The sequence below is a fragment of the Telopea speciosissima genome, chromosome 5, assembly GCF_018873765.1.
Source record: "Telopea speciosissima isolate NSW1024214 ecotype Mountain lineage chromosome 5, Tspe_v1, whole genome shotgun sequence".
Classification (NCBI taxonomy): Eukaryota; Viridiplantae; Streptophyta; class Magnoliopsida; order Proteales; family Proteaceae; genus Telopea; species Telopea speciosissima.
Window position 1 is genome coordinate 65,954,377 of NC_057920.1, and position 144,179 is coordinate 66,098,555.

General features: G+C 38.5%; 11 protein-coding genes and 1 non-coding gene across 13 annotated transcripts; 2 read left to right on the forward strand and 10 right to left on the reverse strand.

The window, feature by feature from the left end:
• Positions 1-2,497: 2,497 nt before the first annotated feature.
• LOC122661196 (ABC transporter B family member 21-like) lies at positions 2,498-3,101 on the reverse strand. Its single transcript, XM_043856537.1, has 2 exons — positions 2,736-3,101; positions 2,498-2,682 (listed from the first exon to the last, which is right to left on the reverse strand). The coding sequence occupies exons 1-2, from the start codon at positions 3,068-3,070 to the stop codon at positions 2,634-2,636; spliced, it is 384 nt and encodes a 127-aa protein (XP_043712472.1). The 5' UTR covers positions 3,071-3,101; the 3' UTR covers positions 2,498-2,633.
• Positions 3,102-9,429: 6,328 nt separating this feature from the next.
• LOC122661195 (disease resistance protein TAO1-like) lies at positions 9,430-10,357 on the reverse strand. Its single transcript, XM_043856535.1, has 2 exons — positions 10,265-10,357; positions 9,430-10,123 (listed from the first exon to the last, which is right to left on the reverse strand). Exons 1-2 carry the CDS (start codon positions 10,351-10,353, stop codon positions 9,448-9,450), a joined length of 765 nt encoding a protein of 254 aa, XP_043712470.1. The 5' UTR covers positions 10,354-10,357; the 3' UTR covers positions 9,430-9,447.
• A 44-nt stretch (positions 10,358-10,401) lies between these two features.
• Positions 10,402-11,493, reverse strand: LOC122663303 (putative disease resistance RPP13-like protein 1; the record flags this gene model as incomplete). The annotated part of the gene is made up of 1 exon (XM_043858987.1): positions 10,402-11,493. A coding segment is annotated over exon 1 (1,092 nt), but the record flags the coding sequence as incomplete, so codon positions are not given.
• Positions 11,494-11,506: 13 nt separating this feature from the next.
• Positions 11,507-21,946, reverse strand: LOC122663304 (putative disease resistance RPP13-like protein 1). Its single transcript, XM_043858988.1, has 2 exons — positions 21,474-21,946; positions 11,507-12,273 (listed from the first exon to the last, which is right to left on the reverse strand). The coding sequence occupies exons 1-2, from the start codon at positions 21,868-21,870 to the stop codon at positions 11,507-11,509; spliced, it is 1,164 nt and encodes a 387-aa protein (XP_043714923.1). The 5' UTR covers positions 21,871-21,946.
• Positions 21,947-31,643: 9,697 nt separating this feature from the next.
• On the reverse strand, positions 31,644-34,923 carry LOC122663305 (putative disease resistance protein RGA1). Its single transcript, XM_043858989.1, has one exon. It carries the CDS (start codon positions 34,881-34,883, stop codon positions 31,644-31,646), a length of 3,240 nt encoding a protein of 1,079 aa, XP_043714924.1. The 5' UTR covers positions 34,884-34,923.
• A 4,774-nt stretch (positions 34,924-39,697) lies between these two features.
• LOC122663306 (putative disease resistance protein At3g14460) lies at positions 39,698-43,075 on the reverse strand. The gene has a single exon (XM_043858990.1). It carries the CDS (start codon positions 43,073-43,075, stop codon positions 39,698-39,700), a length of 3,378 nt encoding a protein of 1,125 aa, XP_043714925.1.
• A 6,289-nt stretch (positions 43,076-49,364) lies between these two features.
• On the reverse strand, positions 49,365-77,401 carry LOC122663307 (putative disease resistance protein RGA3). The gene is made up of 3 exons (XM_043858991.1): positions 75,759-77,401; positions 62,582-64,272; positions 49,365-49,945 (listed from the first exon to the last, which is right to left on the reverse strand). Exons 1-2 carry the CDS (start codon positions 77,399-77,401, stop codon positions 62,709-62,711), a joined length of 3,207 nt encoding a protein of 1,068 aa, XP_043714926.1. The 3' UTR covers positions 49,365-49,945; positions 62,582-62,708.
• A 9,474-nt stretch (positions 77,402-86,875) lies between these two features.
• LOC122663309 (putative disease resistance protein RGA3) lies at positions 86,876-91,843 on the reverse strand. Its single transcript, XM_043858992.1, has 3 exons — positions 91,477-91,843; positions 88,579-91,344; positions 86,876-87,121 (listed from the first exon to the last, which is right to left on the reverse strand). The coding sequence occupies exons 1-3, from the start codon at positions 91,798-91,800 to the stop codon at positions 86,876-86,878; spliced, it is 3,336 nt and encodes a 1,111-aa protein (XP_043714927.1). The 5' UTR covers positions 91,801-91,843.
• Positions 91,844-92,941: 1,098 nt separating this feature from the next.
• Positions 92,942-94,620, forward strand: LOC122663401 (pentatricopeptide repeat-containing protein At2g36730). Its single transcript, XM_043859078.1, has one exon. It carries the CDS (start codon positions 93,019-93,021, stop codon positions 94,591-94,593), a length of 1,575 nt encoding a protein of 524 aa, XP_043715013.1. The 5' UTR covers positions 92,942-93,018; the 3' UTR covers positions 94,594-94,620.
• A 1,995-nt stretch (positions 94,621-96,615) lies between these two features.
• LOC122661909 (receptor homology region, transmembrane domain- and RING domain-containing protein 2-like) lies at positions 96,616-101,043 on the reverse strand. 2 transcript variants are annotated; one of them, XM_043857421.1, is made up of 5 exons: positions 100,758-101,043; positions 100,239-100,431; positions 99,841-100,071; positions 98,591-98,995; positions 96,616-97,663 (listed from the first exon to the last, which is right to left on the reverse strand). In XM_043857421.1, the coding sequence occupies exons 2-5, from the start codon at positions 100,402-100,404 to the stop codon at positions 97,101-97,103; spliced, it is 1,365 nt and encodes a 454-aa protein (XP_043713356.1). In that variant the 5' UTR covers positions 100,405-100,431; positions 100,758-101,043; the 3' UTR covers positions 96,616-97,100. The 2 variants fall into 2 exon arrangements, with proteins under 2 accessions (XP_043713356.1, XP_043713355.1); XM_043857420.1 differs by having other exon boundaries at positions 100,239-100,566.
• A 27,347-nt stretch (positions 101,044-128,390) lies between these two features.
• Positions 128,391-129,321, forward strand: LOC122663310. The gene is made up of 2 exons (XM_043858993.1): positions 128,391-128,552; positions 128,785-129,321. Exons 1-2 carry the CDS (start codon positions 128,391-128,393, stop codon positions 129,319-129,321), a joined length of 699 nt encoding a protein of 232 aa, XP_043714928.1.
• Positions 129,322-140,559: 11,238 nt separating this feature from the next.
• TRNAI-AAU lies at positions 140,560-140,633 on the reverse strand. Its single transcript has one exon. It is a non-coding gene; the product is annotated as a tRNA-Ile (tRNA).
• Positions 140,634-144,179: the final 3,546 nt, after the last annotated feature.

Here is a 144,179-nt window from a genome sequence, read left to right on the forward strand (position 1 = left end):
TTGAATCATTGTGTTCAATAGGAGGCTCATGCAACTTTGAGAGGGTCTCCATTGGTAAATCTATCTTAATTCTCTAAGACATGTCTGTTCAAAACCATAATGCTGATTATAGGTAACAAAGTTATAACAAATTATATTAAAAAACAAATAAAAGAATAGAAAGGGCTTGGATTCAAAACCAAGCAATGGATCTAAATCATAATTGAATAGACCTTTAGAGAGCATGTACAGAATTCCCAAAAATAATCAAGATATCATTGAAAAACAATTGCAGTCTTCCTTTCACCAGACAATTCAAAGCACCAAATGTAGCAGATCAGATTTGATCAATGACCTAAAACCCTATGGTGGAATCTAATGTACTCATTTCCGAATATAAAAGTTAATATAAAGAGAGAGAGTGATGTGGAGACGTATGCACTCGGATCCACATTTGATAAGAGGAGAATGAAGAAAAATATATATCCAGACCTATTTGCATATATTTTTCCATTTGAAACAATTGGTTGTATTTACAGAGCTCTAGCCTGAATCCAAAGCACTCAAAACATTTTCAAATTGAAAAACAGAGATTGATCAATAGAAAGGGGTACTTGATGACATCTGATTGCATCATTCATGAAACTTTATACTGAACGCTGTAAAGGGACATATATTAAGGTAAAGATACATCTGTCTTGGTATTGCATACAATGAGTTTAAGAGATCCTTTGTTGGGCAAAGGAGTGGTGCATATTGCTATAGTGAAAACTAAAGATTCAAGTTGTTAGTTTGTTTAGAGTAGAGAAACAATAATAATGAAGATAACTCTTTCTAGCTTTTTGACATGAACGAACCTAGTCAAATCTTGGAACACCTTCAACACATCATTGAAAGTCACCTTCCCATTGCCATCTATATCATATACCCTGAAGATGACTAAGGCACATAGATAGCAAGTATGTTAACATAAATCAATGGTCTAAAGTTGGGGAAGAAAATAATCTTCTGCATATAAGCTGAAACTCAAAGAATAGAAGAAGTAAATACAGAATTTCATGGAAATTACATTTGCTTAAAATCACAAATCATACTGTAAAATTGTAGAATTTTTTACATCATGGAGAAGCTACCTATGTTCAATTTTTTATCTAATGCTTCCCTTAGAACTGAAAGCCGATAGGAAGGCAACAAATCCTTGAAATTCAAACCGTCCACCATCTTAAGCAATCTGCAATTATTTTCAACAAACTTTAGTATTGAAAAAGCAAAAAAAAAGGCTGAAAAAACATCCAATCAAGCTCATTAAATGCAACACTAAATCACTACAAAGTTCATTCGAACACAAATCTGATCATAAAAAATTTGAACTGCTCATCAACGAGGAAAATGTCAAAAAAAAAAGGAAAAATAAATAAATTTTATATCATACCTTAGATATGGAGAATCGCATATAAGGTGGAATAGAAAGAGAACTCGGGTATGAGTTACTGATAAGGAAACTGAGATTAGGAAAATAATTGTGGGAGAGAGAATTTGGAAAGATATAGATTCAGGTGGGACGGCCATATTCGTAGGGGTGGAATATTTTAGAAAGAGAGAGAGGGCAACGGGAGACAGAGAAAGGGGGGGGGGGGGGAGAGTTTTGGAAGTAAAAAGTAAAGTGGGAAAGAGTGTAGAAAAAAAAAAGGGAGGAGAGAGAGAGAGAGAGAGAGAGATGAGAAAGGGAACGTGAGAGCTGAGAGGAATAAGGATACTAATAGTGAGAGAATTTAAAAAAGGACAATGTATTATTTATATATTTATATATATAATAATATTTGATATAAAAATGAAAATAAAGAAAAGGGTACTAATAAATTATGAAAATGTCTAATAAAGGACAAATATATTATAAAAAAAAATATGGTATTTAAATCAAGAATGAAGGATAAAATAGTCAAATGAAAAAGTAGCCAAGAAGTATGAGTTCATGCACTTATATAATAGTATGATAGTATGATATGATATATATAAAGGAAAACAGTTTTCTGTCCGAGAGTGTGGCCTACGCCAGTACTCCCATGTGTCTATCTCTCTCCTCCTTAAAACAATGGGGCAGATGTGTCTTTTCACATGGGGATGAGAGAGATAGACTCATGGGAGTGCTGGTGTAGGCCACTCTCCCAGACAGAGATCTTTTTCCCATATATATATATGGGAAAAATTCCCATATGTGAATGCTTTCATGATGCTTACCACCAGATAGAGTATGCGTTTGGTGCAATCTGAAAACAGCCTCTACAAAAGCAGGTGTAAGGCTGCATACATTATGACCGTCTCCCAACCCCGTAGTGGCGTGAGCCTCATGCATTGGATATGCCCTTTCTAGGGTTTAATGTGGAGTTTGGACCTTAGATAGAGCAATGTTTCAGAAATTCAATCGGAATCAGCAGAATCTATTGACCTTGATTCCGATTACGGCTGATTCCTGTAACAGCTTTTTGAATCGGCCTTGAATGAAGAGTTGCACTTCAAATAAATTGCACATTCCATACCAAAATAAGATGAAATACACAGAAAATAAGTTCTCTCTCTCTCTCTCTTTTTCCACAAAAGAACAAGGGCATGTAAACTGATCACCAAAAATTGGGGAAGGTGGGTACCAAGAACTTTCACTTAGATGAAGCACTTGTATGAAGTGCTACCAAGGACGCATAAGCACTACCAAGAACTTTCACTTAGATGAAGCACTTGTATGAAGTGCTACCAAGGACGCATAAGCACCGTCCTTCACATTGATTAATGTTTCATGCTTCCCTTTCTCCACAACAACACCATTTTTTACCACTGCAATTAAATCCGCACCCTTAATAGTTGATAACCTGTGGGCTACAACAATTGTAGTGCGGTTCACCATGGCCCTGTCCAGTGCATCTTGTACCACTCGTTCGGATTCAGCATCAAGTGCACTCGTTGCCTCATCTAGTAGTAATATCTTTGGCGCCTTCACCATTGCACGCGCAATCACCACCCGTTGCTTTTGACCACCCGACAATTGGACTCCTCGTTCTCCTACAATGGTATCATAACCCAGCAAATACAATCCCATTAGAAACAAACTACAACATAATAGATAATCGTTTGATGTTCCACTCTATGTTTGCAGGGATACTAGTGAGGCATCCAGCTATTGGGCCACTGTGCAAGATTTGGGCAGTTGGGCTGTAGGGGTGTGAGGTTGTAACTGTACTGCATGAAACAAACTAAACATTCTGTACCGAGGAAAAATGACAAGATGTCTGTAGGATTCTCCGGTATCATATGAACTTCTGGGCTGAAGCGTTGTTCTCTTAATGATGCATTCACATCTTTGCATATCAGCTGCTCCTTTTTTCCAGTTCTAGATTTGGTTGGAAAACTTGATGTCAGATATACAGAGCCAGTAATCATGCGGTATCTAAGAAATGTTAACTTATGTGGATCGAGTTTGGAAAAATTTATTTTCTGAATCTTTTTGTCCACATAGATGATCTGACAGTCTTGAGTATATTGCAACTCTACAAGTGGGAAGTATTATCCTAAAGTTTACTGTAGTTCAGACTTTAATGCGACAATAGATGGTTAACAGCCTGATTGCAATCTTCATTTTGAAAGTTAGTACGCTCTGTTTGATTATATGAATGATATATTGCTTTCTTCAATTCTTGGATAACTTATTGTTTTCTGTGCCTCAATAAAAAAAAAAAGGGCATACCCAATGCCTCAATCCTAACATTTTATTTATTATCCATGCCACTGCATCTTGTTGTATCCTTAATGGTTCTTTACATCTACATTGTTTAAAAGCTCAAATAGAGCTAAGTTCCTGGATCTGCTGCATGCTTACCAGAACTTCTCAATGTAGAAAGTAGAAATTAGATACAAGTGATGAAGAAATAAAGAATGCCTTCTTGTCTTACATGGCAGCCTATGGATGATTGATGCTAGTTTTGTATAGAGAAGGGCAGCTTAAGAATTGTTAGGTCTGGGGCATTTCACTTTTTAATCATGGGCGTTGAAAGAGGGAAATGGAAGCGATTTGAACACTATATCCAACTTAAATCCTTTCTATGTTCATTGATGTCATATGAAAGAAAAGGGGTCTTCTTGAGGATTTATTTGCTTACTAAACATCTTGTTTGCTTTGAAATTTTCATTATCCAATGGTTTGATCTGTTTACTTTTTGAAAAGAGGACCTTATATGTGAAGTTAGATTCAGATGTTTTAGTACGTGTCTATGAACATGCTGTTAGACTAAATGATGTCTTGAATCTTCATTACATTGCATGCAATAGTTGTCACAAGAGGCTTCATAAGTGTTGACATCAACTCCCTCGCTAGTCGCCATTGTTGATGTAGTTGAAGAATGCAGCTGAGACGGATGAGAAGAGGAGGAAAAGGAGGAGTTAATTGACCCAAGTTTAACTTGTTTTGGAGACATAAAAAGTGACTATAGCTCTCTAATTGCTTGAATAGTAGGACATTAGGACATGGTTCTTGATATCATATACAAGTTTCTGTGTAGAGACACTTACTATCGTGGACCAAAATTACTAATTTGTTGTCATTTAAAAAAAAAGGTTTTTTAATAACAATTTTCTAATTACTTTTGACGGGAAAAAAAAAAATCTTCCCAAGTACTTACCACCAACCTCTCCCTCTTAAATAAAAGTCCAATCTAAGTATGTAGTGGTTCACTTTCACGGAAGGAAAACAAAACTTACAATTGAGTCATGACTCATGACCAGTACTTACATTTAATAGAATTTGAGCAGCAACATATTATAGATGGGGTTCATGAGTAACAAATGAACAAGACATGATATGTTGATTACAATGAACTCTTCAGGGCTCAATGATGTGTCTTTCCTTTCTCAAATCTCAACTAGTTTCTTTCTGTAACAAATAAAATGAGTCAAAACTATTGGAATGTTTCAGGAACTTAAGTAAAAAGACTAGAGGGGAGATTGTCTCTGCATGTATATGAGAGAGAGAGAGAGAAAGAGGGAGGTACTCACAATTTAAGAGTAGGACATTGGCCCAATCGCTATTCTTGTTCACATCTGCCAATGAAAACAAATACATTTTACTCCTGCTGTATGATAGAAAATCTTAGTCAAAGTTGATTGTTCTTGTCCAGAGAGAATTTTGTAAGGCATATTGAAGGCTCCAAAGATAATTATTTTAGGCAATTAGGTGTCTATCTTGAAGCTAGTCTTTTTTTCCCGTAAGATCTTGAAACTAATTCGTATTATGTTATAGTATTCATCAATTCAAAAGTTAAAAGGGCTCAAGCATGTAGATAAGATTTTATATATGTTTGATGTTTATCAAGTTGATAATTATTGTTCCATTGTTTTATGAAGAGCAATGGAATTACATTTTGAAAATTTGCAAGGTAATTTAGGATGACCATAGTGTTGACAAGAGGCAGTGCAAGGTCCACTTAGGAGATGAGGAAAAGACTCTCTAAAGCGTACTTATAATGTTAGGGAATCTATAGCAGCCATGCACCATCTCTGTCATTGCTACATTACAACACAAACAATGAGGTTGGTTCCTCCCCGTTGACGAAATTGAAAGTCCAATTTTTAAGCGGCAAAGAACGAAAACGATAAAACAGTGTGATCGTGGACATGCCTATCCAGGTAGCCTTCTTCATCACCTTGTTTTCCCCTGGAGATCTTATAGTTTCCTGAGGGGGAAAGATTAAAAAAAAAAAGTGAATTTTGGGCTTTTGTCCCTGATTTGGTATTTTGAGGAATTCGGCGGTGACCATTGTTAGGTAGTCTCTCACCTGGATTTCAATCAAATGCAAGAAAATGAATAAGCAAATGCAATGTCTCCTGAGTGCATTAAATACTCTCCACACTTTCTGTGCTTCAGAGAGATTCAATCTCATCTCCCACTCACTTAGAGCTCTTCCCTGTTTTTCCTGTTCAAATCCCAAACTAAATGTCATTCAAATCTTTATGGTATCAAGGTCACAACATTTTGGGCTTGATTGATGGACTCGATCAGCCATGTATACATCCCATTGAGGTTCATTATTCATTCGTGCAGAGTGAAAACCCCAATTATTTATCTTTGTATTCATTTATACATGTATCTCACTTGACACATTCAAAAGACCTGAACTCAACTGTCTCCACAAACATAATGAAGAAATACGATCCAGGATTCCTAGATCCAATCATATCTGACCCATTGACACCCCTTGGTTAAGGTGGAGAGAGGTTTAACAGTGAAAAGGGAAAACATTTCAATCAATAATGATAATTTGGTAACTGGCTTCTGCAACCCAAAAGTATGCAGTCACTCTCAGGTCTTCCTGATCAGATGCACTCGCTTGGAGAGGGTGAAGCAGAGGAGGGTGGAGTGTTGTGACCTGTGATGTAAAATTGTAAATGTTCAGAGTTGAATACTCAGGGTTATGTCTGAGATGATCTGAAAGGCTACAAGTCTTTATTGAAATGTATTAAGTATCTTGAAAAAATTCCATTGGTTTAACTACCTTTCTCATATTTTTTTTATTTCCCTTTGATGCAGAATTTCAGCAGATGAAAGAAAGATGAAACAGGTTAGAATAGCATGCGGGTTGGTCTGGTTCAATTCTGAACCTGTTCTCTGATTTCAAATTTAGCATGAGTTAATGTTCACGTTTACTATTCATGCCTAGTTTTTATTTCAATTGTTATTAAGTGTTAATAGTTGGTTGGATATGGAACTTTATGAGTCCAGCCTTGTTTTAAATTGCTTAACTTCATTTTATGTAGAGTTCTAATTAGTTTATACTACCTCCATAGCAAGCTATTGGCTGGAAGAGGTTTAAGGTCAGTTTGAGTCTGTTTTTGTGTCTTTTATACAAGGTTGTAAGGGGATTCAGCACTGTATCTGAATTTGATGAATAAATTGGCTTTTGCCTTTGGTTCTGTGATATTCAAAGCTCTATTTGCAGTGAGATGTAATAAAGTTTGGTGGGATTCTTGAATCTTAATTCATATCTTCTCTTCCTCTTATCTTCTTCTTCTATTGATTTAACAGGTCAGATTTCTTCTTTCTTTCCTATGCATGTCTTTTCTCTCCTTCTTTTCTTTAGTTTCTGTTTGCTGAAGATAATATAGCCTGTTTATTGTATCCTATTTTGAGGTAGTTTAAAGTTCTAACCTGAATATTAGTTTAAAAATCCGGTTTTTCCAATCGAACTAGAAGTACTATTATTATTATACTTCTTCTTGATCTCAATTTTCAGATCTAAATATTTCAACTCTGATTTCAGCATGGTTCGAGGTCTCGTGAGATCTCGGTGATTTTCTCGGTTTCGATAAGACTCGAGTCGAAACCACATGCAATACCAAAACATTACATGGTTTTGATCTTGCCGAAATCTTGGTCCGATAGCTCATTTTGGCAAAAAAGATACCAACTCGTTTGATATAAATACAGTCTCTACGAGATCTGGTTGAAATTTCAACTAGTCTCAGTGGCTCTCGGTGGTTTCGGTAAGTTTTGAAGGAAAACACCTCAAAACCTCACTTTTTTGCCCAAATCTCACCAAATCTTGTCTGGAACAAATAAACTTGTCACTCAACAACATTTGAAGAGATTTGCTGCACATCAACATCATTTGGAGGAGATTTCAACTTGACGAGACTTGGTCGAAATTTTGACCAGTCCCAGTGGGTTTTGACTGTGAATGCACCAACACCCCCCCCCCCCCCCAACAAATGCTGATTTTTTTTACCAAATCTTACACATCCAAGCTTGGAACAAGTGGATTTTTTAAAAAGTCAAGGTTTTACTTGCAGTATAGAAATTTCATTTCTATTGCTTATTTAAGCTGTTTAACTTGAATTATATGTGTTCTAATACTAAAGATTTTGTGGGATTGGTCATATCAGTATATATATACAACATACGCTACCAACCTAGGGTCCTAAGTCAAACTACCATTTTTGGGGTATTTTAAAAAAACGAAGGGTTCCACAATGTTTATAGGGCCTAAAATAGGCTATTCTGCAAGTTTCATGACCGAATTAGGTCATATGGCCACCAAAACTAAGGGCCAAAATTTGACATTGAAAACGCTCCAACTTGGCCAAGATCTCGCAGATTTACTAAGACAACTCGGTTCTTTGGCTGACCAAAACCAGCCGAGATATCAAGACCTCGAACCTTGGATTTCAGAACACTTTTCTAATGCTATTACTGAATAAACTCTGTTCATCGTGACTTGAATTATTCAGTTTCTACCATCAGTTTCCTAGAGTTCTAATTCAAGTCTGACTTCTTAAAATATCTCTGTTTTGACTACATTTCTGAGATATGGTTTTAAATTATTATTCTCTTTTCTGTTGAGTCTTTGTTGTTGTTTATCTATTATTTTGTTCATCATTGATTGCTGTTCTGAATCCTCTAAATTTAGCCATTGAATTCCAGTTTTTGATCTGTCCTATTTCAAGTAGGATTCTTCAATAGCTTGGAATTTGATAGTTGGTGTTCTTTCAAACTTAAGTATTTTATTCTCCTAACTGAACTGATCAATCAACCTGAGTTCTGTCCATATCAGACTTATTTTGACTTCCCTAATTGAGTTTCTCCAATCAGATCTGTTGTTCCCAATCCTTCAATCCTAGAAAATTCGTGGTTTTCTAAACCTTGCTTTAGGTGGTTAGAATCCCATTACCCTTCTTGCTAAAATGGTTGCCAAAGCATAATAATGCAAAATAGATGCTTCAAACTTCAAAGACAGCCATCCATTATGAGTTTCTATGCCATACAAAGGTTCAACAACTGATGTTTCTACCACAATAAACAAACTCAATGTCAATGCTGGTTGACAATATAATGGAGAAGCAAAAAACTTGACATAGAAGTGACAATAATTTTTGAGAGGAAGGAGTATTTACAAGGTTTACTTTGTCCCTGCGAGTTCTAGCTTTAGATTCATTAGATACAATCCATGGCTTATCTGAAGCTTTTGCCCAACTTGATTAACTTCTAGCTTATACCAACTTATAATAATTAAAACTCAAGTATACCACAAAGTGTTAATATCTAGAAGAACTGGGGTGGGGGCCGGAATAAGATTAGGTTGGGATCTCAAATTCCATCTGAGAGAATCCATGAAATTGCCATGCCCCGCTTTTTGTTGGTTCTTGATCATTTTCACATAAACGTATTCCATTTTGTGATCCTCCTATGAAGAAGAAATTAAATTAAAATCACATATGGCATACATGAAGTATAGATAGAAATATTTACCAAAAAAAAAAAAAAAGTATAGATAGAAATCATAAATATCTGAATATAGAATAAATACCTCAATATTAGCTGCAATACAGCTCTGCTTTTTATTGTGGTTTTGCATAGTAGACACTCTGTCAGTAGTCCTCCATCCAAACAATTTATTACAAGAAGTCAGACCCACTTGTGGTTTATAGGCTTTATTGCCATACGTCATCTATTATTACCATGGGGATTTGGGCAATCATGGACCACTCTTCTCCTTCCTTCTTTTGGTACCGTTGTGTCAGCATTGGACAATTCTGGATCTCCAAACGTTTAAGAGAGGTCAGGTCAGAGAGTCCATCATATAGGGATTCAAGAATTGGGCAGTCCTTGATGCAAAAATCCCTAAGGTTGGTGGGAAGCAGGCCCTTTGGAATGGATACGAGAACATGGCATCCACCAATGGTGAGATGTGAAAGAGATACAAGCTTATGAAGGCCTGATGTATGTAGGGGTTCAAGATTTCTGCACTCCATAAGAAAAGAGCACTCCACAATTTCCAGTTGTTTAAGATTTGTGAGTTTGTGTAGCCCCTTGGGCAAGGAATTAAGCTGCCCACAATTTAGAATTGATACTTCTCGAAGCATTGAGGGTAAATCTATGTCTGGAATGGATTCAAGAGCAGGGCACTCTTTGATTTCTAATCTTTGGAAGGACGTGAGGCTGTGCAGTAGTCTCATGGGCAGGTACTCCAAATTTTCACAATCTATGATCTCCAATTCTTCAAGCGCAGGAGGTAACCCTGTTTCCTGGAAGGACACAAGAGCAGGGCAACTATCGATTACAAATTCTTTGAGAGACGTTAGAGTGTGTAGCTCCTTGGGTAGTGACCTCAGATTCTCACAATCAAAGATCTTCAATTCTTGAAGCGCAGTGGGTAACCTTGTTTCTTGGAAGGACACAAGAGCAGGACAACTTCCGATTACTAATCTTTGAAGAGACGATAGAGCGTATAGTTCCTTGGATAGTGACTCCAGATTCTCACAGTTTGATATTCGAAGAATTCGGAGTGCCGTGAGGTTGTGCAGCTGTAGTCCAAGAATGTGCGGCTTGGCCACCATGGCTTCTGTCTCATTATTGAAGGATTTGGAACAACAGATCTGCCTTATTTCCAAATTTGAATTGTCCAGAGTCCCACAGAGTTGGGACAACTTTTTTCTTGGCCCCGCATCGAGTGTGGCCAACAGTTGAAGATTAGTCAAGTTATCCACTCCTACTGGAATTTTATGGAAACCCCAATGTGCAGGGAGAACAAGATATCGAAGGTTTACAAGGTTACCCATATCTTTAGGCAACTGTTTAAGCCTCCCACAGCCAGTAAGGGTCAACAATTGTAGATTGTAAAGATTTCCAATTGAGTTGGGTAACTCCACAATATCAGAAAACAAGAGATCAAGAAACCGTAGATGTTTCAACTTGCCAACTGAATTAGGCAATTCACAATTGCAACAATTTCTGAAACGTAGCACACGCAGGAAGTGGAATTGGAATTGCATGGTGGGCAAAAAGTACATGGGATTACCTACAATATCATTTAGAGTTAGAAAGGTGCGTAAGCTTTTCATGGTCTCAAATTCTATCTTCTCAGCATCATAACTGTCCATAACATAGGACAAGTGACGGGCTGTAGTAAGAACTTGGGATGGCTTATCATACACTCTCCTACAATATATTCCACTTGAAACAAATTGTGCTAAATCATGGATCAGATCGTGCATCACAAATCCTGATCCCGTGATACAGGATGACTCAAAAAATGATCTTGTGCTAAGCTCTTTTGATAAGTCAATAAACAACGGGCGTCCCGCCAAAGCATGACGATGATTAGATAACTCAAAGAAGGACCTCATAAATAGTTCGTCAAAATACCCAGCCCCTACATCTTCCAGCCGTTTTCTTTCTTTTGGTTGAACAATACCTTCCGCCATCCACAAGACGACTAATTCCATCTTGTTGAATATATAGTCTTTGGGAAACAAAGCACAGTATGCAAAACATCTCTTCAGAAGTGGTGGCAGATGATGGTAGCTCAACATGGGTGATGGAAGGATCTCACTTTCGCTGAAATCCCATATTTTATTCTCCAAAATAGCTTTCCATTGACTACTCTCTCTTTTATCCCGCAAGAGGCCAGCAAGTGTCTTTACAGCCAAAGGTAAACCCTTACATATTTTCACAATTTCTTGCCCAAATAATTCCATCTTTTGATTTGCATCAAAGGTATTTTCTTCCATGAAAGCATGCCTTCGGAACAGTGCGCACAATTGATGCAACACCTTTGTTCCGTGTTGTAACCAATATCTTGATTCCTGGTGTACCGAATGCAAAAGCGGTGCTGAAGGCATCCCATCTCTCGTAGTTCTTGTTCCACACGTCATCTAGGACCAATAAGAATCTTTTCTCCCTTAAAGCTTCTTGAAGTTTCACCTGTATCAGGTCTAGTGAATTGGGAGGGGATGACCTAGTGACTGACTCTAGAATTTCTTTGGTTAACCTCACCACATCAAAATCCTCTGATACACAGAGCCAAGCTTTCAAATGAAAATGCTTCTTAACTTTCACATCGTTATAAACAAGTTGAGGAAGGGTCGTCTTCCCAACTCCACCCATGGCGACTATGGGTAGCACTGAGAAATTATTGTCATTGTCACTGGGACATTGAGCTTTGTCTGATAGCAACGATCCAACAATCTTCTCCATATCTTCCTCTTGGCCAAAAACTTTATATGTATTCACCAAAGAACTCGTTGGTGGCCTTTGACTGAATACCATGGGCCTTGAGGACCCAAATCCCATCATTCCCATGCTCGAGTTCAAACCAAGAGCAACACCTTCTTGTGCTACACTTTTTAACCTCTGGTTGATTTCCCTTACTTTAGATCCAAATCTCTTAATTTCCGGCAGCTCTTCAGCAATGTTATAAACCTTAGGCCCAATGCCTTTTATTCCTTCTAAAGTTCCATTGATGCTCTTAATTGCAGATTCTGTTGCATATGGGTTGTCATTGTTGGCAACCAAGCACAGAGCAGTGATGAGGTGGCCAGTCTTGAGGCTATGACAGTGTCCAGTGGCTCAGGAAATGTTGTTGGTTGCAGTTCAGAGCATTACAAGCATGGGTAGCAGCGATACAAAGTGTTTGGAGGCTTATGGGTTCCTATTTCATAAGTCACCGCGGCTGTGCTACCTTCAGGTATTTTTTCAGTGGGTCCCGCATCAGAATTTGGAAGAGGTTTGAACTAGAAAAAGTTAGTTCGTCGAGTCCTCTTTCCAACGGTTCAAACGGTTCGTCAATCCGACGTCAAATGAGGGAGTTATGATTTTTTCCGTTTGGATGCGCAGATTAGAAGCAAATCTGGAAAGTTGGATTTCAAATTTTGCTCTCGGGCAGCAGCTTAAGATCACTTTTTGGTCTCAGGGGTTTAAATGCAAATAAATTTAATTAATATCTATGATGACATAAATAAGTGAGGTTAGAGGGCTCTTTTTGAAATTATCAAAGTTGAAGAGATTTTCAAAAAAAAGGAAATCATTACTCTCCCATGTGACGGTTGTGAATGGATGAGTTAAAAAGCTTTTCAAAAAGTCTTTGATTCCATTTAAAAGCTTTTGATTGGTTCTTCAAAAAGCACTTTGGAAACTGTGCCAATCTCTCTCTACCTTAAGAGAAGTACTCTAATCAGTGCTTGATTGAATTCTTTTTATGTAAATTCCATTGGTCCATCTAAAAAGGGCTATTTAGTCTTTTACTTGATCTTTTGTAGAAAGAAGAGAGAAATGGTTCTTCTTCTTCTCCTAGTGAAAAAGAAGCTACAGAACTTTGGAGAGGTTAAGGAAAAAAAAAAAAAAGGAGAAAGGAGAGGGAAGAAGAAGAGAAGAAAAGAAAAGAAGAAAGAGGGGTTTTTGCTTGAAAAATAGAGCAACCAAATGGGTGAAGATGGAATCTGATTTCTCTCTCTACATTTTTTATTTTTGAAGAAATAGAAGGCTGTTGTGGGGTTCCATCAAGCTGGTTCTCAATGGTTTTTGAAGATCTATTTATGGAGAAATTGGGGTTTTTGATTGGTTCTTGAAGAAATACAAGAGGAGGAAGAGACAAGAAGAAAGGAGCTATCTGTGCTCCCCTTATGGCAGTGTGCACTTGAGAACCCAAGTTTCTCCTTGCAAGGGAAGAGTTAGTAGTTCCAGTGGGCTCCATCACATTTGAGATCGGTACAGACAAATGGTTGTAAAGCTTCCAATCTTCTATTTTTCTTTGTGATTGTTTGTGTTCTCTATTTTTACTAGTGTTAGGTGATACATGTTGATAACCTAAGCTAGTCTGAGCTTATTTGTAGGGTATTGATATAAACCCAACTCTATTGATTTTTGTCCTGTATTTAGTGGGTGCTAAATACTGGGAGTGGGTGCTCTCAGGCATTGGGTACTTTTTGTACTGGCTTAATTTCCCTCTCAGTTCTATACTGAGAAAATTTGGGTGTGGGTGCTCCCAGCTGTAGGTGCAGCGAAGTTGAGTATTTGAGCAAATACGAAGCCCATAGTGGCATTGCTTCGTGGATGTAGGCAACTTGCCGAACCACGTATACCTTGTGTTGTGCGTGTGGATTTTTGCATTATATCTTTATTGTTGCATTTGGAGTGTGCGGGCTGCAGAATGGGTGTACATACTTGGTAGAGCCTTTGAGTCTGGCTGGGGTGTGTAGACGACCTTGTGGTTTGTTTTCGGATCCGCCCAGTAATTACCAGTGCCAGTGGCGAAGAAATTGAAAAATTTACATCACTGATTCACCCCCCTCTCAGTGATAACCATCGAACAACAATTGGTATCAGAGCTTGGGACTCAGTGACAGCTTCAGAGGCAGCTGAGTGATTCAGGGTTGGTATGGCTTCAGGAGAAGGGTCTTCAGGAAAGGCACCACACTTTGATGGAACAAATTATGCTTTTTGGAAGAACAGAATGGAGACCTATCTGGGGTCTCTTGGATATGATGTTTGGGCTTCAGTGTTGAATGAATACACCATGACTGGTGTTGCACCTACAGACAACCAAGAGAAGAAGAAATATGAAAACAACAGTAAAGCCATGCATGCAATCAAAGGTGCTCTTATTGACAGTGAGTTTGTAAAAGTGATGGAATGCAAGTCTGCTAAACAACTCTGGGACAAGCTAAAAAGAATCCACGAAGGAGATGCAAAAATCAAAGAAGCTAAGCTCCAAGTTTATAGAGCTTAGTTTGAAGGATTGAAGATGTTGAATGAAGAAAATATTGAAGATTATATGCTTAGAGTCAATGGGGTTGTAAACTCCATCAGAGGACTGGGAGAGAGTCTAACTGACTCTGTTGTTGTGAAGAAAATTCTTAGATCTCTACCAGATAGACTTGACTCCAAGGTTTCAGCTGTTGAGGAAGCTAAGGATCTAGAAGTACTTATCTTAGATGAGCTACATGGGATCTTTACAGCTTATGAGATGAGAAAAGGCAAAGGAAAGTCAGTTGACAAAGAGGCAGCATTTAAGGCAATGAAGAAATTGAAAATAAAAGAGCAACCTGAAAGTGAAGAAGAAGACAGTGATGATGATGATGAGATCATAGCCCACTTCACCAGAAAGCTAAAAAAGGGGACAGGGAAGTATAAAAATAAGCTTCCATTTAAGTGTTTCAACTGTGGTAAAGTTGGACACTTTGCAGCTAAATGTCCCCACAAGGGGTAAATGGAGAGTGATGATGAAGAAGAAAAGAAAACAAGTTTCAAGGGAAAGAAGAAGAAGTTTTTCTCCTAGTCATCCAAGAAAAATCAATTCAAGAAAAGAAGCTTCATTTCTAAGAAGAGCAATGACACATCTGAGGAAGAATCTGAAGATGAATCAGATGATGATGTAGATGATCATGCCATTTTTATGGTGTTTCAAGAAAAAGAGGATGAATTGCCAAGAACATGTACAACTTCTGAAGATGAAGAAGAAGGAGAAGTGAACTTTGAAGAAGAGTTTAAAGCTGCTCTCAAAGAGCTCAAGAAAGAAAGAAAGAAGGTTAAACAAGTTTCACAAAATCTTAAGGAACAAGAACAATTAGTTCTTCAGCTGAAAAAGCAAGCAGATGAATCAAGAAAATTTTTAGAAGATCTTGAAGAAAAGTTATCATAGAAAACTACAGAATGCACAGAGCTTGAATCAGAAAATCTATCTCTGAAGGCTAAATTGGAAGAAGAGTCCAATATCTTAGCTGAATATTCTGATTTTCAGAAGGAGATTGATGCTCTCAAGGCAAAGGTAGCAGAGTTTGAGAATGACTCAAGTATGCATGACATAGATACATCTTCACAAGTGCATCCTAGTAGCAAGAAGCTTGATGAGATCCTTAGTTCTCAAAGATCAACTCACAACAAATTCGGTCTTGGATTTGTAGGAGAATCATCAAAGAGTGCCAAGGATAAAGGAAAAGGCACAGCTCAAAATCCTATTACTGTGAAGGATAAGAGAGTTGAGAAAAACAAAACTCCACCCCATAAGACTAACCATGCTAGACAACAACAAATGGCATGGCCAGGCAAGAGAGTAGAGAACTTTGGTTATTACTATCCTTCTCAACAGAAAGCTAGAAATGTTGTTGATCACAGGGCTCAGTACAAATGGCAAAGAGAGCCAATGAGACAAAGACAGTTCTTTCAAGGTCATTGTTTCAAGTGTAATACTTTTGGACACAAAATTTCAGATTGCAAATTCAATCTTGGTCCACCAAACTTTGTTGATAGGAATCCTTTTGCACCCTTAATGGATGTGATGGTTGAGTGCTATAAATGTAGCAATTATGGACATATTGCCAGGGACTGCAGAACTGTATTTCCTCCACAGAGATCATATAACAGAGATAGAAAGGGCAATGTCAGAAGTGTTAAAGCAACCAAGCCTAAGAAACAGATTTCTAGAGAGAAGCAACTACAGAAACCTCAATCAAGAAGCAGAGTTTGGGTTCAGAAGAGCAGTGCAGAAAATGGCAACAGTTCTATGGTTGTACAAACAGCTTTCAGAGCTCAAGGGGACTCAATACCATGGATTCTTGATAGTGGCTGCTCAAGTCACATGACAGGAGACAAGAAGAGGTTTGAGAAGTTAGAGACCTATGCAGGTGGGTCAGTGAAGTTTGGGAACAATGATGGTGCCAAAATAGTTGGAAAGGGTACCATTAGTCTCAACAATGGGAAGGTGCAATCCCAAGATGTCTTGTATGTGGAAGGGCTTAAACACAACTTACTCAGTATCAGTCAAATCTGTGATAGGGGACATGAAGTGGTGTTTAATAGCCAAGGCTGTGAAATTAGGAGAACAAGCACAGGGAAGTTGATGGCCACAGGAAAAAGAACTTCAGGGAATCTCTACACCTTGACAGAGACAGTTAAAGACACTTGTATGCTAAGCATAGAGGAAGAAACATGGTTATGGCACAGGAGGCTTGGACATATTGGGTTTAACAGTCTTGGAAAAATTTCTTCAAAGAAGGCTGTTAGAGATATACCTATTTTGAAAAAGCCATCAAACCATATTTGTGGTTCTTGTCAAAAAGGGAAACAGACTAGAGTATCTTTCAAGTCAAAAGAGTATCATACTAGTCAACCATTGGAGTTGGTGCACACTGATATATGTGGTCCTATGAGGACACAGAGCATCACAGGAGAGAGATATTTTATCTTATTTATTGATGACCACTCCAGAATGACATGGGCATATTTTTTGAAGCACAAATCAGAAGCATTAGAAATGTTCAAAGTCTTCAGAAAACAAGTTGAGAAACAAACAGGGAAAGTGATTAAATGTCTGAGATCTGATAGAGGAGGTGAGTACACCTGGACAAACTTCAAAGAATATTGTTATGAAAATGGCATCAGAAGACAGACCTCAGCTGCAAGAACACCTCAACAGAATGGTGTTGCAGAAAGGAAGAACATGACTATTCAAGAGATGGCAATGACCATGTTGATTGAAAATGGCATGGGTAACAAATTTTGGAGAGAAGCAGTACACACTGCAGTATATATTCACAACAGGTGTATGTTGAGAGCTCATGAGAACAAAACTCCTTATGAGATTTGGTTTGGTAAGAAAGCTACAGTAAGACATTTCAAAGTCTTTGGTAGCAAGTGCTACATAAAAAATACCAATTAAGATTTGGGGAAGTTTGATGATAGAGCTGATGAGGGCATCTTTCTAGGCTATTCCACCACAAGCAAAGCCTACAGATGCTACAACAAAAGACTTGGCAAAATTGTGGAAAGTGCAGATGTCAAGGTTGATGAGAAAAGAGATTCCTCTACTTGCTCAGGAGTTGATTCTATTGAAATTGAAGACCTCACTGAGGTGAGTGAAGCAGGTGAGGATAGGCAAGAAGGAAGAGATGAACATGGGCATGAACATGACAAGTTTGACACTGAGGCAGATGAGCAGGAAAGGCAAAGCAGGACTGTAAAGAATCATCCAGAAAATCAAATTATAGGTGATCCTAGTGCAGGGGTGAGAACCAGGAGTACAGATAAGCAAACTAGAAGAGTGTACTCCAACACCTACTCTCTTCTCTCACAAGTTGAGCCAAAAACTGTTGAGGAGGCAAGTAGAGATGAGAGCTTGACCAGATTGAAAGAAATCACACATGGGATTTGGTTCCTAGGCCAGTTGACAAAAATGTAATTGGCACAAAATGGGTCTTCAGAAACAAACTCAATGAAGATGGTCAAGTTGTAAGAAACAAGGCTAGACTTGTATGCAAGGGATATGCTCAAGTAGAAGGTATTGATTTTGAGGAGACTTTTGCTCCAGTGGCAAGACTTGAGGCAATCAGATTATTCCTAGCATTTGTTGTTCACAAAGGTTTCAAGGTTTATCAGATGGATGTTAAGTCTGCTTTCTTGAATGGCACATTGGATGAAGAAGTTTACATAGAGCAACCGGATGGATTCCAACTTAGTGAAGATTCTACACTTGTCTGCAGGTTGAGGAAGGCTTTATATGGGCTGAAACAAGCTCCCAGAGCTTGGTATGCTAGATTGGACACCTATTTATGTCATTTGGGTTTCAAAAGGGCATGGTGGACAGTAATTTGTATGTGAAATCAATGTAGATAGTCAGCTTGTGGTAGTTGTGTATGTAGATGACATCATTTTTGGTGGCCACAAGGATGAGATGTGTAGAGATTTTGTAGAGAAGATGCAGGCTGAATTTGAAATGTCTATGTTGGGTGAACTCTCATTCTTTTTGGGGTTGCAGATCAGTCAGCTAAAAGAAGGAATTTTTATCTGTCAATCCAAGTATGTGAGAGAAATGTTGAAAAGATTCACCATGGAAGCGCAAACCTGTCAAGACACCCATGATGATTGGATGCAAGTTAACTAAAGATGATGCATCCCCATCAGTTGATCACACCACATATAGGTCAATGATTGGAAGTCTCTTGTACTTGACAGCTAGTAGACCTGATATTCTGCAGGCTGTGTGTATGGTTGCTAGATTTCAGGCTGGGCCCAAAGAAACTCATGTAGCAGCTGTGAAGAGAATTTTTAGGTACTTGAAAGGTACTAGTGACTATGGCCTGTTGTATACCAAAAGTAAAAACTTCACATTGTCAGCTTTTTCAGATGCAGACTGGGCAGGTGATGTGGATGACAGGAAAAGCACCAATGGTGGTGCATTTTATTTGGGTGGCAGTTTAGTGGCTTGGCTTAGCAAGAAGCAAGATTCGGTCTCCCTTTCTACTGCAGAGGTTGAGTATATAGCAACCACATCATGTTGTACACAGGTATTGTGGATGAAACAGATGATGAAGGATTTGAGTGTTGAGGTCGATAGGCCTGTGGTGATTTATTGTGATAATACAAGTGCTATCAACATCTCAAAGAATCCAGTCATGCACTCTAGGACAAAGCACATTGCAATAAGATATCACTTTTTGAGAGAGAAGGTCACAGAAGGAGTGGTGAGATTGGAGTTTATCCCCACAGCAGAACAGTCAACAGATATCTTCACAAAACCATTACCCAAGGAGCAGTTTGAGTTCCTCAGGCAGAAGTTGGGAGTGGTTCTTATTCCCAGGCATTGAGGTGCAGAGGGGCAGGGGGAGCATGCTTATTGTAGATGATTTGCTCCCATTATGGGCTCAGGGGGAGTCCTTGTACATCCCTTTGTACTTGTTGTCAAAGGGGGAGAGAGAGTCTTCATCACTGTATGGGGAGAATTCCTGTCCTTCATAGGGGGAGAAAATGCAGGCTTTGCAAGCAGGGGGAGTTTGAGTATGTTGTGTTGGTTGTAGATGCAGGCACACAGATGATGAGAAGGTTGCCAACAACTCCAAAGGGGGAGATTGTTGCATATGGGTTGTCATTGTCGGCAACCAAGCACAGAGCAGTGATGAGGTGGCCAGTCTTGAGGCTATGACAGTGTCCAGTGGCTCAGGAAATGTTGTTGGTTGCAGTTCAGAGCATTACAAGCATGGGTAGCAGCGATACAAAGTGTTTGGAGGCTTATGGGTTCCTATTTCATAAGTCACCGTGGCTGTGCTACCTTCAGGTATTTTTTCAGTGGGTCCCGCATCAGAATTTGGAAGAGGTTTGAACTAGAAAAAGTTAGTTCGTCGAGTCCTCTTTCCAACAGTTCAAACGGTTCGTCAATCCGACGTCAAATGGGGGAGTTATGATTTTTTCCGTTTGGATGGTCAGATTAGAAGCAAATCTGGAAAGTTGGATTTCAAATTTTGCTCTCGAGCAGCAGCTTAAGATCACTTTTTGGTCTCAGGGGTTTAAATGCAAATAAATTTAATTAATGTCTATGATGACATAAATAAGTGAGGTTAGAGGGGCTCTTTTTGAAATTATCAAAGTTGAAGAGATTTTCAAAAAAAAGGAAATCATTACTCTCCCACGTGAAGGTTGTGAATGGATGAGTTAAAAAGCTTTTCAAAAAGTCTTTGATTCCATTTAAAAGCTTTTGATTGGTTCTTCAAAAAGCACTTTGGAAACTGTGCCAATCTCTCTCTACCTTAAGAGAAGTACTCTAATCAATGCTTGATTGAAGATTCTTTTTATGTAAATTCCATTGGTCCATCTTAAAAGGGCTATTTAGTCTTTTACTTGATCTTTTGCAGAAAGAAGAGAGAAATGGTTCTTCTTCTTCTCCAAGTGAAAAAGAAGCTACAGAACCGTGGAGAGGTTAAGGAAAAAAAAAAAAAAGGGAGAAAGGAGAGGGAAGAAGAAGAGAAGAAAAGAAAAGAAGAAAGAGGGGTTTTTGCTTGAAAAATAGAGCAACCAAATGGGTGAAGATGGAATCTGATTTCTCTCTCTACATTTTTGATTTTTGAAGAAATAGAAGGCTGTTGTGGGGTTCCATCAAGCTGGTTCTCAATGGTTTTTGAAGATCTATTTATGGAGAAATTGGGGTTTTTGATTGGTTCTTAAAGAAATACAAGAGGAGGAAGAGACAAGAAGAAAGGAGCTATCTGTGGTCCCCTTATGGCAGTGTGCACTTGAAAACCCAAGTCTCTCCTTGCAAGGGAAGAGTTAGTAGTTCCAGTGGACTCCATCACATCTGAGATCGGTACAGACAAATGGTTGTAAGGCTTCCAATCTTCTATTTTTCTTTGTGATTGTCTGTGTTCTCTATTTTTACTAGTGTTAGGTGATACATGTTGATAACCTAAGCTAGTCTGAGCTTATTTGTAGGGTATTGATATAAACCCAACTCTATTGATTTTTGTCCTGTATTTAGTGGGTGCTAAATACTGGGAGTGGGTGCTCTCAGGCATTGGGTACTTTTTGTACTGGCTTAATTGCCCTCTCAGTTCTATGCTGAGAAAATTTGGGTGTGGGTGCTCCTAGCTGTAGGTGCAGCGAAGTTGAGTATTTGAGCAAATACGAAGCCCATAGTGGCATTGCTCCGTGGATGTAGGCAACTTGCCGAACCACGTATACCTTGTGTTGTGCGTGTGGATTTTTGCATTATATCTTTATTGTTGCATTTGGAGTGTGTGGGCTACAGAATGGGTGTACACACTTGGTAGAGCCTTTGAGTCTGGCTGGGGTGTGTACACGACCTTGTGGTTTGTTTTCAGATCCGCCCAGTAATTACCAGTGCCAGTGGCGAAGAAATTGAAAAATTTACATCACTGATTCACCCCCCCTCTCAGTGATAGCCATCGAACAACAGATTCCATGCCTGAGTTCAACCAAGAAGAAACACTACTTTCAGTTGATGGAGTGAGAGGAACAGGATTGCTTACCTGTTGGGTTTGGTGAGCAGATTCCATTTTCAGGCTTAGAAGTTCAGTGGCATACTCATCCAGTATGTCCTCAGCATCATAGAGGAGTTGTTTGAGATGGTCGAGCCAGAGTTTCACAGCACCGTTGGTGAATTGCTTCACTTCAGCTTCATCAGCTAATGCTTGAATCATGGCTGACGTCCGCTTCAGTGACTCCACTTCATCCAAGTCGATTTTCCATCGAAGTAAGAATTCCATAATCTCAGGAGAGGCAAACCTGTCGAAGGCCACCTGAAGGAAGGCCGAGAGGAAGGACCCTCCAATGAGTTGTCCCATAGCTGACATCTTCTTCTTTCAGATGGAGAAAAAGTTGTAAAGCAAAGAGAGTTCGGTAACAGAAGCAGAAATATTCAGAGAGAGGCAGAGACAGAAAGATCAGAAAGAAAAGAAGGAAGTGAGCAAACGTTCTTCGATGTCGGTACTGTAGATAAAACTGTAAGTTGACAAACACAATTTTTTTTTTTTTGGGTAGAAAAAAACAAACACATTAGGTGGGAGTGGGACCCTTACGTTCTTTGTTCTTTTCCTGTGCCCTTTTTTTTTTTTTTTTTTTTTTTAGAACTTTTTGTCCTTTTCTTTCATATGACATCAATGAACATATGAATAATAGATAGTGGTTGCACTTGCTTTTTTGTCTCACTTACATGCATTCTACCAATAGAAATTGTTGCTTCTTCTATATTTGGGTTTTTAATTAGTTTTGTCTTTGTGCTTTCAAACCTAACCAATAATAGTTCTCTGATTGCTTTTTCTTTTATAGTAGAATCAGATTATTTACTTTACTTTGATTTTTCATTTTTATTATGTGGATTGAGTTCAGAAAAATATGTTTTCTGAATCTTTTTGTCCACAAATGATCTAACAGTCATTGGAGTAAATTGCAACTCTGCAAATGGTGAAAATCTTGATTGCAATCTTCTTTTTGGAAATTAATATGTTTTGTTCGATTATATGAATGATATATATTTTGTTCTTCAATTCTTGGATAACTTGTTTCATGTGCCTTGATCCAAACATTTTATTTGTTGTCCATGCTACTGCATCTTGCTGCATACTTGATGGTTCTTTACATTTACTAGGAACTCCTTTTGCTGGCAGAACAACCACAACATTGTAATTTTTAAAAGCTCAAGGCAAGCTTCTTCTTTTTTTTGGATCTGCTGCACACTTACCAAAACTCTCCTATGTAGAAACAAATGATGAAGAAATAAAGAGTCCTTGTCTTACATGCCAACCTATGGATGATTTGATACTAATTTTGTATAGAGAGGGACAGTTTAAGGTCTGTTAGGGTCTGAGGCATTTCATTTTTTAACCATGGGCATTAAAAGGGCAAAATGGAAGTGATTTGGACACTATATCCAACTTAACTGCTATCTATTTCATTAATGTCAAATGAAAGAAAAGGGGGGTCTTCTTAAGGATTTATTTGTTTATTGAACATCTTGTTTACTTCGACATTTACATTACCCAATGGTCTGATCTGTTTACTCTTTTGAAGAGGACTTCATGTGTGGAGCTCATGGTTCGTGATCTCGGTATTTGCTGGATTGGAACGGATCAATTGATACGGATCGGGATCGCCCAAACTCGGGCAAATATGACACTTTTGTCCCTGTTTTCTTATTAAAAAAAGAACTAATTTTTTTTTACATTTTTACCCCTGTCCGTACAGCTGGATCGGATCGGTATCGGTATCGGGATCGGTCTAGGCCGATACCGATCTGATCCGATACCTCTAACCATGGTGGAGCTGGATTCAAATGTTTTAGTGAAGTGTCTATGAACTTGTTAGATTGAATGATGTCTTGAATCTCCATTGCATTGTATGCACTAGTTGTCACAAGAGACTTCATACATGTTGATATCAACGTACTCCCTCTTGTCATTGTTGATGCAGTTGAAGAATGCGGCTGAGAAGGATGGGAAGAAAAAGAAAAAGATTTAACTGACCCAAGTTCAGCTAGTTTTAGGGACACAAGAGATGACTAAAACTTCAAGTGCTTGAATACTAGGACATTAGGACATGGTTCTTGATATAATCATATACACGTTTGTGTCTAGAAACATTTACAATTGTGAATGGAAATTCATATCTGAAATTTTCTTCCAATTTGTTATCATTTTCTCTTTTTTTTTTAACGACAATCTTCGAAGTACTCTAATGAAAAAAAGAAAAAAAGAAAAAAATTCTTCCCAAGTACTTGTTGCCGACCTCCCTCTTAAACAAGAGTCCAACCTAAGTAAAGAGTGGTTCTCTTTCACGGAAGGGAAGCAAAACGTACAGACCAGTACTCATATTTAATAGATTTGAACAGCAACAGATTACAGATGAGATTCATGAGACATGAATGAATAGGACTTGGTTCTACTTGGTAAGATCAGTGTGTGTGTGTGTAACTGGGTCATGACCAGTACTCATATTTAATAGATTTGAGCAGCAACAGATTACAGATGAGATTCATGAGACATGAATGAAATAGGACTTGGTTCTACTTGTTAAGATTTGAGAAAACAGGGTGGGAGTTCCGGAATAAAGTGGTACTTAGATGCATAAAATAAACTACTAAGGAAAAGCCTTAATAAGTGGGCTAGAGCAACTGGGGATGGGTCTAGTTGGTTACAAGTTAGTAAAGTAGGCTGTAGTACAAATTTTTTATACTATAACATCAATTTTACATCCAACCAAACGGCTCTGCTAAATAATTTCACATCACTTCATTACAACCAAAAAACCCAAAAGGGAGAAAAAAAGTCCCCTTCACTCCCCTTGCAACAAAACGGCGATCGAGATCCTCTCCAATTCCTCAAGTGTGGCAGTGCGGCAGTGCTAGGTGGAGATGTTGATACCTGGCAGCTGCCGCATCCAATGGTCCAAGCTCATTGATATGGACCGTTAGATGCGCAGCTGCCAGGTGTCGACATCTCCACCTAGCACTGCCGCACTGCCACATTTTAAGGAATTGGAGAGGATTTATTTGCACAAAACAGAGCCAGTATGTTGATTACAATGAACCGTTCAGAGCTCAATATGTGCATTTCCTTCCTCCTTTCTCAAGTAGTTTCTATCTGTAACAAAAAAAAAATGAAAGTCAAAGCTATTGGAATGCTTCAGAAACTGAGTTTAAAGACTTGAGGGGAGATTTGTCTCTACATGTCAATGGGAGGAGAGAGAGATACTCACAAATGCAGAGAGAGGACATTGGCCCAATCGCTGTTCTTGTCCACATCTGACAATGAAAAACAAATACACTTTACTCCTGCATTTATGTTGGAAAATCTTAGCCAAAGTTGATTGATCTTGTCCAGAGAGAATTTTTGAAGCATATTGAAGATTCCAAAGATGATTATTTTAGGCAATTAGGTGTCTATCTTGAAGCTAGTCTTTTTTTTTTCCGTAAGATCTTGAAGCTAGCTCATAATATGTCGTAGTACTACAACAACAACAACAACAACAACCATAACCATAAACTTATCCCAACTTAATGGGGTCAGCTACATGGATCCTAGAAGAGACAATAAAATAATAATAATAAAGAAGTAAAAGGGGGCATACAAGTAAATAGGTAAAATGGGGAGGGGGCATACAACAATGACACAAATTAAATGGGTGTCGACAGAGTAAAAAAGAGGTAAACAAAGGGGGGGGGGATACACCATCGACACAAACTCTAGGGCATTGACCCTTCTTAGCTACGTACTGCTTCTTAACCGACCAACATGCAGCTCTAGGTCTCGAAGTGTAGTGTAAAACAAAAAACAGCAACACAACATCAAGTCCAACTAAATGAGATTGAATGTATGGATCTTTGATCTCCAATCAGCTCTATTTGAGGTCATATTAGGAACAAGGTGTTAGCAAAGCATGTCTTTCTTCACCACTTCTCTTAAGGTTATCTTAGGCCTTCCCCTGGTTCTTTTGGTTCCCTCAATCAGAATCATGTCACTCCTCTGCATTGGGGCCCTTGAAGGCCTCCGTTGCACATGGCCAAACCACCTCAAATGACTCTCTCTAAGTTTATCATGTATCGGAGCTACTCCCAACCCAGCTCTAATATGATCATTCTTTACTTTATCCTTCCTAGTTTTCCCACACATCCATCTCAATATCCTTAGTCTACCACACCAAGTTTATTTATATGACACTTCTTCACAGCCCAACATTCTGCCTCGTACAACATAGCTGGTCTAATGACAGTCCTATAAAATTTTCCTTTAATCCTTAAAGGGATACGCCGATCACACAATATTCCGGTCGCGTCTCTCCACTTCATCCACCCTATTTTAATCCTTTAAGCAACATCGTAATCTATGTCGCTCTCCTTGTTTATGATTGATCCTAAATATCTAAAGTGGACACTTTGCGGAATCTCCCCCTCACCAATATTCACCACTTCATTAACTGTCCTAGTGCAGCTAAAGTTACACACCATGTACTCGGTCTTAGTTTTACTTATCTCCAGACCTTTTGATTCCAAGTTTGTCCTCCATAGTCATAATATGTCATAGTACTCTTCAATTCAAAAGTTAAAGGACTCAAGTATATCGATAAGAAGTCACATACGTTAACTGATGTTTATAAATTTGAGAATTATTATTTCATTTGTTCATAAAATAATAGCATTTTTATAGTCTTGAACTTGCATATTCCCAGAAAAACAAATAAGCAATTTTGGCCAACAGAGAACAAGTAGCCTTTTATTTCAGAAAATTTTGACTTAAAATCAATACAATCCATTACTCATAATCAACAAGTCCATTATAGAACCAAAAAATAAGGAAAGGAAGCTACAAAAAAAGCAATGGAACTACATTTTGGAAATTTGGAAGGTAATTTAAGATGACCATAGTGTTGACCATATGTAGATGCAAAGTCTACTTAGGATATGAGGGAAATACTTTCTAAAGCATACTTGTAATGTTAGTATCCGCGCACCATCTCTAGAATTGCAACATTAACAAAAACAACGAGGTTGGTTATTCCCCTCCTACGGAATTGAAAGTCCAATTTTCAAGAGGCATAAGACTTTATTGAAATGTAACAAGTATCTTGAAAATTTTCCATTGGTTTAACTTTCTTTCTGTCTTCTTCTTTATTATCCTTTTGATGTAGAATTTCAGCATAAGAAAGAAAGATAAAACAGGCTAGAATACCCTGCGGGCAGTTCTCTGGTTCAAGTTTAGCATGTGTTACTATTCACATTTACTATTCATGCCTAGTTTATTTTAATTGTTATTAAGTGTTAATAGTCGGTTGGACAAAGGACTCTATGAGCCCAACCTTGTTTTTAAGTTTTTTTTTACTTCATTCTATGTAGACTCTTAGTCAGTTTAGACTTTAGACTACCTCCATAGCAAGCTATTGGCTGGAGGAGATTTAAGCTTAGTTTGAGTCAGTTTTTGAGTCTTTTATATAAGGTTGTAAGGGGCTTCAGCCTAACACATAAATTTGGTGAATAAAAATTGGATTTGGACTTTGGTTCTTTGAGATTCAAAGTTCTATTTACAGTGAGATGTGGAAAAGCCTGGTGAAATTCCAAGAAAAGGGTTGGTGGGTGGGATTCTTGATTTATATCTTATCTTCCTCTTATACTCTTCTATTGATTTAACAAGTCAGGTTTCTGCTTTCTTTCTTGTGCATGTCTAATGTAGATCATAAAGCATGAAGAAGAAAGAAGGACTAGCAGTCATTCAGACCAGCCCATTGAGCCAGTCCAACCATTCAGCCCATTATTTGGTCCTTAGAGCAATCCTTCGGGAAGTATTTTCCGGCTGATATGGGGCTATCACATCTGCTGTGCAAGGAGAAGATTATGAAGAGATTTGATTACTATTTTAGAAGTTAATGACAATGTTAGGATTTTTTATTTAGTATCTATTTCAGTTACTAGACATTAATTAGTTTTCAGTTACTGTTTTAGAGTTTCTATTTTGTAATACAACTTTGGTAACTATCCCATAGCCATAGGGAGTTACTATTTTATTTCAATGGTTTTATTCATTATTAATAAAAGGAGAGGCCAATGTAGTGCCCACGATTTGAGTTGATAATGAACTCATGGTTTATGCCAAAGAGCTTGTGTGATGCAGCTGACTGTGAGATGCAGTAAACTTTCCCAGTGAGATGCTATAGGGTGACTGGTGAGATGCTAGTTGAGTCCTGAGTGGAAGACTCAGGTTATATCCTTTTCCTTCTTTTTTTTTTTTTGGTGAATAGCCTTTCCTTTTCCTTCTTTACTTCATTATTTACTATCTTCTTCTTTCATTTCCTGTTTCAGTTCTTCTTCTCAGTTACTGTTGTTTCCAAAACCCAATCTGAGAATCAGTTTGTATTATTAAATTCTGGTTTCAAATTTTCTATTTGTGCAAGGTTAACAACCCCTATTACTCATTTCGGTTATCAATCTGTTCATCAAATTAGTAACTTACAGTTTCTTACTTACTATGTTGCTTGTTTTTCTATTAACCATTCAAATACTCTTTGTCCAGATTGTTATTTCTCAGTTTCTATGCTGTTTTCTGTTATTTCCTAATTCTGGTTAGATAGTTACTAATTCTGTGATAGTGATATAACTCTCAATCTAACCTTCGGATTTGGATCAAATTTTGATATCATGCTGAGCATTCAAATAGGTATCATCGACTAGTATTCCAGTCTTATCTGTCCACTCTATTGTCATTTATAGAATTGACTTTATTGCGGGATTCTATTAACCCTGTGATTCTGGATTCTTTGGTTTCCTGGTTATTTCTATCATGTGACTAGGACACCATCAATGTCTTTTTTTCTCTTTCTTTTCTTTAGTTTCCTTTTGCCTGAAGTTAATATAGTTGGCTACTGTATTCTCCTTAATATTCTATTCTGAACTGGTTTAAAGTTCTTGCCTGAATACTAGTTTAAAAATCTGTTTTCCGATCGAACTAGAATTCCTACTACCATTTTCTTCTTGGTCTTAGTTCTCTGATCTAAATTTTCAACTCTGGTTTCAGAACACTTTTCTAATTTTATTAATTAATACTGAATAAACTCTGTTAATCCTGACTTGAATTATTCAGTTTCTGCCATCGGTTTCCTAGAGGTCTGATTCAAGTCTGACTTCTTAAAATCTCTCTGTTTTGATGATTTCTGAGATAAGGTTTTAGATTTTATTCTCTTGTTTCTGTTGAGTCTCCATGGTTGTTTATCCATTGTTTTGTTCATCATTGATTGTTGTTATAAATCCTCTAAATTTAGCCATTGAATTCAACTTCTTGATCTGTCCTATTTCAATTAAGATTCTTCAATAGCTTGGGATCTGATCATTGGATTTCTTTCAAACTTAACTATTTTATTCTCCTAAGTAAACTGATCACTTGACCTGAGTTCTGACAATATCAGACTTATTTTGACTTCCCTAATTGGGTTTCTCCAATTAGATCTGTTGTTCCCAATCCTGCGATTCTGGAAACTCATTACCCTTCTTGCTAAAATGGTTAGAATCGCATTACCCTTCTTGCTAAAATGGTTGCCAAAGCTTTCCCCAACTCATAATAATGCAGAATTCGATGATTCAAACTTCAAAGACAGCCGTCCATTATGAGTTTGTATGACATACAAAGGTTCTACATCTGATGTGTCTACCATAATAAACAAATAACTCAATGTCAAAGCTGGTTGACAATATAATGGAGAAGTAAAAAACTTGACATAGAATTGACAATAATTTCTGAGGAAGGAGTTATTTACATGGTTCACTTTGGCCTTGGGAGTGCAGGCTTTAGATTTCATTAGATACAATCCATGGCTTATATGAAGTTTTTTTCCACCTTGAGTAGCTTCTAGCTTATACCAATTTACAATAATTAAAACTCAAGTATACCACAAAGTGTCAATATATAGAAGTCAAACTGGGGTGGAAGAATATATTTATTCATGTTTCCTAGAGAGAGAGAGAGAGAGTATAGAAAATTTCAGGGGCTGTTTAATAACAGTTTTCCTTCCATTGCAAAACAAGGAAACAGTTTCTAGTTGATTTTGTTTTTCTGTTATTGTTGTTGCTTTCAACATGTTTGACAACCATAAATTGAATATTGATTCTTTGAAAACTCACTCTACCCCAACACAAAGATTATTCATCCTCAATTTAAGCTCACCTTGACCTAATCTTAGGTTGGGATCTCAAAGTCCAAACTTAAACGATTTGGGCGGAGCATAGGCTCAGGCTGGCCCAAAGGGGGAAGTTTGGGGAGAGGGAGAGAAATAAATTGGAGTTGTTTTATATTTAAAAGTGAAATAACATTATCCATCCATTTCCCATGTGCAAAATTGTGTAACTTAAGACTTAAGCGCAAGAACAAAGAAATTAAAAACCTTTAAGAAAAATAAGAACATTAAACAGTGCCCTTTGCTTCTCTATTATTTTTAATGACCAAAATAAAATGACGTGTCATTGTTTCACATAAAACATTTGCCTAAAATGCCACAAGCAACATTTTATTTAAAATCTAAAATGAAACAGAGGTTATTTAATTGATACAATTATGATAGAAAATCTTAATGAAGAAGAGGAATATACCCCATGAGAGTTGCCTAGCATGTGAAAGGTTTACTGAATTAGGATTACAGAAAAGGAACTTAGGCAGGAGCTCATAAGACCAAGGAGAGTTACCACTAGAATTGTTAACCTAGGGAAAAGGAAAAAAAAATATTGAGCATTAAATCTCTGCCTCACATGCATAAGACAATAAAGCAAGGAGAAAGTTGATGAAAAAAGATAAGAGTTTTGTATTCCAAATTCCAATATTTCTGCAAAAAGCTGAAAAGTAAATTAATGAGAGAAAGAGAGATTTGGGTGGTTTTTATTTCAAAGTGATTTGACATAATTTTCCTATTTCCTTATATGCAAACTTGTGTAACTTAAGGATTGTAGGATATGTGTCCATCAAACCCAATATTAATACTTTTATATGTGATGGTTTGTGCTCTAGACTTTTAAACAGTTCAAAACTAGGGACTGATTTAGGCAATCCCCAACATTTAGCACATAAACACAGAAACTGTGTAAAAAATCATTTTTTCTATTTTCAAAAACAAGCCTCCTTTTTCCAAAAAATAAAAAATAAAATTGTAATACTGTTTTACAAAACAAAAATATTATCAAACATGTTTTTTGTGACAAAAATGTTTTCTAATTAAAAAAAATTTGAAACATTATCGGATAGTGCAATTTCCCCCTCTGCGCTATTAATTTGAGTGAATAATTGCATAAACTCACAATCAACATTCGATTTAAAATATAAAATGAAATAGAGGCTATTTAACATATGCAGTTTTAATAGAAAATCTTAATCAAGAAGAGGATTGTACCCCCATGGAGAGTCGTTGCCCAGCATGTTAAATAGATTTGGTGGAAGGGATCATGAATTACGATCACTGCAGAGAAAGAATTTAGGTAGGAGTCCATAAGATCAAGTAGGGTCACCACTAGCATGGCGAACTTAGGAAGGTTAAAAGTTAAAAATAAACTCAGCATTAACTATTTGCCTAACATGCATACTAAGCAAGCAGAGAGTGGATGGAAACAAGTGACAGTTGTGTACTTACTTAAAGTGGAGGACGGAAAATAGAATTAATTAACTCATAAATTTCGACTTTCCAATAATTCGGCAAAGAGCTGACAAGTAAATTAAGGAGAGAGAGAGAGAGAACAGTTGAACCTACCCACATATTGTGAAGTGTACCCTCTGCATATAACCTGCTGACTTGTAGAACAGATTCCTCCTGTACTGAACTTCCATCATTTTTGGTGACCAACTGAAGCTTTGGGGTAGGCAGAAAACTAATGGGATGCTGTTATGTGATACCTTATACATACAATGCTAGGTTGCATTAATTAAATTAAAATCACATTTGGCATAACATGAAGTATAGATAGAAATCATAGAAATCTGATTATAGCAGAAATACCTCAATATTAGCTACAATTCATCTCTGCTTTTATTTTGGGTTAGTCTGTAGTACTCCATCCATATATTTTATTGTAAGAGGCCAGACCCACACCACACGTGGTGTTTAGGCTTTATTGCCGTTTGTCATCTATTATCACCATAGGGATTTGGGCAATTTTGGACCACTCTTCTCCTTCCTTCTTTTGGTACCGTTGTGTCAGCATTGGACAATTCTGTATCTCCAACCGTTTAAGAGAGGTAAGGTCAGAGAGTCCATCATATAGGGATTCAAGAATTGGGCAGTCCTTGATGCAAAAATACCTAAGGTTGATGGGAAGCAGGCCATTTGGGATGGACATGAGAACATGACATCCACCAATGGTGAGATATGAAAGAGAGATGAGATTATGAAGACCTGAGGTATGTAGGGGTTCAAGATTCTTGCACTCCATAAGAAAAGAGCACTCCACAATCTCTAGTTGTTTAAGATTTGTGAGTTTGTGCAGCCCCTTGGGCAAGGAATTCAGCTGCCCACAATTTACAAACGATACCTCCCGAAGCGTGGTGGTTAAGCCCATGTCTGGAATGGATTCAAGAGTAGGGCACTCTTTGATTTCTAAACTTTGGAGGGACGTAAGGCTGTGCAGTAGTCCCATGGGCAGAGCCTCTAGATTCTTGCAATCTATGATCTCCAATTCAACAAGCGCAGGGGGTAACCCTGTTTCCTGGAAAGACACAAGAGCAGGGCAACTGTCAATTTGTAAACATTTGAGAGATGTTAGAGTGTGTAGCTCCTTGGATAGTGACCTCAGATTCTCACAATCAAAGATCTTCAATTCTTGAAGCATGGTGGGTAATCTTGTTTCTTGGAAGGACACAAGATCAGGGCAACTTCCGATTACTAATCTTTGGAGAGATGTTAGAGTGTATAATTCCTTGGATAGTGATTCCATATTCTCACAGTTTGATATTCGAAGAACTCGGAGTGACGTGAGGTTGTGCAGCTGTAGCCCAAAAAGATGCAGCTTGTTCACCATGGCTTCTGTCCCATTATTGCCTACATTTTCCAAATTTGAATTGTCTAGAGTCCCATGAAGTCGGGACAATTTTTTTTTGGGCCCTGCATCGAATGTGCTCAACGATTGAAGACTAGTCAAGTTACCCACTTCTATTGGAATTTTATGGAAACCCCAATGTGCTGGGAGAACAAGATATCGAAGGTTAACAAGGTTACCCATATCTTCAGGCAACTGTTTAAGCCTCCCACAGCCAGAAAGGGCCAACGATTGTAGATTGTAAAGAGTTCCAATTGAGTTGGGTAACCTCACAATATCAGAAAATGAGAGATCAAGATACCTCAGATGTTTCAACTTGCCAACTGAATCAGGCAATTCACAATTGCCACAATTTCTGAAACGTAGCACACGCAGGAATTGGAATTGCATGGTGGGAAAAATGTGCTTGGGACTACCTACAATATCATTTAGAGTTAGAAAGGTGCGTAAGCTTTTCATGGCCTTAAATTCTGTCACCTCAGCATTATAATTGTCCATAATGTAGGCCAAGTGACGTGTGGTAGTAAGAACTTGGGATGGCTTATCATACTCGTTCCGACAATATATTCCACTTGAAACAAATTGTGCTAAATCATGGATCAGATCATGCATCACAAATCCTGATCCCGTGTTCTTCGATGACTCAACAAATGATCTTGTGCGAAATTCTTTTGATAAGTCAACACACATGAGGCGTCCCACCAAAGAATGAGGACGATTAGATAACTCAAAGAATGACCTCAAAAATAGTTCATCAAAATAATCACCCCCTACATCTTCCAGCCGTATTCTTTCTTTTGGTTGAATAATACCTTCCGCCATCCAGAAGACGATTAATTCCATCTTGTTGAATACATAGTCTTTGGGAAACAAAGCACAATATGCGAAGCATCTCTTTAGAAGCGGTGGAAGATGATGGTAACTCAACATGAGCGATGGAAGGATCTCACTTTCTCTTAAATCCCATATTTCATTCTCCAAAATAGCTTTCCATTGACTACTCTCTCTTTTATCCCGCAAGAGGCCAGCAAGTGTCTTTACTGCCAAAGGTAAACCCTTACATTTCTTTACAATTTCTTGCCCAAATAATTCCATCTTTTGATTTGCATCAGAGGTATTTTCTTCCATGAAAGCATGCCTTCTAACCAATGCAAAACATGCCTCGTCTGACAAAACTTTTAGAGAATGAACATTTGGAACAGTGCACACAATTGATGCAACACCTTTGTTCCGTGTTGTAACCAATATCTTGATTCCTGGTGTACCGAATGCAAAAGTGGTGCTGAAGGCATCCCATCTCTCGTAGTTCTCGTTCCACACGTCATCTAGGACCAATAAAAATCTTTTCTCCCTTAAAGCTTCTTGAAGTTTCACCTGTAGCAGGTCCAGTGAATTAGGAGGGGATGACCCAGTGACTGACTCTAGAATTTCTTTGGTTAACCTCACCACATCAAAATCCTCTGATACACAGACCCAAGCTTTCAAATGAAAATGCTTCTTAACTTTCACATCATTATAAACAAGTTGAGCAAGGGTCGTCTTCCCAACTCCACCCATGCCGACTATGGGTAGCACTGAGAAATTATTGTCATTCTCACTGGGACATTGAGTTTTGTCTGATAGCAACCATCCAACAATCTTCTCCATATCTTCCTCTCGGCCAAAAACTTTATATTTATTCACCAAAGAACTCGTTGGTGGCCTTTGACTGAATACCATGGGCCATGAGGACCCAAATCCCATGCTCGAGTTCAAACCAAGAGCAACACCTTCTTGTGCTACACTTTTTAATCTCTGGTTGATTACCTTGACTTTAGATCCAAATTTTTTAATTCCCCTCAGCTCTTCAGCAATGTTATAAATCTTAGGCGCAATGTCTTGTATTCCTTCTAAAGTTTCATTGATGCTCTTAACTGCAGATTCCATGCCTGAGTTCAACCAAGAAGAAACACTACTTTTACTTGATGGAGTGGGAGGAACAGGGTTGCGTACCTGTTGGATTTGGTGAGAAGATTCCAATTTCAGCCGCAGAAGTTCAGTGGCATACTCATCCAGTATGTCCTCAGCATCATAGAGGAGTTGTTTGAGGTGGTCGAGCCAGAGTTTCACAGCACCGTTGGTGAATTGCTTCACTTCAGCTTCATCAGCTAATGCCTGAATCATGGCTGACGTCCGCTTCAGTGAGTCCACTTCATCCAAGTCGATTTCCCATCGAAGTAAGAATTCCATAATCTCAGGAGAGGCAAACCTGTCGAAGGCCACCTGAAGGAAGGCCGAGAGGATGGATCCTCCGAAGAGTTGTCCCATAGCTGACATCTTCTTCTTTCAGATGGACAAAAAGACGTAAAGCAAAGCGAGTTCAGTAACAGAAGCAGATATATTCAAAGAGAGAGAGAGAGATCAGAAAGAGAAGAGGGAAGTGAGGAAACGTCTTGGATGTCTGAAAATGAATTTGTATTTTTGAAAATCAGACACATGGCCTGTTGTTAGAAAGTCGCTCCCCATATGGGATATTAGAACCTTACGTTATTGCAGCTTTTCCAGTCCTTTTTTTTTTGACTTCTCACTCATCTTTAACGTTGAACGTTGAATTCTACACTCCCTTCGTATGTGGTTTCCACATATGCCTAACTGCAATAATGGAAAAAAAAAAAATTGGGTCTGTACTTTGTTGTAGATCGATCCAAGTCTTTGGTTAAGGATTTTTTTATGCTTTTTATCTAAGACTTTTTTATAGGATGACGGTTGGAATGTTGAATTGCAGAGATCGACCACACAACTTTCAAAAGCTATATATGTTGATCAGGTATTGGTAAAGGGTAAATTTGTCTTGGTGAGGGAGCGTATCGGCACTATACGGGTTGACAGAAATTGTTGGCGGAGGAGTTGAAGAAGAAGAAGGAGGAGGTTGTAACAGCAACTGCTACAACCTCAAGGAAGGGAAAGGGCGTTGCAGCTCCTCTCTGTTTTGTTACCAGGCTTTGCCTGACCTTGCAACAACTATTGTCATTGAATTGTGAGAAGATACATGGTAATTACATCAATGTCAATTTAGTTACAAAATTATAAAGCGACTTTATTTGATAATATATCAAAACCATCATTAGTGGTCACGGGTTCGAGTTTGGAAACAGTCTATTTGCAAAAGCAGGGGGTAAGACTATCTACATTATGACCCTCCCCAGACTCCGCAGTGGCGGGAGCCTCGTGCACTAGGTACGTCCTTCCCTTCTGTGGAGTTCAATGGTCTAAAACTCAGTCTGCTCAGCCAGTGAATTTTGTTATTGGGTAATGAACCAACCATAATTAACTTGGCATCCACAACAAACTAAGAATGGATCCAGTAGATTTTGTTATTGCATCAATGCACCCATATGGGTACTATGATATTGATAGGTCAACATGTTGACTCACTGGGCCAAAACAAGTTTCTGAACATTGGTGAAGAAACAACAAAAACTCTGAGAAAGGAAGATGTAAATATCTCATTGAAAACCTTTAAAACTAAGTATTAGAGGAGTACTGCACCCTCATTTCAGACTCCATTTTTAAGTAGCAGAACTCATCCATATGTTGCCCTTGTTTATTTTTCACCCATATAAGTTACTACATTTATTTTGTGAATTGTGATCCAACACCTCTTAAGAGTATTTAGTGTTAAAAACAAAACATAGGGTAGGAAAGGTTCATAAAATTAAGACATTAGGAATGATAACTGATCTTTTGTATCCAAATATATGAGACATTAACAATCACTGAGATTCTCACAGGATAAAAGGTTTGGTAAAAGAAATATTTCAAAAAACTGTAATCAGATTTTGATGTTTTCGTTTGTACATTTGGTTCAGTTTGTGAAGGATATAACCACTGCAGAAAAAGTGTTCCAACATATGCTAGATATCTCCACCACTAATCCCTGGATTTCCACTGTTGGAGCCGTCTGTATTTCACTTTTTGTTTTCTCTCGGTGGTTTAAACCATCTCAGCAGCTACATCTGTTTACGGGGAGGGATCGAATCCACTAAGTTTGAACTTTACATCATTTACCTTCCGATGTCTTTTAGCCAATTTAGCAACTTCGTTTTTAGTTGCAATGGATTAGATGATCTTCCTTCAAAGACCAAATGGTTTCTTTCATTCCAGATCATCCATAAAGCGATGGAAGGAGCCAACGAAGCAAGAATGCTCAACTTGAGTGAGATCTGAATCTACTCCACCTGTTACAGCACCTCTGTATCAAGGATTCACTATCAATAAAGCCGAAACTAAAAACAGAGGTCAACCAACTCCAGATCATTTTAGCCAAGTCACTGTTTATGAAAAGGATCAACATCCTCAGTTCCTTTATTCCAACATCTGCAGGTCGAGGGTAATGCAATTAATGTAGGTCTGCTTTTGTTTCTGCCAATTTGAAGTTCAAAAGTGAGATGAACTCAACAAATAATATCAAGCATCTTGCAACCATCTTTATTACTTCTACCCAGTAATGACACAATGTAAGCAGTGGCAGGGCCTTGATAAATACACAATTGTCCAAACGGTCTGTTACATACAAGGAACTGTTCAAAGCTCAATGATATTTAAGTGAAAGCAATCAGAATATTTCAGAAACTAAGTCTAAAAACTTAAGGAGGGGAGATTTTCAGAGAGAGAGAGAGAACTACAAAGGTACTCCCAATTATAGAGTAGAACATTGCCACAATTTCCATTCTTGTCCTAATCTGACAATGAAAAACAGAGACATTTATCTCCTATGTTATGTTAGAAAATCTTGGGTCAAAGTTTTTGCTCTTATCCAGAGAGATTTTTATGACAGATTGAAGGCTCCACAGATAATTATTGTAGGTAATTAGGAATCTTTCCTGAAGCTAGTCTATTTTTGGGTAACATTTTGAAGCTAGTCCATATTAAGTCATAGTACTCTTCAATTCAAAACTTAAAGCGCTGAAACATGTAGTTAAGAAGTCATCTATGTTAATTGATGTTTATAAAGTTCAGAATTATTATCCCATCAGTTCATAATATAATAGCACGTATATAATCTTGAACATGCATATGCCAAAAAAAAAAAAACAAATAACCAATATTTAGCCAACAGTGATCAAGTAATAGTTTTTATTTAAGAAGGTTCGGACTGACTTGTTGGGAAGCTACAAAAGACCAATGGAACTACATTTTGAAACTTTGAAAGGAAGTTTAGGATGACCATAGTGTTGATCAGAGGTTGATGCAAGGTCTACTTGGGAGATGAGGAAAAGAATTTGTAAAGCATAAGCCATGCACCAACTCTATCATGTGCAATATATACAAAAAAAAGAGCGAGGTTGGTTCTTCCCCCTGATGAAATTGAATGTCCAATATTCAAGCGGAATATGACCTTATTGAAATGTAATAAGTATCTTGCAAAATTCCATTGGTTTAACTTCCTTTCTCTCATCTTCTTGTGTCCCTTCTTGCTAAAGTGCTCGCCAAAGCTCTCCCCAACTCATAATAATGCAAAATAGATGCTTCAAACTTCAAAGACAGTCATCCATTATAAATTTCTATGCCATACAAGTTCTGCATATGGTGTTTGTACCATAATAAACAAATAGACTAGATGCCAAAGCTGGTTGACAATATCAAAGGAGAAGCAAAAAAAATGACACAGATATATCTCATAGGATTGTCAATAATTTCTGAGAGAAAGGACGTATTTGCAAGGTTTACTTTGGTCTTGGGAGTGCTGGATCTAGATTCATCAAATACAATCCATGGCTTATATGAAGCTTCTGCCCAGCTTGAGTAGCACCTAGCTTATACCAACTTACAATCACTAAAACTCATAAAGACCCCAAACTGTCAATGTCTAGAAGTCAAACTAGGTAGAGTGAATGTGTTTAAGCATCTCTCCAAGAGAGAGAGAGGTGGGATAGTTTCATAGTTTACAGTGAAGTGACATTATTTCCTTCTATTTCCCCATGTGCAAAATTGTGTAACTTCAGGTTTTAATATGAAAACAAAGAAACTGCATAGAACCTATTTTTTCTATTTAAAAAAAAAGGTAAAAAAAAAAAATTGCAAAATAGTTTTTCAAAATAAGGTATTATTAAAAATGTTTTTCAATTTTTCAAAACAAGAAGTCACAATTTCACATAGATAGCTGACTATAATGCCACAATCAACATTCCACTTAAAATCTAAAATGAAGCAAAGGTTATTTAACTTATGCTTAATAATAGAAAATCTTAATTAAGAAGAGGATTGTAACCCACACAGAGTTGCCCAATATGCCTAATCAGATTTACTGGAAAGGGACCATGAATTAGGATTATAAAGAAGGAATTTAGGTAGTAGCCCACAAGATCAAGGAGGGTTACACTAGCAAGGTATTTTTAGGAAGGTTAAAAGGCAAAAATATATTGAGCATTAAACCTCAGCCTCACATGCATAATACAGTAAAGCAAGGCGAAAGTTGATGGATATAAGACACAGTTGTGTACTTACTTATAGTGGAGGGCGCAAGTGAGAAGAGAATTAACTAATCCTGCAATTCTGAATTTCCAATAATTCTGCAAAGAGCTGAAAAGTAAATGTGTGTGTGTGAGAGAGAGAGAGAGATGGAAAGGTTAAACTTAGAGAGAAAGAGAGAGATGGAAAGGTTAAACTTACCCACTTATGGAAGTGTATGCTCTGCATAATAAATGCTTTAGGGATGGCAACAAGTAATACGCAAGGTTAGGTGGCGCTAATTAGCTGAGAAGTTTCATGCAATTGCCATGTTACTTTGTGTCGATTCTTGAGAATTTCAAAGAGAAACATTCCATCTGAGAGAAATTCCCATTATAATAGCCTGTCTTGCATGTCTGTTGCATCAACAAGCACTCATGTTCTTCATGTTTCATCATCCTCCTACAATGATAAATTAAATTAAATTCACATGTAGCATAAAATAAAGTAGAGAAATCAAACATTTCTGATTGTAGAAGAAATACCTTAGTTAATATTGGCAACAATGCATCTCTGCTTTTATTGCTTTTTTTGTCATGATAGACACTATCCATCTGCAGTACTCCATCCATGGGTTTATTATGAGAGGGCAGGCCCAAAGGTGGGTAGGCAATCTGGGTTCCAAACATGATGGTTAGACTTCATTGCCATTCGCCATCTATTATTACCTTAGGGATTTGGGCAATCTTGGACCACTCTTCTCCTTCCTTCTTTTGGCACTGTTGTGTTAACAATGGACAATTCTGGATCTCCAAACGGTTAAGAGAGGTTAGGTCAGAGAGTCCATCATGTCGGAATTCAAGAATTGGGCAGTCCTTGATGCAAAAATCCCTAAGGTTGGGGGGAAGCAATCCATTTGGAATGGACTCAAGAGAAGGACATCCTCCAATGGTGAGATATGAGAGAGAGGTGAGATTATGAACGCCCAAGGTATGTAGGGGTTCAAGATTTTTGCAATCCATTAGAAAAAGGCATTCCACAATCTCCAACTGTTCAAGATTTGTGAGTTTGTGCAGCCCCTTGGGCAAGGAATTCAGCTTCCAACAATTTATAATCAATACCTCCCGAAGTATGGTGGATAAGCCCATGTCTGGAAAGCACCCAAGAGTAGGGCAGTCCTTTATTTTTAATCTTTGGAGGGATGTGAGGCTGTGCAGTAGTCCCATGGGTAGGGACTCAAGATTCTTGCAATTGATGATCTCCAATTCTTCAAGCACAGTGGGTAACCTTGTATCCTGGAAGGACACAAGACCAGGGCAACTTTCAATTACAAATTCTTGGAGAGATGTTAGAGTGTGTAGCTCCTTTGGTAGTGACTCCAGATTCTCGCAATCGAAGATCTTCAATTCTTGAAGTGCAGTAGGTAACCTTGTTTCCTGAAAGGACATAAGAGCAGGGCAACTATTGATTACAAATTCTTGGAGAGACGTTAGAGTGTGTAGCTCCTTGGGTAGGGACTCCAGATTCTCGCAATCGAAGATCTTCAATTCTTGAAGCATAGTGGGTAACCTTGTTTCCTGGAAGGATACAAGATCAGGGCAACTTCCAATTACTATTCTTCGGAGAGTTAGTAGCTCCTTGGGTAGTGACTCCAGATTCTTACAGTTTGATATTCGAAGAACTCGGAGAGATGTGAGGTTGTGCAGCCGTAGGCCAAGAAGGTGTGGCTTGGCCACCATGCCTTCTGTCCCATTATTGCCTACATCTTCAGAATTTGAATTGTCCAGAGTCCCATAGAGTTGGGACAACTTTGTTTTTGGATCCGCATCGATTGAGGTCAACAATTGAAGACTAGTCAAGTTACCCACACCTAACGGAATTTTATCAAAACCCCAATGTGTGGGGAGAACAAGATATCGAAGATTTACAAGGTTACCCATATCTTTAGGCAACTGTCTAACCCTCTCACAGCCAGCTAGGACCAATGTCTGTAGATTGTAAAGACTTCCAATTGAGTCGGGTAACCACACAATATCAGAAAATGAAAGGTCAAGATACCTTAAATGTATCAACTTGCCAACTGAATTAGGTAACTCACAATTGCAACAATTTCTGAAACGTAGCACACGTAGGAATTGGAACTGGAATTGGAATTTCATGGTGGGCAGAAAGTACCTAGGACTACCTGCAATATCATTTAGAGTTAGAAGGGTCCGTAAGCTTTTCATAGCCTCAGATTCTGTTGCCTCAACATTATAATTGTCCATAACATAGGACAAGTGACGGGTTGTTGTAAGAACTTGGGATGGCTTATCATACTCTCTCCTACAATATATTCCACCCGAAACAAATTTTGCTAAATCATGGATCAGATCATGCATCACAAATCTTGATCCTGTGACACCGGATGACTCAAAAAATGATCTATCGTTAAATTCTTTTGATACTTTAATAAGCATCGGGCCTGCCACCAATGGACGACAATAATTAGATAATTCAAAGAAGGACTTCATAAATAGTTCATCAAAATACCCACCCCCTCTATCTTCAAGGCGTTTTTGTCCTTTTCGTTGAATAATACCTTCTGCCATCCACAAGATGACTAATTCAATCTTGACAAATTCGTAGTCTTTGGGAAACAAAGCACAATATGCGAAGCATCTCTTCAGATGTGGTGGAAGATTATGGTAACTCAACATGAGTGATGGAAGGATCTCGCTCTCTCTTAAATCCCATATTTCATTCTCTAAAATATCTTTCCACTCACAGTTCTCCCTTTTATCTCGCAAGAGGCCAGCAAGTGTCTTTATAGCCAAAGGTAAACCCTTACATTTCTTCACAATTTCTTCTCTAAATAATTCCAACTTTTGATTTGCATCAGATGAATATTCATCTATGAAAGCATGCCTTCTAACTAGTGCAAAACAAGCTTCATTTGGCAGACCTTTTAGATATAGATCATTCGGAACAGTGCGCGTGATTGATGAAACACCTTTGTTCCGTGTCGTAACTAATATCTTGCTGCCTGGTTGACCAAATGCAAAAGGGGTCCTCAAGGCATCCCATCTGTCATAAATCTCGTTCCACATGTCATCCAGAACTAATAAGAATCTTTTCTTGCTCAATGCTTCTTTAAGTTTCAGCTGTAGCAGGTCCAGTGAATTAAAAGGAGGGGATGATCCAGTACCTGACTCAAGAATTTCTTTGGTTAACCTCACCACATCAAAATCCTCTGATACACAGACCCAAGCTTTCATACCAAAATGCTTCTCAACTCTTTCATCGTTATAAACAAGTTGAGCAAGGGTCGTCTTTCCAACTCCACCCATGCCAACAATGGGCAGGACCGAGAAATTATTAACATTGTTACTTGGACTTGGAGTATTGTCCGATAGCAACCATCCAAAAATCTCCTTCATATCTTCCTCTCTGCCAAAACAATTAGATCTATTCACCAAAGAACTCGTCGGTGGCCTTTGCCTGAATACCCGGGGCCTTATGGATCCAGATCCAATGCTCGAGTTCAAGCCTAGAGCAACACCTTCTAGTGCTACACTTTTTAACCTCTGGTCCATATCCCTTACTTTTGATCCAAACCTTTTAATTCCCCGCAGCTCTTCGGCGATGTTATAAACCTTAGGCCCAATGCCTTTTATTCCCTCTAAAGTTTCGTTGATGCCGTTAACTGCAGATTCTATGCTGGATTTCAACCAAAAGGACATACTACTTTTACTTGATGGAGTGAGAGGAACAGGGTTGCGTACCTGTTGGGTTTGGTGAGCAGATTCCAATTTCAGGCGTAAAAGTTCAGTGGCATACTCATCCAATATGTCGTCCGCATCATAGAGGAGTTGTTTGAGGTGGTCGAGCCAGAGTTTCACAGTATCGTTGGTGAATTGCTTCACTTCAGCTTCATCAGATAAGGCCTGAATCATGGCTGACGTCCGTTTCAGTGACTCCACTTCATCCAAGTCGATTTCCCATCGAAGTAAGAATTCCATAATCTCAGGAGAGGCAAACCTGTCGAAGGCCACCTGAAGGAAGGCCGAGAGTATAGACCCTCCGAAGAGTTGTCCCATAGCTGACATCTTCTTCTTTCAGATGGACAAAAAGATGTAAAGCAAAGAGAGTTCAGTAACAGAAGCAAATATATTCAGAAAGAGAAGAGGGAAGTGAGGAAAATGAAAATGAAAACCAGGAATGAAAAGCAATTTGTATTTTTGAAAACCAAACACAGGGCCTGTCATTAGAAAGTCGCTCTCCAATCTCCGTATGGGATATTGGAACCTCACGTTATTGCAGCTTTTCCAGTCCTTTTCTTTGAATTTCCACTCTTCTTTTTTTTTATAACGTTGAATTCTGCAGTCCCTTCCCACATATGCCAACTGCAATAAATTTCAGACTTTGACGTGAAAATCAATTGGATTTGCTGGTATGGATATCACAGGGACATGTGGAGCCAAGTGGCATGGAGCCTGATGAAGTTGGCACAAGGCGTGAAGGATCCTCCACGATTCAGCCCTTGCGAAGGAGCACGAGGCAACGTACAAGGCCTGTTAATTTGGAAGATTACGTATAGGAATGAGAGGATCAGAGGCTGATGAGTAAGAAGTTGTATTTAATGGGACCTTGGGTCATTAATGAAAGCAACTTTGCTTTCTCTCTTTTTCAAAGGCCATGTGGCACAACGGATCTCACATGATATACATGATCTCTGCAACTATCGCACGAAACGTTACAACACCGTACTGTAACAGGAGGAAGGGATAACGATTCCTCTTTCTCTGTCTCTCTCTGTTCTAAGGAAGTAGCTCCCTCGAAGTAACAACCCTATCATCCAGTATCCTTTCACCTGTACTCTGTTGTAGATCGATCCAAGTCTTTGGTTAAGGAATTTTTTTATGTTTTTTATCGAAGACTTTTTTGATAGGATGACGGTTGGAATGTTGAATTGCAGAATCGACCACACCACTTTCAAAATCTATATATGTTGATCAGGTATTGGTGAAAGGTAAATTTGTCTTGGTTAGGGAAGGTATCGGCACTGTAAAGATGGACAGAAAATGTTGGCGGAGGAGTTGAGGAAGAAGGGGGTGACCTAACCATGGGTCAAAATTTCACGAAATTTCACCAATAAATCGATAATTTTGGTAATTTCGAGTCTATCGAAACTAAATGGCATGACAAAATAAAAAAACTAGGGAGTGACGTATAATTTACCCTTTAATTTTATGGAGCTTAAAAACACCATCTTTCTTCTTCTTTGGTAGACTTGTTAAAAACATAATGATAGAAGACCATGAAATGTTGCTGCATTGAAGCCGCATCAAAAAGGTACATTTTTTTGGATTGGTCTATTAGGAGTCAGGACCATATTAAATTGTTCAAATCTTTCTCAATGTCCATTAGATTCGGATAAAAACAAATCAAATGAGTACAAATTCCCAATCTGATTGGATCTTCCAATATGGACGAATTTCTATAGTATGATCCATCTTGAGTATCTGGATTGGTACATCACCACTTAGATCAGCCTTCGTAGACCCTATTCTAGCTGTATAAATTGTTCAACAGGATCCATTAGATCTATTGTACAAATCATCCTGTTAAAACAAATACCATGAAACATAAACGAAAAAAACAGAGCAAACAAAGATGACATAGAGATTTAATGTGATTCACACATCAATATGATGTGCTACGTCCACAGGCGTAGCTGAAGATGATTCATTATGTAAATGGTAGAAGATTACAAATGGAGATCTCTCAACAACGCTCAAAATGGCAGCAAGAACTCTCACCCAAAACTCTAGCTCAAAATCCTCAAATCTCACTTTCTTACTTACACAACAAGACACGAAAATATAAATAATCCTCCAAGTGGGTCAATTCATCGGTCAGGTCGTAGCCCTCCGCTACCATCACAGACCTCAGAAAAAATCTCATTCAGGTCGCATGTCGAAGCAGACAGATCTTCGAAATGGATACAAGAATTTAAGACACACATAACACATCCTACAAAATCCACTGGTACCAGATCAAAATAAAAAGTCGACCAAGTAGAAATTCTCAATATGAGTGGATCTTCTAAAATAAACAAATTTATATGGTATGATAAAAAACTAGAGCTTCCAGATTGGTTGGTACATAAAAACTTTGATCGGGTTTTCTAGATCCTATTCCAACTATACGCCTCATTCTCCAAGTTCAGTGGATCCAGACCAAAATAACCAAAGCAAACAAGCAAGAATTTTCAATCGGATCCAATCTTCCAAAATGAACGGATTTATATGGAACGTACAATATGGATGTATTCAGATGAATGTCAAATGACCGAGTTTCCCTCCACCCACAGTGAATGAGATCCCATTCATTGGGAGGGTATTTTGAACGTACTAAAACCCTAGGATAGTGGGTGAGCCGTCCTCTATGGGTGGAGGGAAACTTAGTCCCTTCGTCAAATGCTAGTGCAAATTCTTTGGTTTTATTCGCTAATTTATCTATGCGCTTAGGGAGTCTTAAACCTCAACCTATTTGTTGCATCTTGTGCTTTTATTAAATGGTAGCAATTCATTAGAACTTGTATAAGAAGAGGAAATCAAGTGCAATATATATGCTTGGGCTGGGGGCTTGAAAATGATTCGAACGCTATATTGACTTAGATTTGACATTACAACAGTGCTAATACCAAGGGCTAATTAAGTCCCAAGTTCTGTTCCCATCACAAGAATTAAACTCTCTGTAGGCAAACCTCCTATTACTCACTTATCTATACACAATGTTCACCAATGATCAATCTCTTACTTTCCTCCACCTATGCTGGTTGAGGTATGTGCAGAACAGGGGACGATAGAACAGAAGCCATAAACTATATATTCAAACGTCAGCTTCTTCACAGAATCTTCTCCTTGGTGAGAGTACTGATCCTCTCTTCTGCAAATCGATCCAGGATACCTTTGCTTGATGAATCACTCCTTTACCAGGTTTCCCCTCCATCTCTGATAGTTTCCTCCAATCTTTCTCTTCTCTGAGTACAAGAATAATTACAAATACAATTAGCTCAGACTGCTCAGTTAGTGAAGTGAGAATGTTAGACATCTGTTATATAGATGAAGAGCTTGAAAGGGGATTTCAAATAGTTGAAATTTTGATCCTTCCATGGCCATGAAGGAGAAGCCTAGTCTCAGCAGATTCCCTTGTGTTGAGTCAACTACTGACACAAGCTTTAGTGTCACTTTATGATCGTTAAAATTTGGGAGCAAAGCCAAAAACAGGTGCCGTGGGCCAAAGAAAGGTTACATTTTCAGGGCATCTATTGCCCCTTGGCCACTTTGGGTCTGTTAGGCAACATTCTTTTTAAGTACTTCTGCTGTTCTTTTGGAAAAAAAGAACAAAAATGCGTTTGATAACACCGGTTCATTTTTCTGTTCTTTTAGAATGAAAAGTTGTTCTTGTGTTCTTAAACAAAAGCGAAGGAACAAGTTTAATGGAGCCTGACGCCCATACGGTCATACCTCTCTTCCCATATTCTCTTCCCCTCTCTTGACCCTCGACCCTTGACACTCAACCCTACCTTGCGAAAACCAGATCTTCCCCTGTTCGTCGTCCACACTGTCTTCTTCACTGTAAGCAGCGAATAGCGACTCTTAGATCAGGTATGAGTTCCTTCCCTTTGTCTCTCCCATTCCTCTCTCATTTGTTTATCAAAGCTGGTACTAAACTCTACCTGCAAAATTATCGTTTATCCAAAAATTGGACACAGGAGATATGGAGATCTCATTCGATCCACAGGCGGAACTTGTTCATTGTTCTGCCAATTCTCTCTATTGGATCGGCAACCGCATCTCTACAGGTTGAAAGTTCGTTTTCCTGTAGAAGTTTGTTTAATTCACAGTTTCTGAAACTGGATTATTGTTTGCAATCGATACTCTCTAAAGTCTCATAAGTTTTAGGTACTTATAACACGAAATTGTAAATTGGGGGCTCTTGTATGAAGCTTGAGAGTGTGCAAGTTTTGTTTCAGTGCATAAGGATTAAGGATTTTAGGGAGAAATTCCTTAGTCTAGGCGGTTCCCTAATATGTCATGTGTAAATTATTTGGTTTATGTTACGTAAAGTTTCAGCTTTAGTTTAAAAATCTCATCTAGTATGTTTCAATCTATTTATTCCGAGCAAGATCTCGCGAATCTGCTATATGTAGAGTGAACTTGTGTCTGTGTGTGATAGCCCCGCTCTTTATCCGTATGTGTTATGAGTTTTCAGTTGGATCCATTAAGTACTGAAACTTTGATGCATCTAGTAAGGAACACGTTTGCAAACTCAGTTTATTAGAGCTTTGTAATGTGTAGTTCTGGGTATATGCTTTATCAAATTATTCAGCATAGTTGATGACTGAGATCGTCTAGACATCATACCACCTTGGTTTTGATGATAGTTCCATCATCTAATTGCAGGGTGGCAATGGAAAAGCCTTCATGTGTTATGTGGGTTTGGATGGAGATCATCTTTGAGGAGAAACAGATGGTCCCAAGGGGAAACTCTTCTGCTAAAGCCTGAAACAGGGCTTTCCTGTGGACCATTCTACTTTCATATTTCTTCTTGGATTCCACATAACCCCAAGAACAAGTTAGATTTTGGGGAAACTGTGTTTAGAATAGAAAAACAAGCTTGAATTCAGGAATGCTATGAGTTGCAATGCAACTCAATTTCTTGGAACCTCAATGTTGGTGCAGGGGGTGAAGGAACACACACAATCAGTTACTATAACAACACTAAAGAACACTATAAAAGAAAATACGTTCCATAAGCTATTGCCTCACAGGCTAAATAGTAGGGACGATAATATTAACATTGAAGAACAATTGCCTAAGGCTCAATAGTTCTCATGGTATTTTAATATTCCTAGTTATAAATTATAATAACCTGTATATAGGACATAGTGAGGAAAATGATACTTCCTCGGCTTGTCATATAGCCATCAGTTTCTGTATGTTTTGACCATTGGTCAGGTTATGGTAATTTTATTTGTTACTTATTTTTTGATGTAGCAATCTGACCTTAAAAGTGAGTCCTGCATATGCCCTTTGTCTCCTATTTCTATTAAAGAATTGGGGGTTTTGTGTGGGGTGCGACGGGGCTCATGGAATGGTTCTATGAGTGGATTTGTAAGTGGGTTTGTCTCTTCCATTTCCTTTTAAAAACTGGGACTGGTGCCTGATTAGGGACCATTGGTGCTTACTAGAGGTCTGTGAGTTGGGTTATACCATTCAAACAACTATTGTCCCTCTGTTTTGGTTTTGGTTATGTAAGCTCTAGATTATGGTGGAAGGGGATTTGATCAATGTTTTTGGTACTCATTTGTTTTCTTGAATGTAAGTCTTTAGCTCAAACTGGTAGAGCACTTGGGGATTCCCCAAGAGATGGTGGTTCGAATCCATCACGACTCAATGATTTTTTTTTATTTTTTGAATTCTAATTGTTTTTTCCCCCACATTTTATAGTAGGCAAATATTATGTAATCTTTGGTGGTTACATTTAACATTTTTTTTTACTTTGCAAATCATACTTAGATTGTACATGGTCAGCATCATTGTTTTACTATTTATGAGGAAAAAATGAAATTTATTAGTGAATGGATGATATTTTTGTAATTATTACTGAAGGATCGCAATTATGTAATTTTGTAGAAGTTGAAGAATTACTTCTGTTATTCTGCGTTACCAAACACATTTCTCTTTCTTTTCTAATTCAGAAGTATGTTCTTCTTAGGGTTAACAAACATGTTTTTTCTGACGGTACTTTTTTAGAACAGAAACAAAAATAAATACTTGACCAAAAAGTACTTATATGGAACAAAAACATTACCTAACAGAGCCTTACTTCTATTGTTCTGTTAATATTCAAAATATCCATTTTTTTTTTAAATTAAAAACACAGAGAATGTATTCATAGCAGATATTGTGTTGACCTGAACATGTCACTTTTGATTGAGCAATTCAGTTTTTTTTGTCTTCTATAGCTTCTGTGTTTTAGCTTTGATCTTTTGAGAGATGTTCATCCTTAAGACTACAGAGTCCTATTTCAATGATCACAATTTCGTTTTGAAAAGGCCATTGACATAGTTCTTTGAAGGGCAAAGCTACTAGTGAAATGTAGAGGGGAACAAATTTATCTTTATATTTTGTAGGCTGTTAACCAATAATTTACATTGTAATGCTGGCTGGTTCTACTCGAGGGACATTTTCTGTTGATTTCCTACATTATTTAGTTTATTGGCTTGTGGATATAGAACCTAGATGTATTCTACCTATAAAAATTGTTGCTTCCTTTCTATTTTGGTTTTTAATTAGTTTGGTCTTTGGACTTTCAAATCTAACCAATAATAGTTCTGACATGAGTTCTAACTGGCTTACCTTTTCATACACAGAATATAGTGATTGTTTGTACTCTTTATGTACTTAGTTAAAGTGGAGGATACAAGTAAGAATAGAATTAATTAACCCCACAATTCTAACTTTCCAATAATTCTGCAAAGAGCTGAAAAATAAATTAGAGAGAGAGAGCGAGAGAGAGAGAGAGAGAGAGAGAGAGATGGAACAGTTAACCTACCCACATACTGTGGAAGTGTGCCCTCTGCGTAACATAACCAGCTGACTTGTAGAACAGATTACTCCTGTACTAAACCCACATGAGTTTTAGTGGCCAATTGAAGCTTTCGGGTAGGCAGAAAACTAATGGGATGCTGAAAAGTGAAACCTTATATATACAATGCTAGGTTGCACTAATTTGCTGAAAAGTTCCACGCAATTGCCATGTCGCTTTGTGTCTATTCCTGAGCATTTTCAAAGAAGCATTCCATCTGAGAGAAATTAAAGTTCCATGAAATTGCCATGTCCCTTTTTGTTGGTTCTTAACATTTTCAAATAAAAGTATTCCATCTCGTGATTCTCCTACGAAGAGAAATTAAATGAAATCAAATATGGCATAACATGAAGTATATATAGAAACCATACATATCTGATTATAGAAGAATTAACTAACTCACTGAATATTTTCGCTGCAATGCATCTCTGCTTTTATAGTGGTTTTGCATAATAGACACTCTGACTATAGTACTCCCATCCATAGATTTAATTATAAGAGGCCGGCTAGATATTTTTTGCCCTATATCATCTATTATTATTGATAATCCCAGGTGTACTGAGAGGGGGGGGTGAATCAGTGCCTTAAAAAATTCTTCCAAACTCAATCCCGTAGCAATAACAATCACACACAAAAATTGGCTGGGGCAGCTCCGTAATTACCAATCACACATGTACGTCCACCTCGCAACCACTGTGTGGCTAGGTCTACTAGACAATGCACCACCACTCTGCAGCAAACACACTCCAAGAATACAAAAACAAAATAACAAGCACACAGTACATCAAATATACGTGGTTCAGCCAAGCTGCCTACATTCACAGAGGAATACCCGTACGGGTTTCGTATTTTCTCAAATACTCAACTCGAATTTGACTACTACAATAGCCCAGGTGCTACAACTCCTGCTTCTGACTCCGCAACAACGAAATCTAGGGCTACAACCCCAATCCAATCAAGCCCCAACTTGAATGGAATTATAATATGAATATAAAAATTCAATTACAAGTCCCTCCCAATAACATGAACAAAAATTAGGATTCTTTCAACATGAATCAAACCCTAAATATCAAATAGGACTTGTGAAACAAAAGATTACCTCTCCCTGAGTAATCCCGTGACTAACCCACTGCTCGAAAGCCTGCCTGATGTCGTACACGATCTCCAATGTTCAAAGCAGCATCTTCGATTGTTCAAGCAAGGTTTTTCTTCGTTTTTGACGTTTCTGTAAATTTTCTGCTCTTTCTCACGTTTCCACTGTGTTCTCCTTGAAAAAATATGCACTTTAAAAAAAAAAACGGCGACTGATTTGGACTCCGAATGAGAGAGATATTGTCTTCCAAAGTTGAAAGATACAAAAATGGCAAGTGGAGGACGAATTTGTAATATCCAAAAATATTCGTGACGATAGGCAAGGCACGATAAGATTTGCCAAGAGATCACATTCCAAAAGAGGTGACAGCTGTACAGCACTTACTCAAATCAGAATTCAAATTTCAACAACCGTACTACTCTCTTAAGGAACAATGTTATGGTGTATCGCATAGCACCATGCACCGTCAAGGGCAAGCCAATCAAAGAGCGACGTGATGAGCAACATCCAACGGCCACCAAGATTCTGTAATTTTATAAAACAATGGGACACCTCTGTTAACAGTAGCACTTAAAAAAAAAGACCAAAAATTGGCTAAGTATAAAACTTTTTGCCTATGCCAGATTTGCTCCATTTTTGCGCATCGACACGGAAAAATCTGTAACTTTCTCATCCGACATTGAAATGATGCGAGACCAGTTGCATTGGAACCGTGACTCGACGAACTTCATTTTTCATGAAGACCACTTCACCCAGAAATGCCATTAAATCTTCCAAAAATGACCTTAACGTCATTGCCATTGCACAAACCTATGAAATCACAACTTTAACAATATGAAACCTTCACCTGCTGCTTCGCCCCTTTGCCAAACACTATATAAGGACTTAATAAGCTGTTAAATGGTGTTCTTCAAGTGCGGGTACCCCTGTAACCTTGTCAAATGACCAAAATACCCTTATAGCTGTATAGGTGACTATTTTAGCATTTCAGCTCTTCCAGCTCATCAAATACCACTGCCGCATCATCAATATGGATAATAAGGTTGCTAGCAATGACAACACCACTCCAGCAAACCTCAACTGACCCAGTTGACCAACAATCTCCCCCTTTAGAATTGTTGGCAACTCTTTACACACACACCAACTTCTCCCCCTTTGACAACAAGTACAAAGGGTCATGGAAACTCCCCCTATCTAGAAGCTCCCCCTATATACATGCCTCCTACTGAGCAACTGGAGTGACAACTCCAAGTTTATCTAGGAGCCGTTCAAAACTCTCCTTGGGAAGTGGCTTTGTGAAAATATCGACGACCTGTTCTGATGTAGAGACAAAATCCAATCTCACCTCATTAGTTGTGACTTTCTCCTTCAAGAACTGATATCGGATATCGATGTGCTTTGTCCTCGAGTGTTGTACCGGATTCTTTGAAATATTTATTGCGCTCATATTATCACACATGATAGGAATGGGTTCAGAACTGTCAATGCCATAATCTGCAACTTGCCTCTTCATCCAAATGACTTGAGTACAACAAGCTGCCGCTGCAATATACTCTACCTCTGCCGTAGACAATGAAACAGACTCTTGCTTCTTACTGTGCCATGCAACACGGCTTTTGCCAAGGTAGAATGCACCGCCACTAGTGCTCTTCCTATCATCCACACTACCTGCCCAATCCGCATCTGAAAATGTTGTGAGAGTGAATCTAGAGGTCTTGGTAATGTAGTCCTAGAATAGGAATTAATCCCACTAGGAACCAAGTAGAACCAAGCTTAGGGTAAGCCTGCTGTTTAGGGCTGATTAGGGGCTGTTTTAGGGCAAAATTAGGGTTTAGGATGGGAATTTGGGAATGGGGTTTATAGGGTTTTAATCTGCAGGTTTAGAGGGTCATTATGGTATAAAAATATCTGGATTTGAATAAGTTTTAATTTCCTGCAGAAATTAGGGTTAGGTTTCGGGTTTTGTAAATAAGGTAAACAACTAAAATTATGGTTTAAAGTAGGATTTAGGGGCAGGGGTTAAGGTCGACTGTTAGAGGGGCTAGGGGGAAGATTCGGTTGCAATATGGAAGGTTTCTGATGGCTGAATGTGTCCCAGCAGAAAATTAGGGTTTTTAGGGTCAATGGAGAAGAGGGATCTTAGGGTTTGGATGGACAGAATGGGCAGCAGCTAGGGTCGAGTGGAGATGGTTGTGAGGGGAAGTTATGGTCCAAATCTGATCAGATTCCAATGGAGGAGCAGATCTGAATCAGAGTTTAGAGTCTTCTAGGGTTTATGAAAATAGGACAGAAGAGAAAAGGAATTGATTGGGGAAGGGAAGAAAAGATAAACAGAAAATAATAAATTCAAACTCACTCTCGAATCCTCTAACATCAGTTTGAATGGTTGAAGGATGAAGCCACCTTCGAAGAAAGAAGATCCTCCCAGCCGTCACGGCGTAAGGAGTCAACCGGATTCCACCAGTCCCTTTCCACATTGATAGAACCACAAGATGCACACTCAACAGAGAAACACTCAACAGAGCAGGGCAGCAACTATGGCAGCAAACAAAAAGCTTTTCATTAATCAAATTCGTGTTCAAGGCTTTGCCCCCTTACAACCTTATATAAAAGACTCAAAAATAGACTTTTACTCTAAAAAGGAAAGCCCTAACCCAATTCCTAACCTATTAGGTAACTTAAATTGACTAGGAAACTAAAACAGACTCAAAATAGAGTCCTAATGACTTAAAAACAACTTAAACTACTTAAAATAAAGAAGATTCCCTACTAGCCAATAGGATATAAGAACCTCTTAGCCAATAGGATCACTTCACTTAAATAAGACCAATTGAACCAATTGGATGCAACCAATTTAAACCGGTTCAATTAAAAACATAAAAATAGACTAAATATTGGGCTAATCCCGTATGCAACCAATGTACCCCTCTTTTAGGCCCATAAAAGTGGCCTATTACATAGAAAACCCATGGGATCAAAGGCCCAACATACATATAACCCAACCCTAGACTTATTTCTAAAGAAATAAGCCCATTTCGGTGACGAATCTGCATCACTTGGAATACCATAAACCATACTCAACTGTACCCCGAAGATATCTGAAAATTCGTTTAATTGCCAATAGATGTGTCTCCTTTGGGCTGGCTTGAAATCTAGCTACCAGACAAACTGCTTGCATAATATCAGGCCTTGACGCTGTCAAATACAACAAACTGCCAATCATAGACCTGTACATTGTCTGATCAACTAAGGGGGAATCATCATCTGTACTCAGTTTGCATCCCACAACCATGGGCGTACCCATTGATTTACTATCCTCCATTTGGAATTTCTTCAACATCTCTTTGGTATACTTCATCTGGCATATGAAAATGCCGTTCTGCCGTTGGCTCACTTGCAATCCCAAAAAGTATGAGAGTTCTCCGAGCATGGACATCTCGAACTCTTTCTTCATGCACTCTGCAAACTGTCTACACACTTCATCATTATGCCCTCCACAAATGATATCATCTACGTATACTACCACAATCAATTGACTATTGCTTTCTGTCATCACATACAGGTTGCTATCAACCATACCCTTTCGCAGTCCCAAATGATGCAAATAAGTATAAAGTCTGGAGTACCAAGCTCTTGGAGCTTGCTTCAACCCATAAAGAGCTTTCTTTAGTCTACAAACCATATCTGGATCCTCCCCAAGCTGAAAACCATCTGGTTGCTCTATATATACTTCCTCTTCAAGATTACCATTCAAGAAAGTTGATTTCACGTCCATCTGATATACCTTGAAACCCTTGTATACAGCCAAAGCTAGGAACATCCGAATGGATTCCATCCTTGCTACCGGTGCAAAAGTCTCATCAAAATCTGTTCCTTCCACCTGAGCGTAGCCCTTGCACACAAGCCTGGCTTTGTTTCTCATCACCTGGCCATCTTCATTTAACTTGTTCCTGAAGACCCACTTGGTGCCAATAATGTTCTTATCTGTTGGTCTGGGAACTAACTCCTATGTGTTGTTCTTCTCAATCTGATCCAGCTCTTCGTTCATGGCTTTAACCCAATGTTCATCTTTGCTTGCTTCATAAATGGACTTAGGTTCCACCTGCGACAATAGAGAATATGTAATGGCCTTCATTTTTCTTGTTTGCATACCCGCTTTAAGATCTCCGATGACTTGATTTAGGGGATGCACTTTTTGCCACTTTTCAAAACTAGGTCTTCCATCTCTCTCTGTCACTGTATCAATCTCATGGGCATTTGTGTCTGAATCCTCATGCTTTTGAACTTCCACAACTTCATCATTTACAGTCGCATCATCATCAACCTCCTCAAAAGTTTGTTCTTCTAACACTACTGGTTTAGAGTGGGGTAATGTTTCATCAATCTTCACATCTGAACTCTCCACAACTTTCCCCAACCTCTTATTGAAGCATTTGTAAGCCTTGCTCTTTGAGGAATACCCTAAGAAAATCCCTTCATCTGCTCTATCGTCAAATTTTCCAAGGTTGTCTTCCTTTCTTTTGATGAAGCAACGACTACCAAACACTCTAAAGTGTTTTACTGTGGCTCTTCTATTAAACCATAATTCATATGGAGTCTTAGATTCTTGTGGTCTCAACAAGCAGCTGTTACCACTGTAGACAGCTGTAGAGATGGCTTCTCTCCAAAAATGTTTTGCAATATTATTATCTGTAAGCATCACCCTAGCCATTCCTTGAACTGTCCTATTCTTCCTTTCAACTACCCCATTTTGTTGAGGGGTTCTTGTTGCCGAATGCTGAATTCGTATGCCATGTTCATTACAAAATTCTGTGAAAGCACTCCCTGTGAACTCCTTTCCTTGGTCAGATCTGATGCACTTGATAGTTTTGCCAGTCTCATTCTCAACCCTTTTCTTGAACACCTTGAGGCAGTGTAAGGCTTTAGTTTTGTCCTTGAGAAAAAAGACCCATGTCATCCTTGAGTACTCATCAATAAGTAACATAAAGTATCTCTCTCCTCCAATTGCATGAGTCCTCATTGGTCCACACAAATCTATATGAATTAAGTGTAAAGGCTTACTAGCATAGTGTTCCTTTGACTTGTATATAGCCCTTGTTTGTTTACCCTTCTGACATGGTCCACAAACATGATTTGTGAGGTTCTTGATTTTTGGAAGATCCCTAACACCCTTGTTTTTGCTCAACCTGGCTAAGTTCTTGAAATTTATATGCCCAAGTCTTCTGTGCCAAAGTGTGGTTTCATTCTCCTGACTAATCATGCAACTGTCATCATTGCTCTCTGTAAGAACATACAAATTCCCATCTGTCCTGGAACCATGAGCCACTTTCTTTCCATTTTTCGTCTTCCTTATCTCAAAACCTTCCTTCGTAAATAAGACCTCATTTCCTTGGTCACATATCTGACTCACACTCAGAAGGTTATGTTTCAACCCGCTCACATACAACACCCTGCCAGATTTTATTCTTCCTTGATCCAAGTTGACTGTCCCCTTGCCTTCAATCTTGGCCTCATCATTGTTCCCAAATCTAACTGAGCCACTTTCAACTTTATTAAGATTTAAAAATCTATCTCTTTCATCTGTTATACGAGTAGAACACCTACTGTCAAGAATCCATGGAGATGATCTTCTTTGAGCCTTAAAAGCTGTCTGAACAATCAATGACTTGTTGCTTTCTCCTGTCTTCTTCTTCTCAACCCAAACTGCTTTTTCAGATACAGTGATGGATTTTTTGGCTTCCTTCTTTGTAAACACCTTCTTGTTCTTTGTGTGATTTTTCTTCTCCTTATTCATAGACTGCCTTTAAGAGGGAAGCAAGGTCTTGCAGTTTCTTGCAATGTGACCAAGCTTGTAGCATCTAAAACATTCCACATTCTGATCAACCAGTGGTGCAAACCTGTTCTTCATTTTGACAACTGCAGGCTTGACATTCCTTCTACATTCTGTTACTCTGTGTCCATACATGTTGCAGCCATAACAATACCCATTGAACCTTTTAATCTACCAAATATTCTTCATGTAGTCTTTGGATCTCTAATAGTAAACTGTAGTAAACCCATCCTCGTCAACCTTCTTGCTAGTAGAATTCATAGGTCTTGAACCTCTTCTCTTCTCACTAACAAACCTGACCGGATTATGTGCAGTGTCATTCCCTTTTATCTTCACTCTCTTTGAAGAACTTCCATTCTCATAGCCAAGACCAGATTTATCATTGATAGGTCTTTGTCTACTAAGGAGATCATCTAACATGCTAGCTCCATTTGATGCTTGATCATGTTCTTCTTCAGTTTCTTGAACACAAACCTCCTTGCCCTTATCATTCACAGTTGTAACTATTGGAGATGTATTTGCAACTGTAAGGTAGTCCTTATTTTTCAAATTTTCAAGTTCTACCTTTAGTTTTACTATTTCTTCTTCAAGCTTGGCACATTCATCAACTTTCAAAGATAAATTAATGCTAATATCTTCAGTCATCTTCTGTGTTTCTTCAATGGTGAGCTTTCGTTGACTGATTTTCTCTCCTTCTTCTGCAAGCTGCTTCTTCAACATCTTGCTTCTCTTTCTTTCTGTCTTGAGCTCATTTAAGGTAGTATAAAAAATAGTTTCCAGATCTTCAGCTTCTGATTCTTCATCCTCATTAGATTTTTCTTCCTCTTCTTGATGGTCATTGCTTGCTAAGACCATGAACATTAGTTCATCATCAGAGTCTTCAACTTCTGTTAATTCTTCTGAAGAGGTGTCATCTTCTTTTGTCATCAAACTCTTTTTCTTGAAGGTGTCATTCTTCTTTGAAATGAACTTTTTCTTTTTAAAGCTGTTCTTGGAGGCTTGAGTGTCTTCATCATCTGACTCAACTGTTTTGCTCTTCTTTGGACACTTAGAGGCAAAATGTCCTATACCTCCACAATTAAAGCATTTCAAGGGAAGTTTTCCCTTGTATTTACCTTTACCATTCTTGAACTTCCTGGCAAGGTAGGCAATAAGCTCATCATCAGAATCTTCATTATCATTTTCTTGCTTAATTTTCAACTTCTTCATGGCTTTAAATGCAACCTCCTTCTCCGTGGATTTAGGCTTCACCATTCTTATTTCATATACAGTCAATATACCATGAAATTCATCTAAACTCAACGCATTTAAGTTCTTTGACTCTTCTACAGCAGACACCTTTGGGTTATAGAGATCCGGTAAAGACCTGAGAATCTTCTTTACTACCACTGCATCCTTGATTTCCTCACCAAGACTTCTGATGGCGTTTATAATTTCATTCACTTAACTCATGAAGCTTTCCACTGTATCTTCATCAGACATCTTCAAATTATCAAACAGTGACCTATAGTGTTGTAGTTTTGCCTCTTTGATCTTCTCATCACCTTCATGGACATTCTGTAACTTGTCCCACACTTCTTTAGCAGTCTCACATCCAACAACTCTAGCAAACTCAGTGTTGACCAATGCACTCAGAAGTACATTCTTAGCCTTAGAGTCGTTTTCATACTTCTTGAGTTCAACTGTATCAGTTATATCACCTGTGGGACATCACCTGTGGGAATTTTGTAACCATTCTTCACAGACATCCAAACACCGTAGCCCAATGATTTCAGATGTCTCCATCCTGATGCGCCAAAAACCATAACCAATTCTATCAAGTTGTGGTACCTTGCTGTGACTGTAACTACTATTGCTATCCATCCTTCTTTCTCTCAGCTCACTGTCCCAAGCTGTTAAGCTTCAATTCACTAGGTAACTTAGCTCTGATACCACTTGATAATCCCAAGTGCACTGCGAGGGGGGGTGAATCAGTGCCTTAAAAAATTCTTCCAAACTTAATCCCGTAGCAATAACAATCACACACAAAGATTGGCTGGGGCTGTTCCGTAATTACCAATCACACATGTACGTCCACCTCGCAACCACTGTATGGCCAGGTTTACCAGACAATGAACCACCACTCTGCAGCAAACACACTCCAAGAATACGAAAACAAAATAACAAGCACACAGTACACCAAATATACGTTATTCGGCCAAGCTGCCTACATCCACGGAGGAATACCCGTAAGGGTTTCGTATTTCCTCAAATACTCAACTCAAATTTGACTACTACAATAGCCCAGGTGCTACAACACTTGCTTCTGACTCCGCAACAACAAAATCTAGGGCTACAACCCCAATCCAATTAAGCCCCAACTTGAATGGAATTACAATATGAATATAAAAATTCAATTACAAGTCCCTCCCAATACCATGAACAAAAATTAGGATTCTTTCAACATGAATCACACCCTAAATATCAAATAAGACTTGTGAAACAAAAGATTACCCCTCCCTGAGTAATCCCGCGACTAACCCATTGCTTGAAGCCTGCCTGATGTCGTGCACGATCTCCAATGTTCAAAGCAGCATCTTCGATTGTTCAAGCAAGGTTTTTCTTCGTTTTTGACGTTTCTATAATTTTTCTACTCTTTCTCACGTTTCCACTGTGTTCTCCTTGAAAAAATATGCACTTAAAAAAAAAACGGCGACTGATTTGGACTCCGAATGAGAGAGATATTGCCTTCCAAAGTTGAAAGTTACAAAAATGGCAAGTGGAGGACGAATTTGTAATATCCAAAAATATTCGTGACGATCGGCAAGGCACGATAAGATTTGCCAAGAGATCACATTCCAAAAGAGGTGACAGCTGTACAACACTTACTCAAATCAGAATTCAAATTTCAACAACCGTACTACTCTCTTAAGGAACAATGTTATGGTGTATCGCATAGCACCGTGCACCATCAAGGGCAAGCCAATCAGAGAGCGACGTGATGAGTAAAATCCAACGGCCACCAAGATTCTGTAATTTTATAAAACAATGGGACACCTCTGTTGACAGTAGCACTTAAAAAAAAACGACCAAAAATTGGCTAAGTATAAAACTTTTTGCCTGTGCCAGATTTGCTCCATTTTTGCGCATCGACACGGAAAAATCTGTAACTTTCTCATCCGACATTGAAATGATGCGAGACCAGTTGCGTTGGAACCGTGACTCGACGAACTTCATTTTTCATGAGACCACTTCACCCAGAAATGCCATTAAATCTTCCAAAAATGACCTTAAAGTCACTGCCATTGCACAAACCTATGAAATCACAACTTTAACAATATGAAACCTTCACCTGCTGCTTCGCCCCTTTGCCAAACACTATATAAGGACTTAATAAGCTGTTAAATGGTGTTCTTAAAGTGCGGGTACCCCTGTAACCTTGCCAAATGTCCAAAATACCCTTATAGCCGTGTAGGTGACTATTTTACCATTTCAGCTCTTCCAGCTCATCAAATACCACTGCCGCATCACCAATATGGATAATAAGGTTGCCAACAATGACAACACCACTCCAGAAAACCTCAACTGACCCAGTTGACCAACAATTATCTTAGGGATTTGGGTAATCTTGGACCACTCTTATGCTTCCTTCCTCTGGTATTGTTGTCAGCATTGGACAATTCTGGATCTCCACACATTTAAGAGAGGTTAGGTCTTAGAGTCCATCATATAGGGATTCAAGAATTGGGCAGTCCATGATACAAAAATCCTTAAGGTTGCGGGGAAACAAGCCCTTTGAAATGGACACGAGAGCATGACATCCACCAACAGGATATGAGATTATGAAGACTTGAGGTATGTAGGGGTTCAAGATTCTTGCACTCCATAAGAAAAGAGTACTCCACAATTTCCAATTGTTGAAGACTCGATGGTGGCCTTCGACTGAATACCACGGGCCTTGACGACCCAAATCCCATGCTCAAGTTCAAACCTAGAGCAATACCTTCTTGTGCTATACTTTTTAACCTTTGGTTGATTTCCCTGAGTTTAGATCCAAATCTTTTAATTCCCCTCAGCTCTTCGATGATGTTATAAACCTTAGGCCCAATGCCTTGTATTCCTTCTAAAGTTTCATTGATGCTCTTAACAGCAGATTCCATGCCTGAATTTTCAACCAAGAAGAAACACTAATTTCACTTGATGGAGTGAGAGGAACAGGGTTGCATACCTGTTGGGTTTGGTTTGGTTTGGTGAGCAGATTCCAATTTCAGCTGCAGAAGTTTAGAGGCATGCTCATCCAGTATGCCCTCCGCGTCATAGAGGAGTTGTTTGAGGTGGTCCAGCCACAATTTCACATCACTGTAGGTGAATTGCTTCACTTCAGCTTCATATGATAAGGCATGAATCATGGCTGACGTCCGCTTCATTGACTCCACTTCATCCAAGTCGATTTCCCATCGGAGTAAGAAATCCAGCAACTCGGGAGAAGCGAACTTGTCGAAGGCCACCTGAAGGAAGGCCGAGAGGAAGGACCCTCCGAAAAGCTGTCCCACAGATGACAGACATCTCTTCTTTGAGAGAGAGAGAAAGAAAAGCAGAGGGAACACTCTTCAATATCGGAACTGTGGATAAATCTGAAGCATACTTATAATGGCAGGGCATCTAATAGCAGCCATGCACCATCTCTGTCATTGCTACATTACAACAAAAACAAGAAGGTTGGTTCTTCCCCTCTGACAAAATTTGAAGTCCTTCAAGCAGCAGAAGACTTTATTGAAATTTATAAGTATCTTGAAAAAATTCGATTAGTTTAACTTCCTTTCTCTCATCTTTTTTTTTTCTTTCCTTTGATGTAGAACTTCAGCAGAAAGAAAGATAAACAGGTCAGAATAGCATGCGGGATGGTCTGGTTCAATTCTGAACCCGCTCTTTGATTCAAATTTAGCATGTGTTAATATTCACATTTACTATTCATGCCTAGTTTTTATTTCTACTGTTATTAAGTGTTATTAGCTGGTTGGATAAGGAGCTTTATGAGTCCATCCTTGTTTTAAGTTGCTGTACTTCGTTTTATGTATATTTTCGGTTAGTTTAGACTACCTCCATAGCAAGCTATTGACTGGAAGAGCCTTAAACTCAGTTTGAGACTGTTTTGATGTCTTTTATACAAGGTTGTGAGGGGATTCAGCACTGTATCTGAATTTGATGAATAAAAAATTGGCTTTTGCCTTTGGTTCTGTGAGATTCAAAGCTCTATCTACAGTGAGATGTAAAGTTTGGTGGGATTCTTGATTCATATCTTCTCTTACTCTTATCTTCTTCTTCTTCTATCGATTTAACAGGTCAGATTTCTTCTTTCTTTCCTATGCATGTCTTTTCTCTCTTTCTTTAGTTGCTGTTTGTTGAAGATAGTATAGCATGTCTACTGTATCCTCCTTAATATTCTATTCTAAAAAGGGCGTACCCAGTGCACAAGGCTCCCGCCATTGCGGGGTCTGGGGAGGGTCATAATGTACACAGCCTTACCCCTGCTTTCACAGAGAGGCTGTTTCCAGCCTTAATATTCTATTCTGAACTGGTTTAAATCTAACCTGAATGTTAAAACCCAAATGATTTAAGTTTGGACTTTGAGATCCCAACCTAAGATTAGGCAAAGGTGGGCTTAAATTGAGGATGAATAATCCTTGTGTTGGGATGAAGTGAGTTTTCAAGGAATCAATATTCAATTTATGGTTATCAAAAATGGTTTCTTTTTTAATTAAATTTGTGCAATCTTATCCAGGGCCCATAGGCCACTAAAAACAGTTTTCTTTTTTTGCAACGGAAAGAGGAAAACTACAATCAAATGGCCCCTTAAAATTTTACTCTCTCCTTGAAAACTCACTTCATCCCATGCTGTTTTTTGTTGGTTCTTGAACATTTTCAAATAAAGGCATTCCATCTCATGATTCTCCTATGAAGAGAAATTAAATAAAATCACATCTAGCATAACATGAAGCATATATAGAAATCATGAATATCTGATAAAGAAGAATTAACTACCTCACTTGATATTAGCTGCAATGCATCTCTGCCTTTATTGTGGGTTTGCATAATAGACACTCTGTCTGTGGTACTTCATCCATAGAATTTATTACAAGAGGCCAGATCCATATGTGGTGTTTAGACTTTATTGCCATATGCCATCTATCATCACCTTAGGGATTTGGACAATCTTGGGCCACTCTTCTCCTTCCTTCTTTTGGTACCGTTGTGTTAGCATTGGACAATTCTGGATCTCCAAACCTTTAAGAGAGGTAAGGTCAGAGAGTCCATCATATAGGGATTCAAGAATTGGGCAGTCTTTGACGCAAAAATCCATCAGGTTGCTGGGAAGCAGGCCCTTTGGAATGGACACAAGAGCATGACATCCACCAATGGTGAGATATGAAAGAGAGATGAGATTATGAAGACCTGAGATACGTAACGGTTCAAGATTCTTGCACTCCATAAGAAAAGAACAGTCCACAATTTCCAGTTGTTTAAGATTTGTGAGTTTGTGCAGCCCCTTGGGCAAGGAATTCAGCTGCCCACAATTTAGAATCGATACCGCCCGAAGCGCGGTGGGTAAGCCCATGTCTGAAATGCATTCAAGAGAAGGGCACTCTTTAATTTCTAATCTTTGGAGGGAATTGAGGCTGTGCAGTAGTCCCATGGGCAGGGACTCTAGATTCTTGCAATCTATGATCTCCAATTCTTCAAGTGCAGTGGGTAACCCTGTTTCCTGGAAGGACACAAAAGCAGGGCAACTATCGATTTGTAATTCTTTGAGAGACGTTAGAGTGTGTAGCTCCTTGGGTAGTGACCGCAGATTCTCACAATCAAAGATCTTCAATTCTCGAAGTGCAGCGGGTAATCTTGTTTCCTTGAAGGACACAAGATCAGCGCAACTTCCGATTACTAATCTTTGGAGAGATGTTAGAGTGCATAGTTCCTTGGATAATGACTCCAGCTTCTCACAATTTGATATTCGAAGAACTCGGAGTGACGTGAGGTTGTGCATTTGTAGCCCAAGAAGATGCAGCTTGGCCATCATGGTTTCTGTCCCAATATTGCCTACATTTTCCAAATTTGAATTGTCCAGAGTCCCACGGAGTTGGGACAACTTTTTCTTTGGCCCCGCATCGAATGTGCTCAACAATTGAAGATTAGTCAAGTTACCCACTCCTAATGGAATTTTACGGAAACCCCAATGTGCAGGGAGAACAAGATATCGAAGGTTTACAAGTTTACCAATATCTTTAGGCAACTGTTTAAGCCTCCCACAGCCAGAAAGGGTCAATGCTTGTAGATTGTAAAGAGTTCCAATTGAGTCGGGTAACCTCACAATATCAGAAAACGAGAGATCAAGAAACCGTAGATGTTTCAACTTGCCAACTGATTCAGGCAACACACAATTGCAACAATTTCTAAAACGTAGCACGCGCAGGAATTGGAATTGCATGGTGGGAAAAATATGCTTGGAACTACCTACAATATCATTTAGAGTTAGAAGGGTGCGTAAGCTTTTCATGGCCTCAGATTCTGTTGTTTCAGCATTGTAATTGTCCATAACATAGGACAAGTGACGGGTTGTAGTAAGAACTTGGGACGGCTTATCATACTCTCTCCTACAATATATTCCACCTGAAACAAATTGTGCTAAATCATGGATCAGATCATGCATCACAAATCCTGATCCCGTGTTACTGGATGTCTCAAAAAATGATCTTATGCGAAGATCTTTTGATAAGTCAATAAACAATGGGCGCCCCGCCAAAGCATGCCGACGATTAGATAACTCAAAGAAGGACCTCATAAATAATTCATCAAAATACCCAACCACTATATCTTCTAGTCGTTTTCTTTCTTTTGGTTGAACAACACCTTCTGCCATCCACAAGAGAACTATTTCCATTTTGTTAAATACATAGTCTTTGGGAAACAAAGCACAGTATGCAAAGCATCTCTTCAGAAGTGGCGGAAGATGATGGTAGCTCAACATGAGCGATGGAAGGATCTCACTTTCTTTTAAATCCCATATTTCATTCTCCAAAATAGCTTTCCATTGACTACTCTCTCTTTTATCCCGCAAGAGGCCAGCAAGTGTCTTTATAGCCAATGGTAAACCCTTACATTTCTTCACAATTTCTTGTCCGAATAATTCCAACTTTCGATTTGCATCAAATGTATTTTCATCCACGAAAGCATGCCTTCTAACTAGTGAAAAACAAGCCTCGTCTGATAGACCTTTTAGACAATGATCGTCCGGAACAGTGCGCACGGTTGTTGCAACGCCTTTGTTCCGTGTTGTAACCAATATCTTGCTCCCTGGTTTACCAAATGCAAAAGCGGTGCTTAAAGCATCCCATCTCTCGTAGTTCTCATTCCACATGTCATCAAGAACCAATAAGAATCTTTTCTCGCTCAATGCTTCTTGAAGCTTCACATGTAGCAAATCCAGTGAATTAGAAAGAGGGGATGAACCAATGGCTGACTCGAGAATTTCTTTGGTTAACCTCATCACATCAAAATCTTCCGATACACAAACCCAAGCTTTTAGATGAAAATGATTCCTCACTTTGTCATTGTTATAAACAAGTTGAGCAACGGTTGTCTTCCCAACTCCACCCATGCCCACTATGGGTAGCACTGAGAAATTATTGCCATTGGCACTAGGACTTGGAGTTTTGTCTGATAGCAACCATCCAACAATCTTCTCTGTATCTTCCTCCCGACCAAAAACTTTATATTTATTCACCAAAGAACTCGTTGGTGGCCTTTGACTGAATGCCACGGGCCTTGAGGACCCAAATCCCATGCTTGAGTTCAAACCTAGAGCGATACCTTCTTGTGCTACACTTTTTAACCTCTGGTTGATTTCCCTGACTTTAGATCCAAATCTTTTAATTCCCCTCAGCTCTTCAGCAATGTTATAAATCTTAGGCCCTATGCCTTGTATTCCTTCTAAAGTTTCATTGATGCTCTTAACTGCAGATTCCATGCCTGAGTTCAACCAAGAAGAAACACTACTTTCACCTGATGGAATGAGAGGAACAGGGTTACATACCTGTTGGGTTTGGTGAGTAGATTCTAATTTCAGGTGTAGAAGATCGGTGGCATACTCATCCAGTATGTCCTCCGCATCATAGAGGAGTTGTTTGAGGTGGTCCAGCCACAGTTTCACAGCACCGTTGGTGAATTGCTTCACTTCAGCTTCATTAGATAAGGCCTGAATCATGGCTGATGTCCGTTTCAGTGACTCCACTTCATCCAAGTCGATTTCCCATCGGAGTAAGAAATCCAGCAACTCGGGAGAGGCAAATCTGTCGAAGGCCACCTGAAGGAAAGCTGACAAGAAGGACCCTCCAAAAATCTGTCCCACAGCTGACATCTTCTTCTTTCACAGAGATAAAAAAGGATGTAAAGCAAAGAGAGTTCAGCAATAGAAACTGAAATCAGAGGGAGAGAGAGATAGAAAGAGATGTAGATAGAAGAAGAAACAGAGGGAACACTCTTTGATGTCGGAACTGTGGATAAATCTGAAAGATTAGTTTAAAAAAACCAGGAATGAATTTGTGTTTTTGAAAACTATACACGCATGGTTAGAAAACCAGGATTTGACTCAAGTCAAAAAATTGCAAAACTGTATAGGCGGTCAAATATAAAAAAAATGATCAGACTCCAAGGCACACAAAAGTCTACGAATCAGGTCAGAAAACTGAATCAAGAGAAGACTTGGAGTGAACAACCAACTTTCAAACTATCTTTTTAGGGGCTATCAAAAAAAAATCCTTTTAGTCTATGTTTGGAAGGATAGAAATGAATAGAATAGACAAGAAAAGAAAAAAGAAACTTGAGAAGAAGAAAAGAAAAGACTAAAGAAGAAAGGAAGATAAAAGGGAAAAAATTTCTGTGTATGCTTGCAAAAGAACAGAAAAGAAAACCGAAACTAATTCTTGCCAATACCCATTAGGCCATTCCTCACAAAGAAGAGTAGAAGACTCGATGGGGTCTCACGAGGCCTTTCATTACATAATTACACCCCGATGCACCATCATCCTCTTGAAAAAAGAAAAAAAAAACTGTATAATTCTTCAAGTAATTATTCTTCCCAAATCCATTAATAATACTGCTCAATAAAACTAAGAGGCATGCGTTGGAACAGCTCAAGAGCAGATCCCATATCACCGCGCTTTTGCAAAGGACGTCAAACATAGAATTGAAGGCGCTATTGCACCGGCTGGTAATTTCTTCAAACAAATAGTGGGCAAAGTAATGCTGCTTGTTCCACTCAGAAACTCTATACTAATAACAGTATCTCAATCTGTTATAAATTGTAAATCATTGACAACCCATTATTGAAATGCAAAATGAGAACAAACCCAGTAATCAGAACTACCAATCTCAATAACAGCAACAGTTACAAAGAATGCATATCTCCTAAAAAACTCAGAATAGCGAATACCCACTAGAAAAAGAAAGACCCCGACAGTGAGCTACCCATCAAAAACATAAGTTTCAAAAAACTTCCCCAGATCAAAACCCCTAAGAGGCAAGATCATTAATTAAAAGATAATAACAAAAGGGGTATATACAAGGGGAATAAGAAATAAGATTAAAATTTGGCCACACCACCAGCCCCGTCTTTCTCTGTTTTTCTGTCGTGAAGGTGGATTCGAAGCAGTTGCTCACCTCCCACCAGCTCTTTTAAGCTTCTGCTGTATGTCACTGCAACCTTCCCGTTACCCATCTCTTATTTTGCTCAGACTGTGGAGCGGCCATGGAGGGGGCGTCGGAGATCTTCTTGACGTGTTCTCCATAAACAATTGAATTCATATTTCCTCACGGGTGAAGAACAGATCGCTAACGGCTATAAACGCAAGCCTTCTGCCTCCCAGCGTTCTGTTTCTCTGTCCCTCATCTCCGTTTCTCTTCTCCCCTGCTTTCTCCCTTGAACTTTTCTCGTCGGAGGGCGAAATTTTTTTAACGGCACCGGGAGAAAATTTCTCAGAGGTAAATTTTAGAAAATCAAACAGAGAATCTTCCACAGGCGAGGTGCATTCAAACGCCGAGAAGGGAATTGGATCAGATAAAATCGTACAAGATATGTACGGTTTTCTTTTCTTTTCCAATCTTTCAAACACAGTCTAGGAAAAAAGGCTCTCACCCGCCCCCACAAAAGTGGGTGTCTAACCATGTTGATGTTTCTATGGATTAACCATTTCCACTGGTTATCGCGTTTACGTGGGCCCGTATTCCCAGACAAAAATCTTCTGCCCATCTTTTTAAGGGAAAAAGTTTTTTGTCTGGGAGTGTGGCCTACACCAGCACTCCCATGAGTCTATATCTCTCCTCCCCATGTGAAAAGATATATTTGTCCCCTTATTTAAGAGGAGAGAGATAGACACATGGGAGTGCTGGCATAGGCCACATTCCCGTATTGAAACTGCTTCCCCTCATTATTATGGAAAGGATAGAAGATTGCTACTTGGCAGTGTAACCCTTACATTAACACACCGGCCTAATGAGGGCGTGCATAAGGGTATGGGATTTTTAATATCAAGAGAAACTGGATAGTAATTTTGTGTACCCAATGCACAAGGCTCCCGCGTTTAGTGGGATCTGGATAGGATCAAATGTATGTAGCCTTACCCCTGTTTCTAAAAAGGATGTTTCCAGGTTTGACTCTAAAGTCTAATCACCCGGAATGCACAAGGCTCCCGCGTTTAGCGGGGTCTGGATAAGGTCAAATATACACAACCTTACCCCTAGTTCCAAAGAGGATGTTTCCAAGTTTGACTCTAAAGTCTAATCACCAGATTTTGAGGAGTAGAGTTGAAAAACCTGATTTAGTACACACGACCTAAGGTTAAAAACTGTTAAAAATCTGAACAAAAAAAGGAGAGGACAGAAAGAAGGCCTGAGTCGAACGAAATCGTTCTGTCCTTAAGACAGTATTTGCACCCTCCTAATCCTGCAAAGGGTTGCAGCAAACCTGCCTCCCAAGATAAATCACGTGATCACATCGTTGCGAGAGAGAACATCGTGAAGCTATCTGAGAATCTTTTTTTTTACTCCCTGGATGAGAGAATTCGTGGCCCATTTATAGGCCCACAAGGCCTGTTCGGATGGGTCACACCCATTGGCTCATATGGCTTGACCTGACAGGTCATGACTATTGGGCTGGGCTCCCTTGGCTGTTCGTGTGGGCTGCGACATACTGCGACGTGCGAAGTGCAAAGTGCGCCATCAAAGCGCCACATTGCGCCTCACGCACGCGCACGCATACCGTCCTCGCTCGCAAGTGCAACGTACAATCTCTTCTAACATTACATGTGATAATAATAACTACTTACTACTAACACATATAAATCCAATGAGCTTTCCTTTCATAGCCGATGTGGGACTAAAAGTCCACATCAATATTTTGAAAAATTCCAACAAAAACCAAAGATTTGTATATTAAAAAAACAAAATTGACGATTATTCTCTACATAAAAGCGCAGGCCTAGGCACATGGAGCGGCCATTCAGAGTGGTGGGGCGATCATACACCCCGGAGAACATTTGGCCAAACAAAATATCTGAAGAAAGAAATGTTAGTAATGGAAATAGCTCTCCGTATGGGATATTTGGTATTTGGGATCCACACGTTCTTGGTCCTTTTCAGTCGTCTTCCATGTTGCATTTTTTTTTTGGTATGATTCCACGTTGAATTCAATGGTCCCTTTGTAGGTGGTTCCAATGCCCTCCCTTGACTACCACTACAAATTAATAGACTTTGGCATAAAGAGCGGGGAATCAATTTAATGACAGGAAGTAGGGGTGTCAATCTGTCCGTCAGACTCGGGTCTAATGAGTCCCCTCTATTTTAGGATGTTGCAACATGGTCGGTTTGTTTAAGTAATCGGTCTTCATAGACTAGACATGATCTTATTTATAAATGGTCGGTTGGGTGTTTGTCTATAGTCGGATTTGTACTAAATAAACAATAAATGTGCTAAACATGTCTATAAATGATTCATACAAAAGTGACTACAATCAAACTATGCAAGTTTGATCCATATAGCTCCTAATGAGATTCAGTTTTTTGTGATAAAACTAGAACTTACTTTAAAGAATGTTCCTCACTGGGCTAATGAACATCCATAAGTAAATCTCAAATTTATTTAGAGTTCTAAGGCCCTCAATCTCAATGGACATATATATAATGGAATTTCAAATAATATAAATGGTCTTAATGTGCTTCGTTTATTTTTTGTCTATCAACGTCATAGTGCAATAATATATAATTATCAAATCTATGTTTTTACTCGGCCTATATAGTCTTTTTTATGTACTTACACAATGCAAGAAGATAAATTAATCAGGGAAATTGAGAAAATGTATATTTGAGATACAATAGGAATTTATGGGATAATTAGAGAAACAAATGGTCCATAAACAGGCTTAAACGCGTCGATACTTAAACATGTTGGGTTCAGTCCGACGCCCATCGGTCCATCCCCTTGCACCGTGACTGACATGTTTAGTAAACATGTCGGGCCTTTAGTAACGTATTGGGCCATTTTAGTGCTTTCACCCTTCGAGACAGGTTGGTCCTATCGGTGTGGGCTTAAAATTGAAACCCCTAATAAGAAGTGTCGTACACTCGTATAGGATAAAGACACTGGTATTCATGAAAGTTGAAGTACATGAAAGAAGTTAATTCTGGCCAATCAAATAAAATAAAAAATAATACTAACAAAGAGAATGATAACCTTTTAAGACTTGAGCAAAGATGAATCATTAATGAAAAAGAATGTCTAAATTTCTCCCTTTCTGTTATATTTAGAACTTGACATCTTTTAAAATCCTATCATATTTTTTAAGGCCTCGTTTGTTCAATGGAGAAAAGTGAAAGGTAAAAAAGGGTGAAAAACTTGTACTTTTTTTCTTTCTTTTTTTATGAAAAAAATTAAATTAATTAATAAAGATAAAATATCTACATCGTTTCCTTGGAAGACAAAATTTCGCCTTTCTTTAGGCATAATGGGCCACCGTTTTGGCCAGGGAGGTACTATAAAGTTCCTTCTTAACACAAAAAGAGATCCCTATGGATATGTCAATAATCTTCAAAAAAAGTGAAACAAGAAGTCACGACCATGCTGCTTGAGTTGGAGTGGAAAGAAAGCCTGGAATCACCTTGTTGGTGCACCAAACGTCTTTCATCGGGTATCTAACTATAAAGCATGCTCAAGACCTCTAGTTATGCTAAAAACCTCGGGTTCCAAAAAATGATTAGTGGTTAAGTATCCTGTAGCGACCAAGACAAATTTCCCTTCTAACAAAATGCAAAATGTCCAACTAGATGAATTTAGACTTGAGTTGATAATTTTAAACAGGCTAATGTTCAAAATTAGATAAAGTAGATACCTCCTCGTGAGGTACAATAGTTACATCACAAGAGAGTACATAGGTGGGGGTAAAAACTTGTACTTGTTTCCTTCTCAAACTTGCCTTGGATGCCTTGGTCACCTGATTAGTATCGCCTTAAGTTTTGACCATCTCCAATGCCTTGGGTCGCCTAATCGCTGTGATAACTATGGACATGAATGAGAGAGAGATGCTCAACACGAAATCTAATGCCCTACTAGGGAATATATTAGAGAGAGAATGTCTATGTATAATTGGACCAAAAACCAAATCTAGTAACACATTTGTAAAGTGTACAAATTGTTTTTAAAAATATTGTGGTCCAATTACTAACAAAATCTCTATATAAGCATGTTTGATAAATTGAGGTTTGACATTAAAAAAATTACACAGCTATAGTCCATTATGTGATATTGTTTTTGTTAGAACAAACACCAAACAACACACAAACAAAAACAAAAATAAAACAAGATAACATAGAGGTTTAACGTGGTTCACACACCAATACGATGTGTTACGTCCACAGGCAAAGCTGAAGATGTTTCACTATATAATGAAAGAAAGTTACAATGCAAAAATCTCTCAAAACACCAAATAAACCAAACTACACTTACCAATAGAGATCTGTGCCACATTCTGATAACTTGGTAAACCACAACTTAAAATGATGGAGGATAACCAAGATTGGATTGATAAATGAGGCAAATTGCCAGGGAAGGAATGGACATAATAACTTCAGCAACTTCAGGTCGCCACCATCGATTGATAAGATCAGAGTTCCAACACATCAGTACAGGGTCAATTAAAGCAGCAACGGATTGAGATGCTCGTGGATGTAAAGGAAAAGGGGAAGCTGAAAAAGGTTGCTCTCGGTATCCATGGATCAGTCCATGGATTGACCGTCTGACCATGGTCAATATAGATGAAGATACCCTGGCAAAGAAGATCTCTGCCATTGATAATAGATTTCCACCCCCAGTATGAAGGAGTACATTGAGCTTGGAAGAAGAAGCAGTTGGAGAAATATTTTGCTTCATCAGTCAGACCCCAAAGCGAGAGGGAAGGCTGCAGTAACTCCCAAGATCTTTTATCCAAGAGGGCTTGATTCAAGGGGGTGGAGAGCTTTAAATTTAGGCCACCCGATCTCCAAGACATACAAATTTTGGACCAACCAATAGTAGGAACCAACTTCTTTCCACTGGACCAGTAGAATGCTCTGTTGATAGAGTCTAGTGGTTGCTTGTACTCTTGGGTTCTCACTTGGGTTCCCTCATCAATAGAGATTCTATTTGCTGCTCAAGTATATAAGTGAGGCAAAAGTTCTCCTGCACCCAAAAATACAGTCATCAGTGGCTGTAAATGTCTGCCCCCTATAGTACAGGGTTGATAATATCCTTGTACTGTTTCTGATCCCCAAATCTGTGTTAACATATCAAATAATGGTGAATTAAAGTCTGGAGCAGAATAACTTCTAGCATTAAGTCAATGTAATATGAGGCTGCCATTGGTAATCTTAAATACTTTTTACTTTTTCTCGTCTTGGGTTCTTTCTTATTCCAAACTTCTATTGTCTCTTATTCATTGGGACCTATAGTTACCTTTATTTTCACTTATTCATGGTTCCGTGCTGTCATAGAACTGATCTACCTATTGATAAAAGTACTTGAAGATGTCTGTAGAATTCTCTGGTATCATACGAACTTCTGGACTGAAGTGTTCACTTAATTGTGCATTCACATCTTTGCATATCAGCTGCTCCTTTTTTCCTGTTCTAGATTTTGTTAGAAAACCTGATGCCAGATATACAGAGCCAATAATCATGCTTAACCTAAGAAATGTAAACTTGTGTGGATCGAGTTCTAAAAAATATTTTTTTTTGAATCTTTTTGTCAACAAATGATCTGACAGTCTTGGAGTAAATTGCAACTCTACAAATGGAAAGTATTCTCCTAAAACATACTGTAGCTCAGACTTAAATGCAACAATAGATGGTGAAAATCTTGATTGCAATCTTCATTAAACAAGCTAAGTTCTTGGATCTGCTGCATACTTAACAAAACTCCTCTATGTAGAAAGTAGAAACTAGAAACAAGTGATGAAGAAATAAAGAATGCTTTCTTGTCTTACATGACAACCTGTGGATGATTGATCCTAATTTTGTATAAAGAGGGACAGCTTAAGGTTTGTTAGGGTCTGAGGCATTTTACTTTTTAACCATAGGCATTAAAAGGGAAAAATGAAAGTGATTTGAACACTAACCAACTTAAGTTCTCTCTATGTTAAATGATGTCAAATGAAAGAAAAGGGGGTCTTATTAAGGATTTATTTGTTTTTGAACATCTTGTTTGCCTCGTATTGTTTTTAGTTTCTTTGCTTTCACCCCCTATTGGCCTATTGGGGGTTTCCTTGTATTTTCTATTCTTTGGTAACGAATATTTATTCAGTTCCCTCTCCCCCCCCCCCCCCCCAAAATAAAAAAATAAAAAAAACATGCACAAAGTGGATGGAAATAAGTGAGAGTTGTTTACTTACTTAAAGTAGAGGAAAAAAGTGAGAATAGAATTAATTATCCCCACAATTTCAACTTTTCGATCCTGCAAAGAGCTGAAAAGTAAATTAACGAGAAAGAGAGAGAGTTTGCTGAAAAGTAAATTAATAAGAGAGAGAGAGAGAGCAGTTAAACCTACCCACATATTGTAGAAGTACTCTCTGAAGAACATAACTTGCTGACTTGTAGAACAGATTCCTCCTGTACTGAACTTAATATTTTTGGTGACCAATTGAAGCTTTAGGGTAGGCAAAAAACTAATGGGATGCTGATAAGTGATACCTTATAGATACTATGCCAGGCAGCACTAATTTGCTGAACAGTTCCAGGCAATTACCATGTTGCTTTGTGTCGATTCCTGAACATTTTCAAAGAAAAGCATTTGAAATTGCCATGTTGCTTTTTGTCAATTCTTTCTTGAGCATTTTCAAAGAAAGGCATTCCATCTCGTGATTCTCCTATGAAGAGAAATTAAATAAAATCACATATGACATAACATATATATAGAAATCATACATATCTGATTATAGAAGAATGAACTACCTCACATAATATTAGCTGCAATGCGTCTCTGCTTTTATAGTTGTTTTGCAGAATAGACACTCTATGTGTGTAGTACTCCATCCATGGATTTTGTTATAAGAGGCCAGACCCACATGTGGTGGTTAGGCTTTATTGCCATATGTCATCTATTATTACCTTAGAGATTTGGGCAATCTTGGACCACTCTTCTCCTTCCTTCTTTTGGTACTGCTGTGTCAGCATTGGACAATTCTGAATCTCCAAACGTTTAAGAGAGGTTAGGTCAGAGAGTCCATCATATAGGGATTTAAGAATCGGGCAGCCCTTGATGCAAAAATCCCTTAGGTTGGTGGGAAGCACACCCTTTGGAATGGATACGAGAGCAGGACATCCACCAATGGTGAGATATGAAAGAGAGGTGAGACTACAAAGGCCGGAGGTATGTAGGGGTTGAAGATTCTTGCACTCCATAAGAAAAGAGCAATCCGAAATCTCCAATTGTTTAAGATTTGTGAGTTTGTGCAGCAGCCCCTCGGGAAAGGAATTCAGCTTCCCACAATTTAGAATGGATAACTCCCGAAGTGCAATGGGTAAGCCCATGTCTGGAAAGAACACAAGAGCAGGGCAACCATTGATTTCTAAGCTTTGGAGGGATGTGAGGTTGTGCAATAGTCCCTTGGGTAGGGACTCCAGATTCTTGCAATCGATGATCACAAGTTGTTGAAGCGAAGTAGGAAACCTTGTATCCTGGATTGACACAAGAGCCGGACAACTTTCGATTGCAAATTCTTGGAGAGACATTAGAGTGTGTAGTTCCTTCGGTAGTGATTCTAGAGCCTCATAATCAAAGATCTCAAATTCTTGAAGTGCAGTAGGTAACCTTGTTTCTTGGAAGGACACTAGAGCAGGACAACTCCCAATTACTAATCTTCGGAGAGACATTAGAGTGTGTAGCTCCTTGGGAAGTGACTCAAGAGTCATACAGTTTGATATTCGAAGAGTTCGGAGAGATGTGAGGTTGTGCAGCCATAGACCAAGAAGCACCGGCTTGGCCACCATGGCTTCTGCCCCATTATTGCCTGTATTTTCCGGATTGTCTAGGGTTTCATAGAGTTCAGACAACTTTTTTTTTGGCTCAATATCGATTGAGGTCAACAATTGAAGACTATTCAAGTTACCCACCCCTAATGGAATTTTATGAAAACCCCAATGTGCAGGGAGAACAAGATATCGAAGGTTGACGAGGTTACCCATATCTTCAGGCAACTGTCTAAGCCTCCCACAGCCAACAAGGATCAACGATTGTAGATTGTAAAGACTTCCAATTGAGTCGGGTAACCTCACAATATCAGAAAGTGAGAGATCAAGAAGTCTTAGATGTTTCAACTTGCCAACTGAATCAGGCAACTCACAATTGCAACAATTTCTGAAACGTAGCACACGTAGGAATTGGAATTGGAATTGTATGGTGGGCAAAAAGTGTCTAGGACTCCCTACAATATCATTTAGAGCTAGAAAGGTCCGTAAACTTTTCATTGCCTCAGATTGTTTCACCTCAACATTATAATTGTCCACATAGGACAAGTGACGGGTTGTTGTAAGAACTTGAGATGGCTTATCATACTCTCTCCTACAATATATTCCACCCGAAACAAATTGTGCTAAATCATGGATCAGATCATGCATCATAAATCCTGATCCCGTATTACTGGATGACTCAAAAAATGATCTTTTGTGAATTTCTTTTGATAGGTCAATAAACAACGGGCCTTCCATCAAAGGACGATAACAATTAGATAACTCAAAGAAGGACCTCATAACTAGCTCATCAAAATACCCAGCCCCTATATCTTCCAATCGTTTGCTTCCTTTTGGTTGAACAATACCTTCTGCCATCCACAACACGACTAATTCAATCTTGCTAAATACATAGTCTTTGGGAAACAAAGCACAGTACACGAAGCATCTCTTTAAAAGAGGTGGTAGATGATGGTAGCTCAACATAAGCGATGGAAGTATGTCATTGTCTCTTAAATCCCATATTTCATTATTGAAAATAGCTTTCCATTGACTGTTCTCCCTTTTATCTCGCAAGAGGCCAGCAAGTGTCTTTACAGCCAGAGGTAAGCCCTTACATTTCTTCACAATTTCATATCCAAATACTTTCAACTTTCGATTTGCATCAGCAGAATTTTCATCATTGAAAGCATGTCTTCTAACCAGTGAAAAACAAGCCTCGTCTGATAGACCTTTTAGAGAATGATCGTCTGGAACAGTGCGCACAATTGATGCAACGCCTTTGTTTCGTGTTGTAACCAAAATCTTGCTCCCTGGTTTACCAAATGCAAAAACGGTGCTTAAAGCATCCCATCTCTCGTAGTTCTCATTCCACATGTCATCAAGAACCAATAAGAATCTTTTCTCGCTCAATGCTTCTTGAAGCTTCACCTGTAGCAAATCCAGTGAATTAGAAAAAGGGGATATACCAGTGGCTGACTCAAGAATTTCTTTGGTTAACCTCACCACATCAAAATCTTCTGATACACAGACCCAAGCTTTCAGATGAAAATGATTCCTAACTTTGTCATCATTATAAACAAGTTGAGCAAGGGTTGTCTTCCCAGCTCCACCCATGCCGACTATGGGTAGCACTGAGACATTATTGCCATTGTCACTGGGACTTGGAGTTTTGGCTGATAGCAACCATCCAACAATCTTCTCCATATCTTTCTCTCTGCCAAAAACTTTATATTTATTTACCAAAGAACTCGTGGGTGGCCTTTGACTGAATACCAAGGGCCTTGAGGACCCAAATCCCATGCTCGAGTTCAAACCTAGAGCAACACCTTCTTGTGCTACACTTTTTAACCTCTGGTTGATTTCCCTGACTGTATATCCAAATCTTTTAATTCCCCTCAGCTCTTCGGCTATGTTATAGATCTTAGGCCCAATGCCTTGTATTCCTTCTAAAGTTTCATTGATGACCTTAACTGCAGATTCTATGCCGAAGTTCAACCAAGAAGAAACACTAATTTCAGTTGACGGAGTGAGAGGAACAGGGTTGCGTACCTGTTGGGTTTGGTGAGCAGATTCCAATTTTAACCGCAGAAGTTCAGTGGCATACTCATCAAGTATGTCCTCAGCATCATAGAGGAGTTGTTTGAGGTGGTCGAGCCAGAGTTTCACAGCACTGTTGTGAATCATGGCTGACGTCCGCTTCAGTGACTCCACTTCATCCAAGTCGATTTCCCATCTGAGTAAGAAATCCAGCAACTCAGGAGAGGTGAACCTGTCAAAAGCCACCTGAAGGAACGCCGAGAGGAAGGATCCTCCGAAAAGCTGTCCCACAGCTGACATCTTCTTCTTCTTTCAGAAAGAGAAAAGGATGTAAAGCAAAGAGAGTTCAACAATACTAGCAGAAATCAGAGATAGATAGAGCTTAGAGAGAGAGAGAGAAACAGTAAGAGGAAAAAGCAGAGGGAAGAGAGGAAACAACACTCTTTGATGTTGGAACCGTGGATAAATCTGAACAAAAATCTGAAAGTTGATTTTTAAAAACCAAGAATGAAAACCCTACACAGGGCCTGGTGTTAGAAACCAGAGCTCCCTGTATAGGGAAAAAAAAATCGAAGCGATGGACATCCCTCTCCCCCCGCATGGGACATTGGAAATTGGGACCCACGTCCCATTTGCCAGTACAAATGTTGGCGTTAAGATCGGGGAAGAATTTTTTAATTTTAAATTTATCATGGTGATGAATTCAAATCAATGATAGGTAGTTTGGTCATTGGTGCTTCTTCCACTTTCCTCGTATCATTATATTTTTTTTTTATTTTTTTTTTTGGGGGGTAAAGGCGTCTCATTTTTTTTCCATTTATTAGTGGGACAAATAGTCAAATGCATCTTCACAAAAAAAAAATAGTCAAATGCATCTGCTCTCTAGTAGATTTTTTTTGGTACAACCTTGTATAGTAGATTGGTGCAAATTTTTTTAGGGAAAATTACACGGACCACTCTGTAATTTGCTCAATACTCCAAGATACTCTTTCTCGATTTAAAAATCACTTGGATTTCTTCTACTTAAAAAAGGGTTTATTACAAGATAGTCCACTTCATTAGTTGTGTGCGGTTAAATGATGAGGTAATCCAGTTAATCTTATTTAAATACCAAATTACCCTTAAAAAAGGGTAAAGTTACTATTCTACCCTTGTATAAAAAACCCCAAAATCTTCTTATCCACTACACCTTCAATCTCTCTCCCTCTCAACCATCCATCCTCCCCACTCCCCACTCCCCACTCCCCACTCGTCTCCTTCTCCCTCCTTCTCCCTCCAAAACTCATTGACCTTGAACCAATTGTTGAAGTGAACCCTTGAAGGCGGTGAAGACCTGCAACCATTAGACCTACACCGACAATGTTCACAATCGTCCTCAGTTTTGTATGAAGATGATGCAGGTGACAAAGTTCTACTTGAGGCTGTTAGTCATGCCAAATCAGCTGGATTGAAGGTTCTAACGTTGGATCTTGATTATTTTGAATCAAGCAAGCCCACAACATCTTCAATAGATACAAGATCTTCAATGGATAGAATTACAGTTCAGAAATCTGGTGGGCTTTTCTGATCTTGTTCTCCTTCATGGAACAGAGTGAATACAGGGCTGCCATTCCGTCCTGCTTCCCCTGCATACTGCAGGGGCTGTTCTTGCTGTGATAAAAAAGAAAACGGAGAAAAGGCCGCGAAAATAACGGAAGGAAAAGCTTCTTTTGATCTGTTTTAGCTCAAATTCCGGGGGATCAATGAGGATATCCCCATTTTTAGAATAATCAGTAAAATTGATCACATGAGACAAACGAGAGAGAGAAAGATTTTGACTTGATTTTGTGGTAGCAGATTGGATTTGCTTTTTGTGTTATCTCTCTCTCTCTCGTTACCGTTCTATTGCTTCATCTCTCGTTTTGCTTACTACGGGGGCTGTTCTTGCTGTGATACTGAAGCGACCATGGCAAGTAGTGTCATTTGGTCTATAACCCTCTACCTGTGAAGAATCATCTATAATCAGAACAGAAAAATTAAAGATTTGGATCCTCTACTGCTGAGTTGCCCGGCAGGATCCTATTGCTTAGACACAGCAAGGCGGTAAATGACCGCCTTATCCACACTCGGGCAAGGTGTTTGGGCAGGGGTAAGGTGGTCATTCCCCGCCTTGCTGTGTCTTGACAGTAAAATCCTGCCGGGCAGCTCGACAGTAGAGGATCTGAATTTCATTCAATCTCATTGATGTCTTTTTCTTTTCGTTAGGGGTTTTCATCTTCATTTGCTAAAAACGTTTTCTTCTGCTTGATTTCGAGCTAAGAACTCTTTGCTGCAACATTTGTACATATTAGCTGCTCAGATTGCCGGTGGAGAAAAAAAAGGTGTTTGTCAAAAATCTTTACCGTCTTGATGTATCAATTGTCTTTTCATTTTTTGGATTGTTTTAAGTTTACACACCCTTACTATAAAGGGGGACGAAAGTGATTTTTAAACCTAGAAGGGTTATCGTAACTATTAAACAAAGTACAAGGTGATTCGTGTAATTTATTTAATTAAAGATTTTTGGTGTTTTTCTAAGAAAGAATTTTCAAAATAGATGTAGAATTTAGGAATAAGAATTCATCATTGGTTGAATCAAGAGCTGATACATCATAACTCATAAGACCACTTTTTGAGTAAAATCTTATTTTGACACGATTAGATTTGCAATTATGACCTACGAATGGATGATCTTAAAGTGAGATCAGTGTTTGTCAAAGTGTTGTAGTTTTCTTTTTGAAAGAAAAAGCCATTGAAATGATTTTTAAGAGAGAAAAATCCTCTTTAAGTCTCTGTTTTATATGAAAAACCGGACAGACTTGCAAGAAAGAGATTAGAAAAAAATGATAAAATGGGAGAAGCTTGGGTGCAAGCTGGTGGAGCCCTCGATGACTCTCAACAACTAATTTGCAATTCACATGATCGAGTGCTCCGCTGATGAAAAATGAAGTGTATTGACTTACATTGTAGTTGGTTGGAGGAGTTGTGCACATTATTGAGGACTTGAAGTCATCTTACATGCAAGTGAAGAGAGAGAGAAGTTGTGGAAGTTTCCATTAACCAAAGCTACTTGAAAACTCAAGTTTCCCTTGTCCAAGGTTAGTTGATGATTCTAGTGGTTAGGAGGAATCTCTATCACGTCATTTATGAGTGTTCTCATGTGAAGATGAGATAATCAATTCTAAGCAAGTTTATTTTTGTAAAACCTAGATTGTTTATTGTTGATAAATCGAAGGTTAAAATTGTATGGGATAGGGACTTGCATTTATTTTGATTTATATATATTGTTACCATTTAAATGAGTGTTCGACTGAAAGAAGGGTAGGTGACCTAACCTGAGTGGGTGGTTAGGTGGAAGCAAATGTTACATCACCTGGACTATAGTTGCAATTGAATACGCAGTCTGTATTGAGTAAACATGTATAAAATCTTGGTTAGGATATTTCTCCGTGGATGTAGGCAACTTGCCAAACCACGTATATCTTGTGTATTGTTTTGTATTTGTTTAGAAGTGTTGTGTGCTGTAGGATGGGTGTGCACAACCTAGTATGCCCGATCACATGGTGGTTGTCGTGCGGATGTGCATGCAAATAATGTGTGATTAATTGTTTATGAAAGCAAGTTAAGTGGCAAACCGTTGTGTGTTAAAAGCTATAGATCATCAGTTACACCAAGTACAATAGAATTGGGAGCTAAAATTGGAAAGAAGTTTTAGATCCTAATTCAACCCCACTCTTAGTGTCTATGAGGGAACTACACTTTTCATTTATGACGACTACCCAACCTTGTGTGGTAGTTCTGTAGAGCACTTAATTGGTTCTCAACAAGTCTTGATTCTGAGTCTCTCGGTCATCAACTTGTCTCCAATCTTATTGTATCCATAGTTGTCACGGCGTCACGGTGATCCAAGTTAGTGGAGGGGTGTCACGTCGATATATCGACATGTCGCCCGCCATGGCGTTGCCATGGCGAGCATGTCGACCATGTTTTATTTTTTATTTTCTCTATTTTTAATGTTTTAATAGATGTATACTTAGGGCTGTAAACGGATCGGATTCGGCTCGGATAGTGCTATATCCGCATCCGCATCCGATTAGCTATCGGACGGATTCGGATAGTGCTAAACAGATACGGAGACGGATACGGATAGGATATTTTATCCGTTTACATGTAAATATAGATTTTCGGATAGCTATAGCTTATCCATATCAGCATCCGTTTAGCTTTTGGACGGATTCGGATAGTGCTAAACGGATACGGACACAGATACGGAAACGGATTTCGGCTATTCATTTACACCCCTATGTATACTCAAGCCATGTTTTATTTTTTCTCTATTATTTCTCAAGTTTTAAGGATGGCAATCTTGTAATTAAACAGAATCTAACAAAGGGCATAAAAGGGTTTTGATTTAATGACTAAGGGTAAACTTGGAGGGATGTGTAAAGTATGGACAAAGGGGAATAAAAGAAGAGAAGGGTACTTTAGGAAAAAGGCAAAAATAAGGGTTTGTAATAACCCACGATCAGATTATGGATTTATAGTTGTCTTCAACCTTACGACTTCAGCCTAGGACGAAAAACAGCGCAGTACGAAGGAGATAACTCCTTCAACTCTTCTCGGTCCAGTCTAAACCTTCAGGTGAAGCATCACCACATCATGTTCTATCAATTCCAGCAAAAACTCATCACAGAATTCCTGGAATCAGATCTGGCGACTTCTTAGTTGCAAAACAGAGACAGAGACATAGGAAGAAGAAATCGAAGAGGGAAAGAAGAAATAAAGAAGAAATCGAAGAGGGAAAGAGAGACAGGAAGAAGAAATCGAAGAGGGATGCCATGGCGTAGGTCGCCATGCATACTTCTCCAGCGCCAGGACGCCATGGCGACGCCATGACAACTATGATTGTATCCCCCTTGATTTAATTTACAAACCGCATTGGTCCACACTCCAAGACAATCGGCGAATTGATCGTATGTCAGTATGCATTAGACTAGGATACAACACTAGCCCCGCCATCGATCTGCTTTCCTTTCGATGTTTTCAAATACTCTTTGATTCTCTTTTCAAAATCCTTTGAAAGAGAAATAAAGAGACCCCAACCCTTGATCATGTACAGAGGCAGAGAGGGATGGAAACCAATGATACGAAGAGTGGTCGAGGATTGAGGAGGTGGTGATGGTTGCAGTGTTTATCGCCAGAAGCCAAAGGTACATTGGAAAATATTTTCGGCATGGGAGCCATCCTTGGCAAGAGCATAACTAGGAGGAATCGCGTCATCTATTGATGCCGATTGGACTTTGGTTCCCTTCCATCTGGTGAGATTTTTGTATTTTGCCTTTTTTTTTTATCCTCTCAATTACACTGCCCGTACTTGACCTCAAGTACATCTAATAGAGGGAGGTGGACCCCATGTGGACCCCACCTCGGGCAGTATATTCGGGTAGGGGTAGGATAGTCATTTTTGCCTCCTCTGTTAGATGTACTTGACGTCAAGTACGGGCAGTGTAATTGAGAGGATAAAGATCCTTTTTTGAGGGAGTCCAACTAAAGCGTCAAAATAAAAAATGCTCGGACTGTTTGGAACTGTTCTTGAGAGAGAAATTCTTAACCACTTGATCTTGAAGATTTTTTTTTCCTACACGCAAGCAACATATAAGATGGACTCGAGGTCAATGATGGAATTGAAAATATTGAGATATTTATTTATTAAATATAAATTATAGGTAAAAGGTTTTGTGCACGGCCGTGTATGGTGCACGATGTGCCTACAACCGTTGGATGGGGATGAGGAACCGTGCACTGTACACGATCATTTCCATCCAACAGTTGAAAGCACGACTGTGTATGAAAATTCTCCCCTAAATTATATTCTATCATTTAATACATGAGGCTAACAATTAAGATCCATATAATCCTGTTTTTCCCCCTCTAAAAAATGGTATATATATGTAATTGCAAAATGCATGCTTTTTTCTTTATAAATATAAGAGAAAAAGTTCTCTGTCCAGGAGTGTGGCCTACGCCAGCACTCCTCCCATGAGTCTATCTCTCTCCTCCCCATATGAAAAGGCACCTCTGCCCCTTTGTTTTAAGGAGGAGAGAGATAGACACATGGGAGTGCTGGTGTAGGCTACATTCCCGTACAGAAAACTACTTCCCTAAACATAATTAGTTAGCATGACTATTACTGACACATTTTTCACTTCATGTGTATAGCATGTGAAACAATTTATTCATGACTAGTCATGCTTAATAAGCTTAATATTTATTTTGACATGATTTATAAAATAAATGTGTAGAGTTAAAGTAACATTACAATGAGTATGGAACAAGTTAAACACGAATAATTAAACTACTAACTTTAGAATTTACACGAATAATTAAACTACTAACTTTAGAATTTGTCTTCAACCCTTAGCTTTATCTTCCCACTTATTTGCAATACAAGCATTGATGAGTCTTTCCATAACATTGATTTCAAGTTTTATTCTGTTGTGATGAATTGTATATTACACATTATAGTTTAATGGAAAGGGTCCTCTGAGTAGTGTAAGGGAGTGCATTTATTAGGGGAGCGGGAAGGAGAGAAGAGAGATGATCTCAGGCATAATCCATGTCGGAATATCAGAGAGACTTTTCCCATACTTTAATTACAGTTGAGGTTTTAAAGATGTCCTACATAAGAACTTTTTTTATTATTTCTGGTACGAGCCCTACATAAGACATTGAAGGTGACCAAGATATTTATCCTTGTAAACCTCTCTTTTATCATTTGAAATTATTTATAAGATATTTTATTCTAAGTAAATCCAAAAGAACGGACATATTGCAATTGCAAAATTATCATAATTGATAGAACAAAATACAAACAACTAGAGAATGTTCATTCTCCAAACATATTACTATCGAGTGTCAATTTCATAGTTTCTCAATCCTATGAAGGAATTTATATGATATATGATAAAATAAATTCCTCTTCTTTGATGAGTAATAAATTCTTGAGAAAAAGATTGCGACACTACCCTTATACAAATTCCTTTATACCCTCCTCACATAATACCTGTGGGACTTACACTGATATTTCTCTCTTATATTCATATGAATGATATTATTTTTTAATCTCTCATTGGTTGTAGTGTGTAGATTCTTTTTACACTGTCCTTGTATGAAACCCTCCTCCTAAATTCTATTAAAGAAATTATAAGGTAATGAAAAGAATGGGATGGGGAGAAGCCATGGAACCCAAGAATCAGATTGGCAGAATCAATCAATTTGAATCAGAATTGGCTGATCTCAGTTCTGATCCATTCTGGATCCCAGCATGTGAAAGAGAGTGAATGATTGGCCCCAATCCGATTCTGATTGACCGTTCCAACTGATTCCCTTTGAAACCCCAAGCGTCGTTTACATATGCTTACCTAATTCTTCAGACCTTATTTTCTTTATTGATTTAACCAAATCCCTCCAATTTTGGAAATTCTTACCTTTTTTTTTTCTTCTATATACATATGCACTCTCTGATCGTATCAAAACTCACCGGATTTGTTGATCTATATTGCTTGAATCTCACTTCTTCTTCCTCACAATACAATGTAAATTAGCAAGATTTGAACCTCAAGGGGTTAGCGTAGCTGGCTTGGAGGGGACATGAGACTCCGCCTCAGGAAGCGAGGTCTCGTGATCAAACCTTTGCCGCTGCATAATTTCTTGGGGCCACCCGCCTGAGGCTCACTAGGGTCCAGAAGCTCCCGGTTCGTGCGTGGTGCGGGGGTCATGTACGAGCCCAGGGGGGATTTAGTCGGCCTAAAGTCGGATACCCCTCTTGTTTCCCAAAAAAACAAAACAAAAAAAAAATATTATCAAGATTTGAAATTATGTGTTATTTTCTTTGATCTCTTAGTATATTGTGTGGATATTTACTTTGCTAGCCCTTTTAACCATGAATTTTATATATTTTCATATCTAGAAACTTAGGGGTGTCAACCGGTCGGGTTCGGTCGGTCTCGGTCGGGCCTAGACGGGCCTCACCAATTTTATAGGCTGCACCGTGTCCGACCGTTTAGGTGTTCGGGCTTGCATTGGGCGGACATGGTACTGTTTAATTTCGGTCGGTCGGTGTTCGGTCTTTAATCGGGACAGCCTTATTCAAGGTAAACGGGTCTTAAACGGGCCTCAGTCGGGCTAATGGCCTATTTAACTCTAAACGGACACTAAACGGTGTGAAAAGTAATATCAGTCCCATTTCCCATGTCCACAAACTATAACGTCCCATGTCCCATGTCCCATGTCCAACGATTGTTGCCTTTGTTCCGTCTTTCTTCTTCTTCTTTTCTCCCTTTGCCGTGTGACTCTGTGAGATTCCAAGACTGAAATTTTGACTTTGCAAGACTGAATAGAAAAAAGGAAAAAAGAAGTGCAATTTTGCCGTGTGACTGTGTGAGACTCAAAGACTGAAATTTTGATTTTGTGAGATTGAATAGAAAAAAGAAAAAAAGAGGTGGAATTTGGAAGGTTAGTTAGGGTTAATGGTTTTTTTTTTGATAAATAATTAGGGTTAATGGTTAGTCATTTAGGAGGGTTAGGTTACCTGGGTTGTTACTTGTTAGGGAGTTGGAAGTTGGAACGTGTTTACGTTTGGGAATTTTCTCTGGGGTTGGGGGTAGAATAGGTAATAATAATCGGGCTTAGGGGGTCGGGTTTAAATGGGGCAAAGGGGGTCGGGCTCGGTCGGGCCTTTAAACGGGCGGGTCGGTCGGGCACCCGACGGTGTTACTTCTAGCACCGGGAACGACCGTTTATAAACGGGTCGGGCTGAAGCCCGACACGTTTATTAATCGGGTCTGGCCAGTTCGGTCTCTAAACGGCCGGGTGGGGTCGGGTTTGCCGGTGCGGGCCTAGCATTGACACCCCTATAGAAACTAATGCAATAAGTTGGAGCTAAGCTGAATTTCGCTTTTTGTATTTTTTGTGTTTTTTTTTGGAGTTTCAAAACATGCTAGATGCGTGCCAGCTAATAGACGTACATAGGTTAGAGTTATGCTTCAACTTCAAGCTTTCAACACCGTGCTTCAACAACCTCTTCTCCGGCAACGGCCATGCGAGAACCAGGGTTAGGATAGTCGTTCATGGTAAAAATCAAAAAACGATTTTGATTTTGAGAGATAGAGAGAATCAGGGTTAGGGAAGGGGCACAGAGAAACGCCGTGCTTCAACATGCTTAGGTGTATGCAATGTAACGATCATATGATATGGGTGTCTAGCTCAAATCTCAGTCGTGACTACCATTTTAAGTTAAGCTTAAGGAGACATAATGCTCAAAATGTTATCACATGTGATAATATCAAACCAAAATATAAACGATTCAATACAAAATAAATCGGATTTGATGGACACATAAATCCAACATATTCACTACTTTCAGTTAGGGGAGTAAATGAATAGCCAAAATCCGTTTCTGTATCCGTGTCCGTATCCGTTTAGCACTATCCGAATCCGTCCGAAAGCTAAACGGATGCGGATCCGGATAGGCTATAGCTATTTGAAAAGTTATATTTACATGTAAATGGATAAACTATTCGATCCGTATCCGTGTCCGTATCCGTTTAGCACTATCCGAATCCATCCAAAAGCTAATCGGATGCGGATATAGCACTATCCGAACCGAATCCGGCCGGTTTACATCCTTACTTTCAGTTGATGGAATGAGAGGAACATGATTGCGTACCTGCTGGGTTTGGTGAGTAGATTCCAATTTCAGCCGCAGAAATTCAGTGGGGTATACTCATCTAGTATGTCCTCCACATTATAGAGGAGTTGTGTGAGGTGGTCCAGCCAGAGTTTCACAGCACCGTTGGTGAATTGCTTCACTTCAGCTTCATCAGATAAGGCCTGAATCATGTCTGATGTCCACCTCAACGACTCCACTTCACCCAAATCGATTTCCCATCGGAGTAAGAAGTACTCCAGTAACTCAGGAGAGACAAACCTGTCGAACGCCACCTGAAGGAAGACTGAGAGGAAGGACTAGGGGTGTAAATGAATAGCCAAAATCCGTTTCTGTATCCATGTCCGTATTTGTTTAGTACTATCCAAATCCGTCCGAAAGCTAAACGGATGCGGATACGAATAGGCTATAGCTATCCAAAAAGCTATATTTACATGTAAACGGATAAAATATCCGATCCGTGTTCGTATCCGTTTAGTACTATCTGAATCCATCCGAAAGCTAATGGGATGCGGATGCGGCTATAGCACTACCCGAGCCTAATCCGATCCGTTTACATCCCTAGGAAGACCCTCCTAAAAGCTGTCCCACACCTGACATTTTCTTCTTTGAGAGAAAAATTTGTAAAGCAAAGAGACTTCAACAATAGAAGCTGAGATCTGGCCGTCCATGCCCTTCTAATGTGACGGGACCATCATCACATCTCAAGTTTTTTCTTGCAGCAAGATGGCGACCCTTCACCAAACACCCTCAATGTGTCTTTGGGGTTTTTTTTTTCCATTTTGATTTTCCTATATATTCTATTTTTTCATAGAAAATGGTAAAATGGTTTCTTTAATCTTATCCGTTCTTTTCAATCTATACTCTCTATCTAGAAAGAAATATAACCCATGCATTCAAATTGGTATACAATCACTTCGATCTGTCTTCTTGGATTCTATTCTGGTTGTACAACTCATCTGACAAGGTCCATTGGAACACATTTCATCCAAAGATTACTAATATATATATATAAAATAAAAAAACATGTTCATTAGTTTTTTAGCCCAACGACTTATCTCTATTGCCCGCCAAGGTATTCCTCTCATCAGTGAAATCCTGCAATTTTGATCCCTGTTGCGTCGAAGAGCTTAGATTATGCGCGATCACTTCTCCTTCATTCGCTCAAGCCAATCCCCTCTTCGACCTGGAACAATGTCATTAGGGGTTAGCCCGGAAGACAATAAAGAGATTGTCTGAGAGAGACCATTGCAGTTTTTCTCTGATGCGAATACAAGGATGAAGTCCTAGGGTTGTGTTTGGTATGTATTCTTGGAATGTATTCTAGGTGGATTTTATATTCTTGGACGATACAGACTACTATTTTTATCATCTGAGAATGCGAAATTAATTTAGAATGCATTCCAAAAATGCATACCAAACACTACCGTAATTTCAAATTTCAAACAATTCTGCCAATAGCTGAAAAGTAAATTAGAGAGAGAGAGAGACCTACCATTGCCATTTTCAAATAAAGGCATTCCATCTCATGATTCTCCTATGAAAGAGAAAAAATAAATAAATATCACATATGACATAGCATGGAAGTATAGATAGAAATCATACATATCTGATTATAAAAGAAGTAAATACCTCACTTAATATTAGCTGCAATGCACCTCTCCTTTTATTATAAGAGGCCAAATCCACATGTGGTAGTTAGGCTTTATAGCCATATGTCATCTATTATCACCTTAGGGATTTGGACAATCTTGGACCACTCTTCTCCTTCCTTCTTTTGGTACTGTTGTGTAAGCATTGGACAATTCTGGATCTCCAAACGTTTAAGAGAGGTTAGGTTAGAGAGTCCATCATATAGGGATTCAAGAATTGGGCAGTCCTTGATGCAAAAATCCCTAAGATTGGTAGGAAGCAGGCCCTTTGGAATGGACACAAGAGTAGGACATCCACCAATGGTAAGATATGACAGAGATATGAGATTATGAATTCCTGAGGTATGTAGGGGTTCAAGATTCTTGCACTTTGTAAGAAAAGAGCAATCAACAATTTCTAGTTGTTCGAGATTTGTGAGTTTGTGCAGCCCCTTGGGCAAGGAATTCAGCTGCCCACAATTTAGAATCGATACCTCTCGAAGTGCGGTGGGCGAATCCATGTCTGGAATGGATTCAAGAGAAGGGCACTCTTTGATTTCTAGTCTTTGGAAGGACATGAGACTATGCAGTAATCCCATGGGCAAGGACTCCAAATTCTCACAATCTATGATCTCCAATTCTTCAAGCGCAATGGGTAACCTCGTTTCCTGGAAGGACACCAGAGCAGGGCAACTGTCGATTACAATTTCTTTGAGAGACATTAGAGTGTGTAGCTCCTTGGGTAGTGACCTCAGATTCTCGCAATCGAAGAGTTTCAATTCTTGAAGTGTATTGGGTAACCTTGTTTCTTGGAAGGACACAAGAGCAGGGCAACTTCCAATTACTAATCTTTGGAGAGATGATAGAGTGTATAGTCCCTTGGATAATGACTCCAGATTCTCACAATTTGATATTCGAAGAATTCGGAGTGATGTGAGGTTGTGCAACTGTAGCCCAAGATTGTACAGCTTGGCCACCATGGCTTCTACCCCATTATTACTTACATTTCCCAAATTTGAATTGTCCAGAGTCCCATGGGGTTGGGACAACTTTTTTTTGGGCCCTATATCGTATGTGCTCAACGATTGAAGATTAGTCAAGTTACCCACTCCTAATGGAATTTTATGAAAACCCCAATGTGCAGGGAGAAATAGATAGCGAAGGTTTACGAGGTTACCCATATCTTTAGGCAATTGTCTAAGCCTCCCACAACCAGCAAGGGTCAACAATTGTAGATTGTAAAGATTTCCAATTGAGTCGGGTAACTTCACAATATCAGAAAGCGAGAGATCAAGTAACCTTAGATGTTTCAACTTGCCAACTGAATCAGGCAACTCACAATTGCAACAATTTCTGAAACGTAGGAACTGGAATTGGAATTGCATGGTGGGCAAAAAGTTCCTAGGTCTACCTACAGCATCATTTAGAGTTAGAAAGGTTCGTAAGCTTTTCATGGCCTCAAATTTTGTCGCCTCAGTATTATAATTATCCATAACATAGGACAAATGACGGGCTATAGTAAGAACTTGGGATGGCTTATCATACTCTCTCCTACAATATATTCCACTCGAAACAAATTGTGCTAAATCATGGATCAAATCATGCATCACAAATCCTGATCCCATGTTACTTGATTCAGAAAATGATCTTGTGCAAAGTTCTTTTGAATAGTTAATAAACAACTGGCAGTCCGGAAAAGCATGACGATGATTAAATAACTCAAAGAAGGACCTTATAAATAGTTCATCAAAATACCCAGCCCCTATATCTTCCAGTCGCTTTTTCTCTTTTGGTTGAACAATACCTTCTGCCATCCACAAGATGACTAATTCCATCTTGTTGAATACATAGTCCTTGGGAAACAATGCACAGTATGCAAAGCATCTCTTCAAAAGTGGCGGAAGATAATGGTAGCTCAACATGAGCGATGGAAGGATCTCACTTTCTTTCAAATCCCATATTTCATTTTCCAAAATAGCTTTCCATTGACTACTCTCTCTTTTATCCCGCAAGAGGCCAGCAAGTGTCTTTACAGCCAAAGGCAAACCTTTACATTTCTTCACAATTTCTTGTCCAAATAATTCCAACTTTTGATTTGCATCAGATGTATTTTCATCCATGAAAGTGTGCCTTCTTACCAATGAAAAACAAGCCTCATCTGATAGACCTTTTAGACAATGATTGTTTGGAACAGTGCGCACAATTGATGCAACACCTTTGTTTCGTGTTGTAACCAATATCTTGCTCCCTGGTTTACTAAATGCAAAAACGGTGCTTAAAGCATCCCATCTCTCGTAATTTTCGTTCCACATGTCATCGAGAACCAATAAGAATCTTTTCTCACTCAACACTTCTTGAAGTTTCATTTGCAGCAAGTCCAGTGAAAGAGAAACAGGGGATGGACCAATGGCTGACTCGAGAATTTCTTTGGTTAACCTCAACATATTAAAATCTTCTGATACACAAACCCAAGCTTTCAGATGAAAATGCTTCCTAACTTTCTCATCATTATAAACAAGTTGAGCAAGGGTCGTCTTTCCAACTCCACCCATGCCCACTATGGGTAGCACTGAAAAATTATTGCTATTGTCACTGGGACTTGGAGTTTTGGGAGTTTTGTCTGATAACAACCATCCAACAATCTTCTCCATATCTTCCACTCGACCAAAAACTTTATATTTATTCACCAAAGAACTCGTCGGTGGCCTTTGATTGAATACCAAGGACCTTGAGGACCCAAATCCCATGCTGGAGTTCAAACCTAGAGCAACACCTTCTTGTGTTACAGTTTTTAACCTCTGGTTGATTTCCTTGACTTTAGATCCAGACCTTTTAATTCCTCGCAGCTCTTCGGTGATGTTATAAACCTTAGGCCCAATGCCTTTTATTCCCTCTAAAGTTTCATTGATGCCCTTAACTACTGCAGATTCTATGCCAGAGTTCAACCAAGAAGAAACACTACTTTCAGTTGATGGAGTGAGGGGAACAGGATTGCGTACCTGTTGGGTTTGGTGAGCAGATTCCAATTTTAGGCGTAGAAGTTCAGTGGCATACTCATCCAATATGTCGTCCGCATCATAGAGGAGTTGTTTGAGGTGGTCCAGCCACATTTTCACTGCTCCGTTGGTGAATTGCTTCACTTCGGCTTCATCAGATAAGGCCTGAATCATGGCGGATGTCCGCTTCAACGACTCCACTTCATCCAAATCGATTTCCCATTGGAGTAAGAAGTCCAGCAACTCCGGAGAGGCAAACCTGTCGAAGGCCACCTGTAGGAAGGCCGAGAGGAAAGATCCTCCAAATAGCTGTCCCACACCTGACATTTTCTTCTTTGAGAGAAAAAATTGTAAAGCAGAGAGAGAAGAAGAAGAAGAAGAACAAGAGGAGGGAAGTGAGTAAACGCCCTTCCATGCCGTTCTAATAACGCCACCATTGGTCAAAGTTCAGACAATCATGTACTCTTATAAATGAAAAATCTTTAGTCATTTCATTGATTGAAGAATTTATAGACTTTCTCTGTTAGTACAAATTTAGGATTCCAATTCCACGACCATCATCAACACCCAAGTTTTTTTCTTGCAGGAAGACAGAGACCCATCACCAAACACCCTCAAGGTGTGTTTGTTTTTTTCAAACTACCCTTCACACTATTTTGTGAAGTTTGAAAACATTAATTTTCTTCTCCTGTAGATTTGTCAAAAACATAATCAAAGAAATAAGACTGAAATCTTGTTGGGATCAGTTGGGCATCCATTGGTCCATTCCTTTGCACCGTAAACGACATGTTTAGCTAACATGCTAAGCCTGAGCTTGACACATTTAATTAACTTATTGATCCACTAGATCCCTTGTACATTTCGTCATATAGGGTCCAATGAATCCATTGTACAAGTTATCCTGTAACAAAAGCGAACAAGTAAGAATTTCCAATCGGGTTAAATCTTCAAAGTTGGACAAATTTTTATTTGGTATAAACCATTTGAAACATCAAGGTTGTTACATTCCCACTTTTATTGGCCTCCATGCCCATTCTAATTGTACAAGTCATCTTATAGGGTCCACTAGATCCAGATCAAAAAATAAATCAATCGAACGGATAAGAGTTTTTTATCTAGTCGGATCTTTTAAAATGGACGAAATTTATATGGTACAACTCATTTGGAAAATCAAGATTATTACATCACCATTCCGATCAGCCTTCCAAAACCCTATTCGTTTGTACCCGTCATCTTATGAATTTTCATCCTCTCAAGTGCAATGAGTACATATGTAAAAGGCTCCGATGATAACCACTGCACTTGAGAGAATAAAAATCCAAGCACATGTTCTTGACCACCATCATCAGATATACTTTAAAGGTACATTGAACAGTGCACTGCACTTGAAGGGACCCATATGAAATGATCAAACCCCACCTGTTTTTGAATCGTTATGTTGACAAACACAATCCCAACCTTCCAAATTTCTTCGAATCACATTAGCTGATATGTCAATCGATCTCTATTTCATCCAAAGATTACTAAATAAAGGGCAAAAAAACCATGTTCGTTAGGTTTCTTAGCCCAACGACTCATCTCTGTTGCCCGCCAAGGTACTCCAACGGAAATTTGAGATTCTCTCCTGTCAAACACCAATGTCTTTCCCTCCTAAAGGATTGTTCTTCCATGCAAGAGCTAACCCAAATCCATGCTCATGTCTGCACCACTGGCCTTGACTCCGATGGGTATCTCATCAGTGAAATCCTGCGATTTTGTTCTCTGTCGCCGTCGGGGAGTTTAGATTATGCGCGATCACTTCTCCTTCATTCGCCCGATACCATCCCCTCTTCGTGCTGGAACAATGTCATCAGGGGTTATGTTGGAAGAGATTGTCCGAGAGAAGCCATTGCAGTTTTCCTCGAGATGCGGAAGCGAGGAGGAAGTCCTAATAAGCTTACCTTCCCCTTTCTCCTCAAGGCGTGTGCTCGTCTCTCGGCTCTTTGTGAAGGGAGGCAAATACAAGTAGAGATTGTAAAGAACGGTGTTGATTCAGATGTTTATGTCCAGAATTCTTTAATTCATTTCTATGGTTCTTGTCGTGAGATTTCAGACGCACGTTACGTGTTTGATATGATGCATTTGAGGACTGTCGTTTCTTGGAATACCATTATCTCCGCTTATGTTGAAAGATCCCAATTTGATGATTCTATTGGTCTTTTTGCTGAGATGAGACTTGATGGGATTGAACCAGACGAGGCTTCCATGGTGGTCTTGCTCTCTGCTTGTACTGAACTAGGGAACCTGAGCTTGGGGAAGTGGGCACATTGTCAAGCCATAGAAACTGGGTTGGTAATAAATTGTCGACTGGGTACGGCTCTCGTTGACATGTATGCGAAGTGTGGGAATATAAGTTATGCCGGCCTCATATTTGAAAGAATGCTCGACAGAAATGTCTGGACATGGAGCGCCATGATCTCGGGGTTGGCCCAGCATGGTTTGGCGAAGGAAGCCCTTGACCTTTTTCTTGAGATGAAGAACCGTTCAATTAAGCCTAATTATGTAACATTCCTTGGGGTCCTCTGTGCGTGTAGCCATGCAGGCTTGGTGGATGATGGATGGAGGTTCTTTCATGATATGAAACATTTGCATGGCATTGAACCTATGATGACACATTATGGTGCCATCGTTGATATTTTGGGTCGTGCAGGTCATCTTACAGAGGCTTATAGGTTCATTCTGCGCATGCCTGTTGAGCCTGATCCTGTTGTATGGAGGACATTGCTCAGTGCATGCAGCAGCCATGACCCTAATGGTAGTACGGGGATTGTGGAGAAGGTTAGAAACAGGTTGCTTGAGTTGGAACCCAGAAGGAGCGGGAATTTTGTGATGGTTGCAAACCTCTATGCAGAGGTTGGGTTGTGGAAGGAAGCATCAAATGTTAGGAGGATGATGAGGGTTGGAGGAATGAAGAAGATGGCAGGGGAGAGTTGCATTCAGATTGGTGGGTGCATCCATAGATTTTTGTCTGGGGATGATTCCCTGGTTGACCGTGAGAGCATAGACTGGTTGCTTCATGGATTGTACTTGCACATGAAGATGGTTGACTATGATTTTCCTGATACCAAGATCCTGTCCTAACAAATAACATGCCAGATTTTGTGTTCATTATAGTGTTCTTGATTGTCAAGGGCAGGCCTCGGTGCAACAGTGAGGTTGATCCATTGCGATCTAGTGGTCAAAGGTTCGAGTTGGGAATCACCCTCTCAGTGAAGTGAGGGAAAGGCTGTGAGTTGGGAAACATGCCATTGATGGGCATTGGATTTTATATATGATCGTGTATGAACATGATCAACAATTCAGCCATTGGATAAGAATATTCGATGCTAGTGCGATCCCTAAGAGATTTATTAGTTATCTCTTTGAAGGATATTCCAGAATTTTGCATCTTATACACATTATTTACACACCATTACCTGCCTTGTATCACAAATCTTTATGGCAGATTAGCATCGTGTGATTAAGATACATTTCCCAATCTTTATTCCATATGAGACTTTTACGGAAAGTAGAATCTATAATTCCAATGTTTATGATAGGGTGTCGATTGGAATGAGGCTTTAAGGGGAGTTTTTTGAGAGGCTGAGGTTGTTATTGTTCAGTCTTTTTTGCGAATGTCATTGTGAATGTCGCGATTGTAGTCCTTTCTAGGGAAACCAGATACGAAGTTTTGGATCACCATTTTTAATGGTGCATTTTCGCTAGTTTAAGGCTTTATAGACTGCTTAAGCTGGAAGACCCTCACCATTCTCAAACTTTTTTCTTCTAATGCAATATATAGACACAGAGCCTTGGGTTGAAAGATCATCCACAAAAGCATAATTGTACATGTCTGTCAACAGAGATGAGTTAGTAGATGCCTATGTGAGTCAGTTGATCTGTGTGTGTGTGTGTGTGCATTACACTAGAAGGGTCCGGAATTACTTCTTCATTGTGTTTTAGATGGATTGGATTTTCCTTAAATGAGGTATGAGGCTCCAGCTTCTGCAGAACAATATATGCTGAAAATGTCCCTCCCCATTCATTCAAAATTGTAGCCTCTGTTTAATACCAATTAGTAACCTTCAACTTGACTTTCGGAAAATGTTTCTCTTAAACTAATGCTTAGCTTTAGAAAGGATTAAGAGGTAAGCACAAATAAGTCCAAGTTATAAAGGATCAAACACCTATCTCATCAATGAGTTGCACTCAGTAGAGAAAAACTGTCTCCTGTAATGCTTGCTGGCAGAGAAGGAAAATCAATAGTCTAGGGCAAGAGAAATCTCATCAATTCAACTTTCAGGAATTCAACCCTCTATGAGTATGTAACAGGGTGACAATCTGGTTTAGAGTTTTCCAACTCTCAGAAATGCCACCAACATGTAACACAGTAATGCTGCAGGTTAGAGGTACCTTCGTAATTTTCCAGGTCTTTAACCACACTTTTAACACATTATTCTTATTTTTTGAGAGAAAAAGAAATCCATTGATTGATAAAACTGAGAGCTGCAACCATTGAACCCGCTGAATCCAGGTTGCAGTGATAACAAGCTCAAAGAAACACATTGCAAATGTGGCAGCTAAATCCATGTTGCAGAGACTACAAGCTCAAGGAAAAATATTTCAAGTGCTGTGTCTTCAGAAATTCAAAGGGTTCTTTCATTGCAGCTACAAGTTCTACTTTTCTGCTACATTCAGCCCTCATCCTGGAAGCTGAGGCTTGTAGAAATGTCCTCTTGCTTTGCTGTAGCCTTAGTCTTCGGCGAGTCATCCACAAGTAGACAGTTCCAATTTGATTAATTCGCTTTAAGTCCACAGATGTGGCTTCCTCAGCATTCAGCCATTATTGCAGATATGAGAATCTTGATCCAAAGTTTTCAACTGTTCAAGTATAAACCAGGTCGGTGGTATTATTCCCTCCCCAGTTTTGTTCCCTCTTCTATCTCAGAGTATGTAATATAAATATAAAGTCAACCAGTAACATAGCTAAAGTGTTGTCTATAATATGAACCCACCAGATGTTTGACATGTAATATGGATTAAAAGTTGGTGAACTTATTACAAAGTTCATTAACCCAAGCCACTAAAATCCCCCTTCCAAAACAGAGCTGACAAGTTCTCATGTGTGGACAGACTACTGAAACTCCATGACGCTTCAAGAAACCTCATCTTTCATAGATATTCCAAAGAACTACATATTCCAACTGACAAATCCCCTCAAAGCAGATAACTCTTATCAGTTTAGGGATAAATTGAGAGAGTCAATGTGAGAGAAAAAAAAGAAGCAGATGGTCAAAACTGAAAACCATAGTGCCACTAGGAAGTATAGCTCAGGACAAGAAAACCCGCAGGGTACCAGAAAAATAATGCAATCTTAAATAACAATGTACACCTGTTCTGCATCAGAAGAGTACCAATCATCACTTGAACATGAGACCTCCCATGAGCCATCAACTGATCACACCCAAAAGAAATATACATGTATTGATTAGAGGGTGAAAGGATTGGGGCAACATGCACTGCACACTCTTCTTTACACATCAGCAAGATCTGCTCATAAATAATCTTCAAATAAACTCAAATTCTCCATTTTGTGTTGAGGCTTTGCATCAACAACTCGGAAGAGAATGAGCAGAGGCAAATGGAGAGAAACTTGCTGCTGACTCGCTACAATGTAGCATATTAGGCTGCCGACTGGATGACCCAAGATAACTTGGTGAGGCATTGGTAGGACTCGGAACGTAAGGGGATATAAATCTTGAGCTAAGAGGAGAAACTGAAGGGTAGGCCATGGAGTGCGGCGAGACTAGGTAGGATGTACGAGATCTTTGGGAAGATGCATTCCTAAGATCCATAGAGCTTCTGCTTGGGGTGAGGGCAGATGAATTGCCGTAGGACCTGAAAGACTGAGGTACAGAAGTGCCAGCAAAGGAGTGAACATGAGATACTGATGGGGACCTCGATGATGCTGGAGCTATTTGTATGGCTGATGATGAGGCATATGATGATCTGGCAGATGACAATCCCACAGAGGATGATGCCCTGGATGAAAGTAATGGTGTGCACTCTGATGCTGGAGGCTCACCAGTGCTTGACCTAGCATCACGCTTGCAAACAGGGCAAAATGTCCGCCATGTAGTGAGCCAAGAATCTACACAAGCAGCATGGAACTCTACAAAATATCGAAAAGCAAGGTTGATTTCATTAAGATATGACAAGAACAATGAAACATATATGTAAGCTTCGGTTTACAATGAATGAGAAGAATTGTGAATGTAGCATTAAAATGGAAAATTCATAAACTAGCCAGTTTTCAGGGAAGGCAAAGATTAATCAAAATATGGATCTGAAGAAAAGAACAATAAAATCTTTGGTAACAGTATTCTGGTTTCAATGCAGACTCAATATTCCTTCTTTCACAGCAGGAGCTACTTCTTCAAGTTCACACAAAGAAAAACTGAAATTTTATAAAGGTTTTTTTTTTTGAAAAAAAAATAATATTAGCAGAGTTCAGGGCTAGACAAATTATTCAGCAAAAAACAGATATAATTATAAGAACAAAATCTTAAAATAATAGTATTGTGGGGTTTGTGACGCACACTCAACCCCTCCTCCCTGCCCCCCCCCCCCCGCCCCCCCCCCACCCCCCCCTTACCCCTTACCCCTTCAAAAAAAAGAACCTTTTTTTTAGTTGTTGAGAGCAAGAGCTACTTCTATTAGCGCAAACAAGTGAAAGGGATTCTAAAAGAATATGTTTCCGCATATCAATTGCACAGTGCACTAATCAAATAGCCTAGGAATATCAGTTATCCAAAGACAATATTCTTTCGCGATATTCTAACTTCCAAAGCAACCTTGCTTCCCCTAGGAGACACTAGTGAAGTTTTTATATCCAATCAATTACTTCCATCTATGCCCCCCATCTTGAGCTGTCCAATCAAAGTGACAATGCTTCCCAAGGTTAAGTTTTGAATTTAATGGTTCAAAGAGTCGTACGATAAATTTATACAAAAGGATTCGCAAAGAAGTAATATGGCCTCCCCATTCACCAAAAAATATAGTATAAAGTCCAGTAATATTGAGTTCAATGAATACATACTGTGACGGCATGGTAGTATTCTGAGCTTCTCTCCAGCACTATAGTCCTCAAGGCATATGGCACATGTCATGGAAGTACAGTTATCTTCTAAAACTGACGTGAATATCAGGCTAGGCATAGCTTTCACTAGACGACTGCTCATGCCATGGAACTCTCGAACACGACGAGCCTGAGTCCATTCTCGTCTAACATAACGTCTACGAACGAAGAAACAAGTTGCCAGCACAATTGACATAGATAGAAGAGAGACAAAAGAGACAACCATGATTGACCATGCTGAATTTTCAAAGGTGGTGAGAATCCAGAGCTCCATGTTGGGAAGGCCAGCATACTTTTTAAGTGCTTCACCTGACGCTTTGGAGATAAACACAGCATGTATTTTGATACCTGCAGAACTTCCTTCCACTGCAATTTTGCAGGATAATGGATTAGAGAAGGGTCTAATTTCAACGTAATATCTTGGTCGTCCTTTGTAGAAAATAATTTTAATTACTCTAAGAAAATTAGACAATATAATAATGGACAATAGACTACCAGAAGAAAAATATAAAATGTGAAATAGCAAGAGAACATGGCTCCTTCAAAAAACTACATGAACGGGTGCTTCTGTAATTTCAAGCAAGGGATTCTGTTTAGTCTCTTGCTGGTATTTTGCATCATTTTACAGGTTAAATACAAACACCATAAAATTATAGATTACATTTAAAATCATCCCAAGTGTTCTTCTTCATGAAGTTGGAACCATTTCCAGTCCAAGAAACATCACAAGAAATGAATTCCATTTTCTTCACATAACCAACAAAATAGGTTTGTTCATCGAATTTGATTTGAGCATGATGGGAGTAATATGTGGCGAACACACATAAGTATGTGGAGAACATACATACATTACAGAATTCTTCTCAAAGCTAGTTTAACACTATCCCATACTTCCAAAGGCATCCTTGAATCCTTGCATAGTCGACTGCAAGCTATATCAAGACATTTATAGAGCTCCAACACAGCAACCATACACTAAGCTTGATTATACTAGCATCCTCTAAATCTCACACACTTTTTAATGAAAGACACCCGAAAAACTTAGTAGTTAAAAATGCTAAGGCACTTGCAAGAGGTCTAAATTCCTGAGCACTCCACTTGTACAACACAAATTGGAGTCTGGAAAATATATTTGGAGCAAATCCATAACCAGTAAGCAATAGACATGCTGGAAAACATTTAATAAGTTAATCAAAGGAAGAGCACATTACTTGCAATCAAACCACCACTATCTTCATTGTTGTAGATAACTGCTGCTTTGAACCCCGCATTTTGTGCGATTCTAACTTTTTCCTCAAAGGTACATCCACCTCTAATAATCAACACGAATGAAGCATTTGCACCTTTGCCTTTATCGACTTTATTAGTCAATGGCAAGCAAGCATTAAGGGGCTCAGCCACATACAAGCTCCCAAACTCCCCTGATTCTTTAACCGTCGGAGCTGTAATATCAGGAAGGAAAAAGTCAAAAGTTTCATCACCTGGGCACTAATTCCACAAAGTCACTACCATTCTAAGCTTAATTTCCTATAAACAGGCTGTGTACGCAAATTGCCTGAACAGAAAACAAATTTTTATTCAAATTGAAATCAAAGAGTCTGACAGATACCAAAATTGGCTTCCTGGTCATCGAACGACAGAGTTACATTGTTCCCAATCAACACCACTTTCGCAGTCGCAGTTGTAACCAGTAGAGACAAAATAATATACAATAGAGAGAAACAATACCCCTGTCCCGCAATATATTGACCCTTTCTGAAACTTCCCCAAGCCATGAAGGTGGTGTGAAGAAAGTAAAGAAACTACAAAAAAAAAACCAAAAATTGCACACAATCAGAAAACCAGGAAAAATCTTAATCTATCAAAAGTCAAGTCAACCCTTCAAATCTTCAGTTATCCATCCCGGGATGCTTCCTGAATTGTTCTACCTATCATCACTTCACAAAAACCCCAAATTTTTTTTTATTTTTTTTCCTTTGCTTACCCACTTTCAGAAACCAATAGAGAAACAGCAATAACAGACAAAACAGATCTAAAATACCACAAAATCATAAATAGAAATTAACTCAGAATCCCAAAGAAAGATAAGATTAAGTTTTTGGGCGATTGAGGCCAAAAGGGTACATACCTGATTAAACCCACTAATGGGTAGGGTTGATGGAGAGAAATAACTCAAAGCTGATAGAACTGCTCAAATGGATTTTGGATATTGTTGTTTGGATCAAAACATCAGCTTCCATGCTGCCTCTCCTTCTCCTTCAGGGCATCCGTTCCGATACAAATGTTGTTTCCTTCCTTATTTACCTATTCGCTGAAGATGGTTGTAAATAAACAGATTTTCGTCCCTTTTCCCTGGTTTTTGATTTGTGAGTTGTGAAGTCTCGTGACAGCGAGGTTTTGAGGATTGAGATGCCGTTTGCTGCTGCTGCTGCTGCGCGCGATTTGTTGTGATTACAAGAGAGCGTTACTGGAAAATCAAGAATGGTAACAAGTCTAATCATAGTCATTATCATAATCTGATTCCGTGTATATCCTTTACAGACCGCCATAACAGGGTTTATAAAAATCCGATTTTAAATTGGGAAGGTCCAAATTCTAATCAACACATGGTATGATACTCTTAAGTCCAAAAGATTCATGCTTTTTTTCTTTTGGTAATAAAAAGATGGGGACCCTAAAAAGATTCATGCTTTAATGCGCCATATTTATTAGGTTTTGAGTCATTTGACATGTCACTGTCTTTTTTTTTCTTGGTAGACCATATACTGAATTGTTTGGGAAAGGCCACTTGATTGGAATCTTAGTTTTTTCTTCTTTTATTTTCAAATTCATTAGAAAACAATTGGAAAAGGGTTAGGCACACCATCGGTATACTGTAAGCTAACGTCCGTTGTGTCCTCTCGGCTCTCACTCCCCTCTGAAATGATTACCCTACCTCTCTTATATGATATCCTGCTAGTTTAGTACATGCAGGGTTGGCTTGTCTTTTCTTTTCCAAAATAAAAGGATCTAAGGTGCATTAGAAAAGTTTTAGGAATTGGTATCATATCGATTGACTGTGATTGTTACTAATATCATATGAATCTGGTTGATTTTTTTTTGGGATGAAAAATGGGCTTTTGAATTGTTGTATCAACCTGATACATCTTATATGATTGATGTGTATTGGTATTGATATCGATGACGATCGATACTATCATTAAAATCATGAAATAAATGTATGTGCATTAGATAGGAATCCCTCCATGGGTATGCTAATATTTTTGCCATACATTGGAGCGAGTGTTATAACCAAATAAATACCAATCTATTGTCACATAGTTTGGAGCCCCTTGGATTCCCTACACTTCAAATTTTGAGGGACTTCTCAATTGGGGGATTGAAATGGACATATGAGAATTGACCATTTTGTTGAAAATTGTAACTAAAACTCAATCATATATAACCACTATGCATTAGGTTTTTGGTCAAAATGTTAGCTTTTTTTTTTTTTTTTGGTAGAAAAATGTTGGCTAAATTGACCTATGGATTTGTCATGAGGTATAGGACTTTGGGGGATTATAATGGATAAAAGATGTTAAATGTGTTGCCAGTAGAGATACCTCTCTACGCTGCCTATGTATGATACCTGTCCAAAAACTGTCTTAGTTTTCCAATTTTTTCCTTTTTTTCAAATCAAGTTTTTCTTAAGCCAAGGTGGAAGATAAATTCTTTCATCGATGGTCATCCTTGCACTTTGATGGATATAGGGGAATAATGAAAGGCATTTTTGTCCTCTAACATATATGAAAAGTATGATGACAATAGATTTTTGGGTGAACCATTTACCTCGATTGAAGGAAACAATTTGCCTTAAAATATTCTAGTTCCAATTGCCACGTGAAAAAAAAAAGAGGTGCATCGTTTGTTTTTACAATTCTATAAATTCAAAGTTTCTAAATATGCATCTAATTTGGATCACTCCACAATTGGAATAGTTTGAATCTATACCAATCTTTCACATGGCCCCCCAAAAAAAATCTTATTATGAGCTTTAGTTCTTTAAAACATACAATGCTTCAATAGAAACTCCTTGGCAAATGGATAATTATGAAATAAAATATTAGTTTGCGATTTCCATTTAATCCTTTAATCTTAATAAATATTCTTAACCACATTAATCACTATTGGCAGTAAATCTGTAAATAAATCTTAAATTTCATTTTTTTCAATACTGCATAGTCCCATTTATCCAAAATGCTAATTAGTAAAGCAAATAAGATCAAGAAAATTTAATGATTTAATATGAAAAGGTTTTTTCTTCAAGTTATTGCTTTACAATTAGGGAGAAAGAGTGTTGCCTAGTCGTGTGGTTCCTACATCCTAACACAGGAGCATATAAAACTATTGCTTTGCTTCGTGAAATAAAAAATTCCATCTGTATTGATGCCCTTACGTGTGCTCTCATTGACGCCGTGCAAGTGTTAGGGCCATGGAACCAAGCAACGATCTCTTCCCTTAAAACTATGATCAATGTCAACCCTACAACATCTTAACATGGTAGCATTTTGCTTGTATTTTTTGCTAACTATGCACCCTATAATTCATGTGCTAATAGATAATTGTCAAAATGCATATGACAATATTGAAAATAATGTTATTGGTGAAGCCTGATTTGGTCTAGAAAGTGTGGTTGAGACCTTTGGAGGACCGTTTCGGCCTCGAAACGATCTCGGAATGCCGAAAAATGGCAGGGCTCCATGCCAAAGGCTAGAGTTGTGTTGGGCTTGTTGAGATCTTTGAAATGAGTACTTTTGAGCCATTTGTTATGTTTTGGTCTGACCCAGGTGTTTTGGTAATTTTTGGGTTAAGGGCATTTTTGTACTTTTTGGGGTTAGGTTTTTCTTATATATTGTTCTTATCTCTTTGAGATAGAGAGATAAGGGTTTGTAACATTTACAGAGATATAGTGAAACCTGTTCTATTGCTTGGCAGTGGACGTAGCTTCCATCTTAGAGGTGGACCACGTAAATCTCTGTGTTGTGCATTGTGTGTGCTCTCTCTATTTTCGTTTTTCTTCTGTAAATTGCCATTCTGAACATTGTTTCCGTAACAAATAAATGCAACAATTATATTTAGTTAGATCTAAATACAAATGATATAATGGAAGAGGCGTACTCTTCTTATAGTTGATTTTACTCCTAGATAAAAAATTTATACAGAAGATTAAACATAGGTAGTTTCTATGATTCAACGATGGATTATATTGGTTCAACAAGCACCTTTCTAGTTTATTACCGGGGGAAAAAAAAAAAAAACACCTTTCTAGTTCATCTATATATTATGAACTTGAACCTTCTGAAATCAAATCTGAAGTGAAGAAAGATCATATTGAGAGAGAGAGAGAGAGAGGTGTTGATGTAGGTTAATGCAGTCGGTCTATATCGATATTGGCATCGGTGTCGATAGTGAATTAAAACCTAGACTAAATTTAACTAATGGATAAATAAAACATGATTTCAATAGTCTCCATATCAAATTTCATGATCTATCTGAACCATGTGTCTTGCTATTGGATGCATTTCCTTTCATTCATAATTTGAGTTGATGTGCTAATTCTAAGTCATTGAATATATATAGACGACCATGTGGATTGATAATTTGTCAGGTATTGAAGCCAAATTCAATCATATAACCCAAATCTTGAGCTATTAATATTTAATATGACGAATCTTTTTTTTTTTTAATTTTTATTATTTTTTTTTCTGTTATACTTTTGGATTGAAAATTACCAGATGATAGGATTTTTTTAGTGAAAAATCAAAATGTACAAACTTTAAAACAAAAAAAAAAAAATATTTACATCCATCAGTATTGTTTCTTTCCTCTTCCACTGCCTAACCCATATGGCTAATCTACAAGCATAATAGGTAGATGTTGACAATATACCCACATGGTTTGACATCCAAGTAAGCTACTAGGTGAGCTTATCCCATCTATATAGATTTGTAAATGAAATTTGCCTACTTTGAAATACATTTTCTTACACTCTTCACATTGAGTTTAGCTACGTTGAGCATGTGGAGTTTCATTTGCTAAGGTGCTACCTAGCTATGTTCCAATCTTAATGAGAGCATAAATCCTTAGAAGGTCTAAGTTAGTCAGCATAAGTCAGCCCATTGACATGTACAGGGGTTACATTTTCATATGCTACTTTGAATTTCCCAATTCATGGCTATTTTATTGGCAAGACAACAAATATTTTGCTCTTAATCTTCATATTTAGTTTCAAATGATTTCTCATTAAGTTAAGATTAGTTTCCTAAATGTTAAATGAGAAAAGGAAGTGAAGGACGTTAGTGTGCAGATTCTTGTACACAATTCTCACATCCCACCCATGGGTCTCACGTCCTTTCTTCTCCTTAAATGCCCACTCCTATTGGATGATTCGTCACCCTCCTCTCTTATTGATGCAAAACTGCATTGTGCCATTGTTTGAAACCTTATCCAATGTTAAATTTAAAGCTTTTGAACTTCTGAAATTGTGATTCTCTATATAAGAGAACTTTAGTTAAGGGACACACGGTTCCAAGATTACTATGCTAGAAATAACTAATCCTCCCTGCAAAAGGTAACGGACATGTGGTTCCTAGATTAGTAGACTAGAAACAAGTATTTCCGTGTATTAATTTGGATAAAGGTTAAAATTTTGTTGACAAGTAGATCCCAAAGTCCCTTACAAGTCAATTTCATGTGTAATGTTTTCATCATATATGAATGAGCTAGCATTTGTATGGGTATGGATTAGTTGATGGGCATTGACTGATGAACTTGGTTCTAATATGTAATACTTGTTTTGTATGGAGCCTATTAACAATTTAACCCATTATGGGAGAAACATCAATTATTCTATCTGACAAGGTTGGCCTTTGCTCGCCGTTTATATAATGTTAACAATGCCCATTAATTGTTAACCCTAACAATTGTGTGGAGAATTTCTCATCAAACGCTATGGATCCATGTATGAGAGGTCCCATCTTGAATCTCTTGCTTTGTGATTACATGTTCAATGATGCAACATCCATTGGTTAGAATGCAAAATTCTTTTTCCTTAACCATTCTTACAATATTTGAAGAGCAAAGGAAGTGCAATGAGACAGACATGTGAATTGTTAACAAAAGCTTCTCTTGACAAGGGTAAATCCTACCATGTGAAGTGGGCTCACATCACAAGGGTTTTGACATCAAGATTAACCCTTTTATTTTATTTTTTCTAAAGAACAATTATTTCTTCCTTTATTTAATCAATCGATAAGCTTTTAACATTAGTCATTATCGCGTAATACACACTCACACATAGATCAATTTATATTATCTTAACTTGTTATTGTCTATCTTGATATGTTTTGAGTCTAATTACATTCATTAGATGGTCAACACTTATAAATAATATATTCAATTAATTCCCAAGAAATATTGGTCACCCATTCTCTATCAAGTATTGAACTCATCCACTTGACCCCTTGCTTGTATAGGAATTCTAATGATGGCTTATTTTCTCAAAAATATTGAAAATTTGACCTAACTCTTATCTAACATGGGACAAAGTCCAATTCAACTCCTTTACTTTCGCTACCCCTATTGCTGTGTGCGCCCCACACACAAGCAAGGCGGAATGTATCGCCTTATCTCTACCCGAGCGTCTTGCTCAAGCAGGGGTAAGGCGAAACTTTCCGTCGTGCTTGTGTGTGGGGACGCACGACAGTACATGACAGGCAGAAATAGAGGAGTCAAATCCAGCTACAACATACCAATTATAAGGTAATTCCCTTGTATTTCCAAATGTAAACATTATAAGGTTTAACCAACCCTTGTATGCATAGGTTGCCTTGATCCCTAACGAAATGGTAGTCAAGTGTTCCATAAAAAACCAAATAAAATGTAGGCAAGTGTGTACACTAGTCGATTTTTCAATACACCCTTGTATGCATGACTCTCTCTCTCTTATAATAAGAATTGCTCTCCTCCTTCTCTCATAGAGTTTCCCAATCTCCTTTGTGAGTGTGTGAGAAAGTAGAGTTTGAAAACCCCTACGTTGTGAGAATGGTCATTGCGTTGGTGGCCAACAATGATGAGAACGGCTTGTTACTATGGTGGCAAGAACAGTTCACTGGAGTTAGCTCTCTCTCTCTCTCTCTCTCTGAATTGCTCTCCTCCTCCTATAGAGTTCTCCAATCTCCTTTGTGAGTGTGAGAAAGTAGGGTTTGAAAAACCCTCTGTTGTGAGTAAGGGTGTTAAACGGTTTATTCGATTTGGTTCAAACCATTTAACTAAACGACCTCAATTTTAAAACCATAACCGAACCATTTATTAAACGGTTTAACGATTTTAATTTAAATGGTTCAATTTCAATTTACTTTTGACACCCTTAATTAGTTGTGAGAATGATGATTGTGTTGATGATCAACAATAATGAGAACGACTTGCTACTATGGTGGAAAGAATAGTCAGTGGAAGGGCTATATAGCCCAGAAGGCCTTGCACTTGTAAGGTTACAGATAATCGATCTTTCATTTCCTTTAAATTATAAAATTTTGAATGATCGACCTGTTGGGAATAAACCCGATACGCAGCGGAATATGGATCGGGTCAATACTTGTAGTCCATGATCAAGAGTAGGGAAGAAACAATTTCAAAATAACATTCATGGTTACCTTAGAGTCGTAAGTGAAACTCCTCTTATAAATAATAGGTCTTCCAACTTGTGCAAACTTGAAGATTGAAAAATCGTTCAACACTTTGAAGCTTGATCAATCCTTGCAACCTTTTTAGAAGAACACAAAAATCACCAAAGCCTCTTGAGTTCTTTAACTCAAGTCTCACATACACCACTACAAGAGAGGGGAGAGAGAGAGAAATCGTGGGAGGGGGAGAGAGCACTGCCAAAATCGTGGGAGGCTCCTCCCTCTCCCTCTTTTATAGTTTTGGAGATCCTTGGGTCTCAAGTAATCTCCTTCCATCTTGGCCTTAGCTCAATCTTTCATTTTGGTATTTTGTGAATCTTCTAATTTTTGCAACTCCAATTTACTATTAAAGTGAAGACATAGAATCTCAAAAGGGATATAATCTTTCTAAATTATGGTTCATGAGATATTCTCATAATATCTCTTGCCATAATATAAAAAGATATTTAACCATAAATATTTTGTTCTCCCCTACAATGCCATGTGTCCCATAAACTCTTTTATTGCACATAAGCTCTTCCACTTTTCTAATATCTCATAATGAATTATAGGGTATGTACTTTAATGCTACTAATCCCCAATTCATCATATACGTTGATCGAGAGAATATGTGATTGCAATCGGACGGTCGAAAAACTTCAAAATCAATTTTCAATATAATTTATATAGTAATTTTATATTGAAAATAAATTAATAAAACATTTCGAATAAACACTGGATCCAAACTTATTTTCGACCAATCACTTTCTCTCTCTTAGATATTCCCTGCGTACGGGTAGTGGATTCCATGTTGAGAATCCTCTTTGTTTACAATGCGGGATCACGAATCCAGTGTACCGGTTTGTAGTCCGATTGGACATCAACCATTGACTTATTAAAATCCGTAATGCCACACTGCAACAAATGAAATCTCTCAGATCAAAGGGCCATCGAGTGACGGGTAAATATATCACACACATAACCAATAGCAATACATAAGATATACGTACCAGATTCTCATCTATACACGTTTTTGACGTGTACCCACATCCATGCACCGAAATAATCATTTCTTGTGACATGCGATATGGAAACCATATAAACGGGATGTCCAGTCCCATTCCTAGTTCAGACAAGTTTTAGGTAAAGACCTATGAAACATTCTTATAAGTCCAAAAATAATAAAGTATAAAAAATTAAATTCAATAATTTAATAATTCAAATTTGATGGACACATAATTCCAACACGACCCTATCAATAGAGCAATCCAAAATCGTTTCCACCTTTCAGCCAACCAAATAGACTGAGACAATCGTATTGAGAAAAAGACTAGAGCATGCAATATCCTTGGGAGTCACAATTCCCAATTGATTATTGAAGTCATATCTAACTTCAAAGTTAGATGGTGACATTTTTGGTTCTCTCTCTCTAGAATAACTAGATAGGGAAGTAAACAATTGATCCAGGATGAGTTTGGCTCGACCTGCATTGTGTCATAACTTGCCTGACCCCATGGTTTTAGTGCACGGTATTGGAATGAATATCAATCAACTTAAAAATCGATATAGTATCGGATTGGTTTCGACAAGAATCGACCATAAATTTACCCCTATCCTCGTTTGTCACTTTGTTTATATACCAATAGTTTGAAACTCAATTTTTCTTTACTAAAAACAACGAACAACCATGATTATCTCTAATGGAATGTACACCAAAGGATGTTTCAAGATTGTTGTTATCCCTTCCAGAACACCCTCGACTTTTCCGATCATGATCCGATGCTCCATGGACTGAGTTCCCATGACTGCCATCTCGAGGAATGTTGTCGCATTGACTCGGACTTCGATGGACAAGCTTACCGTGAGCGCGAGAGGATGTTTAGCTTCTCAAAACAAGCTTACCACGAGGTCACGGCGGGAAAGATGAATTGCAGGTGTTTTGTTTGGAGATGTTCTTGCACAGAGATGATGCGGCTTCAAACCATAAATGATGGATTGTGTACTTGCTCATAAATCATGTGTCATTCTACCCTATTAAGGGTATATTTTGATCATAAAATGTCTAAAACAGTCTTACAGTTCGCAACTAGCGGGAACAATTAACATTAATTATTTTAGAAAACAGAGGTGACAATGCACAAATATCCAAAATTCTCAAGTGGATCAGTAATTACGCAATAGGTACCCTTAAATTACCCTTAAACTTGTTATCTCTAGGAGAGTGGTTGTACCTTGTTGACCATAAAAAAACAAATAGAGATGTATCTTGCCATCTTTAAATACAAATAACAATATATGGTAACAGGGCTAATGTTACCAACCCATGAACCAAATGACTAGAATGAAACCTTAGTGAAAGTATCCTACCTACCATCACTATAGAGTACCAACATGAATTGATTATTGATTCTAATACTAATTAAATGTTACTAAATGAATTCTTGTTCTCTTTCTCAAAACTTCGATCAACAAAGATTATATTAAAAATATGCCAACAACCCCTTGCTCATGCAGTAGGTTGTTCCCCTCCAAATGGACCCTCCCCAGCTCTCTCTGTCCCCCTTCTAGTTGTAGCTCACGTGGCATTGTCTTCTCTCCTTTCTAATTGTAGCCCAAAGTGGTACCGTGATACTCCTTATCCTTGACCAAATGATCATGATAAAATATGGGTTTAATCTATATGGAAATAAGAAGGCATGCCACTGAGGTATACACATCCTCTCATAGGTTCTTTTTCTTTCTCTCCTTATTTAATGATGTGGGTATTATTGTATTCCCTATCATTGATCAAAAGATGATAAAATATATGTTTAATCAATAATGAAATATTTAGGCACGCAACTGAGATGTACACACCCTGTCACATTTTCTCTCACCTCATTTAATGATGTGGACGGGCATTGTTGTAGTCTCTATCATTGACAATAAAAAATAATAAAATGTAGAATTAAGGAAATAGGTGGGTATGCGATTGAGGTATACACACCTTCAGATCGGTTTTCTCTCCTCATTTAATGATGTAGGGTTCTATATACGAATCGACACTTATTAAAACTTTTCTCCCCTTTCTAAGTATGTATTACAAATACGATAACATAGAGAATACAACATTATCCCTCGCAAAAGATGGAGTTATGCTCATAGCACTCTTAAGGGTCCCTAATAAAGGGAGAGGATTTCCTGTAAGGTCATTGCAATAAGGAATCTATAAACTACAAACAATGAGAGATTAGTAAATTTTATCATCCATATAGGCCCTACATGGGCCCACATGGTCAAAATAGGAGAGAAAAATGGTAGTGTGGGTCTCAGTGTTTCTTATGTTAGAAAGGTACATATAAATGAATTTGTACACAACAATGTAACAATCTTTTTCCCCTTAATAAATTAGGAAAAATTCCTTTTAAGGACAGTATAATTTCGGACTTTTCATAACTTCGGAAAAATAAAACCATAAACAGATTATCACAAATAATCCTCTAATGTTGCTTGGTCGTGTAGGTCCTACGCGTAGACTCAAGAGCGTGCAAAGTTACCGTTACACCCTTTGTGAAAATAACAGAAATCTCACATGTTAATGGCACTAGTGCAAGGGCTACACGACCAAGCAGCAATCTGTTGCCCATTATATAGATTTTCTTTCTTTTTATATATTGGTCAAAATTTTAGGGGTGCACCTTGTTGTCACCAAGTAGGTGAATTAAGAAGTTGTAACCTTGTTTTTTTCCTTCAGTTTTATTTCCAAAAGTTATTTAATGTAAGGGTAATCTTGTCATTTCACATGAACAATGAAAATTTTTGAAAATGATATAATGATAAATCACTTTCAACTTGTTTTGAAAACCCTTTTTTGCCCATCACTAAAACAACTTTAAGAATAAGACAAAAGTAAAAAAAAAAAAAAGTATTAAAGTAAGAATCTTGTTGTGACCAACCTTGATTACAACAAGATTTTTCCCAAATTTTAAATACCCTTTAAACCTGGGCTCTAAGACTTATGGGCACCTATATCTGTGGTTGACAACAGTAGCATCAAATGTGAAAGTCGTGCTGGATAGACCACCAGAGGGCATAAAATGGGTTGGGCCTAAATGACAATATTATGGATTTGACTTTAGATATGCCCATTTTATCCACAAGGTTGGGTCCGGATCTAAATATGACTCGCAGGACCAATATTACATAGATCCAAATTTGATGTAATCCAACAATGATCCAAAATAAGGCTTCATACTTAATACTTAAAAATTCAAGATTCCAATTCTAAATGAGATCTGAATCAATCTCTATTTGCCCCAATTAGCTATGCAACTCTGAGTACGAGAGTAACCCAGATTTACAATGCCCTGGTTTAAATTGCGCAAGCATATATGATCGTCAACTAAGATTAATTGGTTGGATTTTTTGCATTTTGCTAGCTGGACAGGGTGTTTTAACATTTGCAAGTTGTCTACCAACTCATGATGCACTGGAGGCTGAATTATATGGACTTCTGCAGGGGTAGAAACATGTTACGAAAGCTAAAATTAAACTTGAAGTTTTGTGGTGCCACAATAGGGTTCTTTGCTCTTTCCTACACCCAACCGACCAGATGTGCCTGCCATGGAACTTAGTTAAAGAGGGTTTTTTTTTTTAAATTAGCTGATGCAACTGACAATTTTACTAATATTAGAATTAACTGGAGTAGTAATGAACTTGTTTGTAGTAATGTTAAACTTTTGGCATTCAAAGCCATAAGGGATCAGTGTACTGTATCTCACCAACTTCACGATGTACATTCCAATCTTTAAGTAATATACAGTCTTCTTTTTTCATCAAAACAAAAAACCTAAAGGTGGAAAGAAGTGGCATTATTTCTGACCTGCATTGTTAGTGGGTTTAACCCAAAACATTAAGTATTAGGTGGACATAGGTTCTTGAGAATATGAAGGTACCAAGGATTGAACTTAACTGATATAGAACTATAATTCCATAAATTCCAACGGTTCAATACTTTTTCTTATGTGTAGCTTTGGCATACTTGACTTTACATTTGCACAGATAACTTAGAGAGAATAAAAAACAGACTTGGGCTTTGATACCATGTTAAGTATTGCAATCAAATATGGAAAAGAAGATATATTGTGGCTCGGCCAAAGACCAGATTAGGCTTACCAATAATTTTCTAGCATTACAACAAGGTATATATGGCTATCTAACCATCTAACCTATCTCCCTGGGTAAGTGGGTCATGACTCAACCCAACACATCTAGAAGAGGACACGGTTGCCCTGGTAAGCTTGGAATGCAATGAAGGCTGGATGGGCCTAGTTTTTAAGGGTCAATGGCAAGGCTATGGAGCTTTCACCCAAATCCAATCCATTTAGGGTACACCAACCAATGGTCAGCCCAAATTCAAAGGAGGTTAAAGGTAGGGATGTAAACGGATCGGTTTGGATAGAAAATAATCAAATGTGATAGGGCCAGAATTTCCCCCCAAAAAAAAAAAAAAAAAAAAAAAATAAAAAAATAATAAAAAATTTTTATTAACACCCCCCTAAACACCCATATAAAAAAAATAAACCCCCCCCCCCCCAAAAAAAACAAAAACAAACACAAACAAAAAAAAAAAAAAACTTTAAAAAAAAAAAAAAAAAAAAAAAAAAAAAAAAAAAAAAAAAAAAAAAAAAAAAAAAAAAAAAAAATAAAAAAAAAAAAAAATTTAAAAAAAAAAAAAAAAAAAAAAAAAAAAAATAAAAAAAAAAAAAAAAAAAAAAAAAAAAAAAAAAAAAAAAAAAAAAAAAAAAAAAAAAAAAAAAAAAAAAAAAAAAAAAAAAAAAAAGTTAAAGGTTAGAATTTATAACCCAATGCAAGTCCTGCTTTCGTAGGTCCTGAGAGAGGTGACTTCAATTGCACCAATCATGTTCAATCTTGGTGGGAATCTTTTTCATATTAGGTTATCTAGAATCCATAATGCACTAAGCAATCAACCATAACACCCATCAATCCATTTTTGGGGAATTGGTCCATCACTCCATTTCTTATGTCTGTGTAGGCCATAACCCAAGAGGAATGATAACCATTAAATATTGAGGAAAAGCAAAAAGCTTTCATATGGTCCCCATTCACAAACTTAAAAATCTCATGCTTCTTCTATTCAGAAACAAACCAAACTTAAGTGTGATCTTTCTTGACATGTCCACATATTATAATTTAAGAGACTTGTACGGGGTTGCCACCTACCTCTTGGGTGGTGTAACTTATAAATTTTTTTTTTTTTGGGGGTCCCTCTTACTAAATTGCCAAAAGTTAATTAAACACACTTATGTGTGATCACCACTTGGCAAAAATGTATTAATTCTAACCCATCGGAGGCTTCTACAGGAAAAAAATTTTTGTTGCTATACTTGTAGTAGGAATGTTCTTGCTATCCTGCTCTGGCAACCAAGGAAATAGAATAATTAATTCATTTTCCCTCTGGATTCATAAGTATCCTCTTAGGTTTTTGTATTTTCTAAAATAATTTTTAAGGGTCCGTTTGCTTGGCTGGCAGCAAGGTAGCAAGAACATTCCTGCTACAAGTGTAGCAACAAAATTTCGTCCCATAACAACCAGTAAGATGGTTTTATATGTAAATACATGATATTCATGGAAGGCATTTGTGGAATTTCTCAATATCCTCAATATAGATTCGCAAGAAGGTGTTTCATAGGCTATATGGTGTAAACTATGATATATGATATGGATTTATTTGGAAAGTTGTGAACTTTGGAGCAACAATTTCCGTATGGATAATTGATTGTAATTTCAATTTTCTCAATTTATTAGAACTACTTAAGTTTAAAGATGCTATGCATGCAACAAGTGTAGCAACAAAATTTCGTCCCATAACAACCAGTAAGATGGTTTTATATGTAAATACATGATATTCATGGAAGGCATTTGTGGAATTTCTCAATATCCTCAATATAGATTCGCAAGAAGGTGTTTCATAGGCTATATGGTGTAAACTATGATATATGATATGGATTTATTTGGAAAGTTGTGAACTTTGGAGCAACAATTTCCGTATGGATAATTGACTGTAATTTCAATTTTCTCAATTTATTAGAACTACTTAAGTTTAAAGATGCTATGCATGCAACATTCAATTAATTATGTGTTAGAAAAACAACGCAGCATAATGATAATTTTGCAAAAGATCACACACACACACACACCCCCAAGAAAGAAGGTTACATCCACGACAGGATGATAGAACGAATTCACTATTTCTGTAAAGCAAATATAAACCCTCACTCACCCATCTCTAAAAGAGATAACTACAATATATAGGAAAATCCTAACACAGAAAGTACAAAACTACTCTTGAGGTCCACCCAGTCTGGTTCGGACCTGAATCAACATAGGGCAAAATATATATCAAATTGAAGATCTTGACGATCTCTACAGAGCGCTGATGTATGCATCTTTTTTTGTCATTCTAGTGCGTTTCAAAGGCGAAATGGCCCACCTAAGATAACTACAATATATAAGAAAACCCTAACCCAAAAAGTACAAAACTGCCTCTAGAGACCCACTCGATCTGGTTTGGACCTGAACCAACATAGAGCAAGATACATATTAAATCGAAGATCTTGACGAGCTCTACAGGGGACAAAGCCTACGACATTGATGTATGCACTTATTTATCATTCTGGTACATTTCAAAGGTGAAACGATCAGCCGAAAAATTATCACAGTACTTTCTGGACTTAAATCAGACTTCACCAATAACACTATGCTCCCTGCCAGCCACCGCCTTTTCAGTTCAGGTCAATATATCGGACATGATGTGACTGAACTTGTCAAAAAATGGATAAATGAGGTCTGGATCTCATTAAGGAATTGGTATCAGGAAGGGCCGGCAAGAATCTATCAATGCGATAAGGAGGGGCTACATAAAAGCTACCATTTGTGGTTAAGATCATTTTCAAATATTGACTAGTACATATAACCGTTGTATGGTAGAGTAGTCAGTATCATTACTTATTTCTATTTGGAGACATAATCAACACTCCATGTCTTTTTTAAACACAATTTGGGTTCAACATGGGAGCAGAAATCATTTCATATGTTACTAAAAATTCATGTAATAAGATTCATTCTCTCTCTCTCTCTCTTTCAATCAAGATGCCAAGAGGATTAGAAAAATAGGGGCGCTATTCTCTGTGCCGCAGCACAGGTTGCACCCAAACACATGGGGGTAAGTGCAATAACCACCCTGCTCCCCTGCATAAGCTGCTCATGTGCCTGGGCACAACCTGTGCTGCGGCACAGAGAACATTCTCCCAGAAAAATATGTGTAGATGGTCGAGCTCTGTAATGCTGAGCCATGAAGCAAACAACATGAAATAATAATGGAGAACAAATTATTTATTCAATTATTTTTTAAGTAAACATATTAGCATGCACGATCCCAAGACCATGGTAGTCAACCTGGAAGAATTACACGAAAAAAAATAACTGGACGAAAATTAGTTTTTTACACAAAGCTGTTTGAAAAATTATTTATCTAGCTTTGATCTGCAACTGCAATTAGATCGAGTAGGTTCGCTAAAGAGAAGGGAAAAATAAATGTTGGGGAAGGATGTGGCAACTATCATCCATCTTATAAGATACTTGGCAGTTTGAGTTCACATTATGTGTAGCCTCTCTCTTTGTCTGGGAGGGGTAAATGCATGTAGCTTTACCCCAATTTCGCGGAGAGGTTGTTTCCATGGTTCAAATTGTTGGGAGTACATTTTTTGAGGACTATATGGGCATTTTGATAAAATTCTTGTACAACATTTTGCTACAAATATGTAGCGAGGGTTCTTTCTTTGTAACGAAATCTGAGAGAGATGTGAGGATAAGCGGCTATAACCCTATTGTTCATTGATAATGAAACAGATCTCATCTCAACGGAGACGTAGGCAATCCTACTGAACCACATAAATTCTTGTATTCATTGTGTGATTGTTGTTTGCAATTTCCATTCTTTTCTGCATCGTGTTAGGATTTGGTTTTTTTAATAGTGCAACTTAATTGATGTGTCTCATCACACACCATTAAGTTGATTGGTTATGTGGTAACTATTCAGAAACTTTTGCTAAAATTAAAAATGGGGGGGGGGGGGGGGTCATGGTGATCGAGAACCTTCTCTACATGAGATGGTGATCGAGAACCTTCTCTACATGAGATGGAGGGCCAACTTTTGTCTGCAGGTAGACCTTTAGGTTTCATGTTCTCATGTCAAATTTAAACTCCAAAAGAGTTTGCCAAACGGTAAAATAGTGCTTTAAAAACCTAAGACTAAGACTATGGGAGAGTGAACAGTATTGGCGGAGAACTATATATGCATGCCAATACACGAGAGAATATATGGTTGAATTTGAACCTGAAATTTGAAAGGCAATCTATTCAGATTGTCTCGTCTATCCAATTGAAAAAAAATTGATACATCATTCTACCACGTGGTAGACTTTAGCAATGGAAAAAAACCTCACAACAATGACCGTGTAAATAAAAATTTGTCATTTTTAAAAAATTTTATTTTTTATTGAATTTTCAAAATTTCACGTTGCCAATTGACCAATTTCATTGGGGTTGAAACTTGACATATGAGAACATGATTTTGGGGTCTTCTTGTTCACAACATTTTCAGCCTAGCCATTATTTAAATTAGCCACAACATATATTTGGGTTGTCCAAGAAAACATTATCTATTTTGGGTATTCGACACATGAATTAAAAAGGTTGTACCCAGTGCACAAGGCTCCTGCGTTTAGCAAGGTTTGGGGAGAATACTAAGTGGTACAATTAATTTCTTAGAAAAATGATAAACTAAGAATGATTTAATTTGGCCATTTTAAAAATATGTTAAAGAAGAAAAATTATTGGAATGATGCAAGTGATATTAGGGAATAAAAAGAGAGGATGATGTGATGAGCTGTTAAAATTAGGATTATAGCCTGCTTTGAAAAATATATTTTTGAATTATGTCCAACACACTCCTCATATTTTAAATTTAGAAAGTTTAGTGATTTAGTAGTTGTCCCCAAAATAATAGAACAAGAAGATATTGTATTGATAAAACTGCCACATGACTTAGTACAGGCATTCCCCATTATTGTTATACTTTAGTATTTAGAATAAAGAGACACCTTTATCCTAATAATACTTAATTAATCTTATCTCAACTATAGTTCATTCAATAGGCCAAGTGAATTAAATTAAGGGGAGGCTTTTTTGTAAGGGTAGTGTTAGAAGGAAACTGTAAGCAACACCAATGAGGGGTTGGAAAATGGTATCATCCATATGAGATCTACATAGTCAAAATAAGAGAGAAAGTGTCAATATAGCCAGTGTAGAAGCATCATCCTTCTACCAAACATGGCAAAACGGAGTACTATATATCAAGAACTTCAATCCAAACTTCTTAACCACTATTGGCGGGGAGGAATTCTCTTTTGAGTCTTTGCCCTCTAAGATCCAAGCTTGTATAGTTAGGGATCTCAGGGTATGTAGATATGCTCGTCTAAAATGTAATTAAGAGATCTTTTGATTTGTGAGGGCCTGCAGTTTTGGCCTTCTGTTTTTTTTCTTTTCTCTTTCCCTCTCTGTTTTTTTATTTAATATAAAGCTATTTTCTTTTCCAAAAAAAAAAAAAAACACTTCTTAACCACATAAAGGTGAAACTCATAGCCCTTCTATCATTCATTTGTTTTCACACCCTACTAGCTAGCAATCGAATCTACGACGACCTTGAAGTGATACTAACTATGCATGCATAACTTAGCTAGTTTTTCAGCTAGTTCTTCCTCTTTCAAGCTACTTGCTTGAAAAAGAAGTTTTGAAGAAAGTTTTACTCCATCGTGCCTGAAGGAAAACCCACGATCTGGGCCGCCTTTATTTTCTCTCTCCCTACTAGTTGAAAGTCCAAACTACCACTCCTCTCATTTATGACATCCATTCCACCCCATTAATATCCACAGTGAAGAAATACCTCCTTCGCTGTCGGTGAAGGAAAACACCCCCTTTTCCTACACGGCCTTCCAACTAACCTGTCACTTAGTATGTGACAACATATTAGGCCATCAAGTAAGACAATTCATTATATACCATGGATCATGTTGCGTCAAGAAATCGTCGAGCGATCCTGCGAGTGTCGTCACCTGCAAGTGGACCAAGGGGTCAACAGAGAGAACCGGTGTGGTTCCGGCCTAGGGCTCTCCGATGCCAAAATTAGATCTCCTGGCGCAAACAGATGAATAGTGATTATTCAATATGAGATTAGATGTCCCCTACGGGGTTGTGTACCTTGCCTTTTATAGTAGCGTATGGCGGTGTGGAGAGTCCCAGTTTGATGGCGATTGTCCCGTTGAGTGGATAGAGGCCCTGGGTAACAGGGCTCTATCTTGATTGGCCATCTCCCCGTGGGAGGGAGTGTCCTGGTGGCATCAGGATCCTTGGTGGATAGATACCCGCGTGTGGTGATAACGTCCTTGGTGCTTGAATCCGTCTGGGTGACGTGACCTCTAAGCGGCGGTCTAGAGTCCTGGTAGTGACATGAGTCTTAGCGATACGATCGGGTCGTAGATGGGTAGCCCCCACCTCACGTGCCCACGATGCTGTGCCTGGGTGCAGGCCGCGCCTGGGTGAGGCCGTGCCTGGATGTGTGGCCCGCCTAGGTGAGGCCGCGCTTAGGTGAGGCCGCGCCCCGGATGTGTGGCTGCTCCCGAGGGGTGGCCGCGCCTGGGGTGAGGCCGCGCCCGAGGGGTGGCCGCGCCTGGGTGAGGCCGCGCCCTGATGTGTGGCCGCGCCTAGGTGAGGCCGCGCCAGAGTGGTGGCCGAGCCTGGGTGAGGCCGCGCCCGGGTGCTGGGACCCCGGTTCGTTCCCCTTGGCTATGGAGCGGGTCGTCTGTGACACGTGGCGGTCGTTGATTGGCCCGGTGAATATTGGATGTATCAGATCATAACCCTAGAACTGCACCAATTTATTAATCATACACTAAAGCATGATATGGAATGATCATTTCAACTAAACTAAGGGTCGGGTTTCATTTCTTCACATTTACTTCATACTTCAGTGTTTGTGACCTCGAAGAGAGAAGAGAAAAGAGAGAAGGAAAACCAGAATGATTGAGCCAACCAGAAAAGAAAAAGAAAAAGAAGGAAGTGGAAAAGATCATTTTCATCATTTGGTCCCAAACACCAACAAATTGAAAGCAACTGAAAAGAAAACAAGACATAACACATTATAGAACGTGCTTGAGTTTTTTTTTTTTTTTGGATGAATGAAAATATACTAACGAAGTACGGAGAATCTTTCCCCCCAAAAAAATAAAAGGGAAAAGAACAAGGAATAATACAAGGAGATATATAGCTCTATAATAAAACAACAGACTAATTTATAGCCTAATTAAATTGAAGGGAAGCCACACAAAGAGGAACAAAGGATATAATCAAACTATAACAACCAATCACCTGTATAATAAGTTGATCTTCTCCTTATTAGGATTATAGAGAGGAATGAGGGGGAATCACCCAACTTTCGCTTTGATTCTTAGAAGCTAAGGAAAGACTCTCCCGATCTAAAATGATACCATTAGATCTAAAAACTCCTCTACCATTGATTTCAAAAGTACTATCATCCGCATTAGGCGTAGTGGAACCTGTTTGAGTTTATTTGTTGACTTAGCAAATTTTAACTCAAACATTGAAGGAATTCTTTCTCCATGGGCATCAATACTCTCAAATGGTCACAAAGAAGTTTAATTTCAACTTCGTCAATAGAGGGTAAGAGTATAATGATAACCAAAGAGTTCAATCATGAGGTCAATTCACCCATGGTGAAACAATTCTTCTTTCGTAACTAAAATTATCAATATATCTTCTAGTTATTTCTTTAACTATAAATATGGATGGATTTTCTTATTAACAACCCTTAAGGTATCTGATTTGTAATTTTACTCTTCTTTTTTTAACCCTTTTAGTATAACACATTATTTTCCCAAGGAGGGTAAAATAATGTCATTCACATGTATACTCGAAAAAGTGTAAAACAATGGCAATTTTTGGTAATTATATAATGATAAGTCACTTCCAAATTATTTTCAAAAACCCTTTTGTACCCTAAACATAAAGAACTTTTGGGAACAAGAAAAGAGGCAATTAAATGAAGGTGTCAAATTATAAATATACCTACAGGGGTGTCATTTCGACACTTGAATCAAGATGAAGGCAGATATATATAAAAAAAAAAGGGGAAAGAGAATGCTACCTCGTCCAGACATTGGGTCATGCAAAATTACCATAGTACTCACCTTTCAATGAGGACACGGCGATCATTGCACACAACCCTGTGTCTAGGCATAGGGGCTGCACACCGCATGTGACCAGGTAACGTTCTTTCTCCCATAAAGAATTCACCATTTTAATGAGGATGAATCATATAATCTATTGAGTGACCTACGTACGTTTAGTTAAATTGCAACTGGGCTGTCCTTCTGTATTTTGTATAGGCAAGCTCCATAACATTTCCATATAGCTTTGTACTAGATTGGATCATTCAATTTGTGGGTCTTCCGATCCCTTAGTATGAGAGTCGTTCATAGTGGGCCTCATCTTAATTAATAGTCTTTCTCTTAAATAAGACAGATGCCGAAAATGTTCCATGGATGGGGTGCATGTCGAAGGATTTTTCTTCTTTAGGGACCACTTAATCGATTGATGGACCATTGATTAAACTGTTGCGCCATGTAACTTCCACTTCCTTATTAGAAAAATAAAGTTGACAGAAATGAAAAGGAAAGAGAATGGAATATCAGTCCCCCCATCTTTTGAGAGAGAGACAAGGGTTCTCTTGGGCCAATATGTTAAGAATTTCAACAAGAAAATTAAATTTTCATTTAACATTGCCTTCCCATGATATCTAGTTTTGCATGTTCTCCTTAATGGACTTGCATAAAGTACAAGTAGAAGAAGGAGGACAATGGTCCCTTACTTAGAAACAGGTCAAACTAGTAAGGGTGTTAAAACCTAAATCGAATCAGTAAAATCGGCTTGACTCGATCGAACTTGATCCAAACCGAACCAAGGCCTTATCGATTTGCCTTCGTTTACGAGTTATAACACAATTTGGTTTGGGCTCGGTTTGGCTAAACCGATGAGCCACCAATAGGACCTGACCGAACAGAACACTAAAAACAACCCCAAACCCTAAAAACTCTACCCAATCCCTACCCAAAATCAGCCTATACCCGAGTTTCAAATCAAACCAAATCAAAGTGAAACCGATATCACAAACCAAATCGAACCCGAATAGAAATTGAAAAATTCTTATTAGTTCGATTTCGATTTTCCTGAAATTCACACTGAAACCGAAAAAAATCAAATCGAACCACCCCGATTGACACCCTTAGGTCAAAGGGTACATTTCATCAAATTCTAAGCTGTCTTAGCACTGTTTCCAAGCCAACCATGTGATTGTGATACCACAACTATATATGCTTACAACATAAACTTTTTATTTATTCACAAAAAAATATTCATGGAATTTTCTCCTCCATGATAATAGAGTGGAAGCCCTTGTCAATACGTGGATAAAGTAAAAGTACATTGAAAGAAAGAAAGAAAGAAAAAACTCAAAACAAGAACCTCAAACTTCCATGTTCTACATAATAATAACTATTGTTACTTATCTAAAGTGTCGGCCGAGTTACAGATCAATAACTCACCCTCTTGTCCGGCGATTCAAACTAAGATAACTCCCTCGGCTCGACCTTGGAATAAACACAGTTGAATCTGAAACACCACAACTGTTCTTGCATGATGAATAGAGATCAATAAACCCAATTCGATCACTAACTGTTCTTGATACCTTACTACTCTCCTTCCATAGACCTTCTCGCCGGCGATCTTTCGAGCATTCTACTAATGCCGCGACGAATGGATCTATATGAAAATTGTCTTGGTTATTCTTCTTTTGAGTTGAAAAGATTGGTTCGAGATTGAATCTTTTTGAAGAGGTTGGATTAGGAGGAGGAGGTAATGGTAGTAAAACAAGAGAACCATCTTTGTTTTTAGAAGAAGGAGAATGAGAAGAATTCAAATATTTTTTTGGGATTCCTGGGTGTTGTTCCCATGAGAAAGGGATACCGGAGAATCGAAGTGGAGTGATCGAACTCCACGGTAAGGAATCGTCGAATGAGGTTGAATCCAAGGAAGTTGATGATCTGAATGAGGATGAAGAAGAGAAGGAAAAAGTACGGCGAAATGATGGGCGTTTTCCGATTGGGATGGTGGTGGAGTCCATTGGTATGAATGGAGAGAAAGGTTAGTGGTTTGTGTTCTATTCCCTTCTTGTGAATATTTCTATATATAGAGATGTATCTATTTCAATGGGGCGGTTTGGGTCGGTTTCGGTTTGGTTTCACCGGTTCAATATGAGAATAAGTGAGTCTAAAACCAATCCAATAAGGTTGCACCGGTTTTAGGTTTTAGTTGCAGGGATCAGTTTCTCTTATCGATTTGCTATTGGTTTGGTATCGGTTTGGATTTGGTTTACCACGTGAATATATCTATAAATATGAAAAAAAATCTAGTTTTTATTGATTTCGAGCTGCTATCAGTTTGTTTTTGGGTTGGGTTCAATCCGGTTTTCTAAGATCGGCTTGATTTCTTATCGATTTCGTTGCGGTCTAGTTTAGATTCGATGTCGTAAACCCCCAATCCGAAACACGGTCATTTCGGTTTTGATTGGAGGGAATGGAAGGTATGATGAATATGTAACAAACAAATCGACCCACCACCAAGGGAAAGAGAAATGAGGGGCAAAATGGGAAACAAGAGCTTGACATGGCCAGTCCTCTCTTGGCCCATTTGAATCTGGACCTGAATAAACCAGACCCTGTTTTTGTACTTTATACTTGTAGTAACCAAAGTATGAAAGTTTAGTCCAACCAGTTCCTATTGAGTCTGATTGATTCTTGGCCAATTTTAATCAAATTTGAAGAACTGATTCCATAACCGAGTCTGAAATTAAACATTGCATATGAGTAGTATTACATCCAACAACCCTTTTAAAACTTGCAAGCTATACTTTTGACGTACATCAGTACCAAACATGTATTGACTTCCTAACTTCTAAGTGATAACTAGGGCGCAAGTATCTTCTTCTGGAGGGGAGATCCTAATGTCATAGGATCCTTCATATGATAAAAGGTATATCATAAAGGATGAGAGAATCTCTTCATCCATCATGATGTGATTTTATGATTGAATTCTTGAGCAACTGAGTTTCATTATGAATTCCCATCCCCTAATGAATATAGTCTTCTCCATTTCAATCCGAAAGTAAGATCGTCGTAGCGTAAGTACTTCTCTCTTCATTGTGGGTCAAGGGGAAACTCGGTCTTAAACCATATATGAATGAATGAACAAGGTAAATGTTACTGGTGAAGCATGATCTCAGTCCAGAATGTGTTGTGGTGATTCTTTGGCAGGTTGATTTGCCTTTCGAAACGTGCTAGAATAGTCAAAAAGTGCATACTTCAGCACATTAGGCGCTAATTCCTGTAGAACCCGTTGAGATCTTCGATTTCATATGTATTTTGCCCTATGTTGGTTTAGACCGCGTGGGTCTCTAGGGGTAGTTTTATACTTTCTAGATTAGGGTTTTCTTATATATTATTATTATCTCTTTGAGAGATGGGAGAGTGAGGGTTTGTATTTGCTTCATAAAAATAATAGATTCGTTCTACTGCTCAGTCATGGATGGAGCCTTCCTTCTTGGGGGTGAACCATGTAAATCTTGTCTTGTATGCTTTATTTCTCTTTCATTTTGCATTTCTTCTATAAAATCGTCATTCTGCTGTGTTGTTTTTCTAATAATAAATCTTGGGGGGGGCAAACTATTTGTATTTTATTTACTTACACTACTAATTATCCTTCACAATCATTTTGCATTTCTTCTATAAAATCGTCATTCTGCTGTGTTGTTTTTCTAATAATAAATCTTGGGGGGCAAACTATTTGTATTTTATTTACTTACACTACTAATTATCCTTCACAACCAAATAATTATGCCAAGTTTGTTTGTAGGGTTTTGATGGGGTGGGAATATTGTCAGACTTTCTTAGGGAATACAAATTTTAGATTATTTGATTGTGATGGAATGAGAAATTAAGTTGAATTTTCAATGTTTACTTCTTAGTACCTTGTTGGATCCTATTTCTCTCACTACAGTGGTAATCCCTTCCCCTGTTATTCCATTCCACAACATAGAAAATTTTCCCGAGTATCTTATCCCATACTCCTTACAAACAAACACAACCGTAGGAGTTGGCGTTGCAATCCATTCGTTCTTTTCTTTTTTTTGCTTTTAAACATAGACTAATAAAAGGAAGGCCCGAATGTAATTTTCTCCTCAAAAGACAGAGATACCCTCAATATTCAAGTTGATTTATAAAAAATGCCCTCGGTGGTGATATAGATAGAGTTGACCATGGGAATAGGGGTGCAAGTTTGGTCTTGTTGGTCTGAACCTACTCTGACCCACCCTAAACCCGAACAGGGCTTGGGCTGAGATATTTAACCCTAAAGGTAGGTTAGGGTTAAATTTTTTTATCTTAAGTCTGGATTGGGTCGAGCTAGGGTTGAGGCCTCAGGCTAAGTCTAACCCGCTCTAACCCAACCTAATTTATTTTAAATTATAGTATAAAATATATATATTAATATAATATATTTATTATAACCTAAACGTCACCCACATTTTGTTACATGATATATTATATAAGAAGATAATATCTGATGATGGATGACTTTTATGATACATAAATCATAACAAAGCACATCGTGGAGGTGGGGACAAATCAGTGGTGGGAGAGTTAGCTGCAAAAGCATGTGACGGTGGGGTCCACTGCGATTCGAATATGTGCATCTTCTCTCTCTTATATCTTAATAAACTGTAATTACCTGCATCAATAGTAGTCACATGCAATGTTTGTCTCATTGGAGCAGCCATCATGGCCCCTCACCCGTGTGCCACTTGTGGATATGAGTTACGTATAGGTAGGTACAAGTGGGTCCTATTTTCACACGTGTCACTTTATATGTCTTTCTTTTTCTTTTTCTTTTTTTTTTTTTTCTGTTAAAGTCAAGTAAGCTCAAGACACGAAGAGAGTGGCCCAAGTCTGGACTTTGTAGTTGCATTCCTTTCCACTGAACCCTTATTGTCCCTTAGGCTGTAATTGTTTGTTAAGAAAAGTACAGAAACAAAGAAGAATCTAAAAGATAGAAAATTAAAAATTAACAAATTTCTTTTGCTGTTTATTTGAAGTAAAAAAAAGAGAAGAAAGATTTTGTAAAATATATATAATAAAATAGGATTGAAGTTCTCTGTGTAGCAGGTTGCGCCTAAATACATGGGAGTAGCATTTCACCATTCAAGGGGAGGGATAGTCATTTCACTCACCCCATGTGTGTGGGCTCAGCCTCCACCCCCAGGCTCGGCACAGAGAATATTTTCACAATAAAATACTAACAAAACCCGCTCTTTGCTTGGCCAGACACTTTGATAATAGACATTAGGCATGAGAGAAATATAAATCTCATAGAGAGTAGAGAAAAGTTTTTTTTTAACAAAACACCAAGGTCAATTTCTCTATTTGTTGGAGGTTTGAAAAACCCTCCATTGTTCCCTTACAACCATCCAAGGCGAATGATGACTTGAGGAAAACTTGATTACTAGAAGAAAAGTTCCCTGCATGGAATGCAGGGGTCATGTCCGGACACAGTGGGGGCGAAATGACCACCTCTACCCTCATGAATGGTGGAAATTCTGCCCCCAAGGTGCCAACATATGCTCTCATTGGCTGTTGTGTGCATGTGGCCCCTACGTTCCAATGTAGAGAACGGTCCCCCCTAAATAATAATACTCAAAATAAATTGCATCTCAAACAACCCCCCCCCCAACATAAAAAAGGAAAGTAGTTTTATGTCAGGGAGTGTGGCCTACGCTAACACTCTCATCTATCTATCTCTCTCCTCCTTAAAACAAGGGGGTAGAGGTGTCTTTTCATATGGAGAGGAGAGAGATAGACTCATGGGAGTGCTGGCGTAGGCCACACTCCGGGACAGAGAACTTTTTCCCAAAAAAATTTATAAAGTGCAACGAGGGTAGGCGACCAGCCCTTGGATCTGGCTCCTCTCTAGGGAGCCCAGCGCCCAGAGAGTGCCCAAGGGGCATCAAAGGGTTGGGCGGTGCTGCACGCATCTCGATGCATACCTAGGGATGTGTGCGGCACAGCCCAATGACCCAATGGCTGGATGCACCCTGGGCGTGCTAGGTTCCCTGGAGAGGTGCTCAATTGCCAGCCCTTAGCCAGATGTATAACTGTTGTTGAGTGTTGACAAAGTATCTGGCTGGACCTCCTCGATGAAAGCCAGCCCATCCCTACCCAACCTAGGCTGATTACATCCTTGGGCTGGGTTGGGGCCAGGAAATATATTGGGCCTTAGAAAGCCCATGAACAATCAGGCTGAGCGTGATTCAAATCCAAGGTCAACTTAAATCATAGATCCTACAACCGTAGCAAGACTGAAAGTTAACAACTGTGACCTAAAATGAATAGGGTTCCTTACCTCCATAGAAGTATGCATGGCGAGTGTCAATTGAGAGGTGATATGGGAAGGAATGTTATCGCAACAAAGAGGATTGAACCATCCTATGCTGCTACCTCTTCTTATTGTCATTGTTTTTGTAACCATGAATGTTGCCAAAAAGAAAAGGAAGAAAATGGATGAAAGGGAAAATAGCCTGTTTGCCTTAAGGGTCTGAAAGAAAATTGAAAATTTTTTTCGTGTATAAAATCCGGATTCTGGTGTTACTTGGATCCATGCATCTCGATCCATATCCGGCCCAAAATTCCAATGTTTCCAGTGTTCATGCTTCCACATAATTCTAGGTGTATTTATACCATATTATAAGTCTTTAGCTTCATAGATTTAAATCCAGATATCTGAATAAGGTCCTAAATCCTAATAGCTAACCGGATCCAATCTTAATTTATAATCTCATGTGATTTTGAATTTAAATGGGCTCTTGGGCCATGAAGAGGGCTCCTTTCGGTTAAACCAACCATTAATGGTAAGGCCCAACCTTGGATTAGCCAAAGTGTTAACTTTTAGACCCCATCTCCACTGTATGATATACAAAAAAAAAAAAAATTTCAAAAGTTGACAGAAGTTGCCCTAACTTGAATTTTCAGCAATCTTGTAAGTTTTACTCTGCAGATGCAAATGGGCTATCCCAAAAAGAAAAGCCCACAAATTTTGAGCTTCAACTTACAGAATCACCGCATGGAAAATATTTGGACCATCCAGCAAAACTAAACACCCTTATAATCTTCAAGTGGGCTATCCCAAGCCCACCATGATTAGCTCTTATTTAACGATTAAGATAATTTTGGGCTTCTTGGTAAACTCAATCTTCAGTGGCCCATGGAGGTTTATATGGTCCACCAAAGTAATTGGCCCTGACATGATCTGAGACACAATAGAGAAGGATTTTCGGCTCGGGTGTGCGCATCCTTCGTTGCCGTTCGAATGGCACCTTGGTCACGTGTCGACCTCTGAGAGTGCACCAGACATCATCCAGCTTGGGGGTACGCTGGAGAGGTGCCGATCCCTTTGACATATAAGATCATTTTGGTGACCTAAAATCTCTCAAAACTTGGCCTAACCTTACTAGTTTATTCATGAAGAGGTGGCTATACGCCTATACATAAGGCAAACAAAGAATATTATTCGTTTGGACGTGGTTGAATAAGCCAGCTTCAGGGAACGTGTCAAGGCTGTATTTAGTATGCATTCTTGGAATGTATTCTAGTTCAATTTAGCATTCTCGGGCGATAAAAACAAAATTGGAAAATGGGTTCCAGAGACCCAATCAAAATTAGAATCCTACATCTTCGTTCTCCAAAGCAATTTATATAGTAACTCCGCAAGCCTTCAAATTTGGTTTCCAAGCCATTCATCTTCAAGTGTAAAACACTAAAATGGAGAAACAAACGCTTGATTTCTTTCTGGTTCCCTTAGGTCTCTGTTTACTGTTGGTTTACCATATATGGCTTCTTCATCAAATCATAAATCATCCGATGACCACTGTCATCGGTGTCAATATCATCAACAAACGCATATGGGTCCGAACCATGATGGAGGTATAAGCTCAAACTACTTTTTCTGTGTTGTGGATGATTACTTGCTTTTGTTAGAAGTGCTTGTTTACAGGATGAGTGTCTTAACCTTACATTTAGATCATTAATTTTTCTCTATCATTTTCCTTTTTATTATTCTTTCTTCTAATTTGGGAGTAAAGGGGAGAATACATTCCTAGGCTTCGTTGAATATATTAATCATTCACCTAAAAAATAAAAAAAATTTGTCTACCAGGACGCGAAGAATGGCACTCTTGCAGTGCAGACACTACGAAACAATATAATGGCGTCGACAGTTTTGGCATCAACAGCGATAATGCAGAGTTCCGTGGTAACCATGATGATGTCCAACCCAAAAGCTCGAACTTCAGAATTTGTTTTTGGAGACCAGAGTGAGCTAGGGTTTTGGATCAAATTCTTATCCATCTTTGTCTGTTTTCTTTTGGCTTTCTTCTTTAACGTACAGTCCATAAGATATTACAGTCATGCAAGCATGTTGATTAATGTTCCGGTGAAGAAGATGAAAAGTAGTCCAGAATTGAGGGCAGAATATGTGGGGAAAGTAGTGAACCGAGGGAGCTGTTTCTGGTCACTGGGCTTGCGGGCATTTTACTTATCACTTCCACTGTATTTATGGCTTTTTGGTCCTATACCTATGTTTTTGTGCTGCGTTGTGCTGGTTTTTATGCTTCATTTTCTGGACTTGACTTTTGACTTTGGAGAGGGTGGAGTTGGTATTGTTGACGATAAGGACGAGGAAGCAGGTTGGTAAGTAGTGTTTATTGTTTGACACTTGGCAAGACGCTCAGGCAGGGGTACGGGCAACGCACCGTAGAAGATCTGATTTCACACTTGGCATGTACTTGTTGCGTAAGTGTATGTGTGTTGTGTTTGAGAGAGAGAGAGCAATTCACATTCAACCCAAGTTGAATTAAGTTGAAAATTGTTACCAAGGGTAAGAAAATTATGGTTTAATCAATTCAATTTGATATTGCGTTTGTGGCCTGGGGATTGTGTATGATGGTGCTCTTTACACTAAATTTTTATCCTTAGTGTACCTTTCAAGTGCATCAGACGGTGCACCTCACTTGTGCATTGTATTTTTATCCTCTCAAGTGCAATGGTCACCGTTCAATGCACTTTAAAGGTGCACTGACCGCACTTGTGAGAGGATAAAGATCCCTCCACACTAGGGATTTAGTAATCTGTATCAGATATGGTACCGATCCGATTGGCCAGTGTATGATGGATTTGCTTTTGGTTTCATTTAAAATTATTTTTTTTTTGCCATTTTACTCTTGGCCTGTACTGATCCATTGATACGGGATTGGTCAAGAACTGGTATTGGCCGCCCTGTTGATACTAATATGAATCGATATCAGTCCCTGTTGATGCCAATATGAATCAACCAATCCGACCAATTCGATACCGATTACTAAAACCATGCTCCACACATCCAACATGGGTTATCTTTATGTAAATTTTGGCAAAAGCAGTCACGATTTCTCAATTTACCGTGGCCCTATTTGTTTAATTGGTAATTCGCTATTAAAGGGTGGCATTTGTGTTCATCATTTAAGGGGAAAAGAATGTAGCCAGGTTGTCTAGCGTACGCTTCCACCTCCAACACCTCCCTTTGTCTATCTCTCTCCTCCTTTTCTATGAAAGGACATATCTATCCATATTATGAGAAGAGACAGATAGATGCAGGGAGATATTAACATACACTGCGCAGCCAGATAGAGAACTCAATTCCATTTTTGTACTTGATAATTGGCTATTAAGGGAGAAGGGTCTTTAGGTTGAGTTTTGATGACATGAGCTAGCAGAAAGATGAAAACTTCATCTTATTCTCTACAAGCAAAACAAGGCAAAATGTATTTGAAATTTGCGCTAGGGCTTGGCACACTAGCTATGTGCCATGCTATCTATATGAGACCATGAGGGAGTTGTACACATACTCTCCATATGAATATGTTTACTTTGTTGGTCAAACAATGGTCTAGGGATCTAGCCATGGTTCCCTAGGGAAACCAATATACTACAAAATTAGGGTTTTGCATGCCCTGGGTTCTCCCATGGGTGCCCCATTAAATTTTAGGATTTTCCATGGTCGCCCATGGGAACCCTGGTGCATCCCTATTGGAGTTTCTCCTTCCCTATTGCGTCCCATAAAATTAATTATCACAATAGGAACGGAGAAATTCATCTATAGTCCATCACATGGCAAGAGAGATCCATCCCATACTCGAATGCACAACGGAATTAAATCGATTCGAGTTTCTTTCGCATCCCATAAATATTAATAATCAATAAACTGAAGGAATTAATAAAGAACTGCTAACCTGGTGAGCCTCAAGTGTTGCTCCTCCAATAGACAGTGGTTCTTCCTTCAGTGAGCGCTCCAAGCAAACAGATCTAAACCTCCAATGGTGCTACCAAGGTTCTACACGCCAATCCCAGATGCCCTCAAACTCCTCAGCACAGATCTAGGGTTTCACAAACCCTAACTCTCAAACACAGGTGAGAGAAGCAAGAAGAAGAAGAGAGATCACAAGAGGGAGAGAGAGAAAAACCAAAAACGCAGGAGAGAGGGTGTCTGCTCAAAAACGTGGAGAGCTTCTCTCTTCTGCGTTTTATGGTCCCCTATTTATGATATTTTGATTTAATTAAATCTTAGTAGGATTTAATAGAACCCCTGTGAGAGTCTGACTCTCTCTCTCTTTGTTTGGCAGTTTTGTTTAAACTCAAAGTGCTACACAGGTGAAGAAGCATAATCTAATAGGGAAAGTATTAATTAGATTCTTTATTTAATTATTAATGGATAATTACAACTAGCACCAAATCCATTAATTAAATAAAGAGCCAATTAAATTAGCAAATTCCAAATAACTCCCTATATGATAACAATTTATCATATACAACCCCCCCACGCTAATCAACACCATCATTATGGAATCTAGGGCATGTACACATGTACTGCCAAACCCCAATCCATAGTACATGTCCATATACGAGCGTCTGTGCATCTAATCGGGTCCCGCAAAACTCGATAAAATACTTTATTCAAATAATTATAAATAATGTATCATTTTATGTAAAATAGATTTTTGCAAAACAATTTCCAAAACGGTACTGGATCCAGATTCTGAACCGACCATGCACAGACAGTCTCTATCTGGGTGTTCCCCAATCGGGCAGTGGCGACCGTGTTGGATAACTCCTTCACTCACAAAGTGTTCACGCATTCCCAGAACACTGGCTTTGACTCGCTTGAGTCTCAGTCATTGATGAACCAAAGAAGGCGATCACACTTTGCAGTGACAGGGTTCCTTCAGGTACAGGGTGTCGGTGACACATGTTTATCCCTTCCTACATCTGGCAGTAATACATGAGGGAATCGACAAAGTACATTCTTCGCCAATGCACACATCAAACATGTGAGCACTAGCATTCGTACCCTGACATCACATGTCTAGGCATACCCAATACGACGACCATATGATAAGGGTGCCCAGCCCAAACCCTAGTCGTGACTACCATTTTAAGTAAAGCTTAGGGACACATAATGCTCAAAAAGTTTATATCGCATGTGACAATATCAAACTAAAATGTATAAATGTTCAATACAAAGGTGAACCGGATTGAACCGGATTGAACCGGGTTTGATGGACACACACTTGTCCAACAATCTCCCACTTGTACATCAAAGCCAATTCCCCATACATTTTAAACCCATGCCCTCCATGTGTTTCTCAAACACACCTGGTGACAAACCCTTTGTCATGGCATCAGACACATTTTCAGTTGTGTCCACTTTGGAGATACTCACGTCACCCTGCTGGATAATCGCTCTGATGAGGTGATACTTTCGTTGCACGTGCTTGTTCCTCTGATGAGCCCTAGGCTCCTTAGCTTGTGCAATGGCCTCTCTGTTGTCACATAACAGGGGAATAGGGCCCTTGACAAGATCAGGGACTACCTCCAAATCTGATAGGAATTTCCTCAGTCAAACACCTTCTTTTGCTGCATCACAAGCTGCAAGGTATTCTAATTCAGTAGTAGAATCGACTGTAGACTTTTGTTTCCCACTCCGCCACACAATGGCACCTCCACCCATTAGATATACCATCCGGACGTGGATTTTCTGTCATCCTTGTCAGTTTGGAAATCTGAATCTGTGTATCCCAATACTGACAACTGATCAGATCCAAAAATCAAGAAATATTCCTTAGTCCTTCTCAGGTACTTGAGGATATTCTTGACAGTACTCCAATGCTTGCGTCCAGGGTTAGATTGATAACAACTTACCATACCTACTGCATAGCAAATGTCCGGCCTCGTACACAACATAGCGTACATAAGACTCCCTACTACTGAGGCATAGGGAATCCTCTTCATCTCTTCAATGTCTATCTGAGATTGAGGACATTGAGATCTGGAAAGACTGACTCCATGTCTGAAGGGAACACTTCCCCTCTTGGAACACTCTATACTAAATCTGGCCAGGACTTTCTCTATATAGGTAGCCTGTGACAAGCCTAGCATTCTTTTCTGGCGATCTCTTACGAGTTTGATCCCAAGGATATAGCTAACTTCACCAAGGTTTTTCATTGAAAACATTGTGGATAACCACTGTTTTACTGACAAAAGAAAACCTACATCGTTACCAATCAACAATATGTCACCTACGTATAAAACAAGAAAACATACTGCCCTCCCACTGATCTTCTTGTAAACGCATGGTTCATCCATGTTTTGATCAAAGTCAAACGATTTGATTGATTGATCAAACCTGATGTTCCAGCTCCTGGAAGCCTGCTTCAGCCCATAAATGGACCTCTGCAATTTGCACACCTTTCTTTCTTCCTCCAAGGAAGAGAACCCCTCCGGCTGTTCCATGTAGATTTCCTCTTGAAGGAGCCCATTTAGAAATGCAGTCTGCACATCTATCTGCCAAATCTCATAATCAAAGTGTGCGACGATAGCCAATAAAATCCTAATGGATTTCATCATCGCTACTGGTGAAAAGGTTTCCTTATAGTCTATACCCTCTTTCTGGGTATAACCCTTTGCCACCAGTCTCGCTTTGAATCTCTCGACCTTTCCATCTGCGTCCTTCTTCCTCTTGAAGATCCATTTACATCCAATCGGCTTGACGCCAAGTGGTAGATCGACTAGAATCCAGACCTTGTTGGAATGCATTGAATCGATTTCAGAGCGCATTGCTTCCAGCCACCTAGTGACATCAACATCCTTTAGAGCCTCAGAGTATGTCATCGAATCGTCATCCGATTCAACCGATACCATGTGGAACTCTTCCACTGTTTCCTCTTCGGTTAGAAGAGTAAGCCTGGTGGGTGGTCTAATAGTCCTCCCACTGCGTCGAGGTTCTTCAAGTGTTGGTATTTCAGTGGGTATATCAATTGGTCTCACTTCAAGAAGTGACGTTTCTGAGCCATCTGATAGCTCCTTAATGACTACTGGTTCGGACCTCTAGGTCATCATTTCTTCCTCCAGAAATGTGACGTGTTTGCTTACAATGACCTTTTGGTCAACCGGGTCATAGAAATAATAGCCTATCGTGCCTTTGGGGTAGCCTAAGAAATAGCATCTCGAAGTCCTGGATTCCAACTTGTCTGTCTGTTGCTTTCGCACATGTGCTATGCAACCCCATACCCTAAGGTGTTGAATACTGGGCTTTCGCCCTTTCCACAACTCAAAGGGTGTCTTAGCTACAGACTTAGATGGAACCCTATTCAAGATATATATCGCCGTCTCTAAAGCATACCCCCAGAAAGAAAGAGACAGCTCACTATAAGTGAGCATCGTCCGGACCATATCCAATAGGATCCAATTGTGTCGTTCTGATACACCATTTTGTTGTGGTCTACCTGGATTAGTTAGTTGACTAACTATCCCTTGTGATATGACATGAATTCATCCAATAGATACTTCCCTCCACGATCTGATTGTAAGGACTTGACGCATTTGTCGAGCTGCCTTTCGACCTCGGCTTGGAATTCTTTGAATTTATCAAAGGCTTTCGATTTCCTACGCATCAAGTATATGTAACCATATCTAGAGTAATCATCGGTGAATGTGATAAAGTACTCATACCCATATCTTGCTTGTATGTTCATGGGTCCACACACGTCAGTATGTATCAACTCCAACATATCCGTGGCTCTAGCACCTTTATTGCTAAAGGGGTTTCTTGGTCATTTTGCCCTGAAGGCATGACTCACAGGTGAGGAATGGTTCCACCCTCAGACTCTCTAAGGGCCCATCCCTCACTAATCTACTGATTCGGTCCAAATTAATGTGGCCTAATCTTAGATGCCACAGGTGTGTTGAGTTCACTGGAGCTGCTTTCTGTTTCAAATCAACATTTGAAACTACATTCGTTCTAACAGGGCAATCTAGGAAATACAAACCACTTTGCATATATCCGGATGCCACAAAGAAATTATTAAAACGAATAATTAACTTAGAATTAAAGGAAAAACTATATCCGTCCAAAACAAGTTTTGAAACTGAAATTATCTTCCTCTTGAAAGAGGGTACATAATAGCAATCCTTTAAAACTAAACTAGCAGAACTAAATTTCAAAATAAAAGTTTCCACAGCCATCGCCATGGTCTTAGCTCCAGTGCCCATCCGAAGGCGCACCTCATTTCTTTTCAGGTTCCTTGTCTCCTTGAACCCCTGCATATCATTGCAAATGTGAACAGTGGAACCACTATCCACCAACCAACAATTGGTCGGTTCAAAAGACAAATTAGACTCATAAAGAACGTGAACTTCACATGTACCTTCTTTAGCAGTCTCTGTTTCATCCAGCTTCTTATCTTTCACAGTAGCTAGGTAAGCACGATAGTTTCTTTTCCAGTGACCCTCCTTCTTGCAATAGAAGCACTTGCCTTTGCCTTTATTGCCAAACTTCCCTCCCTTAGGTTTCAAGGTCTTACCCTTACTTCTCTTTTTCTTTTTCTTCCCATTTGAAGAAGGCTTTGCCTCAGTTGCATTGATCTCAGCCTTGTCCTTTTTCAAGGACGCTTCAGCCTATACCAGTGCATTAGTAAGCTCAGTGAGCTCCATCGCCTTCTCGGACAACTTGTAGGACATCCTAAAAGGTGCGTAGGCGGAAGTGAGTGACGCTAAGATCACATCGGTCTTGTATCGCAGGCTGAAATCAGTCCCCATGGATTCTAATTTTTCAAACAGATTGATCATTTTCATTACATGATCCATCACTGGAGTCCCTTGGGACATCTTAGAGTTATGGATTTGACTCACCGCATCAGAATGTGCGTGTGTCAATTGCCTGTTGAATAATTCAGTAAGCTTATCCATTTTGCCCCCAGCAGTGCGTATGTCCTTGACTGAGTCTACAACTGACTTTTCCAACGATCTTAGGATATAGAGTGATGCCTTAGAATCCCTCATGAGGAACTCCTGCATCTCTTCATTTGCCTCAAAATCATTCGGGTCGGGTTGAGGAGAAACTTGTTCATCTAAAACTGTGTACAGTCCTTCAGCAGTTAGGAGCAATTTAATGCTCCGGTACCAATCGACATAATTTGTACCATTAAGTTTGTATTCCCTAATGAGTGCTAACAGGTTGGAATTAACGACAGCCATTGTATAATTATCTACACATGCACAAGTAAATAACCACATGCTAATTAATAACCATTGAAAATAATAGATTGAGCACACACACATCAATGGTCTTTCATAATTTGGGTTTCCCTCATAACCCAAAAGATGAATTGGATACCTACAACCCTTGCATGCATAACTTACCCTGTCGGGAGTCATTATACACACCATGGTAGTGTGGACTAAGCTGTTCGCCTCATGGGCTTCCAATATTTTCTGCCACCTGGGTGCCATGTCCAAATCCTATCGGCTGACACACACCCAAGTCATGTACTTACCTATCGCATTAGTTAGAATCATGGAATCATGAAAGATGGCCCACTGTCGCAGTGCCCTCTCACTATCCATACCCTAACGTATCTAGATAGAGGTAAATATAGATAAATGTGTGACAGAGGTCCTGACAATGTCCTGTCGGCTTATGATGGGTCATATCACACATTTTTTACATTTATCTTCAATAGGAGGCCATGGACATGTCTACCGATTAAGACTAGTCCATATCATACATGTATTATGATTCAAAAAGGATTAATTTACTCTCACATATCATGGATAGATTTAAACAACATAATTAATCAACATTAATTAAAAGTGATTATGGGATGATGGCATTTTTATCAGAAGCAATTAAAGAACACTCCCAATAAAAATAAAACTCATAACTTTGGGTGCATTTATCATGCCATGGATGCCACGCCTCGATCATCTCCTCCACCTGATCACGTCTTCAAAGTAGGTGACTTGCATCTCCATAAGCTTTGAGCGCCACATGTGGATCACCATCAACATGCCCTGGGAGTCCTAACTCCTCTAAAATTATAATGAAAACCTAGGAAAAAATCTATACACTTTCCTTTCCATAATAATAAAGAAACCCCGCATGGAGAAACCAACCCACCATTTGGACTGCCCATGGGGTGGAGTGCATTTGTTTATAAAAAAGATAGGGGGAGAGAGAGAGAGAGAGAGAAGCATCACATCCACCCATAACCCCATGTATCACATACATAAACAATCTATCCATTTATTAGAATGTCATTCCTATAATCACATCATAATATAATTTCATGCATGGACATTAAAGCAAGTAAACCAAAAATAAGACATGGATTCCTTCAATTATTGAACCACCGCATCACATGTGATAACATGTATCCAAGCCCATAAATTAAAATCACAATTTTAATTATAAGTGGGTGGAGGGAAGAATCCCTTCACCCATCTTCTTCCTCCAAAAACAAAACATATTAATAAAAATTCTGTTTTGAAAAAGTCTGTTTTTTTTTTTTTTAAATGTTAAACTGGAGGGAAAACAAGGGGGTGCATGCAGCCTGCGCTGCGCAGGCTGCAGGCACTCCCTGCGCAACCCATAGGCACAAGGCCCACGGACAGCAGCCCAAGGCTGCAGGCCACAGGCCTGCTGCTGCCCGTAGGCTAAAGCCCATGGACTGCAGCCTATACGCTTGCTGCCCCCAGGCAGTAGCCCTCAAGGGGATGCGCACAAGGGCAGGTCCAAGGGGGAGGGCATGCGCAGAGGCATAACAGCGTGCGCTCCCCCCCCCCCCCCCACATATAAAACATGATTAAAAAATTTTAATTAATAAAATTAATAATCACTCATTAATTGGATACATGCTTCAATAATTGGAATAAATAAAACAAATCAAATCCATCATCACATGGGTAGGTTGTTACACTAACAACCTTGTAACTACCCATGTGCACATGGAAAGGTTGTTACAACAACCATAATTTTAACCACCCATGTGCAACTTGCATCCCACTCATGACAATCATATTAAACTATTAATTATTCAATATTCATGGGTGGGAAAGGTGGCTAATTATTCAATATTCATGGGTGGGAAAGGTGGCTCTGATATCACACTGTTGGTCAAACAACGGTCCAGGGATCTAACCATGGTTCCCTAGGGAAACCAATATACTACAAAATTAGGGTTTTGCACGCCTTGGGTTATCCCATGGTGTCCCATAGGTGCCCCATTAAATTTTAGGATTTCCCATGGTCGCCCATGGGAACTTTGGTGCATCCCTATTAGGGTTTCTCCTTCCCTATTGCGTCCCATATACTACAAAATTAGGGTTTTGCACGCCCTGGGTTATCCCATGGTGTCCCATAGGTGCCCCATTAATTAGGGTTTCCCATGGTCGCCCATGGGAACCCTGGTGCATCCCAATTAGGGTTTCTCCTTCCCTATTGCATCCCATAAAATTAATTATCACAATAAGGACGGAGAAAATCATCTCTAATCCATCACATGGCAAGAGGGATCCATCCCATACTCGAATGCGCAACGGAATTAAATCGATTCGAGTTTCTTTCGCATCCCATAAATATTAATAATCAATAAACTGAAGGAATTAATAAAGAACTATTAACCTGGTGAGCCTCAAGTGTTGCTTCTCCAATAGATAGTGGTTCTTCCTCCAGTGAGCGATCCAAGCAAACTGATCTGAACCTCCAATGGTGCTACCAAGGCTCTACACGCCAATCTCAGATGCCCTCAAACTCCTCAGCACAGATCTAGGGTTTCACAAACCCTAACTCTCAAACACAGGTGAGAGAAGCAAGAAGAAGAAGAGAGATCACAAGAGGGAGAGAGAGAAACCAAAAACGTAGGAGAGCGAGTGTCTGCTCAAAAACGTGGAGAGCTTCTCTCTTCTGCTTTTTATGGTCCCCTATTTATAATATTTTGATTTAATTAAATCCTAGTAGGATTTAATAGAACCCCTGTGAGAGTCTGACTCTCTCTCTCTTTGTTTGGCAGTTCTGTTTAAACTCAAAGTACTACACAGGAGAAGAAGTAGAATCTAATAGGGAAAGTATTAATTAGATTCTTTATTTAATTATTAATGGATAATTACAACTAGCACCAAATCCATTAATTAAATAAAGAACCATTTAAACTAACAAATTCCAAATAACTCCCTATATGATAACAATTTATCATATACAATCCCCCCTACTAATCAACACCATTATTATAGAATCTAGGGCATGTACACATGTACTGTCAAACCCCAATCCATAGTACATGTCCATATACGAGCGTCTGTGCATCTGATCGGCTCCCGCAAAACTCGATAAAATACTTTGTTCAAATAATTAAAAATAATGTATCATTTTATGTAAAATAGATTTTTGCAAAACCATTTCCAAAATGGTACTGGATCCAGATTCTGAACCGACCATGCACAGACAGTCTCTATCTGGGTGTTCCCCAATCGGGTAGTGGCGACCGTGTTGGATAACTCCTTCACTCACAAAGTGTTCACGCATTCCCAGAACACCGGCTTTGACTCGCTTGAGTCTCAGTCATTGATGAACCAAAGAATGCGATCACACTTTGCGGTGACAGGTTCCCTCAGTGCTGTGAGTGTCGGTGACACATGTTTATCCCTTCCTACATCCGCAGTAATACATGAGGGAATCGACAAAGTAGATTCTTCGTCAATGCACACATCAAACATGTGAGCACTCACATTCGTACCCTGACATCACATGTCTAGGCATACCCAATACGACGACCATATGATAAGGGTGCCCAGCCCAAACCCAAGTCGTGACTACCATTTTAAGTAAAACTTAGGGACACATAATGCTCAAAAAGTTTATATCGCATGTGACAATATCAAACTAAAATGTATAAATGTTCAATACAAAGGTGAACCGGGCTGAACTGGACCGAACCGGGTTTGATGGACATACACTTGTCCAACATACTTCATATGGATTGCATTGAAAAAGATGTTGGTAATAAAATTGATAGGCAAATTTCTATCCAAAAAAAAAAAATTTTGATAGGCAAAATTTAGGGATGTCAACCGGTCAGTTTCAGCTAGCCCTAATATTGTCCTATCAATTTAAGATCTTGCATTGTGATCACATTGTTTAGCTAATCGGGCCTCGTAGATCAGACATGAACCTAATTATACTCGATTGATTGATTATCGGTTCATAATCGGACTATAAATGAACTAATTAGGATAATCAGGCTATAAACCGAGTAAAAGGGCCATAAACGGGCTAATCGTGCTACAAACACCAGTGCCAGTTGGACGCCCGTAAACCTACAACCAAACACCAAGAAAGACCAAATAATAATCCGTCTTTGCCTGAGACTAGACCATTTACTAACGAATCAGTCCAATTTCAACTTTAACCAGTTGGGTCCGGTCGGTTTAAACTTTATGGTTCGTACCTTGACTCTCCTAGGCTAAATAGAAGGTTTCTCAATGGAATTTGATATTCTTCTGGCCTTCAGATCCAAAGTCGGTTTCAAGAAAAAGATCGGAATTATTCAAAAAAATTACAAAAATATGGCCTATGCAGGTCTCGAACCTGCGACCTTCGCGTTATTAGCACGACGTTCTAACCAACTGAGCTAATAGGCCTATTCAAAATATGTATATATTTTTTTCTTTTTGAATAATAAATATAGGTATATCTAGTGTAAAAAGGTTACCATGTGTGACACATTTAGAGTGTCCGGACCTATAATTAAAGGATCCAACGTTATAAACTACAAAAGAGAATGAAATGATTTAAACCATTTGATCTAAATATTAATTTTTGGTGTTTGAAATTAAACTCAAATTTAAACACATCTGAAGGATCCTTTTTTTTTTTTTTTTGGTGGTAATATCTGAACGATCCATTTATTAGTTGCATGGGACTCACCTTTAGGTGGGTCTGAGATTTCTCATCAGGAAAGATATGGCTGGTTTAAGGGCTCCAAAGTGGTACCATTTACCACATCGATACCGTACCAAATTACCCTTATCGTATCGATCTGAATTCAACTTGGTACGATAACGGTATGGGAAAATGGTACCGAATGGTATGGTACGGTATGTAATGGAGGTTGATACCGATGATACATACCGATATCATACCGAATTATCGAATACCGGTACCGTACCATATTATCATAATATATATAATTTAAATAATATATATAAGTATATATGTATTAAATATATATACTAATTTATATCTGTACTAGTAAAGGTGTACGTGCAAATGCACGTGTGACCATACGTGGATTCTAAATAGATATATTTGTAAGTCTAACTTATAGAATCATGATATGCTTTTCTTTATATTACTGTTGATTTTTAAATGAAAATACAGTTGTATTGATGATGTAGTGGTTGTTGTATCCTGTTTTGTTTTGTAGTAATTTGTATAATGCCTCGTTTTATTATAGTTTAGTTAATTAAGACCCATATTTAAATTCTAGATGTTGTTTTCAAAGAAAGATGCTTAAAACGAAATAGAAAAATAATAAAACTCTTGATCTTTTGTTATTGTGATTCTATTGTTAGCTTTATTTTGAAGTTAAAATCATTCCCTAAAAAAAGAAATTTAAGTAAATTTAAGATTAATAAATTTAAAACGCTACTATCATTAACATTTACATTGTTCATTATCATCAATCTTTAAATAACTTCTAAATACACTCTTTGTAGCTATGCCTTTTAGCTTTTCAAATCTATTTCTTCTCAGTTTTTATTTTCTTCTTTTTTTTATTTTCACTGTCTTCTAATTCAATGACTTCTTTCTTTTTCGTATTTCTTTTCTTGAGGGTATCTGCAACGATTCTTTTGGATGTTCTACTTGAATTGTTCCTGTCAACAATTTTGAAGTAGAAACAGTATATTTGGGATACGTAAGATTTTAAAGACTCTTTGTGCTGCAAAATAGAAAATAAACATTAAATATATATTTAAGTGTAGTACTTTATTTATTTACTTTAGTAAATTTATTTTAAAAAATTAATATAAGTTATTTATCTTTTCTGTTGATTTTACATATTCAATTGCTGATAATCCGGTAATTGTTTCATTATTATTAAATATTGTCACAATTATTGTTTCTGTGTCATCTGAGATCCTGAATTTTACCAAATACCTGTAAATGTGAAATAATTGTTAATTTATACTATTAAAATAAATATTTGTTGTATTGATTTATTGGTAAATTAGAATCTTACTATTGTATATACTCTATATCATCAGTTGCACATTTTTCGCATGTTGCTTTTGCTCATTTGAGGTGTACCTTTTTGCTACATTTGTGCTCGCGATGTATCATGGTTCTTCAGTTTCAACTTTTGAGATTATTCCTCTAATATAATAAAACTTATTCTGCAAATTAGTATATGTTAGAATCCTTAAAGCAAAGTTGAAAACAGTTGTTATATTTTATATTTTACTAACTTAAGTTACAATTTATTAATTTACCGAAATAAATCGTTCTGGACCGGTATCGATGGAGATGGAGATCGATATCGATTCCTGGCCGATCTTGTATCGGTACGGACAACGATAAAAATATTTTTTTTTAAAAAGAAAATAGTGGTAAACCTAACCGATCTCGACCGGCACGGATTGATATCTACTGAGACTGATATCGATTCCTGGCCGATCCCATATCGATGGAATAGTACGAGCAAGGGTAAAAATATTTAAAAAATAATAATTTTTTGGGAAGAAAACAGGGTAATCTAACCGATGCAAACTGATCCGTGTTGGTCGGGATCGGTTAGGTTTACCCCTGTTTTCTTTTTAAAAAAATTAGTTTTTTTTTTTTACATTTTTTTCATTGTCTGTATCGATGGATCGGCTAGGAATCGGTATCGATCTCCATCTCCACCGATACCGATTGAGGACCGTATTTATCGGACTGCATCGATTAGGTTACCCTATTTTCTTCCAAAAAATTAGTTTTTTTTTTTTTTTTTGAAATATTTTTACCTTTGTCTATACTGAGCCACCGATACAAGATCGACCAGGAATCGGTATTGGTCTCAGCCGATACCGATCTAAATCGATCTAGTAAAAATGTATAAAAAAAATATAATTTTTGAATAAAAAAGTGTAAACCTAATCGACAGATCGATTTGGATCGGTATCGACTGAGACCAATATCAATTCCTGACTGATCCTGTATCGGTGGGTTAGTACAAACAAGGGTATAAATATATTAAAAAAAAGTATTTTTTTTGTTGAAGAAAATAGGGTAACCTAACCGATGCAATCCGATACATATCGTTCCGGACCGGTATCGGTGGAGATGGAGATTGGTATTGATTCTTGGCCGATCCTGTATCAGAGGATTAGTATGAATGAGGGTAAAAATGTAATTTTTTTTAAAAAAAATCGGGGTAAACCTAACCTATCCCGACCAGCACGGATCGGTATCTACTGAGACCGATACCGATTCCTGGCCAATTCCATATCGATGGATTAGTACGGATAAAGGTAAAAATATATAAAAAATAAGAATTTTTTGGAAGAAAATAGGATAATCTAACCGATGCAGACCGATCTGTGTTGGTCGGGATCGGTTAGGTTCACCCCTGCTTTCTAGAATTTTTTTTTAATATTTTTTTCATTGTCCGTATCGATCCACCGATATGGGATTAGCCAGGAATCGGTATCGATCTCCATCTCCACCGATACCGATCAGGGACCGTATTTATCGGACTACATCGGTTAGGTTACCCTATTTTCTTCTAAAAAATTAGTTTTTTTTTTTAAATATATTTTTACCTTTGTCTATATTGACCCACCGATACAAGATCGATCAGGAACCGGTATTGGTCTCAACCGATATTGATCTAAATCGATCTATCGGTTAGGTTTACCTTTTTTTTTGTTCAAAAATTAGATTTTTTTTTACATTTTCACCCTTGTCAGTACCAACCCACTGATACGGGATCGGTCAGGAATCGATATCGATATTTGCTAAGGAATTGGAGAGAGAGAGAGAGAGAGAGAGAGAGATCATTGAGAATAAAAAAAAGATATTTACAAAAATAAACAGCAAGAAATGTTTTGAGATTTTGTGGATTTAAATAGAGAGAGAGAGGGGAGATATCGTTGAGAATAAAGAAGTATTTTTTGAAATAAAAAATAAAAAAACAGCAAGCAAAA

Coding starts and splice junctions, on each gene's coding strand:
- LOC122663401 (XM_043859078.1), top strand. CDS start 93,019: ATGTTCGTTAGGTTTCTTAGCCCAACGACTCATCTCTGTTGCCCGCCA.
- LOC122663306 (XM_043858990.1), bottom strand. CDS start 43,075: ATGGGACAACTCTTCGGAGGGTCTATACTCTCGGCCTTCCTTCAGGTG.
- LOC122663309 (XM_043858992.1), bottom strand. CDS start 91,800: ATGTCAGGTGTGGGACAGCTATTTGGAGGATCTTTCCTCTCGGCCTTC. Junction 91,345..91,476: donor CTGCTCACCAAACCCAACAG/GTACGCAATCCT, acceptor ATTGGGCCTAAG/GTTTATAACATCACCGAAGA. Junction 87,122..88,578: donor AGATTGTCCAAATCCCTAAG/GTGATAATAGAT, acceptor GTCTTCCTTCAG/GTGGCGTTCGACAGGTTTGT.
- LOC122661909 (XM_043857421.1), bottom strand. CDS start 100,404: ATGGCTTGGGGAAGTTTCAGAAAGGGTCAATATATTGCGGGACAGGGG. Junction 100,072..100,238: donor TGACCAGGAAGCCAATTTTG/GTATCTGTCAGA, acceptor CTGATATTACAG/CTCCGACGGTTAAAGAATCA. Junction 98,996..99,840: donor TAGTGGTGGTTTGATTGCAA/GTAATGTGCTCT, acceptor GCAAAATTGCAG/TGGAAGGAAGTTCTGCAGGT.
- LOC122661196 (XM_043856537.1), bottom strand. CDS start 3,070: ATGGGATTGTATTTGCTGGGTTATGATACCATTGTAGGAGAACGAGGA. Junction 2,683..2,735: donor GTGAAGGACGGTGCTTATGC/GTCCTTGGTAGC, acceptor AGTTCTTGGTAG/TGCTTATGCGTCCTTGGTAG.
- LOC122663304 (XM_043858988.1), bottom strand. CDS start 21,870: ATGTCAGCTATGGGACAACTCATTGGAGGGTCCTTCCTCTCGGCCTTC. Junction 12,274..21,473: donor GTTGAACTCAGGCATGGAAT/CTGTTGTTCGAT, acceptor ATGCAACAGAAT/CTGCAATTAAGAGCATCAAT.
- LOC122663305 (XM_043858989.1), bottom strand. CDS start 34,883: ATGTCAGCTATGGGACAACTCTTCGGAGGATCCATCCTCTCGGCCTTC.
- LOC122663307 (XM_043858991.1), bottom strand. CDS start 77,401: ATGTCAGCTGTGGGACAGCTTTTCGGAGGATCCTTCCTCTCGGCGTTC. Junction 64,273..75,758: donor AAAAGATCATTTTTTGAGTC/ATCCAGTAATAC, acceptor ATTTTTTGAGAC/ATCCAGTAACACGGGATCAG.
- LOC122663310 (XM_043858993.1), top strand. CDS start 128,391: ATGGAGAAACAAACGCTTGATTTCTTTCTGGTTCCCTTAGGTCTCTGT. Junction 128,553..128,784: donor GGGTCCGAACCATGATGGAG/GTATAAGCTCAA, acceptor TTTGTCTACCAG/GACGCGAAGAATGGCACTCT.
- LOC122661195 (XM_043856535.1), bottom strand. CDS start 10,353: ATGGTGGCCAAGCCGCACATTCTTGGACTACAGCTGCACAACCTCACG. Junction 10,124..10,264: donor TCAAACTGTGAGAATCTGGA/GTCACTATCCAA, acceptor TGAGAATCTGAG/GTCACTACCCAAGGAGCTAC.